Source organism: Schistocerca piceifrons, chromosome 3, assembly GCF_021461385.2.
Source record: "Schistocerca piceifrons isolate TAMUIC-IGC-003096 chromosome 3, iqSchPice1.1, whole genome shotgun sequence".
Lineage (NCBI taxonomy): Eukaryota > Metazoa > Arthropoda > Insecta > Orthoptera > Acrididae > Schistocerca > Schistocerca piceifrons.
Genome location: NC_060140.1, coordinates 420,796,132 through 420,940,310, shown reverse-complemented (window position 1 = coordinate 420,940,310; position 144,179 = coordinate 420,796,132). Strand labels below are relative to the sequence as shown.

Genomic DNA, 144,179 nt, shown 5'->3' with positions numbered 1-144,179 from the left:
GCTTTGATACAGCACAAAGTAAGTTTCATATTAAATCTGTATTTATATTGTACATGTGCAAACCTTATTTTCTCAGCGTCTGTTATATACAATATTTATATATCTCTTCTATTTATGGAAGATTTCAGTACCACCTGAAATTGGCCTAATATAAAGGCCGAAACTTTGAAGTTTTCAACAGTAAGTGGAGTGGTTTTCATTAATTAGCATAACGGTCGTCTATCTCGTAGCATTTATCTGTTTTTAACTCAGTGGTGGATGCCTGGTGAGTATGTAACACAAAGGTAATGTTACCCTAAGAACGGAAATGATTCCGATCGTTTTAACACATTCACATTTTTGAGCTAGAATATTCGCCACGTCTATGAAAGACTTTTCTCAAGAGATTCTAGAGGTCACTTAATTCTGTAGGTAAATTTCTTGCCTTTAATTGAATATTGTGAATGAACTTTGGAGACGGGAAGGTTGTTACAAAATTGATCCTCAAACCGCGAATCAGTTTCGTAATACTTGATAAAGCTGTCGATCGTCAGCAGTCTCTGTTCAGATACGCGTAGGCATCTGAAGGACATTGTATAAGGACATTGGACATTGGATAACACAGACATTGCAAAATATGGATAGGCTATTTTTCTGCCTTTCGCTTGTTCTGTTCATATATGCTGTATTTGCCCCTTTTATTTCCGTTGTTATTTCCACATTCCGTCCTGTAGCCATTCAGTGACACGCATGGAAGTGTCGGCGCTGACAGATCTCCACCAACTACTGTTCTACAAGGTCGAGATAAAACTGAAAGAAAAGTGTGGCTTGCTACGCAGCTGCCATTCTGTGTTGTAGTGATGTTGCTCGGTCCAGCGTCCGCTATTCGCTGTGTGACGACAGCCACCTGGATATCAGAACCACAACCCTGCTCTGGCTATTAGTCACACACGCACCACTGTCGTTGCACATACCCTGCACAAGAATAAATATGACACTGCGACAAACATATTCCCCAAAGACAAATCATCCTTCTTTGGTAGAACTCAAGCACATCGTGATAATTTTCTTTGTCTGTACTTTCCATGTCGTTTCACGGCTCTTCGCGGGCTGAACTTGTTTTAATACTAACACTTACTGACAAAGATGAGAGAATCCTCCTGAGCGCGCATCAATCATACATTAATAGTATACTGTTCTACACTTTCATCAACTCTGGTCTCATTCTGGCTATTCGTTCTGAGTGTTTCATATTTTTCAATTAAAAGTGCAGTTACAATAGTGAATTGTTGTGCTTACTATAAATGAGATAAAGTAAATAAAAGAGACACAAAAAATGGTGTACGTCTACAAGTCGTTTTCACAGAGACTGTAATCGACTGTACCATGATAATAGCTCCTCTGTTACAGTAGCAGCGGTGTGATTTTCCCGTGCAGGTACTGAAAGGGTTCTCGGACGCCTACAACGAGGGAGCTCAGTACATCTGCGACTACCTGAAGAGGGCGGGAGGCTGACTGGTACAGCTGTACGAGCCGCTCTGCCTGCTGTCGATGCGCACACTGGCCGCGTCCGTGTTCGGATTGCCGTTCGAGGAGATGGTGCAGGACCAGGACACGCGAGATAAGGTTACCACTGCCTTCATGGAAGGTTTGCGTATTATCCAGGTAAGCATCAAAAGATAGGCTACATCAGGCGATTTCCATGTCGTTAGGTCCATATGAAGAACTATTGAGGAGTAATGATGAATATTTCTGATGGTAGAGATGTGGACTTTTCAAGACTACAAAATACACTGCTGGCCATTAAAATTGCTACACCACGAAGATGACGTGTTACAGACGCGAAATTTAACCGACAGGAAGAAGGTGCTGTGATATGCAAATGATTAGCTTTTCAGATCATTCACACAAGGTCAGCGCCGGTGGCGACACCTACAACGTGCGAACATGAGGAAAGTTTCCAAGCGATTTCTCATACACAAACAGCAGTTGACCGGCGTTGCCTGGTGAAACGTTGTTGTGATGCCTAGTGTAAGGAGGAGAAATGCGTACCATCACGTTTCCGACATTGATAAAGGTCGGATTGTAGCCTATCGTGATTGCGGTTTATCGTATCGATACAATGCTGCTCGCGTTGGTTGAGATCCCATGACTGTTAGGATAATATGGAATCGGTGGGTTCAGGAGGGTAATACGGAATGCCGTGCTGGATCCCAACGGCCTCGTATCACTAGCAGTCGAGATGACTGGCATCTTATCTGCACGGTTGTAACGGATCGTGCAGCCACGTCTCGATTCCTGAGTCAACAGATGGGAACGTTTGGAAGACACCTGCACGAACAGTTCGACGACGTTTGCAGCAGCGTGGACTACCAGCTCGGAGACCGTGGCTGCGGTTACCCTTGATGCTGCATCACAGACAGAAGCGCCTGTGATGGTGTACTCAACGACGAACCTCGCTGCACGAATGGCAAAACGTCATTTTTTCGGATAAATCCAGGTTCTGTTTTCAGCATCATGATGGTCGCATCCGTGTTTGGCGACATCGCGGTGAACGCACATTGAACGCGTGTATTCGTCATCGCCATACTGACGTATAACCCGGCGTGATGACATGGGGTGCCATTGGTTACACGTCTCGGTCACCTCTTGTTCGCATTAACGGCACTTTGAACAGTGGACGTTACATTTCAGATGTGTTACGACCCGTGGCTCTACCCTTCATTCGATCCCTGCAAAACCCTACAATTGAGTAGGATAATGCACGACCGCATGTTGCAGGTCCTGTACGGGCCTTTCTGGATACGGAAAATGTTCGACTGCTGCCCTGGCCAGCACATTCTCCAAATCTCTCACCAAATGAAAACGTCTGGTCAATGGGGGCCGAGCAACTGGCTCGTCACAATACGCCATTCACTACTCTTGATGAACTGTGGTATCGTGTTGAAGCTGAATCGGCAGCTGTACCTGTACACGCCATCCAAGCTCTGTTTGACTCAATGCGCAGGCGTATCAAGGCCGTTTTTACGGCCAGAGGTGGTTGTTCTGGATACTGATTTCTCAGTGCCTATGCACCTAAATTGCGTGAAAATGTAATCACATGACATTTCTAGTATAATATACAGGGTTATTACAAATGATTGAAGCGATTTCACAGCTCTACAATAACTTTATTATTTGAGATATTTTCACAATGCTTTGCACACACATACAAAAACTGAAAAAGTTTTTTTAGGCATTCACAAATGTTCGATATGTGCCTCTTTAGTGGTTCTGCAGACATCAAGCCGATAATCAAGTTCCTCCCACACTCGGCACAGCATGTCCCCATCAATGAGTTCGAAAGCATTGTTGATGCGAGCTCGCAGTTCTGGCACGTTTCTTGGTAGAGGAGGTTTAAACACTGAATCTTTCACATCACTATGTGTGAAACTTGCCCGCACGCGTTCAACCGTTTCCTCGATCACTGCAGGCCGACCCGTTGATTTACCCTTACAGAGGCATCCAGAAGCTTTAAACTGCGCATACCATCGCCGAATGAAGTTAGCAGTTGGTGGATCTTTGTTGAACTTCGTCCTGAAGTGTCGTTGCACTGTTATGACTGACTGATGTGAGTGCATTTCAAGCACGACATACGCTTTCTCAGCTCCTGTCGCCATTTTGTCTCACTGCGCTCTCGAGCGCTCTGGCGGCAGAAACCTGAAGTGCGGCTTCAGCCGAACAAAACTTTATGAGTTTTTCTACGTATCCGTAGTGTGTCGTGACCATATGTCAATGAATGGAGCTACAGTGAGTTTATGAAATCGCTTCAATCATTTGTAATAGCCCTGTATTTGTCCAATGAATACCCGTTTATCATCTGCAACTCTTCTTCTTGTAGCAATTTTAATGGCCAGTAGTGTGTATGAAAATAGGTGAATTGCGGTAGGTCATAGATTAGCAGCCGTTAAACGTTCTGCTGGAACCAAACCGCAAAAACAAGGTTAACAATAAACAACCAACTTTTGTAAACGTTTCGTTGGTGTAAAAGCACAAACGTAATTCCAGCTCGCTCTGTTCGTCCACGAGACCCTGAAGTCGGCAGATATCGGCCCTCAGGTAGATGTGTTTCTTTACTTCCGGAGATCCTTGGACACAGAACGTACTGTCGCCCAATGGACAAATCAGAAGCGTACGGAATATCAGAAAACCTCTCGACTGTCTTGTGGACTGAGTGCGTCAACTTGGTACTGGCCACGCTATTCCCATAAACAGTGGTGAGACGCCCTGCTAAACCCGCAGGAGAGGACAGGTAGTTTAAGTTTGTGGAAAGGGACCAAAATAAGCGGCTGTCAGTTACACTTGAACATACAACCTTTTATTTGATCAAACATTACAACAGCCAATAAAAAATTAAAAAAGAACACAGCTTTAGTTTTGGAACTTAATTGGCGGCAGAATTCGCTGTACAATCTCATGCCTTAAGGGCTGAAAGCCAATAACTTAAAGCTCAACCATAATGAGAAATTTAAAAGGCAAAGCCTTATCTTGAAACAGTTTCTTAATTAGGCTGAAGGTCCAAAGAATCTGACACTTTAACAGCAAACAACTTAAATTCAAAATCAGCTGAAGATCCTACACTTAAGACTCAATAATACTAATTTTAACCCTTTGAGTGCTGCACCGGCGCGTGCAGATGGCCGTGTCGAACCTGCCCTTGGGACCGCGTAATCCGTGTACCTGCGCTGGCAGCCGCTTCCATGGGTTACTGTGTGTGCCTGAGCTCTCTGGCCGGCCGTCCTCGCCCTGGCCTGAGTATTTCTGGGACCACGGCGGTTGTGACAGTCTCGCAGTTAGTGTGATCGCCGACGTTACAAATAAACGTAGGATATCTTGTTACTTATTCCATTGCTTTGAATCTGGAGATGAATTGTTCGACAGGCCTAATGTACACTGAAATTGCTTACGCTGCTAACATGTAACTCCTCATCAAAGGCTGTCTTTCATTTGCAATTAGTTCTTGAGAATCGTCATAAGGTCTCAGTGTACATCTGTGTTTTATTTGGCATACTACTACTTAATTATCAGATATTTGTAAACGCTGTAGAATCTGTGACGATCAAACTTTGACGATCTTCTGCACGAGTGCAATAATTCGCCAGCAAACAACCTTCGAGGGAAGCGTCTGGATGCCGAGACACTTTTGCAGCTAATCACTATATTTTGAGAGCAGTAACCCAATAAATTATCCCCAAGGAAACTTCAAAATCAAAAATTAAACATTTCTGAATTCTTTTTATGTGGGACGCAATTGTTATTGTACAGTAGAAATAAATAATGGTTTATAACATTTGATTAAAAATTAGATAAGGGAACTCTCTAGTTTGTGAACTACCTAATTAAACATTACCTTTAATTCCTAATGACCTTTTGTGCTTCAGAAAAGGGTGAGTGTGTGCAACTGACCAACATGGGCCGAGATGCCCTTTCCAATTGTAGGCCTAGAATTTTTTCGCAAATGCAATGTCCTGAAAAAAGGACAGCAATCCGTTACTGAATATTACTAGAAAATTGTAGCCTGGGTTGCGGTAAAAGATATTTATTTAAGAGGCGACTAGTTTCGGGCGAAGCCCATTTTCAAACAACCATGTCAAAAGGAATGTGACAAAACATTATAGCTGTTAATAAAACCATAGAGTATCGATTGTAAACAACCATGTCAAAAAAGGAATGTGACAAACACATAATAGCTGATAATAAAACCATAGAATATAGATAGCTATCGATATTCTATGGTTTTATTAACAGCTATAATGTTTCCAGATTGAAATTTCCACTCTGATGCGGAGTGTGCACTGATATGAAACTTTCCTGGCGAATTAAATCTGTGTGCCGGAACGAGACTCGAACTCGGGACCTTTGCCTTTCGCGGGTAAATGCTCTACCACCGGAGCTACCCAAGCACGACTCACGAGCCGTCCTCACAGCCTCAATTCCGCCAGTACCTCGTCTCCTACCTTCCAAACTTCACAGAAGCTCTCCTGGGAACCTAGCAGAACTATAATGTGTTTGTCACAATCCTTTTTGACGTGGTTGTTTGAAAATGGGGTTCGCCCGAAACTAGTCGCTGCTTAAATAAATATCTTTTACCGCAATCCAGGCTACAATTTTGTAGTAATAATAATGCTAGAATTTTTTGTTTAATTAATAGTATTTGCACTAAGTTTACGGTTTAACTTCTACCAAGAAGTTATGGAAGAATCCATAAATTTTTACAAGTTTTTATTTTTACACCTTCTGTACGAACATTTGAAGCACCCAGTCTGTGTTTGTCAGCACAGACCGGATGTTTCACATGTTCGTACATAAGGTGTTTGTCAGCAAAGTAATTCATCTGAAGAGGCTCTTCAAGCTCAGATAATTCGGTGTTTTTTTTTTTTCACAGTTATGTTTCCCATCCTCCTTTCTCGCCTGGGCTTTGGACCGGCAATGGCGAAGTTAAAATTTTTATTTTTAATATCTGTAATTATCTTTATTTATTTTTTTATTTTTAAGTAATCTTTTCAGAAGTAAGGGTTTCATTTCATCTTCCAGCTGTACCAACTTGGCTACAAGTCCTTATTTGTGCGGTATGTTTCAAGACATGGGTCAATGCACAAAGGTACATTGCATGTTTTGCATTCATATCTCTATTCTCGACGCAAATTCTGTTTCGAGCAGACTGCACATCTACGCCATAGTCTGCGTTTCTTAGACTGGTCACTTGGAATGCCGTGTGGAAAGTGCCTCCCAGTAAAGCGCATTTAACAGATTTACGCACAGATGCAACAGAGCTTAATAGCGTATCGGAGTGGTCTACTGCTCCTATATTTCCATTGTAACCAACAACACATTGCGGCATCATTACTTTTTCGCCAGTCGTCCTGTTTGTCTTTCCCGTGTCACGCATATCTGTAGTGTTGCAGGTAGTCAGCATGAACACTTCTTGCTTGTCGCACCACTTAATGGCAAGCATTGCGTCAGTTGACATAAACTCAACTTCTCCTCGTTTCAGTTTCTTTTGTACCTTCGGAATGTTGCGCCTGTTCCTACGTACAGTACCGCATGCTGCTGTTCTCTGGTTGTAAAGCCAGAGGAACAAGGCTGGACTTGTAAACCAATTGTCGACATACAGGGTATATCCACGTTCAAGCTATGGCATCATTAGTGTTGCCACAATATCACCAGATTTTCCCAAATTATGGACTTCAATTTCTGTTTTTGTACCTGGTTATACAATGAGGACAAAGACGTATCCAGTTTTACAGTCGCACAACACGAATGTTTTGATTCCAAATCTATTAGAGGGAATGTATTTTTTAAAAGATAAGCGACCTTTGAAGAATAATAGGCTTTCATCGACACAGAGTTTTCTATATGGATTAAATGCGCTGCGGAACGCCACAGGAACTGTATCAATTATTTTCCTAATTTTAAATAAACTGTCATCTCCATGATTGGCCGAGTTGTCACTAAAATGCAACATTCTCAAAAGTAACATAAAACGGTCACGGGACATGACTTCGCTAAAAATTGGAGAACTCAGAAGTACATCTCTGGACCAATATTCCTTTATTCTCAACTTTTTAACACGAGCCAGGAAAAGCCAAATACCAATGAAGCTACACATTTCCTCAAAAACTGGATCTTTCTACGTGGATAGTCGAGAACGAACTGATTCCGACGTATTTGCCATGGTGAAAGTGAAAAGTCGGTTCGTTTCAAGTGCTATAAATTTCATCAGATTTTCTGATAGAAATAGCATGAAAAAGGATAGAACGCTTGAATCAGGCGCTAGTTAGCAATTATGTCTTGACGATGAGTCATCAAATGCATGAAGTGCTGGACCGAAATCACGTTTTTCCCAATCAAATTTCTCATTCTCACTATGGCGTGGCCTTTTACGGATCCATTCGTCTTCACTTTCAGAATCTGAAGAAGAACTGTCCTGGTGAGCTCTACTAGGTGAAGTACGTGGAGGTGTATTACTACGAGATTGTTCTGATGAATCTTCATCGTTACTACATTAATTGACGATGCTACACTCACTGTCACTGTCACACCTTGTCAGTATCTCCAGTATCTTTTCGTCCGTGCAACGACACCGATGTGCCATTTGTCTGTGGAACTCAAAAGCGACAGCACTCAAAAAATCCTGATGAAACGGCAGATAGCTAAGCGACACCACAGAAGCAGAGTACAGAAGATCACATGAACCAGATAGCACGAATGTCGAACAGCAACTGCGAAATTCGTAGCAGAATGTTTCCCAGATAGCAGGGACAGCGGCAAAGAACAATAAATAGGGTACATCCACTCCAGGGTGTGCACGGGACAAAAGAACTTGCGACGGGCGGGCATGCAGCCCTGGGCGGCCATTGACGTCCGCAGGCCCAGAGGCAGTGGAACCGGCTGCGGTACAAGCCGTCATTAGGACGCAAATACCGACCAGGCCGCGCGGCCGTCTGCAGGGCCCACGGGGAAAGCCAACTTCAGCGGCAAACACCGTCCGCAGGCCCCACGGCAAGCTGCAGCGTCGCGGCATATCACGTCTGCAGTACTCAAAGGGTTGAAAATGCCAAAGGCTTTACGTAAAACCGTTTTTAAATTAGGCTGAAGACCCAAACCATCTAACACCTTGAGAGCAGAACAACTTTAATTCAAAATCGGCTAAAGGCCCAACACTTAAGGCTGAATAAAATTAATTTTAAAAATGCCAACGGCTTTGTGAAAAACAGTTCTTAAATTAGGCTGAAGGTTCAAACCTTCTGACGCCTTAAGGGCAAAACAACCTTAATCTAAAAATCGGCAAGAAGCCATACAAGTACAAACAACAAGAACAAACAAGAAAAGGCTGTACACCCAACGGTGCTCAGAAGTTGCGAGGGTCGGCCTGGAATTCAAACACTAACGCTTGCCTAGATGAGACAGGCAGTCGGCCCAATCATTTTCGATCCCATGACAACCCGACCGACAGACAGTCAACGGACCCACCGACAAGCTAACCGTCACTTCACCTGACCAGCATACAACAGAGAGTTCAACGGAACAAAGTAGAAAGTATTGGCGTCCACAACCAATTACACATTGAGCTGTCAAACTACACACCATGCTGGACAGCGACAACATGATGAGGAAAATACATTGCCTGAATTTACGTCAATGGCCAGGGCAGGTGACCGGAACGTTAACGGCCATAAGGCAGAAGGTTCCGCTGTTGCACTTCAATTCAATAACCAAGTACAGGTAAACTCCACCGGAGGGTGGCTGAAATTTGCCAACTTGAAAACACACATTGTTGCTTGCGGGAATATCCCAACAGCCGACAAAGAGCTCCAAACGACACAATGTGAAACATCGTGACTTACTGGTAGATTAAGTCAAAACTAAATTTTCATGTCCAGGATCGGTGAACCACGAATCTCGTAGCAGTGGGAACAGCACCACACACTCCAACATCGCATAGAGGTCCCCAGTTGGCCCAGCCAAACTACGCTCCGCGGAGATTTCCTCGCTGCTCCACACCAACCGACCAACTGCCCAGGCCCAGAAACGGTGAAAGGACCAAATATACGTCGGCCGATGAGACGACCAACCGAACGACCAACCAACGGTCGTCCTGCTCTAATGTCCCTCCGTCGGACAGTTCATGTGTGTCGCCAGCGGTTGGCGAGCACTGGCTGTCGGTGCCTCAGCAACGCTCCTTCCCCGACTTCACTGCTGCTGCGTCCCGACTGCACTGCTGGTCCGTCTCCAACTGACTGCCAAATACACTACGACCCGGAAATGCTATTGGCCGCTCCAGAGATGGAAGGCATTGCACTTATTGATACGCGCTGCTGCTGCCGCTGACGGGAACGTAAGGCAGGAAGTTACTGACGCCCCTAAATGGAATAAGAAAACGAGGCGGCAGTACCGCACTAGAAGATGACAAACAATAAATGGGATAAACGCGAGCCATGTGCGACTCAAGTCTCACACTTGTTTCATGGATTTCAGATCAGACTAATTTGGTGACCAGGGCGTCAATATTAGGTCACTGTCTTGCTCCTCAGGCCACTGTAACACGATTATGGCATTATGACGGAAGATACCACCACTGTCGGAGAAGACATCAAACATGAAGGTTCCATTGAAGTTTAGGATTGTGTCCGCCATAGCATAACACTGCTCCAATGGCCGATGTCCATGATGTGATGCATGGTTCAGTAAGCATTTCTCGTGGACGACGGGATATCCCGACACGAAAATTGACCTGGCGTAACGAGAATCGTTATTTATTCTGCAAAGGCAACACGTTTCCCTTGATCCATGGTCCAATGTCCACTATTCCCCGCACTTGCTATCATATCTGACGATGTCGTTGGGTCAACATGGGAACACAGAGAGGCGTTTGCTGTGGATATCGACGCTCAACAATTAGTGCTGAAAGGTGTGTTCTGAAACACCAGCATTCTACTCCGTGGTCAGATCTGTCACAGATCACCACCTACTCTACGTTATGTAGCGGACAAGCCTGCTACCTCCACGTTCTGTCAGGTCTGGCCGTCCAATACCTTGACACAAACTCATGGTTTCACCATCCTTCAACAACTTTCCGTAAATAGTCACGACAATAGCACATGTTCAGCTGACCAGCTCTGCAGTTTCCGATGTACCCGTTCCCAGGTGGGCCATAACATTGTGCCATTTTTCAGAGTCACTTATGCTAGTGAATTTCCCCATTTTCGGCCCATATCGTCGCCAAAATGATTACTCCTTCGTCTCTGCTCTGCTTATACACTTTACTTATCGCTTCCCTTACCCGCAACGGCACCAGGTGTCATTCAGCCTCAAAGTGGCCAGTGCTCATGACATTAATGCTCATTTGTGCCGGGGTAAGTCCAAGAGAACTGGGTGAGACGGACTAGTGATATATTTCACAAATCCACTGCTGGAGAGCAGCTTCCTCTACTTGCAAGTTAGCTCTTTTGTGAACGAATGTGGTGCAAAAGTGTTGCTGTCATTTTCTTATTATTCCTGGAGAAAAATCATATTCTGTATGCTTGTAAACCGAAAAGTTTTATTGTGTGGTTAGGTAGTTTTAGTGTTAAGGCTTAGTTACCACAGTAACGGTGCAGAATTTTTCATTGCGAGCTTGACAAATGTGTAGGCATGAAATTAACCTAAAATGGTCAGCGAGTTCTCTGCCTACAGAGAGAAGTCGGGGCGGTCCATCCCTCCCACACAATCGGGGAGATGGACCATCGTTATTTTGGAGACATGGACCACTTGTTTTAATGTGAGGGATACGAAGCACAATTAAATTTAGCTTCAAGGCATGTGCAGTAATGCCACTGAAGATGGCCGCAGTCTCAGACCGTACTCGTTTGTCGGAAGATATGTCTGTGCCAAGACATGGAAGAGCAGAATCTTGTACACCGGCCAAACGACCACAACAAAGCTCATCAAAAGACCTACTGACCCCAACCACACCAAAAGAGAAGAGTTATCTGCATAAGTCACATTGCTTAACCGACTCAACTTCGGACTCCACTCCTACTAATCCTAAAACTTTCAAGATCACCACCTTAAAACTGACTACTCCTAAGCCAGAACAGACAAAACTTGTGGATGAAACTTAGTCTGTTCCAGCTATTGACAAAATCATATATTTTAAGAGGAAGACAGCAACTGTATCCAAATGGCTAAATTCTACTGAAAATATTGAAACTGTAAAGGAGGAATAAGAAGAGAAAGGAAACAGGAAAACGGCACAAAAAGATCACCAAAGGAGAATACTAGTGAAGAGAAAAATTGACTGAAGAACCTCAGTAAGAAAAATACTGCTAGAACTCACCGTGTTAATCAGCCGCAGAGGCGTTAAAGGAGATTGCGAAAATATGTTTGATGAATGAGATGAGGGTGAATATGCTGTCTGTGATGTAACGAAAGTAATAAAAATTACGATTGGAATCAGTGTCTTGCCCATGACGATCAATATTCGGAAATAATTACCGTGTAACTGCTGTAGTGAGAGAAAGACGGGCTAATGCTAGAACAAAACCTATAACCCTTTAGGAAAGCTAGTTTTCAGTTAAGATTTATAATAAACTGATAAAATAGTTTTGGACTAAAATATTTTATAGCATAGTTCTGTATTCATTGCAGCATATTCCAAACGAAGAAAATGAAATTTTAATTGACTCTTTTCTTCATGTACAGCTTTTTTATATAGTCCATTTCTTCCTGTACACTGGCCCTTACATCCATGCTGAACAAAAATGTGGTCCAACTCTCCCAGACTTACCCTAACTGACCTCTCAATTTACGTCGGGTGTACCTAGAGGTTTTTCTCGGTTGTGTCTGATACGTACAGAGATGTAGCAACGATAAAAAATGTACTGAAAGGAAGGAAGAGCTGCAGAGCACCGATGGTTGGTACAAGGATTGACAGTTTACTATCAATAAAAAAAGACAGGTCGTTGGAATTAATAGGCGATCGAATATGATTTCATTAAACAACTGTGTAACATGACTGGAATCAGTCACACTCGCTACTTATCTGGGAGTAAGCCTGCGTAGTGACTGAACGTGGAACGATCACCTAAAAGAAAAAGTAAAAGAAAAAATAGGAAATGCAGATACCAGACAGAGATTGAATGGATGGTTTCTCAAAACTGCAGTTTTACCACGAAGCAGAAGCATCGCTCGACTAACGCATTTTTGTTGCTCTTCAGTCGGGGACCTTTAATTGATCTGATAGATTAGAAGATCGATACAAGAGCAGCCCATTACGTCACAAGATCTTTACTGTGAAAGCAGAGATTGTTTTTGAACTCCCGAGGCAGGCGAAACAAAAGAGATAAGGTGCATAACGGTAGCGTTTATTCTTGAAATCCCGAGAGCGTACTTCCTAGAAGATTCAATCAATACATTGTATTGCTTCCTCATATGTATAACTCGTGAAAAGACCGTGAAGATTTAAACAGAGGTATTAGTGATCAGACGGAGGCATACCAGCAACCGTACTTTCCGCTCTCCAGTCATGACTGATAAAGGAGTAACAGTGGTACGTGGTTTGCGGCCTATATATTCTCGACCTCCGCTATCGGGTGGAGAAATGTAGGGTCCCCCTGAATAGGTCAGGCGTGCACTACACGCCGGAAGCGGCTACAAGGGTAGCGGAGTACGTGTGGAGTGCACATGGGGGTTTTTTAGGTTAGAGAATCCCCTCCCTAGGCCCGACAAGACGCCTCCTGAGACGCGGCAAGGTAGGAGTAGGCAAAATGCAACAGGGAATAACAATATTAATGTGCTAATAGTAAACTGCAGGAGCGTCTATAGAAAGGTCCCAGAACTGCTCTCATTAATAAACGGTCACAATGCCCATATAGTACTAGGGACAGAAAGTTGACTGAAACCAGACGTAAACAGTAATGAAATCCTAAACTCTGATTGGAATGTATACCGTAGAGACAGGCTGAACAGTGAAGGGGGAGGCGTGTTTATATCGATAAGAAGTGCAATAGTATCGAAGGAAATTGACGGAGATCTGAAATGTGAAATGATTTGGGTGAAGGTCACGGTTAAAGAAGGCTCAGACATGGTAATTGGATGTCTCTATAGGCCCCCTGGCTCAACAGCTGTTGTGGCTGAGCACCTGAAGGATAATTTGGAAAATATTTCGAGTAGATTTCCCCACCATGTTATAGTTCTGGGTGGAGATTTTAATTTGCCAGATATAGACTGGGAGACTCAAACGTTCATAACGGGTGGCAGGGACAAAGAATCCTGTGAAATTTTTTTAAGTGCTTTATCTGAAAACTACCTTGAGCAGTTAAACAGAGAACCGACTCGTGGGGATAACATATTAGACCTTCTGGTGACAAACAGACCCGAACTATTTGAAAAAGTTAACGCAGAACAGGGAATCAGCGATCATAAAGCGGTTACGGCATCGATGATTTCAGCCGTAAATAGGAATATTAAAAAGGGTAGGAAGATTTTTCTGTTTAGAAAAAGTGACAAAAAGCAGATTGCAGAGTACCTGTTGGCTCAACACAAAAGTTTTGTCTCAAGTACAGATAGTGTTGAGGATCAGTGGACGAAGTTCAAAACCGTCGTACATTATGCGTTAGATGAGTATGTGCCAAGCAAGATCGTAAGAGATGGGAAAGAGCCACCGTGGTACAACAACCGAGTTAGAAAACTGCTGCGGAAGCAAAGGGAACTTCACAGCAAACATAAACATAGCCAAAGCCTTGCAGACAAACAAAAATTACACGAAGCGAAATGTAGTGTGAGGAGGGCTATGCGAGAGGCGTTCAATGAATTCGAAAATAAAGTTCTATGTACTGACTTGGCAGAAAATCCTAAGAAATTTTGGTCTTATGTCAAAGCGGTAGGTGGATCAAAACAAAATGTCCAGACACTCTGTGACCAAAATGGTACTGAAACAGAGGATGACAGACTAAAGGCCGAAATACTAAATGTCTTTTTCCAAAGTTGTTTCACAGAGGAAGATTGCACTGTAGTTCCTTCTCTAGATTGTCGCACAGATGACAAAATGGTAGATATCGAAATAGACGACAGAGGGATAGAGAAACAATTAAAATCGCTCAAAAGAGGAAAGGCCTCTGGACCTGATGGGATACCAGTTCAATTTTACACAGAGTACGCGAAGGAACTTGCCCCCCTTCTTGCAGCGGTGTACCGTAGGTCTCTAGAAGAGCGTAGCGTTCCAAAGGATTGGAAAAGGGCACAGGTCATCCCCGTTTTCAAGAAGGGACGTCGAACAGATGTGCAGAACTATAGACCTATATCTCTAACGTCGATCAGTTGCAGAATTTTGGAACACGTATTGTGTTCGAGTATAATGACTTTTCTGGAGACTAGAAATCTACTCTGTAGGAATCAGCATGGGTTTCGAAAAAGACGGTCATGTGAAACCCAGCTCGCGCTATTCGTCCACGAGACTCAGAGGGCCATAGACACGGGTTCACAGGTAGATGCCGTGTTTCTTGACTTCCGCAAGGCGTTCGATACAGTTCCCCACAGTCGTTTAATGAACAAAGTAAGAGCATATGGACTATCAGACCAATTGTGTGATTGGATTGAGGAGTTCCTAGATAACAGGACGCAGCTTGTTATTCTCCATGGAGAGAAGTCTTCCGAAGTAAGAGTGATTTCAGGTGTGCCGCAGGGGAGTGTCATAGGACCGTTGCTATTCACAATATACATAAATGACCTGGTGGATGACATCGGAAGTTCACTGAGGCTTTTTGCAGATGATGCTGTGGTGTACCGAGAGGTTGTAACAATGGAAAATTGTATTGAAATGCAGGAGGATCTGCAGCGAATTGACGCATGGTGCAGGGAATGGCAATTGAATCTCAATGTAGACAAGTGTAATGTGCTGCGAATATACAGAAAGATAGATCCTTTATCATTTAGCTACAAAATAGCAGGTCAGCAACTGGAAGCAGTTAATACCATAAATTATCTGGGAGTACGCATTAGGAGTGATTTAAAATGGAATGATCATATAATGTTGATCGTCGGTAAAGCAGATGCCAGACTGAGATTCATTGGAAGAATCCTAAGGAAATGCAATCCGAAAACAAAGGAAGTAGGTTACAGTACGCTTGTTCGCCCACTGCTTGAATACTGCTCAGCAGTGTGGGATCCGTACCAGATAGGGTTGATAGAAGAGATAGAGAAGATCCAACGGAGAGCAGCGCGCTTCGTTACAGGATCATTTAGTAATCGCGAAAGCGTTACGGAGATGATAGATAAACTCCAGTGGAAGACTCTGCAGGAGAGACGCTCAGTAGCTCGGTACGGGCTTTTATTGAAGTTTCGAGAACATACCTTCACCGAAGAGTCAAGCAGTATATTGCTCCCTCCTACGTATATCTCGCGAAGAGACCATGAGGATAAAACCAGAGAGATTAGAGCCCACACAGAGGCATACCGACAGTCCTTCTTTCCACGAACAATACGAGACTGGAATAGAAGGGAGAACCGATAGAGGTACTGAAGGTACCCTCCGCCACACACCGTCAGGTGGCTTGCGGAGTATGGACGTAGATGTAGATGTAGATGTAGATGTAAATGATTATCAGCCTTCGGACACTCTTTCTCACTATACTTTTTGTGTTGTATCCCTTCCGAAGACGTATTGTCATGAGCTTATTACAAATAATTATAAAAGCGACTTACCATTACACCTTTTGTAGCCATTATCATGTGAAACATGACTCACAGAGTCGATCCGTCACCGGTTTGCTTTGCTTTACTGTCAAATTGCATGACAGTTTGTGACCTTGAGAATGAGGTACCTCTGCATTATCTGCACAGAAATACTGAACTTTTCAGTCTTAATTTTAAATCATCTAGCTCTTCTAATAGCTTAAGGTTCATCTAGGTTCACACCGTCTTCTAACGAATTAATTATGCGTAGCACGCACTGTCCTTTTTGTTCCGTAACATGTGCGTCAGGTATGTATAGCTCTTGCACTACATCTTACTTCGACATAATCATTTCCTTCTCTTTTTTATCTTAGTTGTCGATTCTTATTATCATTAATTCCTGTGAGCTTATTTCCCTTCTATTTTTCGATATGCTGAATATCGTTATACACTGCAGCTCCAAAGAAACTAGTATAGGCATGTGTATTCGAATACAGAGGTATATAAACAGGCAGAATACGGCTCTGCGGTCGGCAACGTCTACATAACACAACAAATGTCTGCGGCAATTATTGGGTCGGTTAATGCTGCTACTATGGCAGATTATCAAGATTTGAGTGCGTTCGAACGTGGTGCACGAGTGATGGAACACAGTGTCTCCGAGGTAGTGATGAAGTGGAGATTTTCCCTTACGAGCATTTCACGAGTGTGCCGTGAATATCAGGAATCCGGTAAAACATCATATCACCGACATCGCTGAGGCCGGAAAAGATACTGCAAAAACGGAACCAACGAAGGCTGAAGAGAATTGTTCAACGAGACAGAAGTGCAACCCTTCCACAAATTACAGCAGACGTCAATGGTGGGCCATCAACAAGTGTCAGCGCGCGAACCGTTCAGCGAAACATCATCGATATGGGCTCTCGGAGCCGTGTACCCTTGATGACTGCACGACAGAAAGCTTTACGTTTCACAAGGGCCCGTCAACACCGACATTGGACTGTTGATGACTGGAAACATGTGGCCCAGTCGGACGAGTCTCGTTTCAAATTGTATCGAGCGGATGGACGTGTACGGGTAAGGAGACAAGCTCATGTACCCATGGACCCTGCATGTCAGCAGAGGACTATTCAAGTTGGTGGAGGCTCTGTAATTGTGTGGAGCGTCTGCAATTAGATGATATGGGACCCTGATACGTTTAGATGTGACTCTGACAGGTAACACGTACGTAAGCATCCTGTCTGCTCACCTGCATCCATTCACGTCCATTGTGCATTCCGACGGACTTAGGCAATTCCAGCAGGACAATGCGACACCCCCACATGTCCAGAATTGGTACAGAGTGGTTCCAAGGACGCTGTTCTGAATTTAAACACTTCCGCTGGCCACCAAACTCCCCAGACATGAACATTATTAAGCATATGAGGGATAGCTTGCAACGTCTTGTTCAGAAGAGATCTCCACCCTCTCGTACTCTTAGGGATTTGTGGACAATCCTGCAGGATTCATGGTGTCAATTCCCTCCAACACTTCAAAGGTTAGTCGAGTCTCGTGGTGGCCGAGCGGTTCTAGGCACTTCAGTTCGGAACCACGCGACTGCTACGGTAGCAGGTTCGAATCCTGCCTCGGGCATGGATGTGTGTGATCTACATCTACATCTACATCTACATTTATACTCCGCAAGCCACCCAACGGTGTGTGGCGGAGGGCACTTTACGTGCCACTGTCATTACCTCCCTTTCCTGTTCCAGTCGCGTATGGTTCGCGGGAAGAACGACTGTCTGAAAGCCTCCGTGCGCGCTCTAATCTCTCTAATTTTACATTCGTGATCTCCTCGGGAGGTATAAGTAGGGGGAAGCAATATATTCGATACCTCATCCAGAAACGCACCCTCTCGAAACCTGGCGAGCAAGCTACACCGCGATGCAGAGCGCCTCTCTTGCAGAGTCTGCCACTTGAGTTTATTAAACATCTCCGTAACGCTATCACGGTTACCAAATAACCCTGTGACGAAACGCGCCGCTCTTCTTTGGATCTTCTCTATCTCCTCCGTCAGACCGATCTGGTACGGATCCCACACTGATGAGCAATACTCAAGTATAGGTCGAACGAGTGTTTTGTAAGCCACCTCCTTTGTTGATGGACTACATTTTCTAAGCACTCTCCCAATGAATCTCAACCTGGTACCCGCCTTACCAACAATTAATTTTATATGATCATTCCACTTCAAATCGTTCCGCACGCATACTCCCAGATATTTTACAGAAGTAACTGCTACCAGTGTTTGTTCCGCTATCATATAATCATACAATAAAGGATCCTTCTTTCTATGTATTCGCAATACATTACATTTGTCTATGTTAAGGGTCAGTTGCCACTCCCTGCATCAAGTGCCTATCCGCTGCAGATCTTCCTGCATTTCGCTACAATTTTCTAATGCTGCTACTTCTCTGTATACTACAGCATCATCCGTGAAAAGCCGCATGGAACTTCCGACACTATCTACTAGGTCATTTATATATATTGTGAAAAGCAATGGTCCCATAACACTCCCCTGTGGCACGCCAGAGGTTACTTTAAGTCTGTAGACGTCTCTCCATTGATAACAACATGCTGTGTTCTGTTTGCTAAAAACTCTTCAATCCAGCCACACAGCTGGTCTGATATTCCGTAGGCTCTTACTTTGTTTATCAGGCGACAGTGCGGAACTGTATCGAACGCCTTCCGGAAGTCAAGAAAAATAGCATCTACCTGGGAGCCTGTATCTAATATTTTCTGGGTCTCATGAACAAATAAAGCGAGTTGGGTCTCACACGATCGCTGTTTCCGGAATCCATGTTGATTCCTACATAGTAGATTCTGGGTTTTCAAAAACGACATGATACTCGAGCAAAAAACATGTTCTAAAATTCTTAGGTTAGTTAGGTTTAAGTAGTTCTAAGTTCTAGGGGACTGATGACCTCAGATGTTAAGTCCCATAGTGCTCAGAGCCATTTGAACCATTTTTTAGTCGAGTCCATGCAAGTCGTGCTGCGGCTCTTGTGCTTGCTCGCGGGGGTTGTACACGATGTTAGGCAGGTGTACCAGTTTCGTTCGCTTTTCAGTGTAGAAACAATGACATATCTTGCTCCTGTATTCATAAAGTCTTCCCAGAAGACTCCAATTCTGTCTGACGACGCTTTAAGAAATCCATCAGACGTCAGCCACCATCAAGAGTATCTAGCTCAGAGCCACACAAACGAAATTTGTTTCCCACTTTCCTCATGCAGCTTATGTGGAGATGGATGTTCAAAGTATAGAACGTGCTCACAGTCTCTCTGGTGCTCCGTTCCCCCCCCCCCCCCCCCCAGGCTATTGCGCTAAATTTTCCTTTATTCTAACATTTACAGTAATGCTACTCATATTTAGTACAATGGCTACATTGCTGTGTTGGAAATTCTCCTAATTAGTTTCTTTGAATGTCACCCAGTATATTGTAAGGGCGCCATTGTCACACGAGAACGGCCAAAAATAGGAAAGCCGGCTCTTGATTGAATAAATATAATTTTACAGAACATCTGAAAGATGTTTGCTAATTAATACTGTTCTCTTGCTCTTTCAGGTACACAAGGAAAATTCATTTTGCACCGTTCTTCGTAGTATAATCTCTTCTATGTATTTATTGTTGGCTAACCTACGGTGAAAACCCCTGCCTGTGCATCTTTGATTCCTTCCCAAGCGTTGGCAGCTTAAGCAACTTGCGCTTTGTATGCGGTTGTGCAACGTCCTAGTTTTCGGATTTCGAACGTACAGCCGTCTAAGTTCTACAGTCTGTTGATCTCACAACGTGGCATCGGAATCTACAAGTGAAGTATTTATATCTTTTACATTACAAGTATAATGCCACCTGATAGTGTGCCATATTAAAGGCCGATGCTTCATATCTCTCCAGTCCAAGAAACTAATAAATTTAAGTTTGCCTGGTACTTTTTAGAAAACGGACATTGACGGGTTCGACTGAGAACAGTTATTATCGAAATCACAGGCTGTGTTGTGTATTATCGAAATTGTCACTCTTTCCAAACATTTTGACTGCACTCCATTTTTCTCAACATCCCGTGCCCCACGCTAAAACTTCACGGCCTTCAAAACGTGGCACAGCTTATCATACTGAATCTATTACTTCCAAAACGCATGTCTCACGCGAGTGTGTGCGACCAGTGGCGGCTCATTCATACAGTCTGTGCTCTGCAGTCCTTGGTCTGTGTTGAACTGCCAGACAACAACGACTAGTGCACACCCGAAGCAACAACAACAGTACGTTAAAACGCACTGTCAGTGGGCAACAATTACTCTCTAATCACGATTCAGCGGTAGCTCTTGTAGCCGCCACAGGTCGCACGCGCTCGCGTGAGACATGCGTTTCGGAAGTAATAGATTCAGTATGGTAAGTTGTGCCACGTTTTGAAAGCTGTGAACCTGCGATGAAGATAAACGACGGATGTCGATAAATTTAACAAATTTATCTTTCACTGTAGGCCGTGAACCTGCAATGAAGATAAACGACAGATGTCGCTAAATTTATCGACATAGGAGGATTAGCACCCACACACATCCCCCGACGTCAAAACATGTATTTCACTTAGAAATTTATGGCGACATAAAATTTCATTGTGATATTAATCAATAAAGAAAAGCCCCAGTAGCCACCCAAGAGAGAGTAGTTAAGTACTTCAAAATAGTAAATTAACAGGCACATGAATCATATACACTTCATAGACGTTACCACTTGAAAACTAAACTTCAAAGAATAAGTACATATGACATCAATGAAAAATATCCCATACATTGTTCGACAAAATATCAGTGAAAAATTACAAAAAAAAAAGAACTTACAGAAAGTATCCATTACGTACACCTTTATCAACTAATGCGAATGTAACATTAATTAACAGGCATATTAAGTGCAAAGTCTCTATCAGTTTTTCACAGAAACAAACGCACATCATTATTTATTAGAAGGCATGTTTTAGTGTAATATCCCTCACTGTTTCTTCACAATAAAGACACGCAGAATTTCACTTTTAGGAAATGTTCTAAGCAGAATAAGGAAATGTGTATATGATACTAATAAACAACTTAATAAAAGCAATTAATTGGCTTTACAGAACAAATTAACTCACCACATCCTAGTTTATCCAGTTCGACTTTCTTTAAGCTAGCTTCATTACGCCGGCCTTTGTGGCCGAGCGGTTCTAGGCGCTTCAGTCGGGAACCGCGCGACCGCTACGGTCGCAGGTTCCAATCTTGCCTCGGGGATGGATGTGTGTGATGTCCTTAGGTTAGTTAGGTTTAAGTAGTTCGAAGTCTAGGGGACTGATGGCCTCAGATGTTAAGTCCCATTGAGCTCAGAGCCATTAAAAGAATGTGTATTGAGGGCAACAAATGCTCTCTTTTATATTATTATAGCAGGCAAATATCACTTACCTCACGGTCATATGTGTGCAGTCATGTCATTAATAAAGTGTATACACAAGGTAGGTAATATTTGGTAGTTAACACCTAAAGATTAATAGTATATTCATAAATAACGAAAGAAATCAGAAGACAGTGGAGCAAGATTTGTGGCATACAGTTTCTGTATATAAATCTCTCAGAATTTGAAAAATCCAGATGAAAACAAATTTTACGCTCCACTATTTTATCTTAATCACTCACTACAATCGCGGATGCTCTGCTTTGTAAAGAACCTGAGCGGCACTTACCGGGTCACACGCAACTTACTTAGCGGTGTTGAAAAAGTAATCTATTCCAAGCCACCGAGCGAGTGGCGCAATGATCAGCACACTGGACTCGCATTCGGGAGGACGACGGGTCAAACACGCATCGGGTCATCCTGCTGTAGGTTTTCCGCGATTTCCCTAAAATTGCATCAGGGAAATGCCGGGATCTTTGAAAGGGCACGGCCGACATCCTTTCCCATCCTCCCATAATTCGAGGGGACCAAGGACCTCGCTGTTTGGCACCCTCCCTCTAATCAACAAACCAACCATTTTCCACGCCGGGTGCCGTGAACAGCATAGGGTACAGTCCGGATCGCGTAGCGCTAGAGAGCCTGTACAGAGCGCCGACTAACAGCGCCACTCAACGGCAGGTACACCAACTGCTGGACTCGTCTGAGGTGACGTAGATTCGGTCCCATGAATCACTTTTCTGCATAGGATGACTTTGTGGTGATGTAACATCGCTTGCTGGAGCCTCGCGAACAGACAGATAAAGAACAGACAGTAGAAGCAGTGCAAAACAAAAGCCACAACACCACCCTATTAAAAGCCACAATACCGCCCAATGAAACAACTGAATAATTATTACACGCACCTTAGTTTGAAGAAGTACGAAGACGTGTTTTAAATACACTGTCAGTCAGCCTACTACATACTGTAATTCCTAAGAAAATTTATTTGTGCACAAAATATGTTTACTCATTAATTCACTCAATATGATGTACAATTCATTAGCCTATTCACAAGAAGTAGGTTCAACCAATTCCTTACGCTACATCACTCAAAAAGGCACAACATCAGTACGTCGTAACCTCATAGAAGCACAGTATGAAAGTTTCATTCCGACAACACTTTATTTTCATTCTCTCCCATACGACTATGGTAAACTTTAACGTGCTCCACATGATGAAGCCCAAATTATTTTTCCATGTTGAGTCTCTCTAACTTGACGGGACTGGTCCCAAGTAATAATGCAGAAATTTCTTGATTTCATCTATTGCCACTGAGGACTTAAGATGTAATCGTATCAGAACATTATCTACGACTTTATGCACTATGTGTTTCACCATACGATCACGTTTTAATTTTCTAGCCACTGCAATTTTCTCCATTTGCAATAATGCCACTTGTCTTTCTTTGCCAATCAGTTCATGACGGAAAATCAATAAGCTCAGGCCGCGCGGGGTAGCCGCGTGGTTTCAGGCGTCTTCTCATGGTCCTCACGGCTTCCCCCCCCCCTCCCTCCCCCGTCTGAGGCTGAGGTTCGAGTAAAATAGTGTGTAAGCTTAGGAACCGATGACCTTAGCAGTTTGGTCCCTCATGGAAAACGTTGCCGGGCTCTTTGTCGTGTAAATCTGTACAGGGTGGCAGACTAGTACTCCTATGAGCTAAATTGTTCATCAGGTATTCAGAACTGGAGAACTTTTAGCCCAGTTATTACGATTTATTATGCTTGAGCCGATCTCCCTGGCTCTTGCATTGTATAGGAGCAGTCTATATGTAACCCAGAGCTACTCTGCTTTGTCGTAACATGGGAACCTGTCAATTTTTGACTCTCTAACCAAACCTCTCATAAAATTAGTCTTTGGCTCTCTCTCACACGTGTCTCAATGCGATAATCTCTTCAATGTTGGGGAAGACGTGACAAAGCATCAGGTACCACATTTGTTTAATCAAGAATGTAGTGGATCTCAAAATTAAATTCACACAGGGCGAGGTCCTACTTTGCGAGTCTACTGTGTATTGATTTGGAGTGAAATATGAAGGCTAATGCACCGTTATCTGTCTGTACAATCGGGTGCTGCCGAGTGGAAAATGGCGGAATCGTTCAGACCCATAAATAATCGTGAGTGCTTCATACTATGTCACGTAGCATTTCCTTTCCTGTGCTAACGAAACTCAGCTTGCTATCGCTGTTGTGTTATGTTGTTCCTAGCCGCTTTAACTGGCTACTTGATGTAAATCAGCTCCCAGGCAAAATTCACTCGCGTCAGTCCCAAGATAAATATGATTTATTAAGATTTGGTAAACACAGTAGTGCAGTATTTAAAGTTGGTTCTTCATCTCATCAAACGGATCGTATTGACCGGTCCCCCACGGACAGACAGAATACTTCTAAATGAATTGCAAAGCCGGCGAAAGCAAGCAACGTCCTTCAAGAAAATGCTGATAATGATAATAGAAACCGACGTAACAGTGAAGTTGCATTTTTACGAGTTGGTACCATTAATTTTAAATTGCTACCAATTTCTTCTGATCTGGCTCACTCCCTGCAGGTGAAATGGCATGTCATAAAAATTGTATTTTCTTCCTCGCGAATTTCGATATTTGAAGACTGAGAGTGACTCCAGCCTATTTAAATGTAGTTAAAACTTTATCCAGCGTGTCACATTTCACTTCTCACAACGCAGACGCAACCAGAATATCATCCGCGTCTATTATTACATGCTACAGATGTAATTCCCCAAGAATCTTGTCCAAAGCTCGAACAACTACTGCTGAGTAAATGTTTTAAGTGGTAGCAACATCTTTTGTACAGGAATGCGATGAACTTCCAGCTTCTCTCTTCCTGCTCCAACTGACAATAACTACTAGTCATACCCTAACTACTAAGTTAAAAACTGTCACTGAATTTCTGCAAATTATTTTCGGGCCAATCTCGGTAAGGCAAAATAACACGACTAATAACTGACTCTCCCACACCAAGTGTAACTGACCCATTATTTTTAATTACTGTACATACTGGATTACAGAATTCGCTGCCTAACCTCTCAATACTATCATATTCTCTCATACATTTGATCTCCATTTCTACAGTTTCTTTTCTAGCTATCGGTACAGACTATAATTTTATTTTTGACTGTTCAAGTGGTCGCATCTTAATTTGATACTGATTTTCGGCGCGCGGAGTGGCCGCACGGTTTGAGGCGCCATGTCACGGATTGCGCGCCCCCTCCCGCCGGAGGTTCGAGGCCTCCCTCGATATGGGTGTGTGTGTTGTTCTTAACGTTAAGTTAGGTTAAGTTAGTTTAAGAGGTGTGTGGGTCTGGGGACCGATGACCTGGGCGGTTTGGTCCCAAAGGAATTGACACACATTTGAACATTTTTGATATTGATTTCCTTTCATCAGTTCAAATTTACGTGAAAATACATGTTAGCACATATAAAACTTCTCGCAATTCTTCCCTGTAGCATGTGGGCAAGTTACCAAATAATCGATCTTTAGCCCAGTTTCCGAGAAAACTTCGCGAATATCTTCTTCTCTTCCTGTGGCTGCGTTATGTGTCACGTATAGCTCGCGCAGGATACGGTTTCCGATGCGCAGTGACAAGTTTTCGATCAAAGCGCTGGGCGAGTTCTTTCGTTTGTTCAGAAGGGGAGGCCGATAAGCGTTTTCCACCTCTCGGCCGGTCAGCGATGACAGAATCAAGGTGTGCACCCTGCAGTCTTTCTCAGAGGATTTAACAGAAACTATTCGGCATAAAAAGTCATTTTTGCTTTGCTTGTAGCGTTATATGTCAGGTTCATGATGATTTGCCCACCATTTCGTTAATGCTCATAGTTATTGTGATATTTACGTAAAACGTAAGACACTGTGCGAAATTCAGAAACGTATGTAATGAAAAACAGAGGTCGCTATGATTTTGCGTTTGGTCCCTATTACATAATATGTTGTTACGTATGAAATTTAGCTAACATATTGAATTTTTTTTTGCACTTGGATAGAGCTATCTATCTGTCACCAATCTCGAGAAAACTGATCTGATGTAGCACACTCATTTGCGATCGCGCCACGCCAGCGATAAAGACAGAGTGAAATATCCGCAACATTCCTCGTATTTCATAAACGGTTTCAGATATCGAAATAAGATCTTCCAAAACCATAGAATGCAAAGAGGAAAGAATTTTACCATACCGTTATTATGTAGAACTTCACTATCTACCGTGTTATTCCAATAACTACAGACTTTTCGGTGAAAGAATGTAATGTTTAAAGGCCACCGATATCTGCTGAAACGAGAAATGTTATGTTTTTTGGAACCACATATATGAATACATTACATGTTTTTTTTTTGTACCGAAGATGTGCCTCTGCATAAGCTACTGACTTTGCTTTTCTGCAGTTCTTCACGTAGTAAACTTAACAAACGACCGATCAGAATTCTCTCGCAATTGTGTCCTCACAACATGTTAGTGGTGAGAGGGTGTAAACTCCGCTGTGTTTTGGCAAAAGAAGAAAATTTTGACATGGCAACCAGAGAAATGTGTAGATTTTACTCAAAATTCGCCACTCATGACGCTTCTCTAAAAGTTACAATTGCTTGACAAGCCAGGCGAAAATAAATCGCTGAATTTTCGGCGGAATTCAAAAAATGGTTAAAGTGGCTCTAAGCACTATGGGACTTAACATCTGAGGTCATCAGTCCCCTAGACTTAGAACTACTTAAACCTATCTAACCTAAGAACAACACAACAATCCATGCCCGAGGCAGGATTCGAACCTGTGACCGTAGCAGTAGCGCGGTTCAGGACTGAAGCGCCTAGAACCACTAGGCCAGAGCGGCCCGCTCGGCGGAATTCTCTTCGGATACTAACGAAAGCAGAAGTGACAGTAGGTCTTTTTGGATGGTTACCTTGCAAGTGTGGGCGTGGACGGGTCCCACCTAATATTTACAGAAAATGTGAGCGTAGGCTTCATTTTACAACGGCACTTCCCCTCCAGCGCCCGGCATTTCTCCAATACCGCTCTGAGCAACCCCCGCCACTGCCGCTGTACCCATGGTCACCTAGCCGATTGAGCATCTAGCGGCCACGGACTTTTGCGCGCACTTCAAGCTGGCGCTTCATTTCCATCCTCTATCTTCTTCTTAGTAACTGTAACCCCTAAACACACTAAAGCTTCTCCTTCTTTTCCGACTATTCCGCTGAAATTAACCTCCATTTCTCCATTCTTATCAAGAATACTTAAATACCCTCTCCAAAAATCAATTCTATATCTTCTTCCGGTCTACCACTCATTACCAGTTAGAGAGTCAGTAATCAATACAGTCACATCAAAGTATCTTCCTAAGATTTTGCAGCCAATAATCATTTTTCCCGTTGAAGCATGACTTCTGTGACCAGTGGCTGCGTCTGCATGCACACTTTTTACAGGAAGTACAGGTACCTCTTCTGTTCCACGAAAGTGTCCAAATAAATTCTGAGACACAGCTGCAGCATTATTTCTAAAGTCTAAAACTGACGCAAGTTTACGACAACATACACTAAGTTCAATCACTGGAATCAAAGTGTCATTCACGGGCGGATACAGAACTTTTTTCTGGGTGGGCACAAAGATTGGAAGGGTGAACATGTTTCTATAGGATTTCCTAGTCTAATTTAAAAAAAAAAAGACGCACCACACACACACACACACACACACACACACACACACACACACACACACACACACACACACACACACACACACAAATATGTATGTGTGTTTGTTTGTTTGTGTATGTGGGTGTGTATTAGAAATTAATTTTATTAAAGTCATTATCACATGTATGCACATATTAGAAATGTAATTTTAATACAGTCATAATTTTATCACAGTCATTATTACATATGATGCAATGACAGTTTCACAGTATCCTTTTGTGTTTCCTACAGAAGATATCGAACGCTTCCTCAGCGTTTATCATTGATACAATACCTTGATATGCATGCGCCAGTGCCAATCCATTTAAACGATTTTCTGCATCCTGTTGAGAAGATATGTCTTCAGAAGGCGTAAGGTTGAGAAAGGTCCCTCCACAGCGCCGGTCGTTATAGGAAATGTATGAAATAACTGGCACAAGACTCTAATATTTGGCAGCACCCTTGCTCTTCATAGGCCTCTGCCTTTTCTATATTTTCGTTCATTTGTTGTCAAATTTGTACCTCTTCCTTTGCAGATACAAAACAAGGAAGGTCATCTTTGTATGGTTCAGTACTTTGCAAAACGTGCACTGTATTGCGACAGCAATTTTTGTAGATGCCGGATTCGCCTTAGCTGAGTTTTCGTACTATACAATGTGCCGTAGCACTTATCGCCTGCGGCAATGAATTGTAAAAGAGTGCATTGCCGACAAATATTTTGCTGCCTTGATTCACTATATCGACTATTATCACTTCTGCCTACTGATTCAGTATTTTTTAAGCCGGCTATGTTCTTTCTCAGGGTTTGAGCTACAGCTAGACCAAAGTTCACGATGTTCGGCTGAGTGGCTCTACTTTGAAAAGGTGACAGACAGACAGAGTTACCATTACATTTATAATATTGGTACCTTTACGTTACTGACTGTCCCTTTCGACAAGAAATGAAGTGGTACATCATGACTGAACTAGCTGATTCCTGATAAAATGGCAAACAGGTACTATTTACCAACAAGAGGACTTTGGCGAAATGTCAAGGCGCGGTGGCAGTACTACTTCTTACTATCAATGAAAAGAATCCAGAGAGATCAAATATTTACCGGAAATATCTGAATGTGTGAACTTGAAAGCAGCCCAAGAAACTTATAGTTACTTCACAAAGTAAAATATTTAACTTTACTTACATAGCAAGTGAAACCTGCCCTTAACTCATTTATCTGCTACGCAATGACGAAACGATAAAAGGCACCATTTTACTGTAAATTCTGACAAGAAAAGAAACAAGAAGGCATAACACAACAAGCCACGCTGACGTTCCATTAATTCCAGGTTTTCTGCATTTTTTTAAACTCAAAATTACATGCTGCCCGTTTTTAATTATGCCCAGATTCATCGTCTCTCTCTGTCTCTGTCACGTGCCCCCTCCCCCCCTCCCACAAATCCACCTTTGTTGTCATTTACAGTTCGTACTACTTCTCCTAATAGTTCGACTTTATTAAGTATTCATTATCGCGTTCAGTCATTTTATTTCTCGGAGGTAACCCATTAAATTGTACATATGTTCAGGAGCAGACTCGTCCAAAACTAAATTTAGTTTACTGGCATTCGTTCGTTTTGTCTGTGTCTGTCGTTCGTACCTCGGAGAGTTGAACGATCCAGGAATCTGTCTTGTGCGGCGCGTTAGTTCCCTATTACAGAATCGTTTTCCCTCCTCTCGTCATTTCTAAAGCAGTTATCATTGCCATGTCGTTGTATTGTGAACGATTGTCGTTTATGTGAATCCGCAGTGGGCTCCCAATATCGTTTTGCCGCAGTGCTTCTAGTCGTTGAAATTATTGATTGTGCCTTCTCCCTCTTCACCGCTTGTTCCTTCACAGCCAGTCTGTTCTAAACGGCCAACAACTCATATCAGATCGTCAAATTCATCGAACGTTTGGGAAGTTAGCTGTCTTCTCACTTTCCACAGCAAATCAGATCGTTCTCGCTAATGGAAATGTCCAGATTGCTCTTTCGTTCCCAGTGTTTCTTGAAGAAAGTTATGCACTGATCTTGTGTTACAGTTGTAACTGTGCTTCGATAATAATTTCTCTTTCATGTTATTTTCCTCGTGATCTTTTCTTGCTGAGTAATGAGTTTTGTTCAAATCTATTTTCAGTTGCTGACTATATTCATTGAGTGTTTTTTTTTTTTTTCAATCTGAATCAGTTTTTGCTTAGTACCATCTAGATTTTTGCTCAAATATGAATTCAGTTCTCGACTCAAGTTTTTGTTGTCTATTTTCTTATCCAAATCTGCACTCAGTTTTTGGTTATCTGTCTTTACTTCTGGACTAAATTTCGCCGGCCATGCGGTTCTAGGCGCTCTAGTCCGGAACCGCGCGACTGCTACGGTCGCAGGTTCGAATCCTGCCTCGGGCATGGATGTGTGTGATGTCCTTAGGTTAGTTAGGTTTAAGTAGTTCTAAGTTCTAGGGGACTGATGACCTCCGATGTTAAGTCCCATAGTGCTCAGAACCATTTGAACCATTTTTTTTTACTAAATTTCTGTAAAAGCGGCATTGACACATTCATCCTTCCTACATTAAAAAAATACCTTTTGTCTACCAGTGCCTCTCCTGTTTCTAGGTTCACATGCAAATTTTAACTTTCATTTTCAGTTGCCTCCATTACTTGAATTTCATTAATTAATCCTAATTCATTAAAGAGATCCATAGTAACACCGTCATTATTAACACTGTCCTCTCCATTATATACATCACCATTCTTAGTTTGAGTCGCCATTATTATTCAAATCGCCATTATTATTCAAATATGTGAACTGTACATGCAGTTCATAAATAACTAATCGTCCACAGTCTGCATCTTATTTTCCTCCAAGGTTGCTTGAAAAATCGAGGCCCCAATGAACATGTAAAACTTACTCGCTATAAGGTTCTGTAGGAAATCATGTCTGGATCCGAAGATTTCAGAACGCGGCGTACTCGTCACCAGTAACCACATTCCCTCAGGTCACAAAAGTCATTGGATAGGTCCTCATATGGTATCGGATCGCTTCTTGCGTGGTGCAGTGCAACAGCTCGATGTGACGCGGATCGACAAGTCGTTGGAAGTCCCCTACATAAAAACTGAATCATGTGGCCTCTATAGCCGTCCATAACTAGGAAAGAGTTGCTTGTGCAGAATTTTGTGCACGAACTGATCTCTCAATTATGACCCATAAACTTACGAGAGGATTCATGTCGGACGATCTCGGTGGCCAAATCATTCACTCGAATTGTCCAGAATGTTCTTCAAACCAACTGCGAACAGTTATAGCAGTACGACATGGTGTATTGCTATCCATAAAAATTCCGTCATTGAATGGTTGAAAACGGTGTCCAAGTAGACGAACACAACCGTTTCCAGTCAATGATTGGTTCAATTAGACCAGAGGTCCCAGTCCATTCCATGCAAGAATTCCCCACTCCATTATGGAGCCACCACTGGATTGCACGGTGCCTTGTTGATAACTTCGGTCAGTGGTTTCATTGGGTCTACACCACACATAAACTATACCATAAGCTGTTACTAACAGACAGCGGGAGCCATCTGATCAGGCCACGTTTCTCCAGCAGCCTAACGTCTAACCGATATGGTCACATGGCCAAGAGAGGTGTGCTGTTAGCAAAGGCTCTTGCGCTTGTCGTCTGCTGCCATAGTACATTAACACCAAATTTTGTCACACTCTCATAGCAGATGCTTTCGTCGTACACCCCACATGCGTCTAGCTCCAACTACCATTTCACTTCCAGTATCTGTTAATTCCCATTGCGTGGCCATAATCACGTCACAAACCTTCCTACATGAATTAAAAAAATCTTCAAATGTGTGTGAAATCTTATGGGATTTAACTGCTAAGGTCATTAGTCCCTAAGCTTACACACTACGTAACCTGAATTACCCTAAGGACAAACAAACATGCCCGAGGGAGGACTCACATGAATTACCTGCATACAAATGACAGCTCAGCCAATGCACTGCCCTTTTATCATATGCGTGTATCACTATCCTATGACATTTGACATCTCAGTCTATAGCACGAATGGCTGGTATGGTTTATTATCGAATTTATTATTCATTTCAAACATTTTAGCTACACTCAGTCTTAACAGTGTCCGTTATGCCACTGTAGAACATTAATAGTTTCAGAAAGAAAGGTTATGGCCAACAGAAAACGGCGCAAGTAATCATACTGAAGCCATTATTTCCAAAATGGACATATCAAGTGAGAGCATCTTACCAATGATGGCTCACATATACACATATGCACACCCTTCCACACACCCACCCACCCACCCACCCACCCACATACACACACACACACACACACACACACACACACACACACACACACACACACACACACACGCACGCACGCACGCACACACAGACAGACAGGCGCACACACACACACACACACACACACACACACACACACACACACACACAGACACACACACACACACACACACACACACACACACACACACACACACACAGTACTGAATTGCCAAACAGCTACGTCCAGAATGAGCACAGGCAACAACAATCACCATATCTGAACGCATTGTCAGTGGACAACGATTAGTCTGAAATGATGTGTTACAGTAAGATACTACACAATCTGCGCTGAAACTGCTCGACAAATGTCACAAAACATAACAAGTACATAAACGTGAAAGGATGTAGGATTTTGGAGAACAATATTCAATGATCCTCAAACACACACTTTCTGATGTGAGCACCTTCATTATTCACAGCTATATATGCACCCACATACGCAGAACCCAGCTTCACAAACTTTTTGGTGAACAAACGTTAGACAAGCAGTACCAAAGAGATTACAATCGTCCATACCAGTGCATCCAGCATGCTACATAAGTTCACAATCGATCTTCGATTTATGCGTACATCAGCCACATCAGCCAGGCCCCCCTCCCATTTTCTTGGGAGAGCTGTAGCTCGTCCATATTTGCTAAATGTTCATAATGGTGGGCTCAGAAAGACAAATCATAATATTTGAATGTTATGGAGGAATAAGTGTTATGAATACAAAACAATTCAGAATTCAAGAAAAGCTAGACATATTATGAGAGCAAGGCAATATCAGATAAAAGCATAATTATCAAGTAACTATCAACACAAGACAACGCACACTGAAACAAACTACATAGACACTTAAGTTATGTACACTCGTGGAAATGGAAAAAAGAACACATTGACACCGATGTGTCAGACCCACCATACTTGCTCCGGACACAGCGAGAGGGCTGTACAAGCAATGATCACACGCACGGCACAGCGGACACACCAGGAACCGCGGTGTTGGCCGTCGAATGGCGCTAGCTGCGCAGCATTGTGCACCGCCGCCGTCAGTGTCAGCCAGTTTGCCGTGGCATACGGAGCTCCATCGCAGTCTTTAACACTGGTAGCATGCCGCGACAGCGTGGACGTGAACCGTATGTGCAGTTGACGGACTTTGAGCGAGGGCGTATAGTGGGCATGCGGGAGGCCGGGTGGACGTACCGCCGAATTGCTCAACACGTGGAGCGTGAGGTCTCCACAGTACATCGATGTTGTCGCCAGTGGTCGGCGGAAGGTGCACGTGCCCGTCGACCTGGGACCGGACCGCAGCGACGCACGGATGCACGCCAAGACCGTAGGATCCTACGCAGTGCCGTAGGGGACTGCACCGCCACTTCCCAGCAAATCAGGGACACTGTTGCTCCTGGGGTATCGGCGAGGACCATTCGCAACCGTCTCCATGAAGCTGGGCTACGGTCCCGCACACCGTTAGGCCGTCTTCCGCTCACGCCCCAACATCGTGCAGCCCGCCTCCAGTGGTGTCGCGACAGGCGTGAATGGAGGGACGAATGGAGACGTGTCGTCTTCAGCGATGAGAGTCGCTTCTGCCTTGGTGCCAATGATGGTCGTATGCGTGTTTGGCGCCGTGCAGGTGAGCGCCACAATCAGGACTGCATACGACCGAGGCACACAGGGCCAACACCCGGCATCATGGTGTGGGGAGCGATCTCCTACACTGGCCGTACACCACTGGTGATCGTCGAGGGGACACTGAATAGTGCACGGTACATCCAAACCGTCATCGAACCCATCGTTCTACCATTCCTAGACCGGCAAGGGAACTTGCTGTTCCAACAGGACAATGCACGTCCGCATGTATCCCGTGCCACCCAACGTGCTCTAGAAGGTGTAAGTCAACTACCCTGGCCAGCAAGATCTCCGGATCTGTCCCCCATTAAGCATGTTTGGGACTGGATGAAGCGTCGTCTCACGCGGTCTGCACGTCCAGCACGAACGCTGGTCCAACTGAGGCGCCAGGTGGAAATGGCATGGCAAGCCGTTCCACAGGACTACATCCAGCATCTCTACGATCGTCTCCATGGGAGAATAGCAGCCTGCATTGCTGCGAAAGGTGGATGTACACTGTACTAGTGCCGACATTGTGCATGCTCTGTTGCCTGTGTCTATGTGCCTGTGGTTCTGTCAGTGTGATCATGTGATGTATCTGACCCCAGGAATGAGTCAATAAAGTTTCCCCTTCCTGGGACAATGAATTCACGGTGTTCTTATTTCAATTTCCAGGAGTGTATATGCAGCAGCTTGCAGAAAAAGACAGAAATTGTTTGTTCATAAATGATTTGTCCATTAATTTTCGCGTGAAAAACCGGACGCACCGGGAATCCATGGAAATATGCACTACACTAGCGTGCTGGAGCATGTCTGCATTACTTGTGGGGTAGCTTGTGAAGGGGAAGGAACGTCTAAACGCTCAGTCGAGCGACTCCTAAGACTAGAGGCAAACAAAAACTCATGCCCAAGGGCAAGCTGTTCATCAGGAATGTATGCTGGTTTAAAGCAGTCAGCTGACATCATATCCTACTTTCCATTCCTACCAATGCTGCAAGTTTCTTTCTTTTCTCCCAGTCACGTACGAAGGACCAGTCTTGATAGTTCTCCTCCACTGAATAAGAAAATACCAGTATGTCATCAACATAATGGAAAATGAAAGGCTGACCATGCAGTGCTTCATCCATGAAACAATGCCAAGTTTGGTGTTGTGTACATAGTTCTGCGTAGTCAGCGCGTACACAACTTTCCCACTAGAGCGCGCCCTGCTAAGCACAACAGCGCAGGCGCAGCGCTCGTCCGTCTCCGCACTACGAGATGGCACTGCCTTAGAAACAGACCAAATTCTGCTTCCGCCGATCCAAGTATTAATATGTAACGCAGCCAATGAGATTGCTGCTAACGTAGAACCTTTTCTCCTTGTGGATCACACTCGCACAGTGACACATGAATGCACGAGGTATTATAATGAGTGTACAGACCTCTGATTAGCCAGTCTGCATTAGTCTGTACTAGTCTGCATTTGTCTGCACCTGTCTGTACCAGTCTGCATTAGTATGTACCAGTCAATAGTCAAGTTTCAGTCTGCAACTAAGAAGATTATCATATTCCTGTACATAGCCATGAAGATAAATGTATAGACACTTTGTCAAGTATCAGAGATATGTGAGAATAAGATCAACGTACCAAGACCAAAGGAACGTCAGATTGTCAATTGTAAACAGCATCCAGAATCAAGTTACGTAATGTCTATGCTTTTTATTATTTTAATAAATGTGTGTGAAAATTAATCAAGTTCTGTTTAAAGCTGGTCACCGTCAATCTGCTACTCTAAGCATGCAAGTGGCATTTCTACCGTCTGACTTAACAGCAGAAGATAAACACGCCACAATAAGACCACGAGACATATTGCTGACACTCGCCTACTTCATTAGAGCGACGTCAAATAATCCGATGGTGTGTGTACCGAAGGTCTTACAGTATGCACACCACATTTGGTCAGCGTTTCGAAGGCAGAAACGCATAATATTGTGTTGGATAAGACCAGATGGCGTTGTCACAGCTCTTATGTTTGTCTCTATCTGCCATCGGAATCTGTGCGAAAGTTTGGCACAATCAGTGACACTAAGGAAGTAGCACACCTCAAAATATTGTTGACGTCAGACATATTTGGAACCGGGTATCGGTCAAGGATAGTGCGATCGTTGAGATCTCTATAATCCCTACAAATGCACCATGATCTGTTTTTCTTTTCTACCATTTGCAATGGCGATGCCCAAGCACAGTGTGAACTATACACCGTTCCATCTGAAATTATTTCATGAAGCGCATCTTTAGCGGTGTGTAATTTTTCAGAAGGTAAGCATCTTGGCCTTCTATCCATGGGTGAGCCAGAAGAAGTGCATATGAGGTGCGTACTAGAGTGCCCCTCACATTAACCTGGGCCATAACAGGACCTGTCAGTGCCGGGAACTCTCGCAGAATCAACTGACCGAAGTCGTTGTCCGCTGGCGGCGAGTCGAAGGAGGGGGGAGCATAGGAAGGGGCAGTGGTTGCATCATTCAGGCGCCGTAGCTCCAGGAGCTTGTTCTCCAACTACTGTTCCACGCGAGTGCTCCGCATTCGCGCGAAAACGGCGGCAGTGACAACTCACGCGTCGCGGTAGGCGCGGACGACCAGGAAATCTTCACGCGGCCGAAATCGGCGGTGTCGCGCAGTAAAAGCCCGGCGCGGTCGCGAGCTTAGAAAATTTTGGAAATTTGTCGTACATTACTATGGACCAAACTGCTGACGTCATCGGTCCCTATATTTACACACTACTTAATCTAACTGAAACTAACTTATGCTAGGATGCTGAGGATAACACAGACATCCATGCCCGAGGGAGGACTCGAACCGCGCGACCGTGGCAAGACGCCCTAGACCACGCGGCTACTCCATGCGGCCCGTGAGTTTAGAAGACACAGGTATATTCATCAGGCAGCTGTGTACCAAATCAGGTGCCAAAGAAAGTCCTTGATTAAGTCTGCTCCTAAATTGGGGCCTGAAACATCAGTAATCGCAAATGTACACGTAGGAGCAAACTCGTCGTCAAATGTCAACGTTAAAATCTTTTTGTCTAACGTGGGAAAATGCGAATTATTTGATGCCGTCAAAAAATCAGGGTTGCAAGTGAATCGGAGGAGTTCTAGCAGACATCTTCCTCTCGTGAAACAACGCTAATGTCCGAATCAGAATTCACAATAAAATGAACCCCCAATGTTCTGTTGGTAATGAATAATCTTACAGATCTGCCTACAGCCGACACCGTAACATTCGGCGTATGAGGTAGTCGCTGTGTGTAAGTCGGACCAGTGGCCCGCCTAATGGCTCTGGACGAGCATTTGGGTAGTTGCAAAGGCGTGTGCACTCACTGTCTCGCAGCTTTTCCAAAACGCCTGTGTTATCAAAACCAACAATTACGGCGTGCGGTGGAGCCACGAGCGTTGCTACTGTTGCTATCCTTCCTCGCAAGCTGTGTATTCGGCCTGACCAATTCGCTAAGCAATTTTTGATAGATGGCTCTGCAGACGCAGCATTGGCTGCACACTGCAGAATACAGGGATCGGGGGCGGATGCCGATGCTAGCATGCGCGGTTTGGGGCCGCTGTCCATAACCTTACTCGTTACAAGTCAAGAATTATTAACCAAACAAGCACTTGCCTCAGGATCAGCTTTGCGCACGAGTTTATCTAGAGAGAGCTCAGAGAAAGCAGAAAGGACAGCCCGTACATTTTGAGGCAACTTGCGGAGCCAGAAAAGCTTTAATGATTGTTCCGACGGCAGTTCGTTTCCCGCCGAACCGCGCAACTAACGTATCGCTTGGGCTTGGGCATGAGTAACACAAACCTCATTATATACAATACGCTGCAACCGATCCTCTGCCGGTAAAAAGGAACGCTACAGCACAGTTACTCTGATCAAAGCATATGATTGATGGGTCAAAATATTGGCGAGTTGTTCAATAACGCTCAAATCCAGTTGAAAAATAATCAAAGTAAATCTGTCGGTAACCGGCTTCCACTTGAGTAAGCCGAAGTTCTTCTCATGTGGGCCAGAAGGGCGCAATTTTAATGTTTGAAAATCTGTTACCATTGGTGACGTTGTCGACGTATGCAGGAGCAGCAAACACCAATACAATAGTAGAAGCGGACGGCAAAACTGGATCTTCCGTCTTTTTCTTCACATCGGCGGGATTCATTTGTGAACAGACTGTAGCACGACAGAGGAAATGCGGAAAATGCGTTCAGTACGGGGTAATCACTTTGGAGAACAATATTCACTGATTCTCTAACACACACTTTCTGATGTGAACACCTTTATTATTCACAGCTATGTATGTACCCACATATGCAGAGCACAACATCACAAACTTTTTGGTGAACAAAGATTAGACAATCAGTACCAAAGCGGTTACAATCATCCATACCAGTGCATCCAGCATGCTACATAAGTTCACAATTTCGATTTAAATGTGCAGTCGCCACAGGATCATTCTAAAAGTCACACCGCATTTGCTGCTACATGCGTCCGAACAAATTTTTCCTTAGAGTTATTCCTTATTCCAACCAAAATAGCAACGCACATTTTTTTTGTTAAGCTAGCTCCACATGTGAAGCTAATCAAATTTTCTTTCTCCAGCATTTCATAATTCTTTCAGTTCGGTCGTTGTGTGAGACAAATACCTCTTTGTTCCTTTTACATTTCCTGTGCTGGTTAGTGTAGCAGTAATCTCTTGGAAAGACAGGCGTGATTCATCTGTTTCATTTGCGCAGGGAGCAATCACTTCTGTTGCATCGCATCTTGCTTTGAACATTCTGGAAGGTGTCCTTAATCGATCCTTTTCTTAACTAGCGTGATTTTCCTCAAGTACATGTGCTTCCCTAGTACTGTATCTTTCGCCTGCTTGCAGTTGGGAACCAACTTCCCCACTGTCGTTGCTATGTTAAATTTTAACAATATCTCGTTGTCCCCTTGCCTTACTAGCTCAAAAACTCCCAATTATTTCCCCAGGATATCTTTTGAACCAATCAAAAGATGTAGAAACATAGTATTAGTTCCCTTTGGCAGAAACTATGCCCCTGGAGGAAGAACCAACTTACTATCTGGATTATTATTAGCTACAAACTGTGAGAGAAGTAACGTACATGCATACCAATGTCTTGTGACGGGTCGAGACGCGTCGTGCAGCGACAGCGACGCTCCGTTGATGGCATAGCTGACCCCGTTGCACCTACGATAGGCGGTTCACGGACTGCTTGCCTCGATGGGCTGGGCCAACCATGTGACTATACCCCAGTTAAAATTACTTTGTGATTGACGGTTCAGAGATTTTAGTGGGTACAGGATGGCAGTCAACCAACAGCAGCTGTTTCTCTGGCTCCACGTGCTCGCTGTGTTGTCTGTTGTGCGGGCACAAGCTGTTGCACTTGTAGTCGACGCGGTCTACTGGGTTTGGTAGGGGGCCAGGCTGGGCTTGACGCAGAGAGGGGGAGGGGAGAGGGGGAAGGGGAGGAGAGCCAAATACGCAGTGATTTTCGCATTTCCTCACTACAAAAATGTCTTATGAAAATCTGTTACTGAAGCTGGTCTTTAGTAAACGTTTTATTTTCCGCACAAAAATATTGAAAAGAAAAGTGTCAGATTCACAATCTTTATCACAAAATCATAAATGAAATACAATGACGAAAAAAATCTTAAGACCAAACATTAATTAATGTAGAGTAATGAAATTTAGGAAATACATTAGTCTAAGTAATATATTTAAATGATTAATTACATTCCTCTCAGAACAACAGTGTTTCGGTGGGTTTCGCTTTAGATGTTCATGCCTCACAGCAGTAACTCAGAATTAATAATATGCATGGATCGTAAATGTTGCTGTTTAGCGTCATCAGAAACTTAGTTTTGGAAAACCGCCGGCCACAGTGGCAGAGGGGTTCTACGCGCTTCAGTCAGGAACCGCGCGACCGCTACTGGCGCAGGTTCGAATCCTGCCTCGGGCATGGATGTGCGTAATGTCCTTAGGTTAGTTACGTTTAGGTAGTTCAAAGTTCTAGGGGACTGGTGACCTCAGATGTTAAGTCCCATAGTGCTCAGAGCCATTTGAACCATTTTTTTCTTTGGAAAACCCTTTTAGTTTACCTAAAATATTCAGATAATTTTTAACATTTTGTTTCGTTATTTTACTGTATTTCTTTTAGTGTAAGACGTAAGCTGAATCAGTGGCATGATTCTCAACAGCTGTTTTTATAGGTTTCGTCGAAAGTGAGTCAGATTATTCCTCAAAATCAATTAACTCAGTCAGATTGATAATTCACACTCATTACTTAGTTCTATAGTTCCGCTGACGACTTTCAAATGATATGTGGCGCTATATCCACTTCTAAAGCAAGCTAGGTCCTGTCCTTGTATTAATTTAAAATTTTTTTCCATGAATATACTTTTTTTGTGAATACCATGTTTGTCAGTTAAAAGAAGATAAGTAAATAGCTTTTTATGTCCATTCTGTTCCCTTCTTGTAAAGGAGATTAATTAGATAAATTTCAATACGTCCCTAAAGTAATGGAACGGAGTTTACAAGCGTCGGAGTATAAAAAATTGCGTGACGAAACTTATTATATATTGTAAATTGGCGGATCACTTCTTTTCATTCTTTTTTGTACGCTAAGGAACTCGAATTATTTAAAAACGAATTATCTTTCTATGGTTCGTTACTGATCTTAATCTCTCTGTTCCAACAGAAAGTGCTTTTCCGACCGTGGTATCACTCAGAATTCATCATGTGGAGCACAGGATTAAGTCATAAGTTAGCATCACATACGCCGGTCACCAACAACCTAGTCAGACGTGTGATTGCATATAAGAAGATGAACAAAGTCAACTCGTCTCTCAACAGTAGGAAGGCCCTCATGGACACCCTGATGGAATCCGAGATACAGATGAGTGACGAAGAAATCTACGATGAGGTAAGTGGCCGAACTTCAGTTTTCATTGTGCATATGTAGCAGCCATGGGTCCTACATCGATGTTTCAAAAACTTACTCATTTTAACATTTAACTTACGTTCCTGCTGCAGATCCGGCGAGTACACTTTCCTTTGAGAATTATTTTTATGAGAGTCAAGCACGACCGACTTACCTGGAGTTATCTGTGCGGTTACTAGTTCAATTTTTAAATTTATTGCGTGTTTGAGTGCTTACTAGGCACAGTCTTTCGTTGTAACGGCGGTGTAGTGTGAAGTACCGCCGCCTGTATGACGCTTGTATTGGCCCTCGTATCGCTACCGGCTCCTGTTTATTGCGTCGATGCGTAAGTTCGTAGAGTTACTATTTTCCATATTGGCATTCGGTTACTATGGGTTTATTCATCGATTGTCATTTTTTATTAGTAGTCCACTCTTGCTATTTGAATTTAAATATTGTCGTTTTGTCATTTGGAGATAGTAAATGGAGATCTGGACGCTAGAAAAGGGACTGCCAAGTGGAAAAATCATAATATTTCCAAAATATTCTTCTGTTTGAGTTCAGCAGAGGGATGGAAGCAGTGGCAGCAGCCACAAACATTTGCGCCCTGTGTAGGGGTAATGGCACTGGACAGAACATAGCAAAAAAAAGATTTCTTCGCTTTAAGGAGAAACGTTTTGACGTTACCCTCTACGCTCAGGGAAGTTCTTCCAAATTTGATGATCGTCTAAACGCACTGATACACAATGATCAACATCAGTGTACTCGAGAACTGGCAAACGTGAGGAGCTGTGACGATTCCATCATCGTGCGACATTTGCATAGAGTGGGAGAGATTCAAAAATCGGGTGAGTGGGTACCGCAGGCTCTATGAGTCAAAATCACGAAACTCTGCGGACGGCCATGTGTGCATCTCTGCTTGCAGGTCATCAACTGGCTGGTGAAGAACACCGACCATTCCCATTCCGTATCACTGCTGGTAACGAGAAATGGTGTCTTTATGCTAATATAAGGAAAAGAAAGCAATGCTTGAACCCAAACAAAGCAGCAGCTCCCCATACATAGAATTGCACATATCTTTAATCCATAAAAGATAATGTTAGATGCGGTGGAAAAGCAACCGTGTGACGTACTCTGAATTGCTTTCCCGAGATGTAACCGACGCTGATGCATTTATTGTCAACAACTGAGACGCCTTGCAGACGCAGTCCAAGAACAACGACCAGCAAGACTGCGCCAATTGCTGTTACCCCATGATAACTCTAGCTTGCATTCTGCTAGTCGAGGAGTTGCGTTGGGAAGTCATATCGCACCCACCTTATCCACTCGAAAAGTATCCTGACCATCGGCTGAAAATGACTAATAAGCTCGTGGTGCCCTCGATCAGTAATGCTGGAATTCAATACGGTGTTGGCCCACACACAGTCTTGATGATAGCTTCCACTCTCGCAGGCATACTTTCAATCAGGTGCTGGAAGGTTTTTTAGAGAATGGCAGCCCATTCTTTACGGAGTTCTGCACTGAGGAGAGGTATTGATGTCGGTCGGTGAGGCCTGGCACGAAGTCGGCGTTCCAAAACATCTCAAAGGCCCAAGGTGTTCTATAGGATTCAGGTCAGTACTCTGTACAGGCCAGTCAATTAGAGGGATGTTATTGTCGTGTAACGAATCCGCCACAGGCCGTGCATTATGAACGGGTGCTCGATCGCATTGAAAGGTGCAGTCGCCATTCCCGAATTGCTCTTCAACAGTGGGAAGCAAGAAGCTGCTTAAAACTTCAATGTAGGCCTGTGCTGTGACAGTGCCACGTGAAACAACAAAGTCCTCTCCATGAAAAACACGAGCACACCATAACTCCACCGCCTCCGAATTTTACTGTTGGCACTACATACGCTGGCAGATGACTTTCACCGGGAATTCGTCATACCCACATCCTGCCATCGGATCGCCACGTTGTGTACTGTGATTCGTCCCTCCACACAACGTTTTTCCACAGTCCAATCGTCCAATGTTTACGCTCCTTACACCAAGTGAGGCGTCCTTTGGGATTTTCCGGCATGATGTGTGGCTTACGAGCAGCCGCTCGACCATGAAATACGAGTTTTCTCACCTCCCGCCTTACTGTCGTAGTACTTGCCGTGGATCCTGATGCTGTATGGAATTCCTTTGTGATGGTCTGGATAGATGTTTGCCTATTACACATTACGACCCTCTTCAACTGTCAGCGATCGATGTCAGTCAACAAATGAGGTCGGCCCGTACGTTTTTCTGCCCTACGTGTCCCTTCACGTTTGCACTTTACTATGACATCGGAAACAATATAACCAGGGATGTTTAGGCATGTGGAAAATTCGCGTACAGGCATATGACACAAGTGACACCCAATCACCTGACCATGTTCGAAGTCCGTGAGTTCTGCGGAGCGCCCCATTCTGCTCTCTCACAATGTCTTACGACTGCTGAGGTCGCTGAGATGGAGTACTTGGTAGTAGGTGGCAGCACAATGTACCTAATATGAAAAACGTATGTTTTTGGGGGTGTCCGGTTACTTTTGACCATATACTGTAGAGTCAAAGAATATGGTACACCTGCCTAATATTGTGTAGGGCCCCATCGAGCACGCGGAAGTACCGCAACACGACGTGCCGTAGTCTCGACTACTGACTGAAATAGTAGAGGAGGGAATTGATACCATGAATCCTGCAGGGCTGTCCATAAATCCGTAAGACTACGAGGGGGTGGAGAACTCTTCTGAAGAGCACGTTGCCTGTCAGAGTCATGTATACACGTATCAGGTGTCCCAATCACTCCAACTGCACGCGGGCCACGCCATTACAGAGCTTCAACCAGCATGAACAGTCCCCTGGTGACATGCAGGATCCATGGATTCATTAGGTTGTCTCCAAACCAGGACAAGTGCGTACGCTTGATATAATTTGAAACGAGACACGTCCGACCAGGCAACATGATTCTAGTGATCAACAGTCCAATGTCGGTGTCGACGGGCCCAGACGAGGCGTAAAGCTTTGTGTACAAGGGAACTCGAGTTTCATTGAGCGATTCCCACATTGACAATTGTTGATGGCCCAGAATTGGAATCTGCAGCAATATGTGGAAGGGTTGCACTTTTGTTACGTTGAATGATTCTCTTCGGTCGTCGTTGGTTGCCTTCCTGCGGAGGTTTGATGTTTTACCGTATTCCTGAAATTCACGGTACACGCGTGAAACGCTCGTACGGTAAAATCCCCACTTCATCGCTACCTCGGAGATTCTGTGTCCCATCTCTCGGGCGCCAACTATAAAACCACGTTTAACTAATTTAAATCTTGATAACCTGTAATTGTAACGGCAGCAACCAATCTAACACCTGCTTCAGACAGGTGTTGTCTAATACAGGCTTTGCCGACCGAAGTGCCATATATACAGGGTGGTCCATTGATAGTGACCGGCACAAGCATCAAACGAAAAAACTACAAAGAACGAAACTTGTATAGCTTGAACGGGGAAACTAGATGGCGCTATAGTTGGCCCGCTAGATGGCGCTGCCATAGGTCAAACGGATATCAACAGAGTTTTTTTAAATAGGAACGCCTATTTTTTATTACATATTCGTGTAGTACTTAAAGAAATATGAATGTTTTAGTTGGACCACTTTTTTCGCTTTGTGATAGATGGCGCTGTAATAGTCACTAACGTATAAGTACGTGGTATCACATAACATTCCGCCAGTGCGGACGGTATTTGCTACGTGATACAGTACCCGTGTTAAAATGGACCGTTTACTAGTTGCGGAAAAGGTTAATATCATGTTGATGTATGGCTATTGTGATCAAAATGTCCAGCGGGAGTGTGCTATATATGCTGCTCCGTATCCTGGACGACATCATCCAAGTGTCCGGACCGTTCGCCGGGTAGTTACGTTATTTATGGAAACAGGAAGTGTTCAGCCACATGTGAAACGTCAACCACGACCTGCCACAAATGATGATGCCCAAGTAGGTGTTTTAGCTGATGTCGCGACTAATCCGCACATCAGTAGCAGACAAATTGCGCGAGAATCGGGAATCTCAAAAACGTCGGTGTTGAGAATCCTACACCAGCATCGACTGCACCCGTACCATATTTCTATGCACCAGAAATTGCATGGCAACGAATTTGAACGCCGTGTATAGTTCTGCCACTGGGAACAAGAGAAATTACGTGACGATGGCAGATTTTTTGCACGCGTTCTGTTTAGCGACGAAGCGTCATTCACTAATAGCGGTAACATAAACCAAAATGTAAACTTTCACGGCCGGAAATATCATGTCCATTATAATTCAAAAATGGTTCAAATGGCTCTGAGCACTATGGGACTTAACATCTATGGTCATCAGTCCCCTAGAACTTAGAACTAGTTAAACCTAACTAACCTAAGGACATCACACAACACCCAGCCATCACGAGGCAGAGAAAATCCCTGACCCCGCCGGGAATCGAACCCGGGAACCCGGGCATTATAATTATCCGGGCTGTTATGCCGTGGTCGGTTGACGAATTCTGAGGTGATTCCCAACGTTTCGTCTCCGACTGCGGGAGACATCCTCAAGGGGGTCCGTAGCTTGATGGAAGGTCCAACACACACACTTGCTCGCTACTGTCAATAGCGAGCCAGTGTGTGTGTGTGTGTTGGACCTTCCATCAAGCTACGGACACCCTTGAAGATGTCTCCCGCAGTCGGAGACGAAACGTTGGGAATCACCTCAGAATTCATCAACCGACCACGGCATAACAGCCCGGAAAATTATAATGGACATGGTAACATAAACCGTCACAATATACGCTATTGGGCAACGGAAAATCCACGATGGCTGCTACAAGTGGAACATCAGCAACCTTGGCTGGTTAATGTATGGTGCAGCATTATGCGAGGATGGATTATTGGCCCCCATTTTATCGATGGCAATCTAAATGGTGTAATGTATGCTGGTTTCCTACGTAATGTGCTACCGATGTTACTACAAGATGTTTCACTGCATGACAGAATGGCGATGTACTTCCAACATATTGGATGTCCGGTACATAGCTCGCGTGCGGTTGAAGCGGTATTGAATAGCATATTTCATGACAGGTGGATTGGTCGTCGAAGCCCCATACCATGGCCCGCACATTCACCGGAACTGACGTCCCCGGATTTCTTTCTGTGGGGAAAGTTGAAGGATATTTGCTATCGTGATCCACCGACAACGCCTGACAACATACGTCAGCGCATTGTCAATAGATGTGCGAACAATACGGAAGGCGAACTACTCGTTGTTGAGAGGAATGTCGTTATACGTATTGCCAAATGCATTGAGGTTGACGGACATCATTTTGAGCATTTACTGTATTAATGTGGTAATTACAGGTAAGCAAGCTGTAACAGCATGCGTTATCATAAATGATAAGTGCACCAAGATACATGTATCACATTGGAACAACCGAAATAAAATGTTCAAACGCACCTACGTATTGTATTTTAATTTAAAAACCCTACCTGTTACCAATTGTTCGTCTAAAATTGTGAGCCATATGTTTGTGACTATTACAGCGCCATCTATCACAAAGCGAAAAAAGTGGTCCAACTAAAACATTCATATTCCTTTACGTACTACACGAATATGTAATAAAAATGGGGATTCCTATTTTAAAAAACGCAGTTGATGTCCTACTGACCTATGGCAGCGCCATCTAGCGAGCCAACCATAGCGCCATCTGGTTTCCCCCTTCAAACTAGACAAGTTTCGTTATTTGTAGTTTTTTTCGTTTGACGCTTATTTCCTGAGATATTTGGCCCGGTCACGATCAATGGACCACCCTGTGTATTTATGATGTGGCCTACCACGAATTCCTCTCCTGTGCCAACCTCTTTATCTCAGAGTAGCAATTGCAATTTGTTGGATGTATTCCAATCTCTGTCTTCCTCTACAGTTTTTGCCCTCTATAGCTCCACCTAGTACCATGGAAATACACTACACCACGAAGATGACGTGCTACAGACGCGAAATTTAATCCACAGGAAGACGATGCTGTGATATGCAAATGATTAGCTTTTCAGAGCATTCACACAAGGTTGGCGCCGGTGGCGACACCTACAACGTGCTGACATGAGGAAAGTTTCCAACCGACCAACAGCAGTTGACCGGCGTTGCCTGGTGAAACACCTGTTGTCATGCCTCGTGTAAGTAGGAGAAGTGGGTTACATCACGTTTCCGACTTTGATAAAGGTCGATTTGTAGCCTATCGCGATTGCGGTTTATCGTATAGCGACATTGCTGCTCGCGTTGGTCGAGATCCAATGACTGTTAGCAGAATATGGAATCGGTGGGTTCAGGAGGGTAATACGGAACGCCGTGCATGATCCCGACGGCCTCGTATCACTAGCAGTCGAGATGACAGGCATCATATCCGAATGGCTGTAACGGATCGTGCAGCCACGTCTTGATCCCTGAGACAACAGATGGGGACGTTTGCAAGACAACAACCATCTGCACGAACAGTTCGACGACGTTTGCAGCAGCATGGACTATCAGCTCTGAGACCAAGGCTGCCGTTACCCTTGACGCTGCATCACAGACAGGAGCGCCTGTGATGGTGTACTCAACGACGAACCTGGGTGCACGAATGGCAAAATGTGATTTTTTCGGATGAATCCAGATTCTGTTTACAGCATCATGATGGTCGCATCCGTGTTTGGCGACATCGCGGTAAACACACATTGGAAGCGTGTGTATTCGTTATCGTCATACTGGCGTATCACGCGGCGTGATGGTATGGGGTTCCATCGGTTACACGTCTCGGTCACCTCTTGTTCGCATTGGCGTTACTTTGAACAGTGGCCGTTACATTTCAGATGTGTTACCACCCGTGGCTCTACCCTTCAATCGATCCCTGCAAAACCCTACAATTGAGTAGGATAATGCACGACCGCATGTTGCAGGTCCTGTACGGGCCTTTCTGGGTACAGAAAATGTTCGACTGCTGCCCTGGCCAGCACATTCTCCAAATCTCTCACCAATTGAAAACGTCTGGTCAATGGTGGCCGAAGAACTGCCTCGTCACAATACGCCAGTCACTACCCTTGATGAACTGTGGTATCGTGCCGAAGCTGCATGGGCAGCTGCACCATTACACGCCATCCAAGCTCTTTTCGACTCAATGCCCAGGCGTATCAAGGCCGTTATTACGGCCAGAGGTGGTTGTTCTGGGTACTGATTTCTCGGGATCTATGCACCCAAATTGCGTGAAAATGTAATCTTATGTCAGTTCTAGTATAATATATTTGTCCAATGAATACCCGTTTATCATCTGCATTTCTTCTTGGTGTAGCAATTTAATGGCCAGTAGTGTAAATCCCTGACGTCTTTACAGATGTCCTATCATTCTGTCCCTTCTACTTGTCACAGTTTTCCACATATTCCTTTCCTTTCCAATCGTGCGCAGAACCTCCTCATTCCTTACCTTATAAGTGCACCAAGTTTACAATATTTGCCTGTAGCACTATATATGATATACTTCGATTCTCTACTGTTCCTGTTTTCCCACAATCCATGTTTCACAATCTTAGAATTTCTTCCTCAAATTAAGGCCTATGTTTGATACTAGTAGACTTCCCTAAGCCAAAAAGCCCTTTTTGCCAGTGCTAGTCTGCTTTTGATGTTCTTCTTGCTCATTCCTTAACTTCATCTACTTCGTCACCATCAATCCTGGTGTTAGGTTGCTCGCATTCCTCATTTCTGCTATTTCTCATTACATTCATCTTTCTTCGATTTACTCTCAATCCATATTCTGTACTGATTAGAGTGTTCATTCCAGTCAGCGTATCACGTAATTCTTTTTCACGTTCACTCTGGATAGCAATGTTATCAGAGAATCGTCGTCCACTCTTATTATTCCCTCTTGGGTGTTGTACATACCGTATATTACTCGTTTCTCCCTAAAGCTTATCACTGTTTTTCTCAGAATTGCGAACACCTTGCACCATTGTCGAACGCTTTTTCCAGGTCAACAAATCCTACGAACTTGCCTTTATTTTTCTGTAGTCTTGCTTCCATTATCAACTGCAACTTCAGAATTGGCTCTCTGTTGCCCTTACTTTCTCTAAAGCCAAAGTAATCGTCGTCTATCACATTCTCAATTTTATTTTTCATTCTTTCGTAAATTATTCTTGTCAGTAACTTGGATGCATGAGTTGTCAAGCTGATGGTGCTATAATTCTCTAATTTGTCAGCTTTTGCAGTCTTCGAAACTGTGTCGGTGATAGTCTTCCGAAAGCCAGATGGTATGTCACCAAACTCATACATTCCACACACCAACATGAATAGTCGCTTTGTTGCCATTTCCACCAATGAGTTTAGAAATTTTGATGCTATGTTATCTGTGCCTTATTTGATCTTAAGTCCTCCAAAACTCTCTTAAATTCTGATTCCATTACTGAATCCACACTCTCTTCTAAATCTACTCTTGTTTCTTCTTCTATCAGACAAATGTTCTCCATCATAGAGGCCATCAATCTACTCTTTTCACCTATACGCTCTTTCCTCTGCATTTAACTGTGAAATTCCCGTTGCACTCTTAATGTTATCAACATTGCTTTTAGTGTCACCTAAGGTTGTTTTGACTCCTGTAAGTTACGTCAGTTATTTCGATAAGAATTTCTTTTTTGATTTCTTCACATTTTTCGTCGTAGCTTCTCTGCACTTTCTACTCATTTCGTTCCTCAGCGATTTGTATTTCTGTATTCCTGAACTTCCCTGAACATTTTTGTACTTCCTTCTTTCATAGACCAACTGAAGTATTTCTTCTGTTACCCAGGGTTCCTTCGCAATTACCTTGTTTGTACCTATATGTTTCTTTCCATCATTGTGACTGATCTTTTTAGAGATGTCCATTCTTCTTTAACTGTACTGCCTACTTAGCTATTCGTTATTGCTGTATCTATAGCCTTAGAGAACTTCAAGCCTCTCTCGTTATCCTTTAGAACATCAGTATCCCATGTTTTTGAGTATTGATTCTTCCTGACTAATCTCTTGAATTCTAGACTGCCTTTCATCATAAGCCTGAGTCTATATCTGCTCCCAGGTACACTTTACAATCCAGTATCTAACTTTGGAATCTCTGTCTGAGCATGATGTAATCCAACTGAAATCTTCCGGTATCATCTGGTATTTTCCAATTATACCGCCGTCTCTTTTGAATCTCGAACAGATTATTCGCTATTACTAGCTGAAATTTATTACAGAACTGAATTAGACGTTCTTCTCCTTCATTCCTTGTCCAAAACCCATATTCCTCCGTAACCTTTTCTACTACTGCTTCCCCTACAACTGTATTCTAGTCCCCCATGAGTACTAGATCTTCATCTCCCTTTCCATACTGTATTACCTTTTTAATATCCTCATATACTTTCTTTATTTCTTCATCTTCAGCTTACGACGTTGGCATGTATACTTGAACTATAGTTGTCAGTGCTGGTTTGCTGTCGATTCTGATAAGAACAACCCTGTAATTGAACTGTTCACAGTAACACACCCTTTCTGCCCTAACTTCCTATTCATCCAGAATCCTACTCCAGTTATACCATTTTCTCATGCTGTTGATATTACCCTATACTCATCTGATCAGAAATGCTGGTCTTCTTTCCAGTTCACTTCACTGACCCATGCTATATCTAGATTGAGCCTTTGTGTTTCAATGCATCCATACAAGTCCGAAACATTAGCAGAGTGCTTGACAGGTCGCTTAGGTGGTGTCCTCAACATTGAGGGACCCAGTGGTGCAGACCGAAGGGAAGGCAGCACTGTAGTTCGAAACAATAAATCACTTGGAAAGCTCAGATGAGTCTTAATATGGTGCCTTCTACCTCTTTCCACTACATTTGCTGTTGCTGTTACATTTGGTATCAAAAGTTGCTGCTACATTTGGTGTCCACTGTCTGCATTACAGGCACAAGATGTGGTGAGTTTTGACCAGTTTTATTTCGAGTGTTAGACGTTTTCTTTTTTTTTTGTGTTTTTGAGTATGGCTCATGGCAGGCCATTGTAGATGTTTTGCAGGGGCATAGTATTTTTTGTTGTCAGTGTGTTAGTGTATTTGGGGCAGTAAGATTTTTTTTTCGTGGCACTTAATTACTTTTTCATTGGTTTGAGTATTATGTTACTGACCATGATGATACCGAGGTGTAGGGAGTAGGGTTATTTTTGTACTTGATTGTGCTGTGCAATACAGTGGCAGTCAGGAACGCAAGGTGAGTCGGAAACAGTTACAGCTACAACGATCACTGGAAGCGAAATGTCCATTCTCTATATTGGGGATTTATGTCTTAGTACCTTTCAGGCGAACACCATCGGGGAACAGATTCGTTCTGATAATAATAGACCATTTTTCGAGGTATGTGGAGATGGTGGCTATGCCAAATCAACAGGTAGCAATGGTCATGCAAGCATTAGTAAACAAATGGATTTTGAAGTTCGATGTACTGGAGACAGTAATAGCTGACCAAGGGACCAACTTCATGTCGGATTTACTGAAGGAACTGTGTAAATTATTGAACATAAGGAAGGTGAGGACGAGCACATTGCATCCAAAGGCCAACGGAAGCACAGAATGGGTACACAGAACAATCGGAAAGATGCTGTTTTTATGTGGATTCTCATCACCATCAGTGGGATGAGTGTGTGAAGCATATTGTATGCAAATATAATTCAGAAGTCCATACAAATACCGGTTTGTCTCCATATGAGGTAGATTATTGGCGAAAAATGCCATCACCATTTGATTTAGAGAGATTATAGAAAGGAAGGACAGATGAATCTGTACGTCAGTTTGTGAGTACAATTTGGGATATTTGGAGATGGGTACAAAAGGCTAATATGAAGGCTTTGGAAAGGCAGGAAGACGCAGTGAAACAGAAAGGGAGTTTACTGCAGTATAGAGTGGGGGAATGGGGAATGCTGTCAATCCCCTATACGCAAAATGCGGAAAACAAAGAAATTCCTCATGAGGTACCAAGTAATTGAAACCACATCCCCCATTAATGTTTAAGTTCAGCTGCCAACTAGAAAAACGATAGTACACATTGGCTGGTTACAGCCATTTAAGGGTTGCCCAGATGTGATTCCAAGTGGGTCTCAGAAAGGAAAGAGGGAGAAAGAGAGAAGGAAGAGAGGTGCTAAGCACAGAGAAAACCAGGAAGATAGAGTACAGCACGAAGTACCGTATGCTTTGTGATCCAGAAAGTAGTAGAGTATTTGTAGTTTTTTTTTGTTTTCTTGTTATGGATCATTGTGTTTGCATAGATTAATTAGGAGTTGTATTTTTGTATATGTATTTTTGAGTATAGCCTGCCGCAGACAGCAGTCGTTTGGAAGAGAGAGGAAGGGTGATGGTGATCCTTGTTCTTAGGTCACTCAAAGGGGGAGCATTGGTAGTAATTCATCTCTTCATCATTGGGGTGGACACCTTAACGGTGCAGCACCTGGATGGGGGTGTGCTGTACACAAGGCAGGAAGATGTGGTGGTGTCGGCTCACCAGTGGGCATTAGGGTTGGTATGGAACATATGGGAAATGTGGAATGAAGTAAGGAGGCTTGAGGAAATGTTCAAAGAGCTTAGGCAATGTGCAGAGGGCTAGGGAAAGCCGAAGGAAGTTGCAGGGGAGTATAAGAAATTGCAGGTATCAGGTAGGACAGATGGAGCAAGCGGTGCCATGGATAAGATTTAAACGAAGATGGCTGAACGGGGGGGGGGGGGGGGGGGAAATTTTGAAGCCAGTTTTTGGAACCACAGACGAAAGCAATATAAAAAAAACTGAACAACACGGTGGAAGCGGTGAGTCAACCTGCAGAGGAGAGTAGAGCAACGGAAGCTTGGCATGCAACTCAGATAGGGACATGGAAGGGGAAGTCCTGAATAACACACGGTTGCTCTGGGCATTAGTAGGGCAGGTGATGGGATACGCCAAGGTGCCAAAAGACATGATAAATCGTAACCTGGGGACCTCACAGGGGTGTCTGGAAGTCCTAGATAGCAACGTGGTGTTAACGATACTTCTGCAAGGATTAGTTGACAGTGTGTAGGATGTACAGGGAGTAATAACGAATATGCAGAAAGCGCTGCATCGCGCATTTCAAGGCCAGATAAGTACCGGTTTATTACTGCCGGACCAATATTTACGCGGGTTGTGCAAGGCACAGAAGGAACTCCATCAGGGTTATGTTTAATAATGGAGCCCAGCGAGCAAAATCTACCATGTTGCAATAGTAAGGGTAATAACCAACTGTGCAAGAGTGTATATTTTGGCCCTATTCCCAGTTATGGGGAAGAATACAAGGTCTCAGTGTTACATGGTCCACCCGCATCCAGTGAAGTGGCGAGCATTGAGCAAGTTTGTGGAAGTGAAAACTAAGGAGGTATTGCTGATTTCAGCAGCTAGCAACTGGTACACTGACTAGGGAGGAATTATGAAGCTGCCATAGAGGTAAGGTAACGGTATGTCCAGCCAGGATGATAAGCACCAATCCAGACATGTACACAGTGCAGTTATTTTTCGCTAGGGGGAAAGGAATGCACTGTCCAAGGGATATCGTTGAGCCAAAATTGAGCTTGTAACGGGTCAGGATGCATTGGATCTTCTCCACCTACGAGAATTTAGTAGTAGCAGCTAGTTGTTTTGAGCGGGGAGTATTTGCAGAAGCAAAACATATATAGCTCGAGACCGCGGGACTGCTACGGTCGCAGGTTCGAATCCTGCCTCGGGCATGAATGTGTGTGATGTCCTTAGGTTAGTTAGGTTTAAGTAGTTCTAAGTTCTAGGGGACTGATGACCTAAGATGTTAAGTCCCATAGTGCTCAGAGCCATTTGAACCATTTATAGCTCGAGGGGAGCGGAATTTTAATCAATGGAACTGCATGTAACATAATTGGACCAATCTTCCACCAGCCAGTGTCAATTTCAAGAGTCACGCCATTGAATGTTACGCAGCTACAGCTGTATTGGCCAGAAGCCAGTTTAGGCAAAGTCAGAATCTGACCTTGTTAAATCATACTCTGGGGCCAGGTCTGTTGAGATTCGTAAACCAGTTCAATTTAAAGCAAGAGTGGCGCATATCAGCCGAACAGCTTGTGCAACATGTCGCTCACCATAGGGAAAGGCAATGGCAAATAACGATCATTGTGAGCACCTCTGTGCCAAGTGTCTTCGCAGCCTTAACTTTGTATATGTTGATTTCATTATTATCAGGCAGAGAGCCAATTCTAAGACAGAACAAAGGGTAGTCCAAGTCCCAGTGGATTGGATGCCGAGGGCGTGAGACGAGTAGGTAATGGGTTGATCGAGCAGTGGTCGTCCAGTACCGAATTTTTACTTTTTGTTCAAGTCATGTGTTTCAAGGGGCACTAGACCACATGTAAGTTTTCTAAAAGTAAGGAAATCTATCACAGGTGTCGATCCAAACAAGTTAACAGTTCGTTAAAGGTCGACCCGAGGACCGGGTCTTTCCGAATGGGGGAATAATGTAGCGACACCACCATTTCGGATAGGAAAGGTCAGTTTTGGTGCAATATTTTTGAGTGGGCAAGTTATAACCAGGCACGGACCTGATTATGGTGTGTTATGCTCACCAGAAGTTGCAAAGTAAAATAGAGGCCACAGTGGCGTATAACGGCAGGAAAAAATACACACAGTCACAGGCAGAAGGGACCCACTGGCCAAACTATGTGTTATGAGTACATGACACAGAGTGGCATGTTTAGCAAAACAAAGGCGTGCAGCCGCCTGTAAATAGGTGCCGGTTCACTAACAAAGCACTGAAATGTGGCAGCTCTCCTGGACGATGGGGCGTGTCACACGACTGGCTACACACAGCAGCAGATGGGGTGCCAGTGTTCCAGTCCACGGTGGGTTGCTGGTTCGACCCTCAGAAACTGGCGTGGGGTTCGTAGCCAGCCAGTGGCGGCCACACCACAGCTCGCTACAGTGGGCAGTCGTCTTGGCTCCCAAAACGCACCAGAGGCATCCAGGGCAAGGGCCGCAGATTCAGCTGCTGGATTGCAGGCGCTCGTTGTCGCTGCAACCCAAGCCACACCAGCGAGGACACTCGGTGTGGGTCACCTTGCAGTTGCCAGCTGGCGGGGCTGAGGCAGTGCAGGAGGAAGGCTGCTGAGTCGCCTGTCGGCGCAGCCCTGACATCGTCATATCAATGCGGCCATACAAGGCCGACACATTAGCAGAGCACTTGATGGGTCACTGAGGTGACGTCCTCAGCGTTGCAGGACTCGGTGGTGCAGACTGGGGGGAATGTGGCACTGTATTTGGAAACAATAAATCACTTGGAAAGCTCAGATGAGTCCTAATATGGTGCCTTCTACCTCTTCCCACTACATTTGGAGCTGCTGTTACATTCGGTGTCAGAAGATGCTGCTACAGTACTTCCACTTTTTTTTTTCTTTGCAGGATAAGGTCATGGGTTGGCAGAGGCAGGATGGACAGGGGTCGCAACTAGCGGCCTGACCATGATGTCTCCTCCCTCCCTTTACTGGAAATGTGGTCTAAGTTATGAAATTATATTTTTCAATTTTTTAATTTCACTGAAGGTTTATTTGTGGCTATTGATTTTTGCCGCTTTTTGTTATTGTTGTGGTCCTCAGTCAAGAGACTGGTTTGATGCTGCTCTCCATGCTACTCTATCCTGTGCAAGCTTCTTCATCTCCCAATACCTTCTGCAACCAACATCCTTCTGAATCTGCTCTGTGTATTAATCTCTTGGTCTCTCCCTACGATTTTTATCCTCCGCGCTGCCCTCCAATACTAAATTGGTGCTCCCTTGATGCCTCAGAATTTGTCCTACCAACCGATCCCTTCCTCTAGTGAAGTTGTGCTACAAATTTCTCTTCTCTCCAATTCTATTTAATACCTCCTCATTAGTTATGTGATCTACCCATCTAATCTTCAGCTTTCTTTTGTAGCACCACATTTCGAAAGCTTCTATTTATTCTCTTCTTGTCCAAACTATTTATCGTCGATGTTTCACTTCCATACATGGCTACAATCCCTACAAATACTTTCAGAAACGACTTCCCGACACTTAAATCTATCCTTGATGTTAACAAATTTCTCTTTTTCAGAAACGCTTTCCTTGCCATTGCCAGTCTACATTTTATATCCTCTCTACTTCGACCATCATCAGTTATTTTGCTTCCCAAATAGCAAAACTCCTTTACTACCTTTAGTGTCTCATTTCCTAATCTAATTCCCTCAGAATCACCTGACTTAATTCAACTACATTCCATTATCCTCGTTTTTCTATTGCTGATGTTCATCTTATGTCCTCCTTTCAAGACACTGTCCAGTCAACATTGTCAAAAGCTTTCTCTAGGCCTACAAATGCTATATACGTAGGTTTGGCTTTGCTTAATCTATCTTATAAGTCGTGGGGTCAATATTGCCTCACGTGTTCCATCATTTCTACGGAATCCAAAGTGATCTTCCCCAAGGTCGGCTTGTACCAGTTTTTCCATTAGTCTGTTAGGAATTCGTGTTAATATTTTGCAGCCGTGACTTATTATACTGATTGTTCGGTAATTTTCACATCTTTCAACACGTGATTTCTTTGGGATTGTATTTATTATATTCTCCTTGAAGTATGAGGGTATTTCACCTGTCTCATACATCTTGCTCACCAAATGGTGAGCTTGTCAGTAGTTCTAATGGAATGTTGATATGATCTGAGCTCTTGATATTCATACGAGTGGTTCTCTATTCTCCAAAGGTCTCTTTTTTATTTTCCTGTAGGTTATATCTATCTTACCCCTAGTGATATATGCTTCTGCATCCTTACATTTGTCCTCTAGCCTACCCTGCTTAGCCATTTTGCAACTCATGTCGATGTAATTTTTGAGACGTTTGTATTTCTTTTTTGCCTGCTTCATTTTCTGCATTTTTATATTTTCTCCTTTCATCAATTAAATTCAATATATCTTACATTACCCAATGATTTCTACTAGCCCTCGTCTTTTTACCTACTTTATCCTCTCCTACCGTCACTATTTCATCTCTCAGAGTTACCCATTCTTCTTCTACTGTATTTCTTTTCCCCACTCTTGTCAATCGTTCCGTAAGGCTCTCCCTGAAACTCTCTACAACCTTTGGTTCTGTCAGTTTATCCAGGTCCCATCTCCTTAAATTCCCACGTTGTTGCGAAATTTTCAGTTTTAATGTACGGTTCGTAAGCAATAGATTGTGGTCAGAGTCCACACCTACCCCTGGAAATGTCTTACAATTTAAAACCTAGTTCCTAAATCTCTGTCTTATCATAACATAATCTATCTGAAACCTTCCAGTATCACCAGGCCTCTTCCATTTAGACAACCTCTTTTATGATTCGTGAACCATGTGGTAGCTATGATTAAGTTATGCTCTGTGCAACATTCTAGCAGGCGGCTTCCTCTTTCATTCCTTACCCCCATTCCATATTCACCTACTACGTTTCCTTTCTTCCTTTTCCTATTGTCGAATTCCAATCACCCATGACTATCAAATTTTCGTCTCCCTTCACTATCTGAATAATTTATTTTATCTCATCATGCATTTCACCAATCTCTTCGTCATCTGCGGTGCTAGTTGGCATATAAACTTGTACTACTGTGGTAGGCGTGGGCTTGGTATCTATCTTGGCGTCAATAATGCGTTCACTATGCTGTTTGTAGTAGCTTACCCTGTTTTTATTCGTAATTAAACCTACTCCAGCATTACCCCTATTTGATTTTGTTATTATAACCCTGTATTCACCTGACCAGAATTCGTGTTCCTTCTGCCACCGAACTTCACTAATTTCCACTATATCCAATTTTAACCTATCCATTTCCCTTATTACATTTTGTAACCTACCTGCCCGCGTAAGGGATCTGACATCCCACACTCCGATCCGCAGAACGCCAGTTTTCTTTCTCCTGATAACAACGTCCTCCTGAGTCGTCCCCGCCCGGAGATCAGAATGGGGGACTATTTTACCTCCGGAATATTTCACCCAAGAGGACACCATTATCATTTAACCATACAGTAAAGCCCTCGGGAAAAATTACAGCTGTACTTTCCCCTTGCTTTCAGCCGTTCGCAGTACTAGTACAGCAAGGCCGTTTTGGTTAGTGTTACAAGGCCAGGTCAGTCTATCATCCATACTGTTGCCCCTGTAACTACTGAAAAGGCTGCTGCCCTCTTCACGAACCACACGTTTGTCTGGCCTCTCAACAGATACCCCTCCGTTGTGGTTGTACCAACGGTACGCCTCTCTGTATTGCTGAGGCACGCTAGCCTTCACACCAACGGCAAGGTCGATGGTTCATGGTTTTTTTTATAGGTTCAAAACACAACATACAGAAACTGAAGTGCCATTCACCAAATGCAAATGTTAAAACGGCTCCCGATGCCGTCTAGATTTGAAGAGTTCACTACCAAAAGAAAATAAAAAGTGACGCTGCAACGACCTTGTTGTTGTGCATCCAGGTCGGTTTCTCGCTTACTTAGAAACGATATATAGTCCCCTGAATACATCAGGCATGTCCTATGTTTGTGAAGTTGAGCTGTCTTCTCATTTCACTTCTCATAGTCGGACACCCCAGCTTGCCGGAGGGTCTGTGAATAACGAACCAAAGTAATTGGATAAACGTGTTCTATATTTCATGTATCGCCGCAAAATCACATGTTGCTCTTGCAGTGTGTATCAAAAATCTATGACGTTCTTGTCATCGGTGCGATACAGGTAATATGTAGCCATTCCCTTAATCCAGTTCACGGCGTTTGTCCTAGCGGTGGGAAATTATACATTGTCCGGGAACGTAGGTCTTCAACTTTGATCGCCTTGTGCGCCGACGCAGTATAAGGGACTCCATTTTCCTCCTTAGAAGCCAACAGTCGATTGTTTTGCCACAAACCATACGGTGCTCGTCGGAGTTGACGACCGAACAGTGGGGGAATACCGGCGTATCGACCAGGCGAACAGAGTGCAGTCGTCGACGGTTCGGAAATTTGCCATTCACCAATACATACCACAACGCACGTACCTCTGTTGGGAGAGAGGGAAGATGAATCGGTCTCCATGTTCTCTGCCACTGTATCACCGGGTATTTCTGTTCGACCACATTGCGAGATTGTTGCTGAACGAAGCTTCGATATATGTTTTTCGTTGTGGGCAGCCTGGTCTCCGGCAAACTGTCCTGAACGTAGCTGCAAACGACGAAGACGTCCCGAAGGTGTGCGAGCGGTGCCCTGATGTGGCCTACATTAACTGGCGGACAGAGTGAATGGGGAGCCAATTCGTTAATCACAGCGCCCATGAAGGTGACGTGCTCGGTTCACAAATAGCGTTGTATCATATTAAGAAATAACATACGCACCCTGTTCCTCACGTTTGCGAGTGCGATGCCTCCTCGTCTCGGTGGCAACGACAAGTTAGCGTAGCGTATTTTGAAGAGCAGGTCGCCACTTACGAAATGTCCCAAAGCCAACTGTAGTCTTGACTCATCGTGATGGGCAACGGCAGTATGTGTACTAATTGACTTATGTTTGGTGCTAAATACACACTGACGTAATGTGCGCTCTGGAACAGTACTAGGGACCGAAAGTTGGCTGAAACCAGACGTAAACAGTAATGAAATCCTAAACTCAGCCGTAAATAGAAATATTTAAAAAGGTAGGAAGATTTTTCTGTTTAGCAAAAGTGACAAAAAGCAGATTACAGAGTACCTGACGGCTCAACACAGAAGTTTTGTCTCAAGTACAGATAGTGTTGAGGATCAGTGGACAAAGTTCAAAACCATCGTACAATATGCGTTAGATGAGTACGTGCCAAGCAAGATCGTGAGATGGAAAAGAACCACCGTGGTACAACAACCGAGTTAGAAAACTTCTGCGGAAGCAAAGGGAACTTCACAGCAAACATAAACATAGCCAAAGCCTTGCAGACAAACAAAAATTACGCGAAGCGAAACGTAGTGTGAGGAGGGCTATGCGAGAGGCGTTCAATGAATTCGAAAGTAAAGTTCTATGGACTGATTTGGCAGAAAATCCTAAGAAATTTTGGTCTTATGCCAAAGCAGTAGGTGGATCAAAACAAAATGTCCAGACACACTGTGACCAAAATGGTACTGAAACAGAGGATGACAGACTAAAGGCCGAAATACTAAATGTCTTTTTCCAAAGCTGTTTCACAGAGGAAGACTGCACTGTAGTTCCTTCTCTAGATTGTCGCACAGATGACAAAATGGTAGGTATCGAAATAGACGACAGAGGGATAGAGAAACAATTAAAATCGCTCGAAAGAGGAAAGGCCGCTGGACCTGATGGGATACCAGTTCGATTTTACACAGAGTACGCGAAGGAACTTGCCCCCCTTCTTGCAGCGGTGTACCGTAGGTCTCTAGAAGAGCGTAGCGTTCCAAAGGATTGGAAAAGGGTACAGGTCATCCACGTTTTCAAGAAGGGACGTCGAACAGATGTGCAGAACTATAGACCTATATCTCTAACGTCGATCAGTTGTAGAATTGTGGAACACGTATTATGTTCGAGTGTAATGACTTTTCTGGAGACTAGAAATCTACTCTATAGGAATCAGCACGGGTTTCGAAAAAGACGGTCGTGTGAAACCCAGCTCGCGCTATTCGTACCCGACACTCAGAGGGCCATAGACACGGGTTGACAGGTAGATGCCGTGTTTCTTGTCTTCCGCAAGGCGTTCGATACAGTTCCCCACAGTCATTTAATGAACAAAGTAAGAGCATATGGACTATCAGACCAATTGTGTGATTGGATTGAAGAGTTCCTAGATAACAGAACGCAGCATGTCATTCGCAATGGAGAAGAAGTCTTCCGAAGTGAGAGTGATTTCAGGTGTGCCGCAGAGGAGTGTCATAGGACCGATGCTATTCACAATATACATAAATAACCTTGTGGATGACATCGGAAGTTCACTGAGGCTTTTTGCAGATGCTGTGGTGTATCGAGAGGTTGTAACAATGTAAAATTGTACTGAAATACAGGAGGATCTGCAGCGAATTGACGCGTGGTGCAGGGAATGGCAATTGAATCTCAATGTAGACAAGTGTAATGTGCTGCGAATACATAGAAAGATAGATCCCTTATTAGTTAGGTAAAAAATAGCAGGTCCGCAACTGGAAGCAGTTAATTCCATAAATTATCTGGGAGTACGCATTAGGAGTGATTTAAAATGGAATGATCATATAAAGTTGATCGTCGGTAAAGCAGATGCCAGACTATCATTGGAAGAATCCTAAGGAAATGCAGTCCGAAAACAAAGGAAGTAGGTTACAGTACGCTTGTTCGCCCACTGCTTGAATACTGCTCAGCAGTGTGGGATCCGTACCAGATAGAGTTGATAGAAAAGATAGAGAAGATCCAACGGACAGCAGCGCGTTTCGTTACAGGATCATTTAGTAATCGCGAAAGCGTTACGGAGATGATAAATAAACTCCAGTGGAAGACTCTGCAGGAGAGACGCTCAGTAGCCCGGTACGGGCTTTTGCTAAAGTTTCGAGAACATACTTTCACCGAAGAGTCAAGCAGTATATTGCTCCCTCCTACGTATATTTCGCGAAGAGACCATGAGGATAAAACCAGAGAGATTAGAACCCACACAGAAGCATACCGACAATCCTTCTTTCCACGAACAATACGAGACTGGAATAGAAGGGAGAACCGATAGAGGTACTCAGGGTACCCTCCGCCACACACCGTCAGGTGGCTTGCGGAGTATGGATGTAGATGTAGATGTAGATATGACTCGCAGTGTGTGCTGTCGTACTAATGCGCGAACCTGTCGCAGTTGCCTTTCAAAATTATCCGCCACTGTACGTAGTATGTTTCCATGGAATACCACTCCCAAACACATGAGAGTAGGAACCTTGGTTATGGGCACTGCTGTCCCTGGCGGCAGTCCTCTGCCCTTTTCCTAGCATCGGGTCTTTCGTAGGTTGATGACACTACCCGCAACCGCTCCATACTGCGGAAACATTCCAAATTCAGGATTTCGTCCCCTGTCATGAAAAAGAGAACGTCCCCGCTCGGCATTGGAAAGATGCGTCAGTAGTTGGACTCCTTCAAGGCGTCGTCAGATCCCGTGCAGTGCAGGTTCAAGGGCGACTGCAAATAAAATGATTGAAAGGGGGCAACCTTGCCGCACTGAGCGCTCGATCGTGATAGGTTCTGTGCTATCACCGTTTACTAATTCTCGAGTGAGAGCCGTGAATCAGCCTCAAGAGCGTGTGTACAAACTTGATGGGGATTCCCAACCCCATTACCCCACGTGGGAATACATGGTCAACTCTACAGAAAGCGTGATCGAAATCCACTGCCACTGGTATAAAATGTTTGTTGTACAGTCGTGGACAAAACGAGCGAGACCCCTCGCCTTTTCGTTATGCTGATCCGCACGGCTTTAAAGTCTGCTACACAGCATAACAGGCAAGGCGACGAAGTGCTACCAACATACTATGCACAGGCGTGAAATTGACAAACTATCTGAACTTTTTAGGCTGTTTTCAATAATTCGTAAGACTATATTAATGCTGATTAGTGTGTTAAATACCACACTTAAATAGAAGACAGAACTGAAAGGAGAAACGCTAATTGGTATGAACTGTACCAAAAAAATGAATTTCAACTTATCGAGATAACGTAACTGTTTTAGTAAGACAAAGAACCCCAGATCGTTACGAATTAGCAAAATATTATCCGCCTTCGGCCGCGAAACGGTCTCTGTCAACATTCAGACCAGTCATACTGGATTACCGTTGCTGACCTACCATGAAAGTGTGCAAATTTAGCAATGCGTAAAGATTCATAACGAAATTCAGTTAAAAATCCGTCAGTGCCACACTTAAGTCAGTTCCATTATTGATAGAAGCGGAAAAAATAGGCAGTAACATGTATGAAATTCTAGAAGAGTGTCATATTGACATCCACAGGGCGCCAGTACAGAATAAAGGTAGCGATAAAACGTATTGGGGGCGCGAGAATTTCTTAAAATTGCTTTACTGATATTGTACCTGCCTCCATCGAGATTAGAACCGAAAACAAACCAAACCTTCCTTTCACTACGCTAACAGACAACCCAGGCAAACAGCCCTCTATTATTACCCAAGACATGAATAAGCCGGCAATTTCGCAATGGACTCAAAAACATGAATTTTCTTCCTTTATGTCACCGCTTATGTGACAATCATTCGGGATGTTTATCGAAATAACAAAATACTGTTATTAGAGAGTAAATTTAGTAGGATAATTCTGCACCACCCCAGGAAATAAACGGCTACATAGCTGCCAAACGTATTCTACACTGTTTCGAATTCTCCACTAGACTCGCCACAGCCAGAAAACGTTCCTTAGCCGAAGTGTTTCTTAAGCTAGCTAGCAATGGGAATGTTCACACTTCTAAAACTTGGTGGCATTAATACTGGGACGTGAATTACCACGTGTGTAGGCAAATGGATTCTATTTGCATTCCTGTAAACGTGATTTGGATCGAAAGTGTCGCTACGATTAATATGCTGATGTATCGACTGCCACTAGAACATTTCGAATAAAGAGTAGGGGGTCTTATTTATGCGGACCTCATCTTCAGTAGCTGTCGCAGCTGTTTTCGTTGTTAGGATTTCGTCAGTTAAACCGGTAAAAACGGAACCCTACTAGTCTCACTTTCTTGACCGTCTATCGGTCTACCCAACCCTTAAAACCCGTTTACCTCCAGAACGGTTAGACACAATAAGCGGAAATGTATCGCACGTCTTGCGGTAACCGGTCCCTTGGTGCTGTAAAAAAGTGAGCTTCTATGTCAACGCAAACTAAAGATACGGCCGTTTATGTAAAGAAAATTTACGCGAAAGGTCAAAAAATGGCTTCAAGAACTATGCGACCAAACTGCTTATGTCATCAGCCCCTAGACCTAGAACTACTTAAACGTAGCTAGCCTAAGGACATCACAGACATCTATGCCCGAGGTAGGATTCCAACCTGCGACTGAAGCAGCCGTGCGGTTCGTGACTGAAGCGCCTGGATCCGCTCGGCCACTGCACCCGGCGAAACTCTTTTCACCTCATGTATAATGATAATATATACTGTCTAATTAGGATAAACTGTATTCGCCAGCAACTCAGATCGTTTGATCACGGAACTTTTACGAAGCTACATTCAAACTTTGTTCGATGTCGTCTGCAATATCCATTTATAAATACCATAGTAACGTCGTATGCGATATCCACTTCTGAAGATGCTGGCAGTACCATAACAAGTAGGTAAGAATTTATTGTTACTAGTCCATGCATGACACTTTATTTCAATATCAATTTAACGCGCCTAGGTGTTCGTATATGGCTGAAACTAATGAACAAAAAGTAAATAAACAGCAAACAACTTCGATGTTCAAATCAAATGAAAGTCATATGTCTCAATTACAACATAATTTCGTTGTTACATCTAGATGACTACATCAACAGAATTTCTTTGAAATCCAGACTTACGTGCCTGGCAGAAGGTTCGGACTATTTCTCTACCGTCCCACTCATTAACAGTGTGCGAGAAAAAGGACCACTTAAATCTTTTCTTGCTAGACTTGAATTACATTATTACTATGGTTTTTTCCTGTGTAAGTTCCCGAGGAAATAATGTTTTGGCATTCAGAACAGATGTTGGTGATTGAAATTTCATGAAAAGATCTCGCGGCAACGAACAACGCTTTTGTTTTCATGAACGTAACCCCAACTCGATTATCAAATGTGGGACCCTCTCTCCCCTATTTCGTGACATTACAAATCGTGCTACCGTTCCTTGGACGTTTTTGCGTGCACAGTCAATCACGTCTGTCAAGGATATTATAACAGTGAACGGACAAACGTAGTATAGGCAGTGTTTTCAGTTGGCCTGTTGCGTATTCTTAGTGTGCGGCCAATAAAACGCAGTCATTCGTTTGCCTTCCCCACAAAAGTATGTTTTCGATCGTTCCAGTTTAAATTTTACTGGGTACTGAGATGAACTGACAGTGTTTCGACTTGTGTTTTGTCATGTAACCGAAAGTTAATTATTGTTATTGGACGCAGCTTTCGTGTTTAATGTATTACTCATCGAACAGAGTACACTCCTCGTACACCAATCATAACTGTTTCAAAGTATTAAATTGTTACTGATGTTACCAAGTAGCAGTGGTCATCTTGACTTGCCGTTTTGAAACAAAGGAAAATATTATAGCGAAATGTAGCAACTAAGAAGCAGAGTATCCAAATAAACAAACATTTCCGGTTTAAGTAGTTGCAGTGGGTCTACTACACGGCAACGTAAATTAGGAGCAAACTCCATTAGTAGATCGTTATCAGGAAAACCAGCCCTCAGAATGCAAAGTCCCACTACAAGAAAAAAGTTTCCAAACATGTCAATGAGTAGTCGAGGAAACTGGACGCATTCTGTCTACTGAATCACAACGCACGCCACTTAAGAGGGCACACGCCAAGTGTCATACCCCGATCTTGATGAAACTTCGCTCAGTGAAAGAGGGGACAAAATAAGCGAACACGTGTCTCGGCTTATCTGCTTACACTCTACCGGTTCTGAGAAAACGACGGTCAAAGTTTTCCATGCGCTGTTGCTATAGTGTAGATACCTCTTAGCGGGTAAGGATTCAACTGAAGCGGTGGCTCTGCGGCTACCATAGTGACTTCGGAACTTTGCGCTGCGAGTTCGAAACCCGGTTTTTCCTTTTTCCCCCTCACTCTCTGATTTATCTACGAATGTTTATTCCAATTTATGTTGAAACACTGTTGTCGTTATTCGTCAGTTAATTTACTGTGTAAAGAAATAAGTTAAAAAGGGAACACATAGTGCGTAGTGGGGCGATCACTCTGTTGTAGAAATAATTCAGAGGCCAAGATCGCTTAAATACTGTTTACTGGATAACCGGTTTCAACACACTAAAGGTGCCATCATCGGATCTGAAGGTAGATAAACATTTATAAACCATTTGGATATAACGATACATGAGGCAGACCAGATGATTTTAGATCAGCTTGTCTCATTCGTTTATTATTTTTTGATTCATTAATTACACATAAAGTTAATTGGCGAATAATGACAACATTATTTCAACACAAATTAGAAAATAACATTCGTAGATAATTCTGATAGAGAGGCAGGAAAAACTAATAATAAAAAAAAACCAATATGATCTCGAACACGGGGATCAAAGTTAAGAAGGAACGACGGTAGCCACTTAGCCACCGCTTCAATTGCGTTCTCGGCTGCAGAAGGTATCTACACTATAGCAACAGCACGTTGGTAACTTTGACCGTCGTTTTCTCGGAAACGGTCGAGTGTCTGCAGATAAGCCGAAACATATGTTCGCTTATTTTGTCCTCTTCTTCACTGAGCAAAGTTTCCGGACAATCAGCCTATGACACCTGGCGAGATCCCCTCGTTAGTCGAGTCGCTTCTTACGCCCGGCGAGAATTATGTATGCCTCAGAGTAAACTGCTCCACTTGGAAACACGGCGAGCGGGGATAAACACGTTTTCCTTCTTATAAGGCAACCTTCTACAGCTAAAAATCACGGAGTGTTCTTCAGGTTGCCTCAGATATTTCAGAAATGTTTCTTGCGTTAGGCCTGCCGCATATGCAAAAGTAAACATTTCGTTTCATGTAATATTTATCAGGATAAGACATGACAAGAGTGGACCAGTCCCTTCTGAGAAAAATTACAGATTCTAAGTTGCTCCACTATGTAATGACAAGGGTACGGGCTTGCGATCTCTCGTTTATGCCATCGATTTCCGTGTTACACATACCTGGCCACTGCGTTGTGGCTGCCATCGTGGAGGAGGCAGTCTGTTTCCTGCTAGCGCTATTTCCGCAGCAGATATTAACCGCGACGAATCATTCAGTCAACGCTAAATGGCCCATCTGGCTGAGGCAGACAAGGGCGCTATAACAGCACTCCATGCAGAGGGATCTTCAAATGGCTATATAGCAAGAACTATGGGTCTTCACAAGTCGACGGTAGCCAGGTGGATCAGACGAAAGGAAGAGAGTGGTAACCTGAATGGGAGGCCTCATGGCCGTCGCCACAAAACAACAACAGCTCAGGATCAGCAGATACACCGTTTCAGTGAGAACCACCCATTTGTCAACGCACGACAAATTCAGCAAACTTTGGGTCTCAATGTTAGCAGTAAGACCGTCACTCGTCGTCTAAGGGAAGGTGGACTGAGAGCAAGAAGCGCTGCTGTGAAAGAGACATTGACTGTGTCCCACAGAGAAGCTCGCCTTGCTTTTGCTGCTGAAAATGTCGACAAACCTCTCCAGTTTTGGAGGCGAGTGATTTTCACGGACGAAAAAGTTTTCACTACTGCATCAACCGGAAAAGTACTTGTTTACCGGCATAAAGGGGCTAGGTATGATCGAAAATATATTTACAGTTGCCTAACGAGTGGCAGGGAGTCGGTAACGGTATGGGCATGGATATCGGCCGAAGGGTGTGGGTTTCTGTGGGAAGTGGAAGGAAGATTCGATGCGCGCAGTTACATATCAGTTCTGGGGAACGTGATGTTGCCATCTGTGACAGCAGGATTTGGCGATGTTCCAACAAGATCGCTCGCCTATTCATATGGCACGTGTGGTTAAGAGGTGGTTTGACGACCATGGTAATATTACTGTAATGGAATGGCCACCTAAAGGAGCTGACAAGAATCCCATTGAGAATATTTGAGCAGAAATGGTCAGAGTAATACTAGAAAAGGGGCAGTCACCGTCGACTCGCCGACAGCTTTCTGATGCGATTCATGACGCTTGGAATGAGTTACTTGAATCTCCTAGGTATGTGGCTCGAGTTGTGGGCTCAATGCCCAAAAGACTTCGAGCAGTTGTGGAAGCCGAAAGAGGCTATACGCGATACTAAGCAGCATCAGCAGAGGTGTTTTTTTTTTCAGCTCTTCACAAATCAGCTGCAACAGCTGTTTCAAGATTTTTTTTTTTTTACAGACGTATATTTTATATAATTTCAAGGAAACGCTGTAAGTGGAATGTGGACAAACAAATTAATTCACAGCAAGATATGTAATATTTAATTTGATAAGAGAAGAAATATTCACCTTATATATTCATGCAGCCTCTAGAAAATACATGACACACGGGTGTAAGAAGGGTACAAAACAATTCAGCACAAATGAGAAATATTGAGGAGAAGCTCGCCGATGAAGGAGTAATTGGAGAACAAAGGTTGGGTTAGAAGGAGAGGTAAGGAGGCCCGAAAAAGCAGAGCAAAATCAAATACCGAATAGCAGCAGAGGGCGGTTGGTATATGCGTTTCGGTGCAACAGTAGAAGAATAGTTGTATTTACTGATTTTTGAGGCTTTATTTTGTGACGGCTAAACAGTGCTGCATCATGAGACCCACTATTTGTCCACATGTGGCTAAACATCAGAGGTGTAAAACATTTTGAGAGGTGCCGAAGTTCTCTGGAAGAGTAACGTGTTTTAGACAAGAAGATGATTTTTAGTTCATTTCATTTTAAAAATTCACACGATGCTTTGATATTCTAATCTTTGATTTCATTTTATTATTATGTATCTTTTCTTCAGTGAAAGTCGACGGTAGTAAGTTTCAAGATGTGAAGAATAACTGGAAGTTTTTAATTTGTGGAATAGTGTATTTATCAGTTAATATTTTCAGCAAATCTGTAGTTATAGGACATATTAAGAAGCAAGTCAAAAATGGCATTGTGGAAAGATCAGGTTGGTCTCTAAAGGGTAACGACGGTAAAATAGGAAATACGAAAATATGGGTTACAACTATTGTTGATGGTGAGGAGCCATAATCGATATGCCACTATTCTGTAATTGTATTTCTGAAGTTCATCGTCAATCCTAGGACTGAAACCGACACTCCGTTTTACGTAAAGAATATAACCTTCAAAATTTATTTAGCAGCGCAGAATGTTAAATCATAGTTTATAGATCAGGAACCTAATCCAACTGCCTTTAATTTTATTCTCACGGATAACATTGAGATAGTAAATAACAAGAGAAGTAACAGAACTCTCACAATCAATATAGAGAATTCAAGTGTCCAGTGGATTCAAAAGTTTGCTATAACAGCGAATAATTGCTTTTACTGACTCCTTCATGCCGACGTTTTCTGTCAGACAATGTTTGAAACTAGAATTAGCAACGTAAACAATTTTTCCACAAATTGTCAAATTGGAAGTCGGAGCGCCAGTTACATAAATTACAATGACAACAAACGTTTTTCAAGTAAACTGATCACAGGAGGCATCCAACGAATTTATTGTGTGTTACATGCATAGTATGTAAACTGGCAACGCCACCAACACACAATACCACTGACAAGAGAACATCCCCAGCGCACCCCCCTCAGATTTAGTTATAAGTTGGCACAACCTTGAAAAACTGAACACAGATCAATCGAGAAAACAGGAAGAAGTTGTGTGGAACTATGAAAAAAATAAGCAAAATATACAAACTGAGTAGTCCATGCGCAAGATAGGCAACAACAAGGATAGATTAAGCTCAGGAGCGCCGTGATCCCGTGGTTAGCGTGAGCAGCTGCAGAACGAGAGGTCCTTGGTTGAAGTCTTCCTGGGCACATAAATTCCTATGATGGAGTAACAGGTAGTGAGAAATATCTCTACTAGCAGCAATGTAACGTAATTATAACCCACATTTATGTGATGGAAATACTGAATCGAACAATACACATCTATTTCAGTGGTGGGAAGATACACCATATCGGATTCGCTGATGACATAATGACAATAATAATAATAATAATCGCGTGTGGCGGATAGGGGAAACCCTCCCCCTATGGGTGGTACCGAGGAAATCAAATACTAGGGGTGAACCAAATACTAAATCAATCCTGAACGGCTACTCAATCCGTTGAACCCAAAATCCAGACACGTCTGAGTGAAAATCACCGCTACTCTGGTCACCGTCTGTTAGCTCAGTGAACTTGGCTGAAAATATTTGCTTTCAAAGGCTTCAACACCCTCTGGTCCTGTCCGGTCCCGGTATCACCCAAGCCAAACCAATGAAACACAAGCAAACATGAACTATGCAAGCAAAGCCAACTTTACCCCAGGTGGTACACAGCCCGGCTGTCGACAGGCGGCAGTTGGATTTTCGGATTCTGGGGAGTCCAGTTTAGCACGGCAGAGAATATCGAAGATCTCTGGTAAATTTCCCTGCAAGCAAGATCTATCATCAACTCTGTCGAAGAAATCACACCCATCAACAATCAAAACGTTCAAATGGCTCAGAGCACTATGGGACTTAACAGCGGAGGTCATCAGTCCCCCAGAACTTAGAACTACTTAAACCTAACTAACCAAAGACATCACACACATCCATGCCCGAGGCTGGATTCGGACCTGCGACCGTAGCAGTCGTGCGGTTTCGGACTGAAGCGCCGAGAACCGCTCAGCCGTCGCGGCCGGCCCATCAACAAGCGACTTATGACTATGCTCATTCAGAGCCCCAGTAAAAAATATACACTCATCAATGCACGTGTCCCCACCAACATCGAAAATAAGAAAAACACAGAAAATATCGAAAAATTCTGGAACACACTCGAAAATACTATGAACAAAATTCACCATGATGACGTGAAAATACTAATGGGAGACTTCAACGCTCTATTTGGGACAGAAAAAACCTGTAGAAAAATCATTGGTACAAATTCAACACACCGAAACGCTTAGACCAACGGCACACGTCTGACTGACATTTGCCAACAATTCAACCACAAAAAGATGTCTTCCCACTTTAGGAAATAACCAGTTCCCAGGTAACATACTTAGCTACCAGGTGCAAGCTGCTTTCGTTCGCCTTTCGAGACTCGCTGAACGCCAGATTTTTAATTCTTTTGTAGCACAGCTAAAATCAGGCAGATAAAAACTCAATAAGGGAATCGGAAGTCAACGCTCGAGCAAAATTCGTCTTGCTACTTTCAGTAACTCTTAGTGTCAGAGCGAAAACCTTACGGTACTGCCAAATTCATAATGCCACTTTTGTTTCCTGCCGACATATTTGTTGTTGTTGTGAATACATGATTTTATCTATGAAATGTCACATTTTCATAATACTTACGAATGGTACCGGAAATGAAATAAATACAGATGTTTTCGAAGTCAAAAGTCGGTAATATGCTACTAATTCGTGTTAAAATAGGCTCAATCGTCTCACAGACACTTAATGCTTTATTAAGATAGACTGCCGTCGTGATGTTTCTGTAGTAAGCTGAATTTAATTTGTATTAGTACAGTGAATATTTTAATTGCATTTTCCATTAGTTTACTAAACGCAACAGTAATTATCAAACATAATCAGCAGCAGAATTTTCTTTCACGATATCTAAAACGATATGACAATGTCGCAGGATCGAATCCTGCCTCGGGCATGGACGTGTGTGATGTCCCTAGGTTAGTTAGGTTTAAGTAGTTCTCAGTTCTAGGAGACTGATGACCTCAGAAGTTGAGTCCCATAGTGCTCAGAGCCATTTTGATCTGACAATGTTAATGTTGTTTACAAATTCTACGCCTGTAGAAACCTACTGGTTCTAACGATGTCATTAAACCAGAGTAGTTTTAAGAATATTTTCGTCTAGAAATGAATTGCCTTGGCGGTTGATCGATCAAGAGCGGGAAGGTACAATTTTACAAATATATGACGAGAGGGACAAGTGCTTGAGTGAGGACTTCCCTATCAATACAAGTGCCTGAAGATGACTTTCCTATCAATCTCCTGGATAGTTTTGTTTCTCAAATCAACATAGTGCGTTATCATGCAGTAGCACAGGTGATGTAGTTTTGTTGCTCGATTTTCTTACACTGCGACTGAAAGGTGTCTCAGTTGTTGGCAACAAATTCCAGCTGTGTTGCTGACACCCTGGGGGCAGAATTCGTAGCCCAAAACACACTTTTGGATTTATCAGATGTAAAATATTATGTTCACACTACTCTTTCCTCAAGTTTATGTCTTTTGGTGGGGCTCAGCCTTTCATTTCTTCTTAGGAAGTTAACGAGAAAGGCATCATAACACGTCACCAGTAACAGTACTGCATAGGAATGCACGATGAGTGACCCGATGACGTTCAATAATAGTCACTTCGTTGATTTTTGTTGTTTAGAATTAGAGCATGCAGTACTCCTACCCCAGACTTCTGAACTTTGCCTGTTGAATGCAAATGTCGCATGATGGTAAAATGGTAATCTATCACATATATCAGTAGTCGAGACTTCCTTAATGTGGAAAATCATTCATGCCAGAACGATCTTTGTTGAAACACGAATATCTTTTTCTGGCGTATTTTTCCCAAAAGCACTCGCTCCAAACACAGTTCAAATCTTTCTAGCTGCCTCCTCTGCATTCACCGCTCTGTTATACCAAAAGTAAACGTTGTGTTGCAGATGTTACACCTTTTTCCACTTGCGACTCAATTTTGCAATGCTTAACTGTAGTTCATGATTTTCAAGTATGCAAAATCCAATGCTTAACTGCAAGATGATAACTAGAACTTCAAATTAGAAAATGACAGTTGATACATACACTGACAGCGTGGCGCCGCGTTCACATGGCCGGCGCCGGATTTCAGGCGGCGGGTGGCGTCTGGCCGGTGTCCGGTAGCCGCTGCAGCGCGAGGAAGAAACGCTCGAGCGTGAGCTGTTATGATCGCGATGCAGCCACGAGCTGTCCTGCGGAGTTGTTTCTGGAATACTTGTTATTGCTGGTGGGTAGAATGTTAAGCGAATTATCTTCGATGCTCAATCAGACTCATAACTTTAGACCGAAATGTGGTTAAAAAAAAAAAAAGAACAGTTGGACGCGAACAGTCGACCATAAGTTTGGAATGCACAAATATTACCACTAGATCACGGGCTCACAGAGTCCAAGAATATCTCGGAAGTACACAACACTTCCTCCTAACACTTCCTCCTAACACTTCCCCCTAACACTTCCGCATCTAATAGTGTTACCAGATTGTGCAGATAGCTTTACTTAGAGTTGTCAGGGGCGGTCAGTTTTATTGGCCGCGTTAACCCTTTCGTGGTTGATGGGTCATATATGTCCCATAACTTTGAGCGCCAGTTCGAGTGTCGGGATATACGTTACCCAGCTCTGCACGGTGCTGTCATCTAGGGACGACTGTACTGAACCTAAGAAAAAAATCGGGACGGCACTGCAAATGCAATAGAGAATCGGTGACTACTTTTGTTGACTGGCGTGTACATATGGCCGCTGCAACGCCACTTATTTGTGTCATTCTTCAGTTTTCTCACTTTCCAGCGATGTCTGAAGTAAGTAATGGATCTTATTATTAACTTAATAATCATTTTTTAGTACAAATACAGTGTTGAATGTACTTCTCATCGACTGTACTATCCTATAATCGAAATAAAATTAGTGGGACACATGTGTCCCAGCAGACATTATTTGTAAAGATTAGCAAGACAATTGATTAATGGGTATTCATTCAGGAAAAAGAGGGATCAATGCCCACTTTCTTCCCAGCAAAGAGAGGAGTCTCTAGTGTGCCAGATGACGTCCGGCTCGTGAACGTAGGCAAACGTGTACCGAAAGACAGTGGCACTAGGAAGCGTTGCAGGTTCTGCAGCACAAACTCTAAAGAGAAGAGAACAAAAGTTGCTTGCACTGCTTGTGGTGTACCACTCTGTGCCACACCATGTTTTTCCAAGTTTCATGGCATGTAAAGTTTTGTAAGTATTGATCATGTATCATGAAAACTGAAATGTAATGAATATTTGTTACACTGGCTCTACACAAATAAAAAGATTACATGCATGTATAATTTGTAGTTATTTTATTCTCTTCAAAATCCTGTTTATGGCTAAAAAAATAAAATTACAAAATCAGTCAGTCAGCAGAAAATGTATCTTGCGTTGGCTCATGGGACATGTGTGTCCCACTTCCTGTTGTGAAAAAATGGAGAACTTAAAAAATATTTTGGTGGTGAAAATATAATAATGGGACTGAAAAGAAACTGTTATCACCTGAATATTTTAAAAATCTGTAAAAAATGAATTTTATCCATGAAAGGGTTAAGTGAACGACTCAGACTTAGTCTCTGTGGCGGCCGGCCGGCGGTCAGTTTTCATGTCTAAAACTGTACGCCAATGTGTTTTATTCACATATCTGTGTGGAGCTAAAGTGTGGTTATGGATAATACGTATGCTGAGACTGCGAATCTAACATCATAATTAAAGAGAGGGAAATGAATTAGGCTTCCTTCGTCTTCCGTAACATCAAATATATTTTAGTTATTCTATCTTAAATGAACTGCGCAGAAAATCATTCACCAGAAGTAAATAACTTGTTAGCATCATCAAATAATATTAACAGCTTGCCGGCGCAGGTTAACCGTGCTTTCAACAGCGTCATATCGCAGATCGCACGGCTGCTTGCGACGTCAGTTCGAATCCTTCCCCGGGCATGGATGTGTGTTAGGATAGGTTGGTTTAAATAGTTCTAGGCCTAGGGGCTGATGACATAAGCAGTTTGGTCGCATAGTTCTTGGAGCCATTTTTTGATCTTTCACGTGAATTTTCTTTACATAAACGGTCGTATCTTTAGATTGCGTTGACATAGAAGCTCACTTTTTTACACCACCAAGGGACCGGTTACCGCAAGAAGTGCGATACATTTCCGCTTATTGTGTCTAACCGTTCTGGAGGTAAACGGGTTTTAAGGGTTGGGTAGACCGATAGACGGTCAAGAAAGTGAGACTAGTAGGGTTCCGTTTTTACCGGTTTAGGTGACGAAATCCTAACAACGAAAACAGCTACGACAGCTACTGAAAATGAGGGCCGCATAAATAACACCCCCTACTCTTTATTCGAAATGTGCTAGTTTCAGTCGATACATCAGCATATTAATCGTAGCGACACTTTCGATCCAAATCACGTTTACAGGAATGCAAATAGAATCCATTTGCCTACACACGTGGTAATTCACGTCCCAGTATTAATGCCACCAAGTTTTAGAAGTGCGAACATTCCCATAGCTAGCTTAAGAAACACTTCGGGTAATGAACGTTTTCTGGCCGTGGCGAGTCTAGTGGAGAATTCGAAACAGTGTAGAATACGTTTGGCAGCTATGTAGCCGTTTATTTCCTGGGGTGGTGCAGAATTATCCTACTAAATTTACTCTCTAATAACAGTATTTTGTTATTTCGATAAACATCCCGAATGATTGTCACATAAGCGGTGACATAAAGGAAGAAAATTCATGTTTTTGAGACCAGAAAGCTCTATACAACAGAAACTACAGATAATTTTGCCATTTTTATTGCGAAATTGGTGGCTTATTCATGTCTGGGGCAATAATAGAGGGCTGTTTGCCTGGGTTGTCTGTTAGCGTAGTGAAAGGAAGGTCTGGTTTGTTTTCGGTTCTAATCTCGATGGAGGCAGGTAGAATATCAGTAAAGCAATTTTAAGAAATTCTCGCGCCCCCAATACGTTTTATCGCTACCTTTATTCTGTACTGGCGCCCTGTGGATGTCAATATGACACTCTTGTAGAATTTCATACATGTTACTGCCTATTTTTTCCGCTTCTGTCAGTAATGGAACTGACTTAAGTGTGGCACTGAATGATTTTTAATTGAATTTCGTTATGAATCTTTACACATTGCTAAATTTGCACACTTTCATGGTAGGTCAGCAACGGTAATCCAGTATGACTGGTCTGAATGTTGACAGAGACCGTTTTGCGGCCGAATGCGGATAATATTTTGCTAATTCGTAACGATCTGGGGTTCTTTGTCTTACTGAAACAGTTATGTTATCTCGATAAGTTGAAATTCATTTTTTGGTACAGTTCATACGAATTAGCGTTTCTCCTTTCAGTTCTGTCTTATATTTACGTGTTGTATTTAACACACTAATCAGCATTAATATAGTGTTACGAATTATTGAAAACAGCCTAAAAAGTTCAGATAGTTTGTCAGTTTCACGCCTGTGCATAGTATGTTGGTAGTACTTCGTCGCCTTGCCTGTTATGCTGTGTAGCAGACTTTAAAGCCGTGCGGATCAGCATAACGAAAAGGCGAGGGGTCTCACTCGTTTTGTCCACGACTGTACATCTGTATCCATGTCGGTCCCATCAGAGGATTACAGATGCGGTAGAGCTCAAGACCAATCCGGTCCAGGGAATTAAGTTTAACGCACCACACTTTGGGGCGGCGTCCAGATCAACTATGAAGCTTTCAGCCATAAGGCCGTCCACTTCAGTGGGATGCTCGTCTGCTGGCATGTTGGTAAGCACGTCTGCCAGTTCTGCTTTGTCCTGCTGATCCTCCGCAGAGAAAGAGCGATAAACAAAGCATGTGGCCCGCAATCCATCGGCATTTCGACATACCGTGTAAGTGTACGTTGCCGCGGCCTTCCTTCTCTCACTATACAGGGTGTTACAAAATGGTACGGCCAAACTTTCAGGAAACATTCCTCACACACAAATAAACAAAAGATATTAGGAGGACATGTGTCCGGGACGCTTAATTTCCATGTTAGAGCTCATTTTAGTTTCGTCAGTATGTACTGTACTTCCTCGATTCACCGCCAGTTGGCCCAATTGAAGGAAGGTAATGTTGACTTCGGTGCTTGTGTTGACATGCGACTCATTGCTCTACAGTACTAGCATCAAGCACAATAGTGCGTAGCATCAACGGGTTAGTGTTCATCACGAACGTTTTTCTGGAGTCTATGCAATGTTTACAAATGCTTAGTTGGCAGATGCCCATTTGATGTATGGATTAGCACGGGGCAATAGCCGTGGCGCGGTACGTTTGTATCGAGACAAATTTCCAGAACGAAGGTGTCCCGACAGGAAGACGTTCGAAGCAATTGATCGGCGTCTTAGGGAGCACGGAACATTCCAGCCTATGACTCGCGACTGGGGAAGACCTACAACGACGAGGACACCTGCAATGGACGAGGCAATTCTCCGTGCAGTTGACGATAACCCTAATGTCAGCATCAGAGAAGTTGCTGCTGTCCAAGGTAACGTTGACCACGTCACTGTATGGAGAGTGCTAGTTGTTTCCGTACCATGTACAGCGTGTGCAGGCACTATCAGCAGCTGATTGGCCTCCACGGGTACACTTCTGCGAATGGTTCATCCAACAATTAGTCAATCCTCATTTCAGTGCAAATGTTCTCTTTACGGGTGAGGCTTCACTCCAACGTGATCAAATTGTAAATTTTCACAATCAACATGCGTGGGCTGACGAGAATCCGCACGCAATTGTGCAATCACGTCATCAACACAGATTTTCTGTGAACGTTTGGGCAGGCATTGTTGGTGATGTCTTGATTGGGCCCCATGTTCTTCCACCTACGCTCAATGGAGCACGTTATCATGATTTCATACGGGATGATCTACCTGTGCTGCTAGAACATGTGCCTTTACAAGTACGACACAACATGTGGTTCATGCACGATGGAGCTCCTGCACATTTCAGTCGAAGTGTTCGTACGCTTCTCAATAACAGATTCGGTGACCGATAGATTGGTAGAGGCGGACTAATTTCATGGCGTCCACGCTCTCCTGACCTCAACCCTCTTGACTTTCATTTATGGGGCATTTGAAAGCTCTTGTCTACGCAACCCCGGTACCAAATGTAGAGACTCTTCGTGCTCGTATTGTGGACGGCTGTGATACAATACGCCATTCTCCAGGGCTGCATCAGCGCATCAGGGATTCCACGTGACGGAGATTGGATGCATGTATCCTCGCTAACGGAGGACATTTTGAATATTTCCTGTAACAAAGTGTTTGAAGTCACGCTGGTACGTTCTGTTGCTGTGTGTTTCCATTCCATGATTAATGTGATTTGAAGAGAAGTAATAAAATGAGCTCTAACATGGAATGTAAGCGTTTCCGGACACATTTCCACATAACATATTTTCTTTCTTTGTGTGTGAGGCATGTTTCCTGAACGTTTGGCCGTACCTTTTTGTAACACCCTGTATAGTGCAATGACGGCCGTTGGTTGCGTAATCCGTCAAGCGTCCTCGCACGTACTTTAGCTCCTTCCATCTTCACTGCCGTAAGACGCAGCAGTTGTGCTTTGATACGATGGGCAGCCTGCTCACGGTCGGGAGACGGTGGTTGTGTTACCACCTCACGTAGGGCTGTGAAATACAATTCGGAAGTCGCCTGCTGCTAGTGTGACCTATCTTGGTCCTATCGTTTGAGCGTTCTGCTAAGCCCGTTTGACGCAGCAGAGCCACCATTTAAGCGTTGAATCGTACGAACGTTGACGTCGTTGACATTGACGCCATGTGTCTTCAAGCTACCGTAAACAATTTTTATCCCGTTGAGCATGCATGGGCCCTTACTGCACCACGTCTTTTGCGTGGCAGAGCGATGGTGCAGATGAAAGCCTGGTGATATGTAAAGGCCGTAGACCACACCTCGGCGTCAATCGTCGCCTTGCGTAGCCCACGTGACACATACACCCTGTCTAGTCGCTTGGTTGAGTGGCTTGTAATGTACGTATATCCGCCGCTGTCGCCGTGCGTCATTTCCCAGGTGTCATGCAGTGCAAGATCCCGGACCATCATCTGTAACGCCAGGCAAGGGATGAAGTGTGGTCGTTGGTCCTCGGCCGCAGAACGCAGTTAAAGTCGCCGCCGATAGTATAATTCTCCTGACGTCATCGAAATAGCGGTGACACTTCCTCTGTGTAAAACGTTGTGCGTTCGTGTCTCTTTGTCGAGCCATATGGTGCTTAAACATTCAGCAAGCGGACATCCCTTACAGTCAGGGCAACATCCCAAGTCGATGTTACAGTAAGTATTCCACATCTTCCGCCACTATGCCTTCTCGCAACAGTATGTCTGTGGCACGTCTACCGTCATAACCTGTTAAACGATAGACATCATAACCATAAAAACTGAACTGAGGCATCGTTTCGTACCTCCTGCATAAAACCTATGTCGACGTCCGCTGCCTGCAGTATAACTTGTAGCGGTTGGATCTTTCCTGGGTGCGAATACCGTTGATATTAACTATACTAATGTGATAGATGTTTGACCTCGGTTGTGCACGGCTAGGATGTCACGCACATACGAATCTGCTGTCTACGGAACATTCTTCCTGGACCGGGGCCACACGACACGGCCTCATTGGCCCCCAGTGACAAAGTTCCCTCCAGATTCGTTGACGGTGGGAGATAATAATTGAACGCAGACCTCCTGCATCTCATCAGTTAGGTCCATTTCATGTACCCAGTCTCCTAATGCATTGGTGAAGACTCTTGCTGTTGACGGGTATTCATCTGTAGGTGGGACATCCATTTTTATTGCATAATTGCATCCATCACGTCTCTGTTTATGTAACGTCGTTCTGGCCAGTCGGTGGAAACGAATCATTATCGTTTCCCGCTGTCTTGTTCATCGCCTCGGTTGTGGTGCTGTGTTCTGTGGTTAGCTGCCTCTCCTTTCGCTTCTTCGACCGCTGTTTTCGTGGTGGAGCTTACATGCCTGCTGAAGGATGCTGTTCAGTGCGATCCTCTTGCGGATCCGCTTCCATATCTGAACATGAGTTCGATTGAAACTTTGTAGGACCATGACTCCGTAGCTGTTGTGAGGAGTCTGGCTGATGGTGTGACAAGATCATTTGCGCTGTCAGTGACTAGTAATCGAGGGCAATACTCGCAGCCTCTAAGGTCAACGGCATGTCATGCGCGTCGTCCAAGTCGCTTCATAGCGCTTACACGTACGTAATGGGCAGCGGTGTTATCTGCTGTGGCGGGTTCTGGGTGTTCCAAGGTAGCTGTACGAGACATCGCTGAAGACAGTTCGGACATGGCCTTCCTGCCCGCAGCCAGAGCAGGTTCTCGGTTGACCATCGTATATAACGAGGACTCGGCAGCCACCTATCGTCACATAAGATGTTATGTGCTTCCGGAGTTCAGTTCTCATTTGGCGCACTCCATTGAGTACGGGATACGTCTCGAAGCTGGTCCACTTCTCCACAGCATGATTAAGGACCGTGCCATGTGAGCGAAGTGCTGTGGTAACCGTGCCTGCAGGAATTTCGAACGGAAGTTCGAATACACGTACTTCTCCCTCCGAGAGAGACATGATCAACAGAAACCACACTCTCGTTCCCGTCGGTGTGACAAAAACGGTGACCGTCGACGAATCGACGAATGATTCTGTCGCATACTGCCGCGTCTATGAGTTTTATGTATACGACACTTGCCACTATTGACTGGTGAATTCCTATCAGCTCCATGGGAACCAGCGCATGAAACGTTTGATTTCGTGTGCTTTTGGTCTTGTGTATTATGCGTCGAACGTGAACTTGATAGTCGCCTTTCGGTGAGAAAGAGCCATCGTGATCACTAGTAATCCATGCACCGCTATGCGGAGCCTCACGGAAGTAAACGAGACTCGCGCTAAACGGGGCGCGGCCGTTCCGCTAGGCACGCCGGAGCCGCTACAATGCCGAAGGCGGACTGTAACCCCTAGACCACGGGTCACTTACGGGAACATATTATTAATGACTAAAGTCTCTGCTTTGAGCGTGTGTTGTTTTTACTAAACTTATGGGGAAACGCTACTAACTTATGCACTAACCTAATAGATTGGTTGGGACAGCTCAGTGTCGATTGGATCTTCAGCGAGACAGCTCCTAATGTTTCTGCAGCAGATCTTGCAAGTACTCCTTCGTTTGTGAATTAGTTCGTATGAACTTCAAACAGGAACCACGTACTTTCAGTTATATTACCAGTTCAGTTATTAAATTTCTCGACGGGACACAATATTTTGTTTTATTACCATTGTAAAGTACAGCCGAATGTATTGACGCTTGTATTGACCCTCGTATCGTCAGGCTTTTGTTTGTTTTAGTTAGAGTAGCTCAGTATCGGTTTTCAGTTATCTGTTTGGTTACTGTCTAGAGCAGGGATTCCCAAAGTGGTCGATATCGACCCCCTGGGGTCGACATCGTTTTCCTAGGGGTCGACATAAACGAAAACTGATTTTGGGGGTCCACGAGGTCTAAAAATCGACCCCTATTAAATTAACACAAGTTCTTATTTAAAACTTTCAAGATAGGTATGTACTGTATTGTTTATGTTGTGTTACGTATACTAAGAATAATTAATATTTTTGTAGGAAATAGCATTGTTGTAGTAATGTAAAGTCTCAAGTTCGTACAAGATGAAAAACTCGGCAGGTCTGTGTGGACAAGTTTGTGCAAGATAATGAGTTCGAGCGTACATCTTTCAGGCACGTTTTGACTTGCTCTCTATTTGACGCTTACGCGATTTAACACGAACGAATTCATGATCAAGTCCAAACATGTTCCTGATATTTTAATATTTAACGAGCTTGCACTTAGGTTGAAAGTTTTGAAATTCGTTGGTGCTTGATCGATAATAACTCATGTAAGTACTCATTTATTTCAATTCTTACGTAGCTAAATTAAGTGAAGTAAAGTGACTGAAAAAGTGGTAAACACAACATACAACATATTTTATATAGGTAGGTATAAAAGTATTTGTAAAAATTACTTACACTTAAGTTGTTTAGTAGGTAGGTACCTAAACTTTGAAGTGTTCAGTTTGCTTTGGTTTTCGTTCTTACGCTGATAGGTATCTGCTTACCTAATACGAATTTTCTATACCTAATTACCTACTATAGTTACTTACCTAATATAGGTATCCAAGTTTATCAGAAATGCTTCAAGATGATGACATTTTATTATATGTCACTCTTTTGGACGCATTACACAAGGATTTTACGTAGAGGTTTGAGGATCTTTTAAATTTACAAATTCCTCAATGGATAATAAATCCGTACAATACCACAGCCATAGAAGAAGCCAGTGTGATAATGCAAGAAGAGTTGATTACCATCAGCACAGACGAAGAGCTTAAGCAGAAGTTCAAGCAAGGCTATCAGAAGTTCTGGTTGGAACCCAACATTGAAACACAGTATCCAACATTGTGGAACATTGCTGAAAAATACCTTATCGCTTTTCCATCATCATACGTAGTTGAAAAAAGCTTCAGTGTGGTAACAAACATTTTGACGAAACAATGAAATCGTTTGAAAATCAACGAACGTAGAAATTTAAGGCTGCAACTCACCAATATTGAACCAGATGTAGCTAGATTGGTAGATAGCCACCAGGTTCATCCATCACACTGAATGTTTATTTTCTCTTTGCGAATTTATACTTTTTTAAATATAATTTCCTACCTACTTAAGATTCTTTAAGTACTTAATTTGTAATAATCATTATAAATTAAACTAGATATTTACTGAATTGCATGTCTTTTTATTTTGTTAAATTTTGATGAGAAAATGAAGTCAACTTTACTCACTTAACCAAATGCAAAGTTTTCCAATTGATACCTTAGTACCTAGGTATTTTGTATCAATAGGAAAAAACTAAAGATAGGCTCCCTTATTCATAATATTCTGTTAACTTAAAGCATTGCTAATTCTCACTCTGTCTTCTTCTATTGACCTAAGTCAGAATGAAAAATAACACTCTGTAGCAGCTGTTTTAAGTTAGCGGACCATTATGAATAAGGGGGTTGATCTTAAAAGTAGGTAATTTGGCCATGGGGGTCTGAGGTAACAGTTCATTTTGGAAAAGGGGCCACTTGTCCAAAATAGTTTGGGGATCCCTGGTCTAGAGTATATTATCCGCCGTCTTTGGCATGGAAATGAAAGTGATTACTGTATTCAGATGCGAGCGGAAGTGGCGATCCTTCGATCCATAGTTGGGTCTCATCTTTACACACAGGTCCAATACTGTGGCCACCCCGGGTACTGCCCGTGCTATGCTTGAGCCCCCATGAGTGGTCGAGTGGAAGGTCGTCCCAAGGTGTGGCAGGCAGTGAAAGGCTTTCCAGGAGGCAAATCGGAGAACCTCCCTGGTTCGTCTGACGAACAGATTTTGTGGACTATTTGTGGCTGACAAAGACCCTGAGCCAGATGCAGACTAGTGGAGGAAAATATGGAAAACGCTTAGAAGAAGAGGGAACAGACTGATAGTAGATGTGTTACGACCTCAAGGAATTTCCAAGCTAAGTAAGAGAACTGTAGAAGTTAAAACTGCGAAGGAAGACAGAAACCGGAGTACACCCAACAATTAACTGAGGGCGCCCAGTGTACTATTCTGAGATAAGTAGGTTGGCGGAGGAGAGGAATTCGCCATGGGTCGTCAGAAAACAGATGAACGAAAAAATAATAAATGAACTAATTAATAAACAATAAATGAAAAATTTGGGGAGAGAGAGAGAGAGAGGGAGAGACAAGGGAGAGGGAGAGAGAAAGGAAAAGAGCAGGAACAGTTGCAAATTGACATCCCACTACTACTCCATCCCAGTGTGGTTCGATTTCTAAATTATCTACTCTGTTTTCCTTTTCTGAAGTGGCTTCATTGGGTAGCATTATTTCCATTTGTAAGTTATTTAGTTTCTCGAGACTCGTATGACGATACAGCTGCTTAATTCCATTCTTTCCTTAATTAAAATGATGAAAGTGGCTTCTATTCTTTACAGTGATGCATTTTTCAAGCTATACTGGCAGTCACTAATTTTTATTCTCTGAATCAAGGAGCTCTTGGTTCATATTTGGTACGGTAGCTCATAGTAAGTCCAGAGCTATCACAGCCTAGCAAATAAAGAATTCCACATCCAGTGTGTCGATATCGTGCACCTTACACGTATTCTGCATCAGTATTATTCCAACGTGCTGGAGAAAGTCAGAATGACTTCAGTCACGTGAACCATCAATGTACTTCATCCTTCTCATAACAGGAGCCTTTTCTTTTCAACATAAGCCGGCTGCGATGGCCTAGCGGTTCTAGGCGCTTCAGTCCGAAACCTCGCGACTGCTACGGTCGCAGGTTCGAATCCTGCCTCGGGCATGGCTGTGCGTGATGTCCTTAGGTTAGTTAGGTTTAAGTAGTTCTAAGTTCTAGGGGACTGATGACCTCGGATGTTAAGTCCCATAGTACTCAGAGCCATTTTTTTCAACATAACAACTGTAAGCCAGTTTCTCATGAGTGTACCAGATAAATTAGTGAAGTGTCGATCGTCCATCAACCCAAAACATTCTACATGATATTAATAAAAGGAACTCGTCATAGATCAAAAAGAAAATGCATTGGCCCGATACAGTGGGTAGAAAAGAAGAATGTGTGGTGTCTGCAGCGTCACGAAGGTATTGTGTTAACACTTGGGTGTATGAACTTGCATTGCTGTCTCCCTCACTCTTGTCCGTCTGCTGTATATATGTTTTACTAATAACAGAGAGATTGCTCAGAATATTACGTTCTGGTTGTCGGACTGCATTAGATCACGTACTTTTCTCCAATAATATTCGAGGGTCAGATAGAATGTAACGCATCCTATTTTATTGTCATTTAACAACAATCGCAAGTGCATTATACACAGGACAATAGTAAGAATATCACCATTAATACGTCACTTTCCAATGTATTCGCCATCTTTGTGTACGTTTCCTTTCCACTTTGAAAAACAGCATGTGTACGTGTGCGGTAAAAGTCATGAACATGCTTCCTCAGCCAGGTTCAACAAATGAACCCAGGTGTCGTCTACATGAGCAGCATTCGCTAGAAACCCGTTCCCCTCCTTATGCTGGTATCTGTATTCTGATCGGTGAACATTTCCAGTACCTGGTTTACAGAAAACTTGAAGTAGCTCAGTTTCAATCCCAGACGCAGAGGGGTGTTATAAGTTTAACCTCTGTACTCCTACAAAAAATGTATTTTATTTCAGGTGCTCACATGAATTACTTCTCTTGTGGAGGCAGGTCGACAGGGTGTTAGTCCTGTGCATTATTCTTATGTACACTTATACTTCACGCACAGTATGACAACTTATATCTGCTTAACTTAGCAGATATCTTCAATGGTTGACTCGGTATTTCTTTAAGTCTGCGTGATGAAACAATCCTTTTATTCGTCCAGATACAGGGTCAGCTAATAGCAACCAATGTGCGGTTTTCTTAGAATAATAAATGGTTCTTCAGACAAGTGCTGCCACTTGCGATTCTTATGATGAATCAAACATGGTTTGAAGTGGGTCTTCAATAGCACTTGTTCACTTATACGATACGATAAGACTTTGCTAATGTAGTTATCATGCGCCTTTTTTCTTAGCTTGGCACGAGTGGTTAAAGATATAAGAGCTTGTCTTAACTTGTCGTCTAAGGTTACTTCAGGGTGTTGTAATTTCGTTCTGCAGCTTCCCCGTGGAGACATAAAGAAGCTGCTAACGGTTTTCCGACTTGGATGGACTTGAAATGTTAGTTATTTTTACTCGATTAGTGTTTTGTATCATGCTCGGCTGAAAACTTGCGTTCGTATACCATCCAAACTGTGCATCACTTAATTGCGTGTCGTTTGACATCGCGTTTGATGCTTGGTTCGCCTGTGTGTAAAAAATGGTCAGGTTTCCTTCGCTATTATGACTGGCGGTGTTAAGAAAAGCATGCGGCGGATTATTGTTTCTTAACTGTTGGTTGAGTTGGTGAGAAAATGTCGCATTTTGAGGCTGTAAAGAATTCATTTGATGTGAGGGAGTGAAGTGACTTGGCTGAGTGTATTGTTGTGGCCCGTTATAATTGTTCCATTTCTTTCCCTTGTGACGATTTCCATTATATTTCCTGTTGTTCGAATGCTGGTAATTACCGTTGTGATTTATTTGTGAGTTACCGTATTGTCACTGTGTTTTTTGATAAATCGAGTTGTGTCTGTTCTGGTTTGGATACTTACTATATGGTTTTCCACTGCGGCGGTTGAAATCATTATGATTGCTGTAAGGCTGAGCGTTTGGTTGTCCCATGTTATGTTGGTACGACATTCTGCTGACACAGTTTGCTACGTGCTGTTGCGAAGCGGGCGGTCCATTATTGTAATTATTCCGCGCACGCGCACGCACGTCCTCATAGATCATATCCAAATTGTCAAGAACGGAAAGAAAGGCTTCCTGGTCCTCTTCACTCAAATTAACTAATGTCTCCCTTATTGACACAGGAAGTTTTGTTCAAAATGGCTCTGAGCATTATGGGACTTAACATCTGTGGTCATCAGTCCCCTAGAACTTAGAACTACTTAAAACTAACTAACCTAAGGACATCACACACATCCATGCCCGAGGCAGGATTCGAACCTGCGACCGTAGCAGTCACGCGGTTCCAGACTGAGCGCCTAGAACCTCTAGACCACCGCGGCCGGCCAGGAAGTTTTGTCTTTAAGATCATGATGACATCTTTGGTTGAAATGGGCGTGTCCCAATACTGAATTTTACGTAGATATTTTTCGAAATAACGCCTCAAACCTCCTCCCTTGGTGTTGAAAGGTTCAGCGTTGTAGACCTCCTTTCGGAGTCTTTGTTCTATACCAGCACTCCAGAATTTATTTAAAAAATGCCTTTCTAAATCTGCGTAGGTGTGACATTTGTCTATTATTTCAGTACCCCAAATTGATCCTTCTCCGTGTACATATCTTAATATAAACTGTATTCGCTGTCTGTCGTTCCATGATTCTGGAAAAGCACATGTGAATGATTTTACAAATACCATGGGACGTATATTTTGTTTTTCAGGTATAAAAGGCTGGAAAACTCTGTGTTTCAGCACACTCTCATCTCACATTAGTTCAACGAGTGTCAGTTGATCGGTATGACTACGTGACGTTGAAGCTTTATCACGCGTATTATTTACAGTTGGTGATAATTGTACTTGATACTCGGGATATTGACGAGTATTTTGTTCTGGCGGTAGTGAATAATCGCTTTGATTGTCAGCTTGCAATTCTATAACTTGCCTTTTCAGCTTTTCTGTGTCACTGGTCAGCCGTTGCTTCCATTCCGGAAGATCGTGGCCCGTCTGATTTCGCCGAATTCACTGGTTAAAGAGTCACCAGAAGTACCAGGAGCGGCTAAGATTTCTATTGTGGTGGATTTACCTGCACCTTTTAGATCAGAGTGTACCTTACTTTCAATGTTCTGTTCCTTGGATTGTATCCACTTTTCAAATTCCGTATTAAGTGTGGTGCTTATTCCTGCGGTGACATCTTCGATTCTTTTGTAGGTTTTCTACTCGCTCGCCAATGTTGCTGACACCTTCTGTCAATTGGCCTACTCTTTTTGAAACATCATTATAATGTTTCAAAGAGTCACTCGCTGTTGATTTACACACATCGACTTGGGTCTGCAAATCTGTAAACTTTCTACCAATGTTGGTATTGGTGGAATCTACCACGGAAAGAAAATTGTCTATTTTTGCATGTACGCTTCCGTTTAGCTCGCTTGAGTAAGCAGTGGTAATGGCTTTAATTTATCCTCTATGGTGTCATTCGAACTTTTGATTTGTGTTTGGATGTCGGTAATAACAGAATTTATATTGGTCATTCGCACTTGAGTCTCATCTATCCTCAATTCTAAACTTTTGAACCTGCTGTCTACAGTTCTGTTCCTGTTCAAAACTGGTTCAAATGGCTCTGAGCACTATGGGACTTAACGTCGGAGGTCCTCAGTCCCCTAGAACTTAGAACTACTTAAACCTACCTAACCTAAGGACATCACACACATCCATACCCGAGGCAGGAATCGAACCTGCGACCGTAGCGGTCACGCGGTTCCAGACTGAAGCGCCTAGAACCGCTCGGCTACTGCGGCCGGCTCTGTTCCTGTAAACTGGTATCAACATCCTGTAATCTGGCATCAACATCCGCTATTTGGCTTCTAAGATTACCCATGTGAACTTCAATATTGTCACTTTTTTGTGTTAACTGTCCCATGTGTGCCTCAAAACTGGTTTTCATACCAGCAAACAATTTTAGTACATCTGACAACGAGCATTCACGCGGTTGCGACGCGGACTGTGGCGCCGACACCTCGCATGTCGCTTCGTCGTCTGTTCTTCCTTCACTACGAAATTTAAGTTTGTTTACACCTGCGCGCGGTCTAAGTTTTCTGGGTTGCTCATCTGCAGTTACACCACACGAGCCAGAAAATATAATTTACAACTATGATTTTACTTGTCAGGGGCCGCAAATGATTTCGCGTCCTTATTTCTCAGATACTGCTTGCGCGTTATGAACAATTGAAACTCTAGCACACGAAGATGCCAATATGGCAACTGGAGAGATAAAATAAATGAAAAACACTTATACACCACTGAAACTGGTGTAGATAGCGGCCGTTTTGATCCACTAAAATATACAACAATGGAAATTTTGACCAACTACTTGTAACTATTTTAAGCGAAATGTTGTGAAAGAGGCGGATCTAACAGCAAAAAGAAGTAGAAATTTGGGAAATTAAATAGAGTGAAGAAAAGGAAACAAACGTAGAGAGTGAATGTTCACCAGCCGATTGAATACTCGATACGCAAAGCTTCAAACGTAATGAAAAGTCGTACTCACTTCTGTTGTCTTGCGCGCTGCTATTTACTGCTGTTGTGGATTCGTACTGCGGTTTTCTGCACATACGTCCTTTTTTACTGGTTCTTTTTCCGAGCGCTTCCAAATTTCCTCCAGATGGTAGCATGAAAAATAAAAAGAAAAGATTAATTTTTAGTCATGTCCCTGTTCGGGCGGCACATCTGGCGTTAGGAACTTGCTTATACTGTATAAGAAATACTAGTAAATAATAATAGTGATGCTGTCACTGTTGGTTGGTAATATTTACTGGCAAAATGCAACCTAACACCAGATTGCTTACTTACAGCTATCGTGTGTGGCCGTTTTTTACTATGACTTTAAAACAGAGAGAGATTATTAATTGATCACCGATGCGTCGGTTCTCGAATGTGTTCAGGAGACATACGGATTGATTACGCGAGTAATTGACCTTTTGACCCGATTGCCTTCACGTAATCAGAATCTTCGATGAAAATACCTAAGGGACTTATTTGAATATAAAAATGGAAATGAAAGCAAACTAGTGGTATTTCGTAAGAGAAAGACTAACAGGTCGGAAGTTAAACACATTAGAGGTCTCCCAAATACAATCGAGACACCGCGAACCCGTAACAAAGCTCATATATAAATTGACATCATTTTTGGTTAGTGAAAGAAAAGAATAAGAAAATTACTGCATCGTAAAATATTAATATATTTTGTACAAATTGGCATTAAACTTCTTAACATTTGACAAATACACAATAAATGCATGACTTACATCTGATATTTATTTTGTGCATGGCGCAGTCCAGTAGTCGCTGCTTTGTCAGTCCGTTCCTTCTTAAAACTTAAATGTCCTTGCGTGTGCGTAAGTACATTGTATCCACACCCGAGTTACCGAAATGTTTGTTCTTCGCTTCACATAGTTTTTACACAAAATAAAAATTCATCTTGTAGCAATGCTATGTAGTACGTCTTACTTGTCGGTGACCAAAAGTACAATGGATAATGAAGTCTCTAGAATATTTCTTGACAAAAGATAGGTTGTTCTTTCTTTCGTTTCGCAGCTTCTTGCTATCAAGCGCTGCGGCAATGGTTTTAAATATCAGCGCCCAATGGGTCAAAGTGATTATTTTGAGTATTTAAAAGATGGACGCGCGTCCTGGTATAGGTGCACGTTAAAATAATTATCTCGCGCTGTGATGCTGAGCATCTTTACGAACTACAGCTCGTTGGCTGTCCTTTTCTTTTATGGCAAATATCTCATATGCAAAGTATGTGAAATCCATTAATATTACAGTACCTGTGTGTCTCTTTATGGCATAACAGCTCTCAAAGGAAACGTCCAATTTTAATGCAGGCTTCTTAACTTGTAAACTGGTTTAATCGGGATGGTTCTTAGCTATGTTCCATGAAAATATGTTCAGCCATTTAAATTTAATCAGCTACATTAAGAAAAATGTTTTTCACCAGCGCGTTTTCTTGATACACGCTGTTATTGTAGTTGTTGTGGTCTTCAGTCCTGAGACTGGTTAGATGCAGCTCTCCATGCTACTCTATCCTGTGCAAGCTTCTTCATCTACCAGTACCTATTGCAACCTGCATCCTTCTGAATTTGCTTAGTGTATTCATCTCTTGGTCTCCCACTACGACTTTTACCCTCCACGCTGCCCTCAATATTAAATTGGTGATCCATTGATGCCTCAGAACATCTCCTACCAACGCCGGCCGAAGTGGCCGTGCGGTTAAAGGCGCTGCAGTCTGGAACCGCAAGACCGCTACGGTCGCAGGTTTGAATCCTGCCTCGGGCATGGATGTTTGTGATGTCCTTAGGTTAGTTAAGTTTAACTAGTTCTAAGTTCTAGGGGACTAATGACCTCAGCAGTTGAGTCCCATAGTGCTCAGAGCCATTTGAACCATTTTTTTGTCCTACCAACCGATCCCTTCTTCTAGTCAAGATGTACCACAAACTCCTCCCCAATTCAGTTCAATACCTCCTCATTAATTATTTGATCTACCCATCTAATCTTCAGCATTCTTCTCTAGCACCACATTTCGAAAGCTTCTATTCTCTTCTTGTCCAAACTATTTATTGTCTACGTTTTACTTCCATACATGGCTACACTCCATACAAATATTTTCAGAAACGACTTCCTGACACTTAAATCTATTCTCGATGTTAACAAATGTCTCTTCTTCAGAAACGCTTTCCTTGCCATTGCCAGTCTACATTTTATATCCTCTCTACTTCGACCATCATCAGTTATTTTGCACCCCAAATAGCGAAACTTCTTTACTACTTTAAGTGTCTCATTTCCTAATCTAATTCCCTCAGCATCACCCGACTTAATTCGACTGGATTCCATTATCCTCGTTTTGCTTTTGTTGATGTTCATCTTATATCCTCCTTTCAAGACACTGACGTTTCCGTTCAACTGCTCTTCCAAGTCATTTGCTGTCTCTGACAGAATTACAATGTCATCGGTGAACCTTACTGTTTTTATTTCTTATCCATGGATTTTAATACCTACTCCGAATATTTCTTTTGTTTCCTTTACTGCTTGCTCCGTATACATATTGAATACCATGGGGAGAGGCTACAACCTGTCTCATTCCATTCCCGACCACTGCTTCCCTTTCATGTCCCTCGACCCTTATAACTGCCATCTGTTTTCTGTACAAATTGCAAATAGCCTTTCGCTCTTTGTATTTTACCCCCACCACCTTCAGAATTTGAAAGAGAGTATTCCAGACAACATTGTAAAAAGCTTTCTCTGCGTCTACAAATGCTAGAAACGTAGGTCTGCCTTTCCTTAATTTATCTTCTGAGAAAAGTCATAGGGTCAGTATTGCCTCACGTGTTCCAATATTTCTACGGAATCCAAACTGTTCTTCACCGAGGTCGGCTTCTACCAATTTTTCCATTCGTCTGTAAAGAATTTGCGTTAGTATTATGCAGCCATGACTTATTAAACTGATAGTTCGGTAATTTTTACATCTGTCAACACCTTCTTTCTTTGGGATTGGAATTATTATATTCCTCTTGATGTCTGAGGGTATTTCACCTGTCTCATACATCTTGCTCACCAAATGCTATAGTTTTGTCAGGACTGGCTCTACCAAGGCTGTCAGTAGTTCTGATGGAATGTTGTCTACTCCCGAGGCCTTGTTTCGACTTATGTCTTTCAGCGCTCTGTCAAACTCTTCACGCAGTATCATATCTCCCATTTCATCTTCAACTACATCCTTTCCCTTTCCATAATATTGTCCTCAAGTACATTGCCCTTGTATAGACCCTCTAATACTCCTTCCACCTTTCTGCTTTCCCTTCTTTGCTTAGAATTGGATTTCAATGTGAGCTCTTGATATTCACGCAAGTGGTACTCTTTTCTCCAGAGGTCTCTCTAATTTTGCTGCAGGCAGTTTCTATCTTACCCCTAGTGAGACAGGCCTCTACATCCTTACATTTGTCCTGTATCCATCCCTGCTTAGCAATTTAGCGCTTAGTGTTGATATCATTTTTGAGACGTATGTATTCCTTTTTGCTTGCTTCATTTACTGCATTTTTGTATTTCCTCCTTTCATCAATTAAATTCAATATTTCTTGTGTTACCCAAGGGTTTCTACTAGCCCTCGTCTTTTTATCTATTTGATCCTCTGCTGCCTTCACTATTTCATCCCTTAAAGCTACCCATTCTTCTTCTACTGTATTTCCTTCCCCCATTCCTGTCAATTGTTCCCTTATGCTCTCCCTGAAACTCTCTACAACCTCTGGTTTAGTCAGTTTGTCCAGGTCCCATCTCCTTAAATTTCCACCTTTTTGCAGTTTCTTCAGTTTTAATCTACAGTTCATAACCAACAGAGTGTGGTCAGAGTCCACATCTGCCTCTGGATATGTCTTACAATTTAAAACCTGGTTCCTAAATCTCTGTCTTACCATTATATAATTTATCTGATACCTTCTAGTATCGCCAGGATTCTTCCAGGTATACAACCTTCTTTCATGATTCTTGAACCAAGTGTTAGCTATGATTAAGTTATGCTCTGTGCAAAATTCTACCAGGTGGCTTCCACTTTCATTTCTTACCCCCAATCCATATTCACCTACTACGTTTCCTTCTCTTCCTTTTCCCAGTCACCCATGACTATTAAATTTTCGTCTCGCTTCATTATCTGAATAATTTCTTTTATCTCATCATACATTTCTTCAATTTCTTCGTCATCTGCAGAGCTAGTTGCCATATAAACTTGTACTACTGTAGTAGGCGTGGGCTTCGTGTCTATCTTGGCCACAATAACGCGTTCACTATGCTGTTTGTAGTTGTTTACCCGCACTCCTATTTTTTTATTCATTATTAAACCTACTCCTGTCTTACGCCTATTTGATTTTGTATTTATAACCCTGTATTCACCTGACCAAAAGTCTTGTTCCTCCTGCCACCGAATTTAACTAATTCGCACTATATCTAACTTTAACCTATCCATTTCCCTTTTTAAATTTTCTAACCTACCAGCCCGATTAAGGGATGTGAAACTGCACACTCCGATCCGCAGAACGCTAGGTTTCTTTCTCCTGGTAGCGACGTCCTCTTGAGTAGTCCCCGCCCGGAGATCTGAATGGGGGACTATTTTATCTGCGGAATATTTTACCCAAGAGGACGCCATCATCATTTAACCATACAGTAATGCTGCACGCCCTCGTCAAAAATTACGGCTGTAGTTTCCCCTTGCTTTCAGCCGTTCCCAGTACCAACATAGCAAGGCCGTTTTGGTTAGTGTTACAAGGCCAGATCAGTCAAGCATCCAGACTGTTGCCACTGCAGATATTGAAAAGGCTGGTGCCCCTCTTCAGGAACCACACGTTTGTCTGGCCTCTCAACAGACACCACTCCGTTGTGGTTGCACGTACTGTACTGCTATCTGTATCACTGAGGCACGGAAGCCTCCACACCAACGTGAAGGTCCATGGTTGGGGGGGGGGGGGGGGAGGTGATGATATACGCTACGTAATACATAAGAGCTACATCAAGTAAGTAGTACCAGATTGTTGTGCTCAAAAAGATCTAAATGAATACGGTGGACGAACAATGATAATTTTCATCTTCTGACGTTGCCCGTTTCGGCACCTACAAAACAGAAAAGGATTGATTGTGACTTAACTATGAAGGATAAACATATGCTCTCACAGACTCTTTTGTAGTTTTTTGAGGTCTACAATTCAATACTAAATCAAATGATTTTGCCCTACTAGTTTACACAGCCTATTGCAAAAGAGCGTATGGCAACTCGCTCTCTTCAATGCTTGTTGTTCATGTTATTAAATCAGCTAAATATACAGGGTGCATCAAAAAACTGTATACACACTTTGAAGCGTCATAGAAAATTTATTTCCCGTTCTACAATGTGAAATTTCTGGAAATGGAAAGCTTAAAGTCCAATTGGAAAAATAAATGTACTTTGCAAATGTGATTAATGTTCAAACTGGTGGCCTTCAGCATCAATACATTTCTGAGTACGTGTCACCACTGATTCCATACATCGTACCAAAGTGTCCAATGAGATTTCTGCGCACACCGCCTGAATGTCATTCCAAAGTGTGTCCATGTTACGCGGTTTACGTTTCTGCAGCTCATCTTTTACTGTGCCCCATAAGAAGAAATTCAGCGGCGTGAGGTCTGGAAAGCGTGTAGGAAACTCGATTGGTCCCCTGCGTCCTGTCCACTGGCCTGGCACATTGTTATCCAGGTATGCTCGTACGTCCCTATCATAGTGCGGCGGGGCGCCATCTTGTTGGAAATAAAACTCATCGTTACCGTATAATGCACGAATGGCAGGGAATATAGAGTCAGCAAGCATTGTTAGGCCGGCCGCGGTGGCCTCGCGGTTCTAGGCGCGCAGTCCGGAACCGTGCGACTGCTACGGTCGCAGGTTCGAATCCTGCCTCGGGCATGGCTGTGTGTGATGTCCTTAGGTTAGTTAGGTTTAAGTAGTTCTAAGTTCTAGGGGACTGATGACCACAGCAGTTGAGTCCCATAGTGCTCAGAGCCATTTGAACCAAGCATTGTTAGGTACGTTGCTCCAGTAACAGTACCTTCAAAGTGGAAAGGCCCAATGAGTGTCCTTGCAGACAAACTACACCACACATTTACACCAGGCAAATTGACAGCCTTTTCAACTGTAATGGGAGGATTATCTTCAGCCCAGTACACACAATTGTGCCTATTGACAGTTCCATTGAGTTTGAATTGGTCTTCATCCCACCAAATTATGCTACCCTTAAATCCCATTCACGTTCACCATCTCCTGAACACATTCACAAAATTCTAACCTTCCATCTAGATCGTCGTCATTTAGCTGTTGTACCAGCCTTGGAATGTAGACACGAAACTTGCCTTTCTTTAGAATGCGTAGCACACTACTAGAACTTACATTACACTCACGTGCCGCTTGCCTTGAAGACTTTTGAGGCGAACGCTAAAACGGTTCCAAGACCGCAGTTGTGGACTCATCACTTGTAGCTGTACGAGGTCGCCCTGATCGACCTTTATGCACATCACACAGTGTTCCACGAATTTCGAATTTGTCTCGTAGACGTGTAATTGTTAACCTTGAAGGTGATTTTGTACCATACTCACTTCTCCAGTGTCTTCGAACCGCAGCTACATTCTCAAACTTCCAGTACCACTTAATTATCTGCTTCCGCGCTTCAAAGCTCAAACGCACGTCCGCCATGTTGCAGTTACCTCCTTGCCACAGCTGCCACCTGTTGAAGAAACATAACATTACTTTCTCGCAGATATTTAACCTTGTAGAACGAGAAATAAATTGTCTATGACAGTTCAAAGTGTGTATACACTTTTTGACGCACCATGATACTAAAACGTAATCATTGAAAATAAATGTGAATTAAAAAAGGAACATGTTAAATTGCATAAGTGAGAAAGATCTCGCGTCCTAATTTTGTGATTCAGCCCGGAAAGTATTTATATGAATGTGGGGATAGTGTCGATCGTACCCTGTTTACCAATAAAGTATAAATTTTAAAGGCATGAAATAAAGCTTAAATCGAAAATTAAAAATGTATTGTCCCCTTTTAAGTTTAATATAAGTGGTAAAAGTTTGAACCAAGCGTCGTAGCGTCAGTGGACTGATTAGTAAATAAAATGAAAACGGAATACATGTAAAAACGATAAAGTATGAAATATTAATACAAGTAAGCCACCTGGACAATGCAGGTAAATATCAGAACAACAATATCAAATCGCTGAGTCTAAGTATTTATTAATCATTGACGCCTATCCTCACGTGATTAGATTAAGTAGTGTGTAGGCTTAGGGACCGATGACCTCAGCAGTTTAGTCTCATAAGATCTTACCACAAATTAAAAAATAAATAAATAAATAAATAAAATAAAATAAATAAATAAAAAAATTTCCTTACGCGACATCCCGTTCGGGTCGCCGCACGCCCCGCGCGTCACGAAATTATCGCGCACCACGCTACTCGCGCTAACGGGTTTAATGAAGCGTGAGTTAGTATGCTATCATCTAATCACTGCAGGACGTAGGCCTCGTAAGATAGCTTAATGCATGAAACTAAGCTCGTACATAATTATGTAAAACTATGATATAAAATAAATAGGTATGTATGTATGTATTGAACTGTGGACCTAGAAACGACGGAGAGGCTTCGTCCCCACCATAACCCTCAGTGGTACACAACCCCACAACAGGCTACAGCAGTCCACTCACCCCACCGCTGCCGCACACCGAACCCGGGGTTATTGTGCGGTTCGCCACAGAAAGGCGCTAGTGCTCTACTGACTTTGGTTGTGAATAACAACTGTTGTATACGTACCTAAGTTGTTAAAATGCCGGCCGCGGTGGTCTAGCGGTTCTAGGCGCTCAGTCCGGAACCGCGCGACTGCTACGGTCGCAGGTTCGAATCCTGTCTCGGGCATGGATGTGTGTGACGTCCTTAGGTTAGTTAGGTTTGAGTAGTTCTAAGTTCTAGGGGACCATAGTGCTCAGAGCCATTTGAACCATTTTTGTTAAAATGTATTTCAATAGTATTAATTCTCTATTATTGCATGCAACTCTGTCTGTCCCTTTAGTACTTCACATTCCCTTTGCGAGTAGCTTCTGTACGTAGACTGTGTGTATGTTTTGTGTCACCCACATGGCACCTAACACAATGGGGTCTACGCAGTGGTCCCATGAATGCAAAAACTAGTGTACCCACACTGACGACGCTTACACTTTTTTCTGCAATGAGACTTCCACAGTCTCATACCGTGTCGACACATGTATTCGTTTCAGCCGTTAAATTGGCGATCCTAATGGTTTTCACTTGTAGAAACTTAAAATAGGGATCGAAGGATCAGGAAGTACGTAAAGTTTACCATATTATTCTTCGCAAAAGTTTATAATGATCTGTAGGCGAGCAATACAATTTCAAGGAATATTTTTTCGATAAGTCTTCATAGCCAACTCTATATGTCTCCAATCAAACATATCTGGTGCACTAGTGTCCGAAAGTTAAGCATAATCAAAAACACGAAACTGACAAGAGAAAAGATTAGCAATCATCCAACATCATCGTAAATATTTACCTACAACAGTATTGTTCTGTGAAAAGCGGCGTAATCGAAAAGAAAACACAGACAGTGACTGAGACCATTCATGTCTCAATCTTGTTCACCCATAAAAGGGAGAAGGGTGTAGTCTCTTGGTGAAGCTGACAACGTAATGCCACAAAGACGCCATTTGGGCCGTTTTGCAGGGTAACACGCCAGACACAAACCGAAATTGCAGTTTCCTTAGTTGTGTGTCATTTCGTGACTTTGGCGACAGTATCGAGACACAGGAGATGTTCGTTGTAGGTCAACTCCAGGTCGACCAAGATTAAACACCCACAGCCGGAGCGATATCTGGCCGTGGCTGCCCGACTAAGTCGGAGTACACATGCGAGGCAATTTACTGCAGAGCCTGCGGCTGCCTCAGGAGTTGCTGTAGTGTATCGGAGATCGGAACAGCAGGGCTGTAACCCAGGTGTCTGGTTGTGTGCATCCTGCTCGTTCCATGAAGGACAGGATCGTGTGTTGTGGAGCCGGCAACGTCAAAATTTGACCAGGAATGAACGGAGGACTGTGCTCTTCAGAGATGAATCCCGCTTCAGTTTGCAAAATGATTCTCGTCGCACATTACTCTAGAGAGGACCTGGTAGCCGATACAACCATAGGAACATCATGGAAAGAGACCGAATTCGTGCCGATAGCGTCATGGTGTGGGGAGGTACCATGTTGAATGGTTGTATGGAGCTGCAGATCTTCGTTGGTGGTAGGAGGAATACTGTAAACGCTCAGACGTGGAGAGATGAGGTACTGCTTCCACATGTTTCACTTTTCAGTGGTGCAGACGGTCCAGACTTCCTCTTTATGGGCGATAATGCCCGCTGGCACCTAACTGTTACAGTAGATGAGTTTCTTAAAGGTGATGAAGATGCATTAGGGAGGCGAACTGCATGCCGTCAGCCCGCGTCAAGGACACTCCCAAATATCTGAACTCCTCTTGATGTGGAATAGGACCGATTGCCTAGAGAGAGAATGCCATGTGTGGTTGTTACGCGTAGCCATACCCCCCTGTTAACCTGTTTTTCTGTGGAAGAGATTTCTCAGTTGTTTTTATTTTCTTACAAAAGTACATCTTAGCTGTTGGAACTTATCTAACATTCTGCTTCAGACAATGATTTATGCCACAGATCTTGGGATTAAACTGTAGCTTTGTTCAGTAATCCTTCCTATATCGTAATAAGGCAATATGCCCTCTTTCCGTAATCATTCACAGCTTTTGGATAGTAGAGTGTATCAGCCATAGGTAAATCGCCGGTGACAGAAACCCAGTACCTAATACGTATGACATTAGAACGCGGAGAAGAAGTTATCTTGATTTCCACATTTGAGGAATACGTTAAATCCAGCTTAATTTGCCGGCCGAAGTGGCCGTGCGGTTCTGGGCGCTGCAGTCTGGAGCCGAGCGACCGCTACGGTCGCAGGTTCGAATCCTGCCTCGGGCATGGACGTGTGTGGTGTCCTTAGGTTAGTTAGGTTTAATTAGTTGTAAGTTCTAGGCGACTGATGACCTCAGAAGTTAAGTCGCATAGTGCTCAGAGCCATCTGAACCAACCAGCTTAATTTGTTTGGACAAGAAAGTAAACGATGATGAGCGATCGTTCCGTCGTTTTCTTTGTTCCCTGTGTTTGCAGTTTGTCAGGGAATCAGTGTTCACGATTTCAATAAGCGAAAACTGTTCACAGATACGCACATTTCTGATGGCCGGTACTGAAACGACCGCCTGTTCAATTGGTTTCACTCTGGTGCTTCTATCGCTGCACACTGAGTGGCAGGACGCAGCGCAAAAGGAACTGGACACTGTTTTCGGTACCGGAGAAGACTACCTGAGGCCCACAACGCCTGAAGAACTAGCTCAGCTCCCGGTCATCGAAAGCATTATTAAGGTAGGCAAGAACAGAAATTTTGTATTTGAGCTAACTGGTAAGGACTGCGAGTAGTGAACACCTCATGGAGAGGATTCAGTAATCAGTAAACTAACGTTCTAACGTACAGTTCAATAGCAGAGTGATCCGGGATACACTACAGCACTTCCAGTGCCGGCGTTTTGTTTGCTAAGTGGATACATAATCAGGTTCTTTAAAGTGAATAATAGCAATTGTTTTGTATTTCTGTCCATGTTTCCTCACTGAAGACAGTCTTTGCTGACGTATATCTGAAGTGATTCACTTTCTGTCCATGTGTTTTTCTCACTGAAGACAGTCTTTGTTGTCTTACCTATTAAGTGTTCATTGTGGCTGAGCTTGTCCAATTGGTAGTCTTGCTGCGTTTAACCGCTCCGACAAATGGGTCACAGATCTGTAGAATGAAGTAGTCGGAGTGGATAAGGTAGCCCTACTCTCTCGGTTTTTGGAGTAAAGTGGCACACACATTTTTTTGTTTGTTTTTCTTTCTTTTTTGGGATATCAGTCTTCTGAATGTTTTGATGCAGCCCGCCACGAATTTCTTTCCTGCACCTTTCCCTTCCTCTCAGAATAGCACTTGCATCCTACGTCCTCAGTTGTCAGCTGGATGCATTCAAATTTCTATCGTCCCCTATAGTTTTGCCTGCTACTGCTCCCTCTAGTATCATAGAAGTTATTCCCTGATGTCTTACCTCATGTTTTGTCATCCTGTCCCTTCTTTTTGTCAGTGTTTCCTACATATTCCTTCCTTCGCTGGTTCTGCGGAGAACCTTCTCATTCCTTACCTTATCACCTCACAACCATACAATTCTGAGCTCCAAATACAAATTGTTACAAATTAATGTCTCAAACAAATGCCTATATTTGAGACTTATTGACCTCTCTTGGCCAGGAATGTCCTCCTTAGCAATAGTACTCCTCTTTTATGTCCTCCTTATTTTGTCCGTCATGGGTTACTTTGCTTCCAAGTTAGCAGAATTCGTTCGTGTAATTCGTGATCATCAATTTCGATATTAAGTTTCTCGCTTCTCTCATTTCTGTTGTTCTTCAGCACTTTGATATTTTTCCGATTTGCTCTCATTCCATATTCTGTACTTATTAAACTGTATATTCGATTCAACACATTGAAGTTAATAATGTCATCAACTAACCTTATCGTTGATATCCTTTCACGGAGAATTTTAATGCTACATATGCAACTTTCTTTCATGTTGCTTATTACATCTTCGATATATAAATTAAACGCCGGCCGCGGTGGTCTAGCGGTTCTAGGCGCGCAGTCCGGAACCGCTCGACTGCTACGGTCGCAGGTTCGAATCCTGCCTCGGGCATGGATGTGCGTGATGTCCTTAGGTTAGTTAGGTTTAAGTAGTTTTAAGTTCTAGGGGACTGATGACCACAGTAGTTAAGTCCCATAGTGCTCAGAGCCATTTTTTTTTTATAAATTAAACAATAGGAGTGAAAAGCTGCATCTCTTTTCAATTCCAGCACTTCGTTTTTGATCATAGAAACTTATTAGCTCTTCTTGGTTCTTGTACACACTATATGTGTCGTTCCCTATGTTGTTGTTGTAGTCTTCAGTCCTGAGACTGGTTTGATGCAGCTCTCCATGCTACTCCATCCTGTGCAAGCTTCTTCATCTCCCAGTACCTGCTGCAGCTTACATCCTTCTGAATCTGCTTAGTGTATTCATCTCTTGGTCTCCCTCTACGATTTTTACCCTCCACGCTGCCCTCAAATACCAAATTGGTGATCCCTCGGTGTCTCACAACATATCCTACCAACCGATCCCTTCTTCTAGTCAAGTTGTGCCACAAGCACCTCTTCTCCCCAATTCTATTCAATACCTCCTCGTTAGTTATGTGATCTACCCATCTAATTTTCAGCGTTCTTCTGTAGCACCACATTTCGAAAGCTTCTATTCTCTTCTTGTCCAAACTATTTAGCGTCCACGTTTCACTTCCATGCATGGCTACACTCCATACAAATACTTTCAGAAACGACTTCCTGAAATTTAAATCTATACTTGATGTTAACAAAATTTTCTTCTTCAGAAACACTTTATATCCTCTCTACTTCGACCATCATCAGTTATTTTGCTCCCCCAGTTATTTTGTTCCCCAAATAGCAAAACTCCTTTACTACTTTAAGTGTCTCATTTCCTAATCTAATTCCCTCAGCATCACCCGACTTCATTCGACTAGATTCCATTATCCTCGTTTTGCTTTTGTTGATGTTCATCTTATATCCTCCTTTCAAGACACTGTCCATTCCGTTCCACTGCTTCTCCAAGTCCTTTGCCGTCTCTGACAGAATTACAATGACATCGGCGAACCTCAAAGTTTTTATTTCTTCTCCAAGGATTTTAATAGCTACACCGAACTTTTCTTTTGTTTCCTTTATTACTTGCTCAATATACAGATTGAATAACATCGGGGATAGGCTACAACCCTGTCTCACTCCCTTCCCAACCACTGCTTCCCTTTCATACCCCTCGACTCTTATAACTGCCATCTGGTTTCTGTACAAATTGTAAATAGCCTTTTGCTCCCTGCATTTTACCCCTACCACCTTCAGAATTTGAAAGAGATTATTCTAATCAACATTGTCAAAAGCTTTCACTAAGTCTACAAATGCTATTTTATGATAAGTCGTAGGGTCAGTATTGTCTCACGTGTTCCAACATTTCTACGGAATCCAAACTGATCTTCCCCAACGTCGGCTTCTATAAGTTTTTCCATTCGTCTGTAGAGAATTCGCGTTAGTATTTTGCAGCTGTGACTTATTAAACTGATAGATCGGTAATTTTCACATCTGTCAACACCTGCTTTCTTTGGGATTGGAATTATTATATTCCTCTTGAAGTCTGAGGGTATTTCAACTGTTTCATACATCTTGCTCGCCAGATGGTAGAGTTTTGTCAGGACTGGCTCTCCCAAGGCTGTCAGGAGTTCTAATGGAATGTTGTCTACTCCGAGGACCTTGTTTCGACTGAGGTCTTTCAGTGCTCTGTCAAACCCTTCACGCAGTATCATATCTCCCATTTCATCTTCATCTACATCTTCTTCCATTTCCATAATATTGTCATCAAGTACGTCGCCCTAGTATAGACCCTCTATATACTCCTTCCACCTTTCTGCTTTCCCTTCTCTGCTTAGAACTGGGTTTCCATCAAAGCTCTTGATATTCATGCAAGTGGTTCTCATTTCTCCAACGGTCTCTTTAATTTTCCTGTAGGCAGTATCTATCTTACCCCTAGTGAGATAGGCCTCTACATCCTTACATTTGTCCTGTAGCCATCCCTGCTTAGCCATTTTGCACTTAGTGTCGATATCATTTTTGAGACGTTTGTATTCCTTTTTGCTTGCTTCATTTACTGCATTTTTGTATTTCCTCCTTTCATCAATTATATTCAATATTTCTTGTGTTACCCAAGGGTTTCTACTAGCCCTCGTCTTTTTATCTATTTGATCCTCTGCTGCCTTCACTATTTCATCCCTCAAAGCTACCCATTCTTCATCTACTGTATTTCTTTCCCCCATTCCTGTCAATTGTTCCCTTATGCTCTCCCTGAAACTCTGTACAACCTCTGGTCTAGTGAGTTTATCGAGGTCCCATCCCCTTAAATTCCCACCTTTTTGCAGTTTCTTCAGTTTTAATCAACAGTTCACAACGATTAGATTGTGGTCAGAGTCCACATCTGCCCCTGGAAATGTCTTACAATTTAAAACATGGTTCCTAAATCTCCGTCTTACCATTATATAATCTATCTGATATCTTCTAGTATCTCCAGGGTTCTTCCATGTATACAACCTAGTTTCATGATTCTTGAACCAAGTGTTAGCTAGGATTTAGTTATGCTCTGCGCAAAATTCTACCAGGCGGCTTCTTCTTTCATTTCTTAGCCCAAATCCATATTCACCCACTATGTTTCCTTCTCTCCCTTTTCCTACTCTCGAATTCCAGTCACCCATGACTATTAAATTTTCGTCTCCCTTCACTACCTGAATAATTTCTTTTATCTCATCATACATTTCATCAATGTCTTCGTCATCTGCAGAGCTATTTGGCATATGAACTTGTACTACCGTAGTACAATGGGAGGGGGGGGGGGTTCATATCTATCTTGGCCACAATAATGCGTTCACTTTGCTGTTTGTAGTAGCTTACCCGTACTCATATTTTTTTCTTCATTATTAAACCTACTCCTGCATTACCCCTATTTGATTTTGTATTTATAGCCCTTTATTCACCTGACCAAAAGTCTTGTTCCTCCTGCCACCGAACTTCACTAATTCCCACTATATCTAACTTTAACCAATCCATTTCCCTTTTGAAATTTTCTAACCTACCTGCCCGACTAAGGGATCTGACATTCCACGCTCCGATCCGTAGAACGCCAGGTTTCTTTCTCCTGGTAGCGACGTCCTCCTGAGTAGTCCCCGCCCGGAGATCCGAATGGGGGACTATTTTACCTCCGGAATATTTTACCCAAGAGGACGCCATCATCATTTAACCATACAGTAAAGCTGCATGCCCTCGGGAAAAATTACGGCTGTAGTTTCCCCTTGCTTTCAGCCGTTCGCAGTACCAGCACAGCAAGGCCGTTTTGGTTAGTGTTACAAGGCCATATCAGTCAATCATCCAGACTGTTGCCCCTGCAACTACTGAAAAGGCTGGTGCCCCTCTTCGGGAACCGCACGGTTGTCTGACCTCTCAACAGATACCCCTCCGTTGTGGTTGCACCTACGGTACGGCTATCTGTATCGTTGAGGCACGCAAGCCTCCCCACCAACGGTAAGGTTCATGGTTCATGGGGGGGCCCTATAGTTTACTCTCTCTAAGAATTACGAACATATTGCCCTATTTTGTATCGCCGAATGATTTTTCAAGCTCGACAAATCCTGTGAGCATGACCTGGTTCTTGCTTCTTGCGTCCATTACCAAACACGAAGTCAGAACCGCCTCTCTGGTACCTTTAACTTCCCTAAAGCCAAACTGACCGACGTCTAACAGATCCTCAGTTTTCATTTCCATTCATCAGTATACTATTCTTGTCAACATCTTGGATGTACGAACTGTGAAATTGACTGTAGGATAATTGTCGCACGTCATCCATCCTTGTTAACTACGAATTGTTTGTATTATATTTTTCCGAAAGGTTGATGGTACGTCGCCAATCCCATTACCCCCACACACCAACTTGGACAGTCGTTCAGTTGCCTCTTTCTCTCATGATTTTACTAATTCCAATGGAATATTAAATATACTCCTGCTATATTTCATTTCAAGACTTCCAGATATCCTTTAAATCCTGACTGTAATACTTGATCCCATACGTCTTCAATTTCGATTGCAATTTCTTCTTTTTACACGTCTTTAGACAAGTCCTCACCCTCAAAAGGGTCATCAACGTACCCTTTCCTTTTATCCACTCTCCCCCCTGCGTCTAACAGTGGGATTCCCATTGCGCTCTTAACGTTACCACCGTTGCTTCTAACTTCTCCGAATGTCGTTTTAACTTTTCCATGTCCTGCGTCAGACCTCCTGACGATCATTTATTCTCCGATCGCTTCACATCTTTCTTGCAGCATTTGGCCTCGGTTACCCTGAACGTCATAAGAGGTCTATGTCTGGGGTGTATTAATGTCTTTCCCTGAGCATTTTTGTACTTCCTTCTTTCATAGATCAGTTGAAGTATTTCACTGATACTCAAGGTTTCTTCGCAGTTTCCATTGTTGTACCTATATTTGTCTATCTCACATTTGTGATTGCCTTTTTTCATAGATGTCCACTCCTCTTGAACTGAACTGCTTACTCCGGTATTCCTTATCGCATTATCTGCATCCTTAGCAAACCTCAAACACATCTCATCATTCCTCAGTACCTCAGAACCCACCTTCTTCCACAGTGATACTTCCAGATGAGCCTCTTGAACATCAGCCTACTCTTAATCATCAATAAATTGTGACCTAAGTCTTTATCTGCTCCTGGGTACGCTCTAGAATCTTATGTATGATTTTGGATCTCTGTCTAACCATGATATAATCGAGCTGGAATCTTTATGTGCCTGCAGGCCTTCTCCAAGTATACCTTACCTTGTGATTCTTGAACAGATTGTATGCTGTTACTATCTGAAATTTATTGCAGAACTCAATTAGCCTTTCTCCTCTCTCATTCCTGCCGCTAAGCCCATATTCTTCCGTGACCGTTTCTTCTTTTCCTTCTCCTGCAACCGCATTCTACACCCCTATGATCGGTAGATTTTCATCTCTCTTTATACACTGAATTAAGCGTTCAATATCCTCATACAATATCTCATCTCTTCATATTCTACTTGCGACGACATGTTATCTGAATTGTCATCGTCATCGTTGGTTTGCTGTATAACCTGATGAGAGTAGCTCCGTGACAGAACTGTTCACAGTAACTCACTTGCTGTCCAAGCTATTCATGACGACCCCTAATCCCGTTATACCACATTCTGCTGCTCCTAATACTATCATATATTCGTGTAACCAGAAACCCTTATCTTTCAACTTCAATTCACTGATTCGCACTATATCTATGTTGAAGCATTACATTTTCCTTTTTAGATTTTCTGGCTTATCTACCAAGTTCAGACCTCTGACATTCCTTCCTCAGACCATTATAATGTTACCCCTTCAGTAGTTATACCATCTTTTTTTCGTGCCCGCTTTCCACTAGCCTGCCCCTCCTAGCGATCCGAATGGGGGACTAATCCGAAATATTTTGTAGTTGGAGAGATCATGATGACACTTTTTTAAATAACGACCACATTTCCTGCGGATAAAAATTATGTGTCTTTAATACAGTCGTTTCTGTTGCATTCTACATCCTCATGCCGTTGATCATTACTGATTTTACCGCCTTTTAGGGGATGTTTCCTAAGGGAAAAAGAGTTTTATCAGTACAAGAAGATGATTACTACAATTGTACAGAATATATAAATTTGAGAAATGCTTTGTACTTAGTAACTGCTGCTGTAATTGTCTGTCTACACTGAGGTGGCAAAAGTCGTGGGGTACCTCATCATGTCGGACCTCCTTCTGTCCGGCGTGGTGCAGCAGCTCCAAGTGTCATACACTCAAAAAGCCGTTGGAAGTTTCGTGCAGAAATATTGGGCCATGCTGCCTCTGTATCGTCCAACTTGCGAAAGTATTGCCGGTGCAGGATTTTGTTTACTAACTGACCTCTCGATCATGTCCCATAAAGATTCGATGGGATTCATATCAGTCGATGTGGATAGCCAAATCATTCCCTCGAATTATCTAGAACGTTCCTCAAACCAGTCGCAAACAGTTGTTGCCCAGTGACATGTTTGGGAAGATGAAATTGGTTTTTATTAGTAGATTCACAGTCTTTGGGCCACAACATTTGCCGTTGCTGCCAGAGATGGCTTGCTGTGTACTAGTGGACTGCCAAGAACAACTAGAAAAGGATGATTTGTAAGTTAAAGAAGTACATGTGTGGTGCGTTTAACTATTATCTGTATGGCAAATTCTCTAAGTTCATCCATTAAAGACATGGTGCCAAAGCGAAACTACTATTTCTCCTACATGGGAATGATAATGTGATAGCGAGACCAATATAGGAAAAAATCACATGAGGGAGTACTGGAAACTATTTCGAGGAAATATTAGAATCTTGTGGCAGTCCACTATAAATTGAAATTGGTTGATGGTAAAGTGACCTTATTAATGTGTGAGCTGTCTGAAATACTGCAACGATCTCAAGCAGACGACTGTTACCTTATGGATTTGGAAGTAACATAATAGGTCACCGGGATTTATAACGAAATGGAGATGTGTGGTTACCTAACATCAAATCGCGGCTTCTGTGTGCAAGAAAACTATCAACAAAACAGCAGTCTGATTGTGAATGACGGTAAGACAGTTTGAATACAAAGTTCAGTGTGGATGAGCTCCAATTGTTGTATACAGATACACGATGTGATCAAAATTATCCTGAAACTTGCATGAAAAATAACTTACAAGTTCGTGGTGCCCTCCACCGGTAATTCTGGAATTCAATATGGTTTTGGTCCACCCTTAGAATTGATTAAAGCTTCCACTCTCGCAAGAATATGTTCAATCAGATGCTGGAAGGTTTTTTGGAGCATGGCAGCCCATTCTTCACGGAGTTCTGCACTGAGGAGAGGTATCGATGTCGGTCGGTGAGGCCTGGCACGAAGACGGCCTTCCAAAACATCCCAAAGGTGTTCTATAGGATTCAGGTCAGGACTCTGTGCACGCCAGTCCAATACAGGGATGTTATTGTCGTGTAACCACTCCACCACAGGCCGTGCGTTATGAACAGGTGCTGGCCGGTGTGGCCGTGCGGTTCGAGGCACTTCAGTCTGGAACTGCATGACCGCTACGGTCGCAGGTTCAAATTCTGCCTCGGGCATTGATGTGTGTGATGTCCTTAGGTTAGTTAGGTTTAAGTAGTTCTAAGTTCTAGGGGACTGATGACCACAGATGTTAAGTCCCATAGTGCTCAGAGCGATTTGAACCATTTTATGAACAGGTGCTCGATCGACCCCGAATAGATGTTCAATGGTGGGAAGCAAGAAGGTGCTTAAAACAGCAATGTAGGCCTGTGCTGTGATAGTGTCACGCAAAACAACAAGGGGTGCAAGCCCCCCTCCATGAAAATCACGACCACACCATAACACCACCGCCTCCGAATTTTGATGTTGTTACCACACACGCTGGCAGATGACGTCCACCGGGCATTCGCCATACCAACACTTTGCATCCGATCGCCACATTGTGTTCCATGATTCGTCCCTCCACATAACGTTTTTCCAGTGTCCAATCGTCGAATTTTTACGTTCCTTACACCAAGCGAGGCGTTGTTTGACATTTATCGGCGTGATGTGTGGCTTATGAGCAGCCGCTCGACCATGAAATCCAAGTTTTCTCAACTCCCGCCTAACTATCATAGTACTTGCAGTGAATCCTGTTGCAGTTTGGAATTCCTGTGTAATGGTCTGCATAGATGTTTGCCTTTTACGCCTTACGACTCTCTTCAACTGTCAGCGGTCTCTGTCAGTCAACAGAAGAGGTCGGCCTGTACGCTTTTGCGCTATACGTGCCCCTTCACGTTTTCACTTCACTATCACATCGGAAACAGTGTACCTAGGAATGTTTAGGAGTGTGAAAAATTCGCTTACATACGTATGTGACAAGTGACACCCAATCACCTGACCACGTTCGAAGCCTTGAGTTCCGCGGAACTCTCCATTCTGCTCTCTCACGATGTCTAGTGACTACTGAGGTCGCTGACATGGAGTACCTGGCAGTAGGTGGCAGTGCAAATCACCTAATATGAAAAACGTACGTTTTTGGGTGTGTCCGGATTCTTTTGATCACATAGTGTAAATGGAAAAGTTATGTGCCACGTCACATGCCAAGGAGTGAACAAAGATATCGGTAAACATTTTATCAGTTTGATAAAACGACGTGACAGGCGTGTACAATTAATTTTTATATCATCCTTTGATAAAGTGCATGGTAATAGAACACTAGGTGGCCTTATTTGTACATACAGAACGGATGGTGTATTTGATTTCATGGAAGACTGTCTAAGTGTATTAAACCCCAAGATAGGGCATTTTCAACGTGCTCAGCTGTATTTTGTGCCAATCCCTTCTGTGTGGTGTGAACTGTTGTGTGACAAACAGAGCAGCTGATGCGTTTAATTTAACAGTGTTCTAAAATTTGCCTACCGGTACAATACGATTACACGAAAGTTGACTTCCGTACAAATAAAGCTTCTCAATAACAGGAACTGAGGAAAGACGTTCTATCTGTCTAGAGTTTAAATTATTTACTCGTAATCATTGTGAAAATTGCGAACAGAGGCAAGAGCAAGAGGAACATAAGTGTTACTTTCAGATCTTAAGAAAGAGAAGCAATGTGTAGAACGGATTTAAGCCATTTCCGATTAAAGAAATTATTCCCGTGATTGCAGCTAATATGTTATGTGTACAAAAAGAAAATTGGAAATTGATGTTGTCGAAGTCAACGGAAAACAACTGTAGAATTTGCCGAAAACTATTGCCTTGAAAGAAGAATATAATCTGCCATAGAAAAAAGAGCAAGGCGTTTCACATGTGCAAACAAGGCTTACAAATTACTTTAAATGCTTTATACGAATTTCAGTGCATCTGGGGGTCACATGAAATCAGCGTGACAGTAAATACAATGGGAAGCGCTTCTACGTCGGGGTGAACGGAAAACCTTTTTATAAACCATTCGCGTTTGCATTATACTGAAATGAAGTGGGCTCGACATTGAGCATGTAGCAACAGGAAAACCATCTGCGGAGTTTAATACTGATGGTTCAACTATGTTATTACGAAGCTAATATGCGATATTTACTGATTTTTCACAGTAATACATTCAATTTACGAAAATATACAGTTAAAGTGATACACCACATTAATGATCTCTGCGTCCGCAGGCCAGTGATTGATATTTAATGCGTAGTACAGAAATACAACACTGTGTACAACGAAACTTCCTGGCAGATTAAAATTGTGTGCCCGACCGAGACTCGAACTCGGGACCTTTGCCTTTCGCGGCCAAGGGCTCTACCATCTGAGTTACCGAAGCACGGCTCACGCCTGGTACTCACAGCTTTACTTCTGCCAGTTTCTCGTCTCCGTCCTTCCAAACTTTACAGAAGCTCTTTTGCGAACGTTGCAGAACAAGCACTCCTGAAAGAAAGGATACTGCGGAGACATGGCTTAGCCATAGCCTGGGGGATGTTTCCAGAAGTGTGGAAGGTAGGAGACAAGATACTGGCAGAAGTAAAGCTGTGAGTAGGGGCCGTGAGTCGTGCTTCGGTAGCTCAGATGGTAGAGCACTTGCCCGGGAAAGGCAAAGGTCCCGAGTTCGAGTCTCGATCGGGCACACAGTTTTAATCTGCCAGGAAGTTTCATATCAACGCATACCCTACTCTGGGCAACATTGTACAAAGACATTACTTTTCCTGAGACTCGTAACACTGCAGTAAACCTTTCAACTTCTGAGTGCAATTGTAACCCTCTTGGACGTTATAGGTGACGTTGATTTTGTGAGTTAGACGTGGAAAAAACGTTCTGGAACTTCATGGGTTCATTGTGTCTTGCACTAACTGTATACAAAGGTTGAAATTCAGACAGGTTTCGGGTCCTTAACGTATAAGTGATACTCAAGTTTTGGTGTAAAGATGGATCATTCGTCCATGAGTCAGAGATCCAACTTTCGTGTACTGTATAGAGACTGAAGTATGAGAACAATATTGGGGCTCTTGAGTACATACTGGCTTGATGTTTCATTTTATTCCGGCTGTAAAATACAGGGTTGTGATTCGGATAGCAGAGTGTGAGTGCTGACAATGCATCCCACCTTCACTCTTGTCACCACAGCCCTTCCGTCGCCATCTGCCACAGTTTGAGGAACGGCCAGAGAGCGTAATTTAGATCCAATGGTACTTTACTTTCCAACTGTTTGCTTAAAACCTTTCAGTTCAGTCACACAGCTGTTCTCACATTATGTACACTCGTGTTTGGTTCATCAGCTGCCAGTGAGGAACTATATTGAACGTCTTCTGGAAGTCAAGGAACACGGCATCAATCTGGGCGTCAGTCTTTCTGCTTCTGGATCACGTGAACGAATGTCACGATGTCGTTTTATACAATATTTGTTTGTGGAATTCATGTCGATTCCTAGAGAGAGGATTCGGTTTCCCGAAATGTCATGATTTTCGAGCATAAAACGTGTTCGAAAATAACTGTAACTTTATATTAATTTACGCGACGGTAACAACGTACTGCAAACGCGAGCTTGGATCAGTTCAGATTATTTACTCCTTGTAACTGTGGTATATTGTTTCTATCGCCAGTGTTCTTCAGAGGTTGAAACATTTGTAAATGTCAGTCGTGCTACGTGTGATGAGGACACTATTTTAGGTCGTGTGAACTACTCACCTGGAATCAGCAAGAGGTGACTCATCATAGTAACGAATTTTTCACACATTTCCATACCATGCATGTGAACACAGTCGAATTCCCCGGTAACACTTGAATCTGAAAATCAGCTAAGTACCTAAAGCACCACATTAGTTCGCTTGTTGAAACTCAAAATTTACAATGGTCAACAACGGAAGTCTGTGAGGCACAGAGCCCCCCCCCCCCCCCCCCTCTACTGACGCCCATTTATCTGCTTACCTAAATAAGGAAATTTGCGTTCAGCAACTTGCAACCCACCCTACCACGTTCTTTCCAACATCGCTAACTGCAATTAATTGAATCGTCATTCTCATTATAACATGTTCACCCCAGACGACAAGGATAATTTCATAGCTAAAAATCATCAGACCTCTCTTTCTGCTCAATTATCGAAGACCCAGTATTCGTTCATAGTAATCAGAGACCTGTAGGCTTAGCACACTCAGAAAATTTTCAACCATAACTAGAATTAAAGGAACACCTTTTTTGCTCACTTATACTACAACACAGAAAGATTACAGAGCACACTGAAATACCCGAAAATACACAATGTGTAAAAGAGTTTGAAGCACTTGCAATCATATAATGAAAATGAAGCTGTTTTATTAATATCCAGTACATTCTGTCTCCGTATCCTCATTCACGTTGAAGCATAATGTTACCTAACTCGGAGTAACACCCCTGAAACTCCGAGACCGAACTGAATACTAGAAACAGTAACAGGAAACCGTTGGTCTATAGTGTATTGTACCAACTACAATACTTCTGGAGGAACTCGAGCAGATGTTACAAAACACATACAAATTATTAGTAATCTATTAAAACTTGAGCATGATAAACATTATTAGTAATTTATTAAAATCTGAGTTTGGTAAAAATTTTGTAACAATTATCGTTCGCACAGAGATATGTACACTACTGGCCATTAAAATTGCTACACCACGAAGATGACGTGCTACAGACGCGAAATTTAACCGACGGGAAGAAGATGCTGTGACACGTAAATGACTAGCTTTTCAGAGCATTCACACAAGGTTGTCGCCGGTGGCGTCAGCTACAACGTGCTGACATGAGGAAAGTTTCCAAGCGATTTCTCATACACAAACAGCAGTTGACCGGCGTTGCCTGGTGAAACGTTGTTGTGATGCCTCGAGTAAGGAGGAGAAATGCGTACCATCACGTTTCCGACTTTGATAAAGGTCGGATTGTAGCCTATCACGATTGCGATTTTTCGTATCGCGACATTGCTGCTCGTGTTGGTCGAGATCCAATGACTGTTACCAGAATATCGAATCGGTGGGTTCAGGAGGGTAATACGGAACGCCGTGCTGGATCCCAACGGCCTCGTATCACTAGCAGTCGAGATTACAGGCATCTTATCCGCATGGCTGTAACGAATCGTGCAGCCGCGTCTCGATCCCCGAGTCCACAGATGGGGACGTTTGCAAGACAACAACCATCTGCATGACAGTTCGACGACATTTGCAACAGCATGGACTATCGGCTCGGAGACCATGGCTGCGGCTACCCTTGACGCTGCATCACTGACAGGAGCGCCTGCGATAGTGTACTCAACGACGAACCTAGGTGCACGAATGGCAAAACGTCATTTTTTCGGATGAATCCAGGTTCTGTTTACAGCATCATGATGGTCGCATCCGTGTTTGGCGACATATCGGTGAACGCACATTAGAAGCGTGTATTCGTCATCGCCATACTGGCGTATCACCCGGCGTGATGGTATGGGGTGCCATTGGTTACACGTCTCGGTCACCTCTTGTTCGCATTGACGGCACTTTGAACAGTGGACGTTACATTTCAGATGTGTTACGACCCGTCGCTCTACCCTTCATTCGATCCCTGCGAAACCCTACTTTTCAGCAGGATAATGCACGACCGCATGTTGTAGGTCCTGTATGGGCCTTTATGGATACAGAAAATGTTCGACAGCTGCCCTGGCCAGCACATTCTGCAGATCTCTCACCGATTGAAAACGTCTGGTCAATGGCGGCCGAGCAACTGGTTCATCACAATACACCAGTCACTACCCTTGATGAACTGTGGTATCGCGTTGAAGCTGCATGGGCAGCTGCAGCTGTACACGCCATTCAGTCTCTGTTTGACTCAATGCCCAGGCGTATCAAGGCCGTTATTACGGCCGGAGGTGGTTGTTCTGGGTACTGATTTCTCAGGCACTATGCACCCAAATTACGTGAAAATGTAATCACATGTCAGTTGTAGTATAATGTATGTGGCCAATGAATATCCGTTTATCATCAGAATTTCTTCTTTGTGTAGCAATTTTAATGGCTAATAGTGTATTTGATGCTGTCACCGATGCTTACAACATTTAGTACTTCTTTACTGAAGAATGGCAGTTTCATATTAGAGTACACCTATCGATAACTTAATACAAAGATCCGTATGACTGCTGTATTTGCACGCAGCCGCATCTATGCTAAGACGATACTGTCATCGTCAGCGATGATGTAAAGTGGTCGCTGTTTGCATAGAGACTGGCTGATTACGTAAACACAGGGCTGTGACATAGTGACTGCGCTCAGGGATCAACAAGTTTCCGGGTTGAACTACTCAATGAAACACTTGGGGACGTGTCTCCGGTTTGTTGACGCTTCTGGCAGCGACTCTTTTTACTTGTGGTGCAGTAAGGAGGTACGAGCCTTTGCATGGGACCTCGTTCTATGGACGACACGACTCATTCCACCTTTCTCCCCCCTCACCACCACACTTGTAAATTAAAGACATCACGTTTGCTCCTGCATTTTACCTTGCCCAGCAAAGAATACATCTCATCACTTTCTTCCTCTCGGGATACAACTACCAATCTCTTCTTTCTTATTAATTACTCGTTGCCTCTGTAGGCTCCCACTGTGTTCTTCACATGTCACTCACCTTTGGGCCATTCACACGACCTTAACACCGACTGCCAGCTCACGCCAAACACTGCCGTACCTCGACGTATTTCCTGATATTTTACTCTTTTGTTTGGTTCTGTCATAAACACCCATAAAATGAGATCCCATTGACCACTCGGCACCCTTATACACCAGCGCCGTGGTAGATTCTCTCATATGAATTTTCCGATGCAGTCGTCATCAGAAACCACAAATACTTCTTTTCGAAAGGAAAGCGCACTTTTCTGCTAATGAACCACACGTATTTGATGTTCAAAAATGGTTTCATAGTTACCGGTGACGTTTCAGCTCCATAATAACCGGTAACGTTTAAGCTCCATAACTCCTTCAGGTATTGCTGAAGCCTCGTAACAGCCATTACCATGAACGGCTTAACTTTGCTATATCTGGCTTTCTCTAGGTTCTTGCTCACTTAGCGTAAGCCTGTGTTCTGCGTTCATCGTGTTATCCCACGATACACCTTTCACTGGGCACCATCTACAGGAAGGACGTTGATCTCCTTGTGACTGAGCAGCAGCGGACATCCATTACAGGTTTCCCCAGTGGCTTCAAACGAAAGAACGATACGTACTGAACTGAAGAATGCTAAAGGATTTGGTTGTATCAATATAACATTTCATTAGAGATGATAAGATTCTATGGATTACATAGTACAGCACATGTCTGGTTTCGATCTTATTTAAAGAACAGAATGTAGGAAGTTGGCTTAGACTGTTCTGGGGAGAATTTACAATCGGAGTCTCACACTGCTATATCACTGGCTCACAATTGTTATTGCTTGACGTTAGTGATTTTCCTTTTTATTTTAATCATGAGTCAGATTTAATGTATTCTGGAAATGATAAAAGCATTTTTGTGACGCCGAGCAAAGAAACATCAACAGACAAAATAATAAATGATGGTTTTGTGAAAGTTATTCACTGGTTTTCTGCAAATGGGCTAGTGTTAAGCCTATCAATACTAGCAAGTTGTCAACAACATTTGTCGTCGACGGGTTTGAGGGGGGCGGGGTCTTTACACCCAAACTGACAAAATTAAAAATGAAAACAAAATTCGTTAACTGTTGTTGACTTATATTACCAACATAATTTTAAAGAGGTACTGATGCGTAAGTAGGGTCCAACATCTTAGGGCTTCCAGTTTAGTGTGAAAAATAACCCATCTCCTGTTATACTAGTATACTAAAAAGAAATAATAAACAGGGAAGAAAGTTCGAAGTGTTTAGGTGTGAAAACCCCTGTAGCACACTTGCTAAAACGTAAAATATACAAGATCTGCGAAGAGTTTACAAATATGTTTATGCAAATATGCCTCTTGAGTGAAGTGATACGCATGAACAGGATGGAGAAAGCAATGTATCCTGGATTTAAAAGGCGAAAAACGCTTTTCTTGGATTATCTGGATTTTCTTCCATATTTCGAATATGTTTTCCGTATTTCACTTACGAAATCCATAACCTAATTTGGAAGCATTTCATGACAGGAGTATGCATTTTACCTCTTTCAAGAGCAAAAATATATCGTGTATTACGACAATTTACACCTGATAAAGGACCCACTGGGTCCGAAATGCATCGTGTATTTAATAAGATACGAAAACTTGTGACTGAAGGCTTTTTTACTTATTTATTCATAGTTGCAGTGTATTGAATACAGCCACGGTTGAAGCTGCAAAATATGGATAAAATAAATTAATACATTTACGTTTGACCACCATAAGAATAACTGCCAAATTAAAGTAATACAGAAGTCAGTAAGTTAAAATACTTTGCATATTTTCATTCACTAACGTCTTATGGGACAATATTACGGGATAAAACCACTCTTAGGGGACAAGTATTCATTGGAGATTAGAAAGTAATTAGAATTATTTTGGTGTTCACACATCTACATACCCTAGGTATCTCTTTAAGCTGCTGGAAATATTACCCACTGCCTCAAACACATTTATTCAATTGTGACATTTGTTATCAACAATTCATCTGAGTTTGAGAGTAACAGAGATATTCATAAATTAAGAACTACAAGGACCAATAATCTACATTACTTTTCCATGCATTTAATTTTGGCTCGCAGTGGAGTAAAGATGTATTTATACAGGGTGTTACAAAAAGGTACGGCCAAACTTTCAAGAAACATTCCTCACACACAAATAAAGAAAAGATGTTATGCGGACATGTGTCCGGAAACGCTTAATTTCCATGTTAGAACTCATTTTAGTTTCGTACAACTACGCTCAATGGAGCACGTTATCATGATTTCATACGGGATACTCTACCTGCGCTGCTAGAACTTGTGCTTTTACAAGTACGACACAACATGCGCGCGATGGAGCTCCTGCACATTTCAATCGAAGTGTTCGTACGCTTCTCAACAACAGATTCGGTGACCGATGGACTGGTAGAGGCGGAACAATTCCATGGCCTCCACGCTCTGCTGACCTCAACCCTCTTGACTTTCATTTATGGGGGCATTTGAAAACTCTTGTCTACGCAATCACGGTACCAAATGTAGAGACTCTTCGTGCTCGTATTGTGGACGGCTGTGATACAATACGCCATTCTCCAGGGCTGCATCAGCACATCAGGGATTCCATGCGACGGAGGGTGGATGCATGTATCCTCGCTAACGGAGGACATTTTGAACATTTCCTGTAACAAAGTGTTTGAAGTCACGCTGGTACGTTCTGTTGCTGTGTGTTTCCAATCCATGATTAATGTGATTTGAAGAGAAGTAGCAAAATGAGCTCTAACATGGAAAGTAAGCGTTTCCGGACACATGTCCACATAACATATTTTCTTTCTTTGTGTGTGAGGCATGTTTCCTGAACGTTTGGCCGTACCTTTTTGTAACACCCTTTATAACTCTTCGTTATTTAGTCATATTCATGAATAAAGATCTACAAGGACAAATGATCTGTATAACCATTTGATGAAATTAATTATGGCACAGAGAGGGGTAAAAGATGCGTCTACATAATTCGTCGACAGTCTAGCAATGGAAGAAAATATGTTATAGAAAACAGAATTGTTTTCGAATTTAAATTAAATCTGTTCCTCCTTAACAACGCGTACATCACATAACAAATTAATAAAAAGAAATAGTCATTTTTACAATGAATACCAAAAAATGTTCAAGCATCATTTGTGTGTTCACATTCCACATCAGAAGGTTTATCACGTACATTATCTATGAAAAAAGTAGCTAACTAATCAAATTCCATTGAGAGATCACTATAATGAGTGATTACATTCTGCTTGAGCCACACATTTCCCCAAAGAATTCCTGTTAATAGGCTTAGGTACACATTATGGGTAAGAAAGTGGATTGGCGAAGATATAATTACTTATCTCTGTATCGTAATGAGGCACGTCTCTCAAAATAACAGTCCAACAGGAGAAACTGTGTTTCCTCTTTCTTTACTTAATGTTCCTTGGAAAAATTCGTAGCCAGCACGCGAGGAACGTAACACACGGCTGGGCTTGCGATGTCTCAGGGTTTTTCTGTATGGTGCTCAGTGGGCTGCGCTGACGTTGCCCGCCGGCGCCCAACGCTTCAGTCGTCCTCTCTGAAGACACGCCCCTGGCCGGCGGTCGCTACGTCGCACCAAGAGGCGCCTACGTGCTGGTGGCGCTCCACTTGTTGCACCGGCAGCCGGACGTCTTCCCGGATCCCGAAAAGTTCGACCCGTCGCGCTTCCTGGAGAACGGAGGGCCTGCGAGGAGCCCTTACGCCTACCTGCCGTTTGGCGCCGGAGCCCCCAAGTGTGTGGGAGCTCGCTTCGCGATGCTCGAAGTTAAGACGGTGCTGGCCGCCGTGCTGCGCCAGTTCCGACTGCTGCCCGGCTGCACGCGGAGGCAGCTGGACCAGGTGGGCATCTCCACCACAGGCGTGCCCCTCAACGACTTCAAAGTCACGTGCATTCCACGAACTGACTTGCCAGCTAGCCAAGCAATGTAATATTTTGTATTTTCCACAGAGGACGCAGAGAACTTCATTACGTGAAATAATTATGTGCTGGTGATCTGGAAATTCAATGAAAAATTATGTTTGTATCAAATACATATGTACGGACAAAGCGGAAGTTAAACTATGAAATTGAAAAGTTCTGGACGTTACTATCTTTCATTTCCGTTCCACTCTAAACACTTTGAATAATACTATTGGTACTACCCTTCATTTAGCTAGGGGAATTTCATAAAACACGATGCTACAGTTGATCCTTTCTCTACTCTCGAGCAAATCAATCTCCTCTTTTATCCTTAATAGTGGAACGTAACTGAGCCCAAAAATACTTGAACACTGCCACCAGAAAAGCTTGTAATTCATAAGTTAGAAACAGTCATAACGTGTTATTCTTTCAGTTAGCCTATTCATGCTTTCTCGGAGGATAAAATAATAAATTCACACACGCGGTATCAATACACCTTCCTTTTTGAAGCCCCATGCTATTGGCACTTCTCTACTTTCTGCGGTTACTGTATGTTTAAATAACACTGCAGTTCCTTACGGCAACTTTATAGATAAGACTCAAGATGGATTTACAGCATAGAAAGTACTGATGTCAGGGTTTTGAAATACATATTGGTTCAAATGGTTCAAATGGCTCTGAGAACTATGCGACTTAACTTCTGAGGTCATCAGTCGCCTAGAACTTAGAACTAATTAAACCTAACTAACCTAAGGACATCACACACATCCATACCCGAGGCAGGATCCGAACCTGCAACCGTAGCGGTCGCTCGGTTCCAGACTGTAGCGCCTAGAACGGCACGGCCACTCCGGCCTGCTACATATTGCTTTTTGGTTGGGTGCCACAATCGTATTATACTTCTTGAATGAAGTAACTGCTGCTATTTGTGCCTAAGCTTTTATAATACATTTATTTCACTATCTCGATTTCTGCTGTAGAGCCTTTGTCGAGTGCCAAGGTAAAAACGGAAACTAATGAAACGTATGGATATGAAAGTGCTAGATGTAATAGGATACCCTCACTTACAACGTCAGTAAATATGCGACGTGTCTGAACGCCATGTCTCGTCGACGCACTACAACAGACATGTGGACATATACGAGTATAACAGTCGTTTCATCATAAGAACTCAGTGCGAATTACGAACAAGGATTACAGCTAACATTACACATGGATAACGCGCTTTAACCGTACTGCTCTATGATGGCCAACACAGAGCCATACCAAGCAGCAATCGTGTGCAAACATGAACGAACATGGATATTCGTCCGCCCCACTTCACAGATTGTCACTGTCTTAATAACCGCTTTGTGAGCTATATGAGTTGTAGTAGTACCAGAGCTTTTAATAAGGAATATGAACAGGTTATTTATTCCACCTGGGATTCTACACACTCTTTCAAATTCTTAACCATACCAATATATCACAGTACCTCAAACCATAAAAAGGCGACCTTAAAACATAAAAACTTTAAAACATAATCTTCTTGAAACGAACATATCGTAGTTCTGAAATAGTAAGCACACACGTCATGTTATTAAACCCTAAAACGATATGCTCCAGTTAACAAACGTAACCGAAAGGACATACACACATGGCAAAAACAACAAAATATACTCCGCCTCGCTTTCCGCATCCGTTTAGCTTTCCCCACATGGAACTCTTATCAAATCGCCACCACTCATCACTCACACTCAGCACCTTCAACCACACTACACCATCCGCAAACTTGCCTCTAATAATGCTACTGTTTCGTCTAGAATATTCAATCTTAGGACGCTGCTGTGTCTCTACCTACTGATCCCACCAACCGTCACCCGAACATCGTCCACATTCTCTCCCAACGAAATGGCGCCTGTCTCCGTCTCATAGACCACGAACTCCATCCTGAAATTTACCCACCCTACCAACTATAAATCTACCCCATCCATTCCAGCTATCATGGCTCCTCGCTACTTGCTCCTCATATGTCCCTACCCCTTTCCCTCTTCACCCCTTCATTCTATACTCACCTTTACCATTTCAAATGTTGTTTTTAACAATGCTCACAATAGCACCTTCCCTCGTCTCCCAACAACTCTGAGACTGTTGACGCTACACACCAGTCCTCCATCCTATACACTCTCCCTCCTACCCTCCTCAATGCCCAACCTTCTCCTCTTCAACAACAGACGACCATCCCAGTGCAGATGTTTCAAGTTTTAGCAAGAGTGGATTATTTCTTTTTCGGATTAGTGTTTTACATCGTGTTTTCAATGTACGCTCATAACTGTTCTTCGTTTTACTGGCCCCTGGCTGAAGAGTGGGTTGAAGCACCCGCTGAGAGCTCAACCACCCTACTCAGTTTTGGGGAGGAGGGATAAAATAACAATACAGATGAAATATGCAATGTGGTAGTACAGTCATTTCTACTTTGATTCCATCTAAAGTTACAGCAATGATACTAAATTCATGTTAACAAAATTAAAAATTGCGAAGGAAAGATTACCACCTAGACCCTGTAGGATCACGCAAAGCACTCTGCCTCATTTGGGAATTCTTTCTGATCTTTCTCGATTCGATCATTTTTTCTCCATGGAGTCTCTTTTCATCTTCAGTCCCTTTTGTCCCTGGTTTCTTTGGGACTCCGGTCTCTGACCTAACTCTTCACTTGTGTACTTTCTCTCTGTATATGTTTCTGTCTTCACTGTCCAATGGATCGATTTGTGCAATAGTGAAGATAATTAGTCACCTTGGCGCACTCCAATTTTGATCATGAAGGGATGAGTGATTTCTCCCACGAATTTAACTTTCGCTCGATGTTGTGCCAGTCATTGTCTATTTGATTAGTCGTAGTATTTTTGGGTCGAGACCCTGTTCTTCTAAAGTGTTGAACAAGGATTGTTAGTCAACAGAATCTTGTGCTTTCCTGAAATTTATGGAAGAGAAAATTATTGTACTCCTGATAGCCTGGTATTTTAGACTAATTTTCAGTTGAAAATATGTTCTGTGTATACTTGCAGCAGGGAGGTTTCTCTGTAGTTACTCACATTCGCCGTATCTCCCTTCTTGTGCAGCGGATAGATAAGTGCACACTTCCAGTCGTCAGTAAGGTTTACTAGTGGCCAGTCGGTTGTAATTATTAGTGTAAGTTCCTGTAAAGACTTTGGTACTTGGTTCTTTACTACTTCTGCATGATGTCATCTTCACCGGATGCCCTCTTGACAGTTCTCTCGCTTACATAATGTGAATTTTCCGTCTCGTTTTCTGCAGCGTAAGTTCTTAGGTGTGTACCCGCGGATCTCCCTTGCTAAAGCGTCTAAATGCCCCTTCATGTAGTTTCTCTTGGAGTGTCTAATGAGTCGTGCAACTTTTTTCTAAACTCATTAATACGATGCAGGCTTTCCGGGGATTTTTTACTGTTGTATTCCTGAGAGGCTTGCTTGTGTCTTTCTTGCGCAGTTTCGCATTGTGAGTCCCTTCATGGGTCTTTAGTGTTCTTTTGCGTGGTATCAGTTACTTTGCTCTTTGTATGATCTTTCCATAGAATTCTTCTCATGTGATGTCTTGTTGTACATCCCATTCCTGCTTTGTGTTGGTTTCAATGATTCTTCTCTGTGTGTGTTTTTTCTGAAGGAATTTCTTAGGCGTAAATATCATCTTGATTCGAGTTAGGTATTGATCTAGATCAACACTCGCACGTCTGCGAACTTGAATGAAATACATTTCCTTGTGGACTGGGTAGTAAATCACTACAAGCTCTAACTGGAATTCTCTCATCTGTTGTGTAGACGACCTCCATGTTTTCTGCTCTCGCAGGGATTTCCTGAAGGATAATAATCTTCAGGTTGATCTTCTGGTGTAGTTCGATCAGTCTCGTTCTAGCGTTCTCTGGTGACTCTTCTCCGCCTATTTGTGCTGTGAAATCTGGTACAAAAATTTTTATATATTCTTAGGGGATCTTCCTTGTCATTATCTCTAATGTTGCCCAGAGTTTCTCTGTTTAAAAGGGGTCAGTTTCGTTATCTCCATTCGTGGTGGCGTGAACGTTGATCATGGTGGTATTAGCGTACTGTAGGAACATTGTCATTAACCTGTTGTAAGGGGGTTACGTCTCCGAGTGAACTGATTATGTTCTTGAGTACCACGAAGACCATGCCTTCGTCTGTTATGGGCGTTTTCTGCATGGCAAGCATCTTTATCTTTTTTTTCTTTTTTTTATCCAGCTCTAATTTAAAGTTGTGCAGTTTTACCAGCTTGATGAGTGTGTTTATGTTTAATGTGTTAAGAACTTTAGATGCCCGCATCTCGTGGTCGTGCGGTAGCGTTCTCGCTTCCCACGCCCGGGTTCCCGGGTTCGATTCCCGGCGGGGTCAGGGATTTTCTCTGCCTCGTGATGGCTGAGTGTTGTGTGATGTCCTTAGGTTAGTTAGGTTTAAGTAGTTCTAAGTTCTAGGGGACTGATGACCATAGATGTTAAGTCCCATAGTGCTCAGAGCCATTTTTTGAACGTTAGAAATTTTGTGTGCAAGTTTGCCAGAGAACTCCGATTCTCTGTGATCGTGTGTGTCCGATTCCACCGAATCCGAGTTCTTGGTTGCCATCAGTAGAGAGGTGGATTGGTTTCCACCTGGGACATTATTCTTAATCCTCGCACTAATCATGGTTTTTTTGTAATCCTGTTGGTCCAGTGTTCTATTGGAAAATTAAAATCACGGGTTGTTAGTTCATGGAGTATGACTAGTTTGATGTGACCCCCTCATAAATTCCACTCCAACGCCAATCTTTTCAGCTCAGAGTAGCACTTCCCCTACCTTAATTATTTGTTGGATATATTCCAATCACTGTCTTCCTCTACAGCTTTTACCCTCTACAGCTCCCTCTAGTACAATGGAGGTATTTTCCTGACGTCTTATCACACGTTCTTTCATTCGTCCCTTCTTATTGTCACTAATAGAGATGGGGCCCCTCCACGCCCGCACCAACGTGGTGACCAAACCAAAAGTTCTACTGTCACCTCCGTAAACATGTTAGTTGTCTAGTATGTGGATCACAGGATGCTGGGCTGTGACGTTGTCCGTGCGTCTGGGTAAGGCTACGCATTAACACGGTCCATCAGGTGATAGATAGTGGACGAAACGCGAGTGAGGGTAGCGATTTGAAGAGCAGAGGAAAAAAAGTGCCATGGCTCGTGCCGTGGGAAAAAAACCTCTGCGACAGTGGGATGGGTAGTAAGAGCAGTAGTGGCTTACTAGCTGCGATAGTTCATGCAAGGTTGGATTTGTTAGTATAGGTATCATGCATCATTACCATGACAAGCGATGGCGATGTGTCCCAGTTGTTGCTGCTGCTGCATTCCTGGAACAATCAAGATCGTTATACAGTAGTGGGAGATCGGCCATAGATCATCTCACTGTGTGGGGGATGTGTGGAGCTTGTTTGCATGCAGTGTACGGTACGGCTTCCCTGTGTGGTGCCAGTTATTCGGCAGTGTTCTCCAATCCAGCTGGATATCCAGTAATGGGTCTGATAAACAGGGGCTCGCCTGTGCCGTTATGTTTGCGTATGCTTGGCCATAGATGTTATGTCCTTACAAGTATGTCTTTTGGTCTTTTATGTTTCCATCTATGGTTGTGGTCGTAGTTCCCCAGATTCAGAATAAACGGGTTCTGCGAATGTCTGGAGTTTCTGTATAGTCTTGTGGTGAGTTTGTGGATTACCTCCGTGAGAGTCTCAAGTCGGTATTCCCGGTGAAGGTCCGCGATGCGTGTGTATCGTGGAGCATTGCTTATGATTTTGAGTACTTTGTTTTGTATGAGCTGCAGACGGCGCAGACGTGTAGGCGCAGCGTATCCCCAGACAGGAGCTGCGTACGTCATCAGGGGTCGGATAAGTGTCATGTACATGGACCTCGACACCCTTCTGTTCAGTGTGCTACGCCTGTTGAGCATAGGATAGAGCTGTTTGAGCCTCGCGCTAGCTCGGTTGGTCATGTGTTGTATGTGGTCCCCCCAGAGTAACTTCCTGTCCAGCCAGACACCGAGGTATTTGACTTTCTCGCGGAAACGTATTGGGCGTGCATGTAGAGTTATTGGTCTGCAGTAGCGGTGTTTGCGCAGTTGCTTCGGTCTTCTAGTGAACAGAACGGCTTCGCACTTGTCGACGTTTACTCTAACACGCCATTTCTCCAACCAAGGCTCGGCCACTCTGAGTGCAGTCTGTAGGCGTGACGTAATGTTTGATGGTTTCCAATCTTGCGCAAGGATGGCTGTGTCATCCGCGTAGATTGCCATCATTGTGTTGTGTGTGGTTGGAAGATCGTTTATGTAGAGGTTAAACAGCAGGGGCCCTAGGATGCTTCCCTGGGGTACTCCCGCGTGTATACCGTGTTGTGTTGATTGTTTTCCCTGCACGTCAGTGTTGAAACTCCTGTCTGTGAGGTATGAGTGTATTAGACGCAGCAGCCCGTCAGGGAATCCCGCGTCGCTGAGTTTGCGGATGAGGCCGTTGTGCCATAGACGGTCGAAAGCCTTTTCGATGTCCAGGAACACTGCCCCTGTAGCTTTGTTTATGTTGAAGCCATGTGTTATATGTTCAACGACCCGTAGGAGTTGTTGTGTTGTGGAGTGGTGATTCCTGAAGCCGAATTGCTCCGGTCTCAGGATGTTATTTGTTATGCAGTGCCTAGTGATGCGTTTGAGAATCACCTTCTCAACAATCTTACTGAGCGAACTCAGAAGGCTGATGGGTCGGTAATTTTGTGGGAGGCTGTGGTCTTTCCCCGGCTTCCTGAACATCAGGACCTTGGCCGTCTTCCAAAAGGCGGGGAAGTGTTGGTGTTTTAGTATGGCATTCGTTATGTGTGTTAGGTACTCAGTTGCTTTATCCGTGAACTCCTGGAGGACACGGTTTTGAATGCCATCATGACCAGGGGCTTTCCTAGCAGCGGAATGCATTATAGCCCAGGAGACTTCGGCTGTGCTAGCATGTCGAATGTCGTCGCGCGGTGGTTGGGCTAGAATGCGTGTAACCTCTTGGTCAGTAGCAAGTGTGAACACTGGATCTGATGGTACCAGGTTCGGTGTGAATGACGCTGCGAGTGTTCGAGCCATTAGTTCTGCTTTCTCTTCCGCTGAGTATGCAGGTCCGTCAGGCCCTTGAAGCGTTGGGGTGTATATTTTCTCCCTGGTGAAATGTCGGGCTAGCTGCCATACGCCAGGTCGTGCGGTGTCCAGCCCTTCGAGTTTTTGATTCCACTGTTGTGTTCTATGTGTTTGTATTTTATCGTGTATGATGCCCTGTAGTCTGTTAATGTGCCGTTTGAAGTACGGACGCCTGGTGCGCTGCCATTGTCTCCTGAGGCGATTCCTCATTGAGATTAGGCCCAGGATTTCCTGGGGCAGGGCCGCACTGCGTTGTTGTGAGGTGCGATCAGGTATGGTGCCTGCCATTGCGTCCCGGACGGCGTTAGTGAGGGTTTCCACTGCCTCGTCAATTTGTCCTGTTTCGTTAATTTCGTGTATAGGTGGGATGTGGCTATCAAGCGTTTGCTTGAACAATGTCCAATTCGCACGCCCGTAGTCCAACATCTTGCGTTGTTCTGTGTGCTGCAGTGTTTCCTCGATGTATAGTATTACAGGTTGGTGGTTTGAGGGCAGATCGTTTTCAACGGCAACGTTGAGTGTCGCTGTAATGCCCTTGATGAGGGCCATGTCTATCACGTCTGGCCTGTGTCCCCTCTGATAGGGAATGTGCGTCGGTTCAGCCGGCGCTAGTGTAATGTAGTTTCTACCTAGCGAATGTTCGTACAGTTTTTTGCCGTTGGGATTTCGTATGCGTGAGTTCCATTCTGGGTGTTTTGCGTTCAGATCTCCAGCGACTATTACTCGCGGTGAAATGTTGAGTAATGTGCTGATATCGCGTGTTGAGATGCCTACAGGGCTGTTGTATACCGATATCAGCGTGGTGTAGGCTCCGTTGAACTTGACTCTGACGGCCGTAGCCTCGATTTTTTCCAGTTCAGGGAGCTCTATGTTTGTGTGCTCAATGTCTTTGTGTATGACGATTGCAGTTCCGCCTGCCATGGCGTCGCCCGGTCGGTCGGTACGATAGACACAATAGCCAGGAAAGTTTAATTGTTTGTGCGGTTTAAGTTTAGTCTCGCTCAGTAGCGCGACAAGGATTCCCTTGCGCTCCATGAACGCGGCAAATTCTGCCCTTTTGTTGTGGATCGAGTCTGCATTCCAGAACAGGATCCGTGATAGTGTATGCGGGTCTGCGTTATGGGCCGGGTGTGGTGTATTATTCATGTAAGAGTGTGAAAGAGTGTTGTGATGGCAGTGTGTATGACAGCCCAGTATTGCCCGGGTTCGGCGCTCATGAGCTGGGTGATGAGTGTAGTGACGGCCGTCAGCACCTTGGTAAGGATTTGAACGGTCGTGTGTCGGGGGAATAGTGTTTCCAGTATTCCCCCAGGTGGTGTGCTGGTGTTGGGTGTGGCAACCTGAGGTGCTATACCACTAGATTAGGCCAGGAATGTCCTCTGTGTCTGTGCGAGTCTGCTTTTTTGTCGTCCTTGCCTTACCCATAATTGGCTATTTTGCTTACTATGTGGAATAAATCCTTAACTGCTTCTACTTAATCATCATCAATTTCTGTTACCTCTCATTAATTTTGTCTGTTTCCGGTTTACTCTCTGTACTCATTAGACCAGTGAGCGTCAAACTGTGGACTGCGGGCCACATGTGATGTACCTTTTGTGTTTCTTGCTTTTATGTTTTCTTTCTTTCTAAAGGCAAAGAGAAAAGGTGAAGCGGTAGCCCAGCGTAGAGCCTGCACCTACCATCATGTATTTTTGATTTTCAAATGTTAAAAAACATAAGATGTTTTTCCTGTGCCTCGATAAGAGAAAGGACTCGCTCTCTGCTAATGAACGAAGGTAGACGTACGTTATTTTAGAGCGTAATCGGCGGTAGCCATGTTGGTTATGAGGATAAGTGAAAAGTCTGTATTTCTGAAGCGTGTAGAAGAAATAATACATTCGTATTGCGTTAGTGAAAAATTGAGTTAATGTTCCAAGTAGTACTGTAATATAGAAGAATTGAAGAAGCCCACCTGTGTACTTCAGAGTTATCACAAAGGTCCAATTACCATATCATGAACATGGTCAAGATTTTGCAGGCGGATACAGCGATCGGATGTAGTGTTATCAATTGGTAAGCATAAATCTACAGCAATAGAAAGACTATTTCATCCATGCAGGACTAACATGAACTAATACAGACCCATTTTCAGACATAGCCCAGCTTATTATGCTTGTCCGAGAGCTGAATAATCAATCTCATGATTCCCATATATCTAACCTTTTTTTACCGTATATATTTTATTATATTATAAGGTGGCGACCGTGACAGGGTATCTGCACCTGTCGCAGTGACACAGGCGCCGCGTGAGTACCAGCACTGCTTGTGCATCCATAGTAATGTCGATACAGGCTTATGTAATCGGTATTGTGTATGCCCTCCAGTCCAGAAAATGGATAAGACGGATTCAGTTCCAACACTCAACCCAAAGAACACCAATACCTCATCTCACACCTGGATGAAGTTTTTGGCCAGTCAAACTGAAGGTAAGCGCCACACTACAGGGTTAGACTTGTCTTCCCTTGTGCTCACACATCAATTAGTGGTTATATGGATTTCTTCTGATTTATTAGTAGGCCTTACTATTTTTGTATCACTTTACACATGAGACTATTTTACTCACCCATCGTGTTGCACTTCACATACATACATAAATGGTTCTATTCAAAATTTCACATAAAATTGGCAATAGTATGTACATTTTACATACACATAGACATTGAAAATAATAATGTTGACAAATAAATGTACAATTCATATTCACATTTCACGCATGGGCTCCATGTTAGGCACCATCTTACACACTAATATGTAAATTAGAAGGAATCTTGCATTTATTCTGAACATTTGTGGTTTGTTTTCTTGTCTTGCAGGACCAACCTCTTGCGCATTTTTACCTTCACAACTACAAGTAGAAAATACGTTCCAGCACTACTCACTACATGGAAAAAAGAGTGTTTTCTAGGGTCTGCTTCAGAGATCAAGCTACTTGTAGGATTGCTTCTTGCAGTGCATCGTTAGTATGCTTATTCTATTCTTGGCATTTGATAAATCTTCATGCTATGTACAATATTGACGTGCTCGTTTGTGAGTGAGTATGGGAAATGTTTTATACCCTGACAATTGTGACTGCTCGTTAATCGTCGTAATATTTCACATTCGTGTACGCATATTTCAAGCCTTATATCTGCCTTATTATTATTATAGACATGTTACCTCCTTAACGAGTGACCGGTAATTTTACTGTATTTTTGTCATGGGTAATTCCACTCATAATTCATTCCCGCTATAAAAGAAGGTGCTTAAGCTAAATGTACTTCTTTCGCTTCTACGTGTGTCAAGAACTCAGTGCAGAAAATAGTGTTTCCCTGCATTTTGGGTTCATCCCTCGTACGAATTGTATATCATATTTTAATTTATATTCACCTTACAGTTGCTCAAGCTGTAACAGTTAGTCGCTAAGGAAATATTTTTCATACCAAGTTGTTTTACATTCTGATGTATGTGAAGTAAATTACTGTGCTGTGGTGTACGATAAATGTACCGTGTACCTTTGTTACTATTGACTTCACTGTTTATTCTTTACTCTTCACTGCTTCTTCTGGACGTTCGTTTTCACAGTTACTTACCGTACATGTATCATCATACTTCGCTTTCCACACTCATACAATCATTCAATCTGAGACTTCAAACTATGTAATATATTCTTTCTTACATCGCATTCGTGGCCCTTTCCTAGGTACCCCTGTGACAATCATCATCATATTCATCGTGGTATACACATATAATTATTCAATTATTCATTAAAAATCTTCCACATAAATCTCCATTTATACCCATGTATTACCTGTGGGGTTTTCACACTAGCACCGCCACCCTGTTTATTTCTTTCGACTAATATAAATAAACTCGTATTACTCTACTACTCTCCTAGTTTCACTTCATATATGATATGTCACCACAAACGTAGATTAACTAATTAATACCTCCAGTTGAATCAAAAATTTTTCACACTCTCTATTTCCTAGTATTATCCAGCAATGAAATTGATTTATTTCTCCCTATTGCTTTCTAAACATACAGTACTTACCTCAGTTATTTTGTTTAACTTCATGTAATTATGTTGTGTGCGTGATGGTTGGTTTTCGTATATACTTAGCTTATCTCCCGCATGTTATACGATTCGTATTCACAGTTTTATTTTGCTGCTTATGCTTTTCCGATAAGATAGCATGTAATTAATAGCCCAACTTATTGTGCTTGTCCTGGAGTCGAAAAATTAATCTCATTATTCCCAAATATCTAAATACTTTTTACTATATATATTTATTATCTTGTACGCATGGGGTCCGAATCAAGCATTCGTGTGGCCCACTGTACCTAGCAGTGTTTTATAATATTTTGCATCGAGGAGCTAACAGCCAAATCCAAAAATGTTAACCATAGTTAAGAGATTCTTAATTGCGCAGTATCTCTGCTCAGTAACAAACAAAAATGCTTAGAGAGACAGTAATATATGAAGATTTCTCTATTCTTAGCTGGCATTTGTGATTTCCTCCGTGGGCTAAGTGAAGCTGGGCTAATATCACAGGGCAGAAGGTTAAGTAGCGCGGCCACTTAGGGGTTAGAAGATGTGAGAAGTAAATTGTTTTACAGGCGGTCTTCCAGTACTGACGACTTACGGGAGTACGCTGCTCGGCCGATGAGCTGTATTTTGGCACGAAAGTGACATGGATTCGTGAATGAACGTTATAGAGATAGTCATCTTCAGACGCGGTACATATTTACAGCAAGGAATATGAAAGTAAATGAAAGCTTTTGAACAGAACACAAATGAAACTGAAAGAATTTAGAAAACCATCGTGATCGCCTGTCATGTTGTGTACTGCAGTTAAATATAAGAACAGTTACTGTCAAGAATCAATTAATTATCCACTCACACTGACAACACAACATCATGTCGGGCAGTTTTATTGTCACAACGTTGGTGTCAAAGAGGGTAGCAGCAGTCTTAAACAGAGAACACTCGACTCGAAGTGGACTGAATGGTGCTAAATTCAAACAATTCATACTTGGGGCAGGCGGTCAGCTTACTGTGCTCTTACCGTGACTACTGGCTCGTAACACACTGTCGTATGTAGGTTACCAAATATTGTTTCTTGAGCAAATAAATTTGACGACCACTGCATTAGACTGTTCATTACATTCAATAAATGTTATACTTCCTCTTCACATTCACTGAGGATAGAGATGTCATCAACGAATCTCATCATACTTTCATCCTGAATTTAAAAATTCCGCACTTGAACTTTTTTTTCTGTTTCCGTCATTTCTTCTACGACGTACAGGTTGAAAAGTAAGGGCGAAAGACTGCATCCCTGGTTTGCGTACTTTTTAATCCGACCACATCATTCCAAGTTTCCCAACCAAATTGTTCCCTCTTGATGTTTGTACGCACTGCATATTACCCGTCTTTCGCAACATCTTACGCCTACGTCTCTCAGAATTTCTAACATTTTGCGCCAGTTTATACTGGCGAACGCTTGCTCTATGTCTAATAATCCTACGCTCGTGTCTTGATATACAACCGCCTCTCTAGTGCCTTTACCTTTCCTAAAGCGGAGATGATCGTCATATAATACATCCTCGACTTTCTGTTCCATTTTTTTGTATATTGTTTTTGTCAGCAACTTGGATGCATAAGGTGTTAAGCTCGTTATGCGATAGTTGCGAACTTCGGAACTACGCGGATGATATTTTTACGAAAGTGTGATCGCTTGTCGCCAGTCTCATAGATTCCATACAGCAAATGGAGGAGTCGTTCGGTAGCCATTACGTCCAACGATTTAAGAAATTCAGCTGGACTGTTATCCATCCCTTTCGCCTTATTTGATTTCGAGTCTTCCAGAGCTGTGCTAAAATCTGTCTCTAGCACTGGATCCCCAATTATTTCCATATCGAATCCACATCATCAGGGAAGTCCTCCTGTGGTGGAGTTATTTGACGTACGTAATTGTATTGTATATCTTCCACTGCTAATCGTTTAGTGTTCCACAAAACATTAATGAAGTATATATGTATTTGCTTTCTCTGTATTTCTTTTCCTTCTCTGTTAACATAGCTTATCTTTCATTATAATGACTATGTGTTTTCGGGATGCAATGTAATGTATTATATAAAATCAAAAGTTTTTGTGTAGTGTTGTTTCCGTGTATGTATGTAATTACGTTGTAGTTTTAGGAGCTTCAGCGCGTCAGGAAATTTAATATCGGTGAGAGACAGTTGAGGAGCGATAGTGAGCTATGTGGAGAGGCAACTCCTAATTCGGGTTGAATACCTTGAGTAAAACGAACTGTCGTCATTAGTGTCAATAAACGTCATATTGTTTGATCAGGTTTGCTCAAAACTGCGTCGGTATCTGTGTCAGGGCCGGGCTTTTGAACAGTCTGAATTTGGTGAAAAGCAAATAAGCAAGTGGACTGTACGTCCGGGTTGATATTCCACCAGCCGTTCACTGTTGCTTCAGAAAAATTATGTTCTTTATATTACATTAAAACAACTAGCCCCGTTCCGTTTACAGAAACAGAGAAGGTTTATTGTGGTGTGTTTTGTCGGACCAGCACTCAGCGTCGGCATCAGAGATCCTATAGCAGTCGTCTTAGGAAGGAAGTTGCAGCATGCACATCTCTGCTATCATACTGTCGACTGTCAGCTGACATTTTATTAACGTGTGGCGTTAATACGAACTCTTATCGACAAATATTATTAAAGTGTTTGAAGTAGGTTAGAGTCTGCTTTCGATTTATCTTTCAACAGTTCTCCTCCTGTGGGACCTCAAATTCAAATTACATTTTGTGCTGTAAAAGACTAGTTCAAAAACCGGAACTACATGCAGTTGTCTCATGACAAAGTGTATTATCATAACGGCTTATGATGAGAACGCTAGCTTCTTATTACTTTTTTAATGAATCATTATTCCAAAGCCTTAGTTTAACTAAAAGTATTTCGAACACACATGCGATAAAAATAAAATCATTTTGTTCTGTTGTTGTTGTTGACGCTGTCATATTATTAAAAACAGTACTACTGAATCAATAGACGCCTTTATAATCAGTTAACGACTTGAAGTCTAAATAGTTTACAGACACGTTATATAAATCCCGGTCAATACTTATTCCTTGGTGCTGACGTTAACAGTATTCCAATCAGGGATTATTTACTTGTTGTTGATGTCCACCGACATTCTGAATTCTAACACACCAAAATTGCTGACAATAATATGCCAATACACATTAAATTTACTAGGCTTGCGAAAGACGTTTTCGGATAATGAAGTTGCACTGTCTACAAATATACGTAGAAAACAGTAACTCGGACTTACTTATTTTACAGCAGCAATTGCCAAATAATATTTGTGGATATTTTGTCTGTTTTTGTGCCTCACTTATATGTATTTTTTATGTGATATATGATTCAGTATCTGCACTCTCAGTAGCATTTCTCAGTAAGACGCTGTTTACCAGGTAATAGCAGACACATATTTCAGGACAGAACCAGTCCGCTTATGTGTGTGACGGTTTAATCACAACAATTTACGAGGTGTTTTGGTGAACGTTTCGCTAAAGAACCTTTACGTATGAAGAGTCGTAAGGAACTTCCACATTTTAAAAGCTCATTGACAAATATGGGCTACACATGTCCATGCGATGGGAGCTATCTATAGATTTAACAGAAAAAAGTTCTTCTAAAGCCAAAATCGCTAAATGTTATTAATTTCACGATGACCTATTTCGACAGAAGCTTGCTGTCATCATCTGATTTTCGTAAATTTAAAGTGTATACATATCAATCATAAAGCGGGAACACATTTCGCTCATAATACAGTGTAAGCACATTTTTTGTCAGTAATAAAAGAATGAAAATACAAAACACACATAGCTCCACATGTTTTCGGTGAAGTGAAGCCGCAAAGGTGTGAAATATAACGTCATGACAAACAACCTCACAGTAGGAACTGTTGCTACCGTGACACTGTCAGTTTTGGGAAGCTGTATCTCAAACCTATTCGCCAGCGGCCTTGCCGCAGTGGTAACACCGGCTCCAGTCAGATCACCGAAGTTAAGCGCTACTGGGCTGGCCTAGCACTTGGACGGCGACCATCCGGTCTGCCCAGCGCTGTTGGCAAGCGGGGTGCACTCAGCCCTTGTGAGACAAACTGAGCTACTTGATTCAGAAGTAGCGATTCCGGTCTCGTAATCTGACATAGGCCGGGAGAGCGGTGTGGTGACGACATGCCCCTCCATGTCCGCATTCAGTGACACCTGTGAGCTAAGGATGACACGGAGGCCGGTCGGCACCTTTTGGCCTTCATGACCTGTTTGGGCGGAGTTCAGTTACTTTACACCTACGCCACTTCATTTTAGCAAACATATTTAGAGCTATGTGTATTTCATATTTTACTGACAAATCAACGTGCTTGCGCTGCATTATGAGTGGAATGTGTCCCCGTCAGGTGACTGATATGTAAGCACTTTCAGTTTCAGAATATCAGATGATGGCAGGAGCTTTCGACTACACTGGTAATCGTAAAATAAATAATATTTGACGATTTTGGCTTCAGAAGAGATTTCATTCCACCAATTGACCAGGTGGGGGAAGCGTATCAGCTGCGTGCCTGCTTTTAAGACACTGCGGAAATCATTATAGACCGCGTAGCCGAATAACCGTTGCTTCAACTTTTTATAATAAGTCTTAACCGAAGAGTAGCGGTAATCTGAATCAGTGAAAATGAAGGAGAAGTTTGGATCGTTTTACTCACCCTTATGGAGACCTTCAATGTACTCTTTCCACCTATCCCCTCTCTCGCCTGCATTTAACAGTGCAGTTCCCACTGTACTCTTTTTAACATTAGCACCTTTGCTTTTAATTTTACCGAAGGTTGTTTTCAGTTTTCTGTATGCACTCAGTCCTCATGACGATAATTTTGTTTCGATCTCTTTACATATTTCCTGCCGCCATTTTGCCTTGGCTGCCCTGCACTTCTACATCTACATCTACATATATACCCTGTGCCCCACTGTGAAGTGCATGGCAGAGTATGCGACCAACTATACCAGTTAGTAGGCTTTTTCCCGTTCTATTCACGTATGGAGCGCGGGAAACATGATTGTTTAAACTTATCTGTGAGTGCTGTAATTAATCTGATCTTACTATCACGGTCCCTGTGGGAGCTATATGTGGAAGGGTTGTAGTATGTTCTTACAGTGATCATTTAAAGCTGGTTCTTGAAATTTAGTTAGAAGACTTCCTCGGAATACTTTCCGTGTACCTTCAAGTTTTTGCCAGCTCAGTTCTTTCAAAATCTCAGTGACACTCTCCCGCGGCTCAAACAAACCTGTGACCATTCATGCTGCTCTTCTCTGTATACGTTCAACATTACCTGCTACCCCTATTTGGTACGGGTCCCACATACTTGAGCAGTATTCTAGGGTGCGTTTCACGAGTGATTTGTAAGCAGCCTCCTTTGATAATATTTCCCTAGTATTCTACTAATAAATCTCCTTTATAGACGGATTATATTTCCCAAGCATTCTAAAAATAAAACGACTGAGCTTTTGTGATCGTTACACTTTATGCCCTTACTAAATATTACATCCAAGTACTTCTGTAAGTTACAAATTTCAACTGTGACTCACTAATTTTATATTCATAGGATACTATTGTATTTTTCGTTTTTTGAAGTGACTATTTTACATTTTTGAGCGTTTGAAACAAGCTGCCGATCATTTCACCACTTTGAAATCTTACCAAGGTGTGACTCAATGTTTCTAGAGCTTCGTTCAGGCCGTAGTTCGTTGTAGATAACTGTAAAATCTTCGAAAAGTCTGAAGTTGCTACTGATGTGCGCAAGCTCATCAATGTAGAGCATGAACTGCAATGGACTCAACACACTTCCGTGGGGCACACAAGAGGTTACTTCTACATCTGTCAATGGCTCTTCATCGAGATACCAAGCTGTCTCCTTCCTATCACGAAATTCTCAGTCCAGTCACATATTTCGTTTGATATCCGATCTACATCTACATCTACATGGATACTCTGCAAATCACATTTAAGTGTCTGGCAGAGGGTTGATCGAACTACCTTCACAACTCTCTATTATTTTAATCTCATATAGCGCGCGGAAGGAACGAACACTTATATCTTTCCTTACGAGCTCTGATTTCCCTTATTTTATCGTGGTGATCGTTTCTCCCTATGTAGGTCGGTGTCAACAAATTATTTTCGTATTCGGAGGAGAAAGCTGGTAACTAGAATTTCGTGAGAAGATTCCGTCGCCACAAATAAAATGATTCAAATGTCTGTAAACACTATGGGACTTAACATCTGATGTCATCAGTCCCCTAGACTTAGAACTACTTCAACCAAATTAATCTCAAGACATCACACACATTCATGCCCGAGGTAGGATTCGAACCTGCGACCATAGCTGCAGTGCGGTTCAGGACTGAAGTGCCTAGAACCGCTCGGTCACAACGGCCGTCTGCCGTCTCAACGAAAAACGCCTTTCTTTTAATGATGTCCATCCCAAATCCTGTATCATTTCAGTGTCACTCTCTCCTATTCTTCGCTATAATACGAAACGTGCTGCCCCTCTTTGAAGTTTTTCGATGTACTCCGTCAGTTCTATGTGGTAGAGATCCCACACCGCCCAGCAGTATTCTAAAAGAGGACCAACAAGCGTAGTGCAGGCAGTCTCCTTAGTAGATCTGTTACATTTTCTAAGTGTCCTGCCAATAAAAGGCAGTCTTTGGTTAGCATTCCCCACAACATTTTCTATGTGTTCCTTTCAATTAAAGTTGTTCGTAATTGTAATTCTTGGGTATTTAATTGAATTTACGGCCTTTATGTTTGACTAATTTATCGTGTAACCGAAGTTTAACGGATTCTTTTTAGCACTCATGTGGATGACCTCACACTTTTCGTTATTTTAGGCGCTTCAGTCTGGAACCGCGTGACCGCTACGGTCGCAGGTTCGAATCCTGCCTCGGGCATGGATGTGTGTGACGTCCTTAGGTTAGTTAGGTTTAATTAGTTCTAAGTTCTAGGCGACTGATGACCTCAGAAGTTGAGTCGCATAGTGCTCAGAGCCATTTGAACCATTTGAACCGTTATTTAGGGTCATCTGCCAATTTTCGCACCATTCAGATACTTTTCTAAATCGTTTTGCTGTTTGTTTTGATCTTCTGATGACTTTATTAGTCGATAAACGACAGCGTCATCTGCAAACAACCTACGACGGCTCCTCAGATTGGCTCCCAAATGTTTATATAGATAAGAAATAGCAAAGGGTATATAACACTACCTTACGGTACGCCAAAAATCACTTCTGTTTTACTCGATGACTTTCCGTCAATTACTACGAACTGTGATCTCTCTGACAGGAAGTCACAAATCCAATCACGTAACTGAAACGATATTCCATAAGCACGCAATTTCACTACAAGCCGCTTGTGTGGTACAGTGTCAAAAGCCTTCTGGAAATCCAGAAATACGGAATCGATCTGAAATCCCTTGTCAATATCACTCAACATTTTATGCGAATAAATAGTTACTTGCGTTTCACAAGAACGATGTTTTATAAACCCATGTTGACTGTATGTCAATAGACCGTTTCTTTGAGGTCATTCATAACGTTCGAACACCACATATGTTCCAGAATCCTGCTGCATGTCGACGTTAATGATATACGCCTATAATTTAGTGGATTACTCCTACTACCTTCCTTGAATATTGGTGTCACTTGTGCTACTTTCTAGTCTTTGGGTACGGATCTTTCGTCCAGCGAACGATTGTAAATGTTTGTCAAGTATGGAGCCAATGCATCAGTGTATTCTGAAAGGAACCTGATTGATATACAGTCTGAACCAGAAGACTTGCTTTTATTAAGTGATTTAAGTGGCTTCACTACTCTGAGGATATTTACTTCTACGTTACTCACGTTGACAGCTGTTATTAATTCGAATTCTGGAATATTTACTTCGTCTTCTTTTGTAAAGGCATTTAGTAACTCTGCTTTGGCAGCACTGTCTTCGCCAGTATCTCCATTGCTATCGCGCAGAGAAGGCATTGATTGTTTCTTGCCGCTAACATACTTCACATACGACCAGAATCTCTTTGGATTTTCGGCCAGGTTTCGAGACAAAGCTTCGTTGTGGAAACTGTTATAAGCATCTCGCATAGAATTCCACCCTAGATATCGAGCTTCTGTAAAATATCGCCAATACCGGAGATTTTGCGTCTGTTTAAATTTGGCATGTTTCTTTCGTTGTTTCTGAAACAGTGTTGTGACCTGTTTTGTGTAATAAGGGGGATCAGATCCGTCGTTTGTTAATTTATTTCATTAAATCTCTCAATTAATGCCGTCAGTAATTTGGAAGGAGTGGAGATAGTCTCTCAGGAAGGCGTCAAGTGAATTTTATCTGCTTTTTTCAATAGGTATATCAGCCAACATATATATATCAGTCAACATAAACAAATCACGCCGGCATTGGGCACTGCTAATCGCTGCACTCGTCGGGAGCCGCGATAAGAGCGCACTGTCTCTGCCAACGATATTATGGTTTTAATAGATTTTACTTACTTAACGTAATATGCAGGACATGGGTTGGGTAAAAATTCAGTTTGTAACTTTCCATCACATTAAAATACTTTACAGTTATATTTGATGCATCATTCATTGTTTCCTGTCTCTCTCATGTTAATGGTATCGATTCAGATTGTGCGTGAACACGAAAACACACGCACGCACACACACACACACACACACACACTCACACAGTTATTGATTCCAGAGAGAGTGAAGACTGCTGTCTGTTGAACAACACTTGCGCCAATCAATTCCTCAGTTGGCGTCGAGTGGATGAGATTTTTCAGTTACCTTGCACTGCAAGAATTGTGAGGAGGAGACTGAAAGTAAATGGACTTGTATGCTAAAGAACTGCGACAAACCAAACTTGACTGATTATTATCGTATCATTGTCCACATGGGTATGGTGGACGGGAATACTTTTAGTAACCAACTCACCCACCATCATTACGTAAGATTTCTCAAAGACGTCGGGGCATTTATTCCAGTAAGGTCCTCGATATTGTAACGTGATGTTTTACTTCCCACCATACGTTTTCTCTGTTCGTCCAAAGGTAGCTTGCATTTATAGGTCCACATGGCAATGTGCTCGTTATATTCTCTATCGGGTTGAGGTCCGGTGATTTTGGAACAAACGGCAACAGCTTTATCCTCTCTTGGCCCTGAAACCAATCTTGCACTGCTCTGCTCTGTTGGATGGGGCTGTGGTCCTGTAAATAAATTGCTACCTCGTTACTTCATATATTTATATTTAAATAAAGTATTTGTAAAAAGCACATTGCATTAGTATTTTCCATTGTGCTTAAGAATTCAAACCCAGTCATAGGTAAGTGATCTAGATTCAACAGTCCAATTAGGAACGGTTTACCGAGTCTATCATAAGATGAGAGTCGTAGCCGGAAATCCACATTAAGGCCCACTGGCTAAATTCGATTAGAACGATTTGGTATCGACCTAAAACTACAGAAATCGGATAATTTGAACGTCTGCATTGCAACAATGCTGCCACATAATTTCCTGTGATGGAGTAACAGATAGCAACTGCTAAGAAAAAGTGAGGGATATGTTAACTAGCAGCAATGTAACGTCATTATAACCTATATTTATGTGATGAAAATATTGAATCGAACAATACGCATGTATTTCAGTGGTGGGAAGATACACCATATCGGATTTGCTGATGACATAATAAAAATAGTAATAGCAATAATAATAATAATCCCGTGTGAGATTGTTAGACCCTCTATCGGGCACCTCCGCAGGTGGCGGATAGGGGAAAAGTCTCCCAGATATGGGTGGTGCCCAGTAAATCAAAACATACTTGGGGTGGATCAAATACTAACAAAATCCTCAACGACTATTCAACCCGTTTAACCCAAAAACCAGACACGTCTGAGTGAAAATCACCGGTACTCTGTGTAGTGACGTAACAAGACTGTTACGCCACACTGTAGTAGCCAAAAGAAAGGCACGCATACACACACGCCGACTGGCGTCAAGTCTGGAACAGGATAACTATTGAATGGTAGTAAGAAAAGTACGTAGCTGCTTTATACTTAACTTTAATGTCTCCTTGTGATACATCTCTCTTGACTATACAAATGCGACTCGTAAGATACATGCACTGTTACAATTGGCGCCTTGCTAGGTCGTAGCCATGGACTTAGCAGAAGGCTATTCTAACTGTCTCTCGGCAAATGAGAGGAAGGCTTCGTCCGTATTGTCGCTAGCAATGTCGTCCGTACAACTGGGGCGAGTGCTCGTCCGTATCTCGAGACCTGCCTTGTGGTGGCGCTAGGTCTGCGATCACACAGTGGCGACACGCGGGTCCGACATGTACTAAATGGACCGCGGCCGATTTAAGCTACCACCCAGCAAGTGTGGTGTCTGGCGGTGACACCACATTCCTCCCTCGCAAATCGGCGAACGGTCGTGAGATAAGGCTTCCGCCCGCCGTGGGGAGGACCCCATGTTGACGTATGCGATGAGGTGGGGAGCCTAACAACAGGCGAGGCTGTGCCACCCGCACCCGGCCATTCGGTCCGAGGGGAGCTAGGAAACGCCTGAAAACCTAGTCCAGGGTGCACGCCAACATGCGGTGTATGCGCCCGTAAAGAGACAGGAGGGGCCGAAGGGTCGACCTCCATTGCGTCGGGGTAGCCGACGCGCGATGACGTCATGTGGTCCGGAGCGGGCGGGAGGTCCATGGCGGAGGACAGCTGGTCACGGGAAGCGATCGGCGGCGCGTGACCCTGGGAGGCGCTTGGCGGCTGCAGCGAAGCGTCGAATGCGGGCGGCGCTGGCGGGAGAACAGGCGGCGGCGGCGGCGGCGGCTGCTGCGGCGGCGCGTCGCCATGGGGCAAAATGGAAGGCATCGTCGGTAACACCTGGGGATGAGGCGAGCCAGTAGATGGGTCCCCAGGGTGCTGACCGGACGGCACCGTCGCTGAAAGCAGACGGGGAGCGGCAGAACCCGTGCGACGACAGAGGCGCAGCTGATTGAGATGCCGACGCACCTCACCAGAGGCCCCCAAAACCAAATACATCGCGCGGCCGAGGCAGCGAAGAATGCGCCCTGCGAGCCAACGCCGTGTACCGCGATAGTTGCGATAAAATACAACGTCGCCTGGAGCAAAAGCAGGAGTCTGCCGCTGCACAGGAACCTGATGCGGCGGATGCAGCAAAGACATCAAGGTGCGATGAGGACGACCATGGAGCAACTCAGCCGGCGAGCGACCATCTCGGGGCTGAGAGCGATACGAGGACAAAAAGAGCAACAATGCGTCCTCCCGAGAATGCGACTCTTTCAATTTCAACATCTGAGACTTGAAAGTCCGGACCAATCGTTCAGCGGCACCGTTTGACTGAGGCGAAAACGGCGCGGATGTCAGATGTTGAATACCATTGGCCTGGTAGAATGACTGAAATTCTGCGGACATGAATTGTGGGCCATTGTCGGAAACAATAGTCTGCGGAAGACCTTCAATGCAAAAGATAGCAGACAACGCTTGGATGGTGGCGGAGGACGTCGTGGAAGACATCCGGACAACAAAAGGAAAATTACTGAAGGCATCGACCAGAACCAACCATCGAGCATTCCAGAAAGGACCAGCAAAATCAATGTGCGAGCGTTGCCAAGGGGAAGTGGCTGTTGGCCATGCAAAGACTTTCCGCGGCGGTGCGGATTGTTGTTCGGCACACGCCATGCAAGAAGAACACATATTCGTAATCGCAGCATCGATTCCGAACCAAGTACAGTGCTGACGAGCAAGTTGTTTCGTTCGCACTATACCCCAATGTCCTTGGTGAAGAAGCCGTAAAACAGAGGACTGTAACGAACGTGGGACCACGACTCTGGACTGATCATTATCAGAACGCAACAACAAAACACCGCGTCGAACAAAAAGTCTCTCCCTGTGAGCAAAAAATCGGCGAACCAACGGATCCTCGATCCGAGACTTTGACAAAGGCCATTGCGTACCAACAAAACGCAAAACAGTAGCAAGGACAGGGTCAGCGGCTGTGGCGGTAGCTACACGACGAAAATCAATCGGAAACGATTCGACCACTTCATCGGTTTCCGAATCAATGAACATGCAAGCAAGTTCGGAAGAATCGAATGCTTGATCCTCCACAACAGGCAAACGGGACAACGCATCGGCGTTTCCGTGCTTAGCAGTGGACCGATACAAGATATCGTAGCGGTACTGCGAGAGGAAAATAGACCAGCGAATGAATTTCTGCGCTGTACGTGGAGGTACAGGCTTGGTCGGATGAAAAAGCGATGTCAAAGGTTTGTGGTCTGTGATGACGGTAAAGTGACGACCATACAAGAAATCATGGAACTTAGTAACACCAAACACGAGAGCCAAAGCTTCTTTCTCTATCTGGGAATAATTTCTTTGCGCAGATGAGAGCAATTTTGACGCAAAGGCAATAGGGCGATCATGCGAGCCAACTTTGTGCGCAAGCACAGCACCGATCCCGAAATCCGATGCATTTACCATCAACAAAAGGGGTTTCCGGGGTTCGAATGGCGTAAGGCAAGTATTAGAAAGCAACGCCGATTGCAACTGGCGAAGGCGCGTTCGCATTCCGTCGTCCAGACGAACGGAACACCTGCACGGCGGTACGCGATGAAGCGGAGCTGAAAGGGAAGAGGCATTGCGCACATCCACTCACACCTTGTGATTCGAAATCGTGGAATGTTCTTGCGACCTCATGACGCAATGCGTGAGGAACATTGCGCGCTCTGAAAAATTTCGGTTGCGCGTTGACCTTCAGTTCCAATTGTGCTTCACAGTTTTTAGCGCAACCTAAGCCCGGTGCAATAATGTCTGCAAATTCTTCACATACACTAGAACCACTGTCTGTAGGCACAGTTTGATGAACTGATAGCACCTGATTTACAATAGACATGTTAAACAACTGAAATAAATCTAAACCAAACAAGTTCACTGCAGTAGAAGAACGAAGAACGTAAAATGACACAAGTTTTGTTTGTTCCTTATGTGTTGCAAGAAGAGTGCACTGTCCTAACACAGGAATTGTCTGTCCTGAATATGTAGTTAGCTTAACATTTGCGGCACGCAACGGAGGTGCGCCCAGTTGTTTGTACGTGTCGTGATTGAGCAATGAAACTGCAGCTCCGGTATCGAGCTGGAATGGTATCACTTTGCCTTCAAAGTCTAAGTCCACAAAAAGTTTATTGTCCTGCTGACGACAAGAGCGACTGTTTTGTGCAATTTGAACAGACACTGGTACAGAATCACTTGCTAATTGACGTGATTTCTGGCGACGTCGACGCACAGTGTGAGTGGGACTAACACAGTCACTGTTAGAGAAAGTGTCACTGGACGAAGTGGAATTAACGACATGAATGTCCATGGGCGAAGGTCCACGAGCCTGAGTGTCCTTGGTTCGATTCCGGCGCGAAGCAAAGGGCCTGGAATGATTGTGATTGTCTGATCGGAGCTTTTTCTGGCAAACACTTTGAACATGTCCTTTCCTATTACAGAAAAAGCAAATAGCTTGGCGTGACGGGCATTGTTCACGCGAATGTCTAGTAGCACACCGCGGGCATGATTTCACTGCATTTGTGTGCTGGCGCGGCACACCTGGTTTAGCGCGCGGCGGCAGCTGCGTTTGTTTGCGCGAGGGCAGTTGACCGGGCCGCGCAGCTCGCCCGGCGGACCGGTTAATGTTACACACTGCTGGCGAAGTTTCAAAAGATTCCTGAGCACAGTCAAGTGTGTCTTGTCTATCCAATATATCTATCACTTGTTGAAGGGAGGGATTAACTAGTTTCAAAATTTGCTCCCGTATGCGAACATCAGAAACGTTCTGTGCAATTGCATCACGCACCATTGTATCTGAATAAGAAAGGCCACAGTCACAGTCAAAGGCACAGTCTCTAGTAAGTCCTTGCAATGTTGCTACCCACTCCCTATTAGTTTGACCGGCCGTACGTTTCGTACGAAAAAACGTATACCTTTTTGCAACCACATTAACTGTTTCTTTGAAATAGGCATCTAAAGCAGACAAAATTTCCTCGTAGGACAGAGTTGCTACGTCGCGTCGGGGAAACAATTTCACTATCACACGGTATGTGGACACACCGACACAAGAAAGCAAAAACGGCTGCCGCTCATTACCTTGAATTCTGTAGGCGGCCAGATGGAAGCCGAACTGTCGGGACCATTCTGGCAACGACTCGTGGTTCGGGTCGTAGTTCCTAAAAGGCGGTGCAACTGCGAGTTGTGGCTGCGGTAGCGGTGAAGCGGCGGCCGCCGCATCGGTTTGAATGGCACGTTGACCCTGGACGAGCTGTCCTAGGGCATCCAATAACGCCTGCGTCTGCTGATTCTGCAAGCGATAAAATTCGGACAGTACATCTGGAGAATGTGGCGAAGCCATGACACAAATAAATGTAAGCAATCAGAAAGAATCCTTTTTACTCGTCGCCAATCTGTAGTGGCGTAACAAGACTGTTACGCCACACTGTAGTAGCCGAAAGAAAGGCACGCGTACACACACGCTGACTGGCGTCAAGTCTGGAACAGGATAACTATTGAATGGTAGTAAGAAAAGTACGTAGCTGCTTTATACTTAACTTTAACGTCTCCTTGTGATACATCTCTCTTGACTATACAACTGCGACTTGTAAGATACATGCACTGTTACAATTGGCGCCTTGCTAGGTCGTAGCCATGGACTTAGCAGAAGGCTATTCTAACTGTCTCTCGGCAAATGAGAGGAAGGCTTCGTCCGTATTGTCGCTAGCAATGTCGTCCGTACAACTGGGGCGAGTGCTCGTCTGTATCTCGAGACCTGCCTTGTGGTGGCGCTAGGTCTGCGATCACACAGTGGCGACACGCGGGTCCGACATGTACTAAATGGACCGCGGCCGATTTAAGCTACCACCTAGCAAGTGTGGTGTCTGGTGGTGACACCACACTCTGTTCAGCTTCTGTTAGCATAATGAGCTCGCCTGAAAATATTTGGTTCCAAGGGCTTTAACAACTTCTGGTCCTATCCAATCCTGGTATCATCCAGACAAAACCAATGAAACACAAGCAAACATGAACTTTGCAAGTAAATTCAACTTTACCTCATGTGGTACACAACCCGCCCGTCGACAGACGACAACTGGACTTTCGCGTTCTGGGGAATCCATGGTAGCACAGCAGAGAATATCGGAGATCTCTGGTAAAGTTCCCTATAAGCAGAAAACATGCATTGGAACACTAAATATCAATACATTGATCCAAAAAGAAAAACTACATAATCTCACACAAGAAATCGACAAACAAAAAATTCTCATCCTTGCTCTGCAAGAAAAATGACTAACTGACAATGAAATCTTGCATTACGGTAAATATCGCATCTTCAAGAACAAAACGAAACAAATGGTAGCGAAAGGCGCACCAATCTACGGCATGGCATTTCTCCTAAACATATCATCATCAACTCTGTCAAAGAAATCACATACATCGACCATCGACTTACGACTATGCGCATTCAGAGCTCCAATAAGAAACATACACTCATCAATGCACATGCCCTCACCAACATCGAAAGTAAGAAAAACCCCGAAAACGTTGAAAAATTCTGGAACACATTCTAAAAAACCATGAGCAAAATTCACCAAGACGGAGTGAAAACTATAATGGGAGACTTAAACGCTCAATTTGGTTCAGT

General features: G+C 43.2%; 1 protein-coding gene across 1 annotated transcript; it reads left to right on the top strand.

Annotated features, from left to right (window-relative positions):
- The first annotated feature begins 40,062 nt into the window (after nucleotides 1-40,062).
- Nucleotides 40,063-117,196, top strand: LOC124788708 (cytochrome P450 4V2-like). Its single transcript, XM_047255988.1, has 3 exons — nucleotides 40,063-40,248; nucleotides 98,061-98,298; nucleotides 116,796-117,196. The coding sequence occupies exons 1-3, from the start codon at nucleotides 40,063-40,065 to the stop codon at nucleotides 117,194-117,196; spliced, it is 825 nt and encodes a 274-aa protein (XP_047111944.1).
- The last annotated feature ends 26,983 nt before the right edge of the window (nucleotides 117,197-144,179 follow it).

Bases quoted from the DNA above. Each gene is read 5' to 3' on its own strand.
- LOC124788708 (XM_047255988.1), top strand. From the start codon at position 40,063: ATGTGGAGCACAGGATTAAGTCATAAGTTAGCATCACATACGCCGGTC. The intron at 40,249-98,060 runs GTAAGTGGCCGA...AACTGTTCACAG, and splicing joins ACGAAGAAATCTACGATGAG to ATACGCACATTTCTGATGGC. The intron at 98,299-116,795 runs GTAAGGACTGCG...CCAACGCTTCAG, and splicing joins TTTTGTATTTGAGCTAACTG to TCGTCCTCTCTGAAGACACG.